General features: G+C 37.9%; 4 protein-coding genes and 1 long non-coding RNA gene across 15 annotated transcripts in view; 4 read left to right on the top strand and 1 right to left on the bottom strand.

Moving 5' to 3' along the window:
• Positions 1 to 6666, top strand: part of LOC105043153 (protein CHROMATIN REMODELING 20) — a 46850-nt gene extending 40184 nt beyond the window's left edge. The window contains exons 22-26 of the mRNA XM_010920586.4: positions 3500 to 3732; positions 4993 to 5196; positions 5286 to 5364; positions 5534 to 5802; positions 6094 to 6666. Of these exons, the coding sequence (XP_010918888.2) occupies positions 3500 to 3732; positions 4993 to 5196; positions 5286 to 5364; positions 5534 to 5802; positions 6094 to 6496 (1188 nt within the window). The 3' untranslated portion in view covers positions 6497 to 6666. The remainder of the gene's footprint in view (positions 1 to 3499; positions 3733 to 4992; positions 5197 to 5285; positions 5365 to 5533; positions 5803 to 6093) is intronic.
• Positions 6667 to 31898: 25232 nt separating this feature from the next.
• LOC105043152 (uncharacterized) lies at positions 31899 to 42787 on the top strand. 6 transcript variants are annotated; one of them, XM_019850084.3, is made up of 4 exons: positions 31899 to 33414; positions 37432 to 37695; positions 41131 to 42291; positions 42447 to 42787. In XM_019850084.3, exons 2-3 carry the CDS (start codon positions 37625 to 37627, stop codon positions 42275 to 42277), a joined length of 1218 nt encoding a protein of 405 aa, XP_019705643.1. In that variant the 5' UTR covers positions 31899 to 33414; positions 37432 to 37624; the 3' UTR covers positions 42278 to 42291; positions 42447 to 42787. The 6 variants fall into 6 exon arrangements, with proteins under 6 accessions (XP_019705643.1, XP_073112135.1, XP_019705650.1 ...); XM_073256034.1 differs by lacking the exon at positions 37432 to 37695 and adding an exon at positions 33833 to 34080 and having other exon boundaries at positions 31901 to 33414; positions 41148 to 42291; XM_019850091.3 differs by lacking the exon at positions 37432 to 37695 and adding an exon at positions 33833 to 34080 and having other exon boundaries at positions 31903 to 33414.
• Positions 42788 to 52276: 9489 nt separating this feature from the next.
• LOC105043150 (uncharacterized) lies at positions 52277 to 54762 on the bottom strand. The gene is made up of 3 exons (XR_831644.3): positions 54182 to 54762; positions 53988 to 54067; positions 52277 to 52775 (listed from the first exon to the last, which is right to left on the bottom strand). It is a non-coding gene; the product is annotated as an uncharacterized lncRNA (long non-coding RNA).
• A 4258-nt stretch (positions 54763 to 59020) lies between these two features.
• Positions 59021 to 84079, top strand: LOC105043149 (uncharacterized). The gene is given in 10 exon segments (XM_010920573.3): positions 59021 to 59225; positions 60081 to 60594; positions 60597 to 61359; positions 67090 to 67726; positions 67903 to 67986; positions 69526 to 69672; positions 75028 to 75131; positions 82984 to 83083; positions 83219 to 83317; positions 83403 to 84079. Coding segments are annotated over 9 exon segments (2391 nt in total). The 5' UTR covers positions 59021 to 59225; positions 60081 to 60200; the 3' UTR covers positions 83466 to 84079.
• Positions 84080 to 86148: 2069 nt separating this feature from the next.
• On the top strand, positions 86149 to 104757 carry LOC105043148 (3'-5' exonuclease). Of its 6 annotated transcripts, none has more exons than XM_029263997.2 (8): positions 86160 to 86487; positions 99118 to 99297; positions 100427 to 100557; positions 100677 to 100838; positions 103044 to 103154; positions 103305 to 103472; positions 103572 to 103648; positions 104368 to 104750. In XM_029263997.2, exons 1-6 carry the CDS (start codon positions 86202 to 86204, stop codon positions 103374 to 103376), a joined length of 942 nt encoding a protein of 313 aa, XP_029119830.1. In that variant the 5' UTR covers positions 86160 to 86201; the 3' UTR covers positions 103377 to 103472; positions 103572 to 103648; positions 104368 to 104750. The 6 variants fall into 6 exon arrangements, with proteins under 6 accessions (XP_019705351.1, XP_029119830.1, XP_029119831.1 ...); XM_019849791.3 differs by having other exon boundaries at positions 86161 to 86487; positions 103551 to 103648; positions 104388 to 104748; XM_010920567.4 differs by having other exon boundaries at positions 86161 to 86487; positions 103551 to 103648; positions 104368 to 104747.
• Positions 104758 to 110396: the final 5639 nt, after the last annotated feature.

The raw sequence follows: 110396 nt of genomic DNA, 5'->3' as shown, positions 1-110396 counted from the left end.
GTTGGGTATCAGCAGTCGCGCTATTGTTTTTTTATGCATTATGGAACCAATCTTCCAGCACTATTTCCAGAATTTGGTCCATTATCTCTATCTCACAACATATGGCCTCGATGCCATTCGTTGGATATGCACCACAAGCATTGGAATAAATACAGAAACCAAACATAGATCTGCAGAAAGATTTAGACATCAGAATAAGATAACCTAGCCTCGTTAAGGGTCAAGTAAACTGTCTCGTTGTAGTGTAACCTATTTCAGGAAAAACTACATTAAGCCTATAAAAATTTGAATGGCTAGGAGAAAAGGACATTTTGGACATAGTTTCAACTATGCTTTCCATGTCAAGCTGAAGCTAGTGGTCATTTATGTACTGCAGAGGAACAGGTTGTTGAAGTTATATATGCAAGACATGTTCAACATCAAATGTTTGCGAAACCTCTTTGATGTGATGGAATTTTTGAAGTTGGGTGCTGCAAGATGCAACATAGATTAGATGTCAATGATGCAACTGTTTCACTGACCTTCATGTATCATGACAAAACAAAATGAATACTTGGCTTTAGACTAATGCCATGTAACAATAAAGTGGCTTTTAACAATGTTTCCATGGCATAACAATAGCTCCAGAATAATAGGGGCTATAAAATCATTATAAAAAAATTGTTCTGTGTTGTTTTATTCTGTTTATACATTCCATGCCAACTGAGGTAAGTTGATTGGAGCAGCATTTGTATAGCCATATTTTCTGGTGGGAGCCTTTTTTGAATGCTTATATATCTTTCAACAAAACAGGTGACATATAAATGCATAATTTATTGACTATCAAACATAGAATGTGATTTCCGTGGCTTGATATTTCCTTATGAAAATTTTAGTTTTGCCAATTCACTGATTTAAGTGGATAAAAAAAAGTTGGTTTAGTTTATATTATTAGCATGGTAGAAAGGAAGGTCTCATGGAACATGAAATTAGGTATTCTCTAAAGATGATTAATGTGAAAAGAGAAGAATACTACAAACTACTGGATTAGGCAGGACTTGCTGGGCCATGCTAAAGAAGCTTGATATGAGAAAGTCATGTCATGAAGACATTGTTGGCATGCTCCATGTTGTCTCCCATACCCCAAACTAGGTATTTGTCAAGAATATGTTCCATAATTGAGAATTTGAAGTCTTATGTATATGTTCTTATATTATATGCTATGTTGCTAAGACTTGTGTAACATTTCTTTTATGATGTCACATTGTAGGCACCTAGGTGTCAGCCTAGATGCCTAGTGTCATGGTCCCACATTGTCTAATAAAAAGGGTGCAACATGGGTTTATTAGCCTGAGCCTGTACTCCTCCCAATAGCTTAAGATTTTGGGCTATGAGTCCATGACAAGTGGTATCAAAGTTTGTCCCATTGTGCATCACGGTCTTTATTAGTCATGCATGCCCCTCACTAGGGGATACCAGGGTCGGGGAGTACTTGGTAGGGTTGAGCAGGACCAAGGCCATAGGTGGGCCTCCCTCTCTCGAGTAGGAGCCAACCATGACAAGAGTGCCACGAGATGTGCTGATGGAGATTGTCATAGTCCCACATTGACTAATAAAAGGTGCACTACATGGGTTTGTTAGCCTGGGCTAGTCGTCCTAACAGCTTGAGCTTTTAGGCTGAGTTTGTGACATTAGGCAATCTTTTAGTTGAGATTTATAAAGGCAACAGAAGTCTTGGCAGCAAGCTGCCAAAGTGCGTAGGAGGACATATGAGCTTGTAAGCTCTTTTTGATAGTTTAATGAAACTGATTTTTCTGCACTTCTTCCGTATTGTTGTCATTAGTACTAAGATGTGACACTGCCAAGTGAGATGAGGATACATTCCATTTTTATGACGTTGAAATGAGCACTTAATAGGCCTTTATTCATAATTTCTGCTATTAATATTTTTGCCATGTTGTTTGGACTTTTTTCTAATTTTTCTTATTGTTTTAGTATTTTTATATGTGAAGTGTTCTTTTATTGTAACAAGAGACCAAAATGCAAAAATGTTTATTGGTATGTGCAGAGAAGCAGAGGATGAAAAATGGTTCCTTGCATAAGAAAAGTGATACAATTTTTTGTCATGAGGTATGCAGAATTATGTTGTATTTTTTTTTATCCTTTTAGTTTTATTTTTTGGTTACATCAGTAGTTCTGGCTATTGTTTGGTTGAAATAAAAGAAAATGATAACTAATGATAAACAACCGAAGGATCAAAGTAGATATCGTTTTGGATTATATTATACCATTTTGGACCTCCAAGTATATCATTCCAATCAATGTCATTGGATCTGAACAAATGGATCACTCTGTTGAAGCATTAACCGTTAATATGTTTAAAAAGACAGAGAAATTATAAGGTAAAATGAGAATGTTTGGAAAATATGAGGAATCTTTACTAAATACTCTCTCCCCTCCCTCGGAAAAATGTTCTCTTTTTAAACACACCTCTTTATATTCTTCTGGCTAGTGGCTTAAGAAGAAGAATGGAAATGCAACCAAAATGAGTATTTTAACAAAATCTGCTCTAAAGAATTGAGATTACGGTCATCCAAGGTGGTACAGCACTAGCAGAACCATAGAAAAATCAGAACTTAGAGATCAGTGATAGATAAAAGATGGTGGTTGACTGGGTAAAGGAAATGATATGTGTCTGGACAGAATATGTGGTGGAGGGAAGAGAAGGGCTGACCTGATGAAGGGAAGACAGCCTCAGGTTAGCTGGGGGCTGTCTTCCTTGGCAGCTCACCTTTGTCCACTTGTCTGTGTTTGGACTGAGGCTTCACAATGAGAAGAGGCTTGGTAGTTTTTTCGGAAGATTAATCCCATTAAATGATCATAATGCCCTCTGGGTCTTTAAAGAAAATCGATTAAAGAAGGGCATTTTGGTCTTTTGCCATTGGTATTCTATCTGGCCTACTGATTAAAAGTTAAAACCAGCTTGCATCATCTGTTCAGCAGAAAAGGACCGACTGGTTTGATAGGCTTAGGGCAAGTTTCTGACCTATTACAGTCCAATTAGCTAATGGAAGTAGTCTGGGTTCCTGTTCATTGGACTCTAGTCAAACCTATTCCTTTTAGATTGTAAGATATAATTTTACTGTTTGATGACAAATTAACATAAGGTCTAAATTTTATCATTCTGGGATAACCAAACTTATGACAAAAGGAACTAAATTTGTTGGGAGGATAATATGACATGCTTCCAGATATCCACTAATCTTTCAATGTTCAACCTTAGTCTTGAAAAAGCGCTTTTTGGAACTAAACCAAATGAGCATGAACCCAAGAAGTTCCAGTTCCAGTTTTATAGTTGCAGGCTGAAACTTAAAAACACAATCCAAATCTTAATTGATCGGTTTGTTGTTGCATAAAATATAGTCATATAAGCTGTTCATATTTCTTGTTTTCAAAAAGAGTTTAATTTTGTTTCCTGTATTTGTAATACTTTTGTTTAAGGTACTCTGTGTTATTTCAGGAAAATGACTGGTGGGAGGATCTTCTAAATGAAAAGATATACAGGGAAGTTGATTACAGTGGTAAAATGGTTTTACTACTTGATATCCTCTCCATGAGTTCTGAGGCTGGTGATAAGGCATTAGTGTTTAGCCAAAGCTTGACAACTCTAGATTTGATAGAGTTGTTTCTATCAAAATTGCCAAGGAAAGGAAGAGAAGGCAAGTATTGGAAGCAAGGCAAGGATTGGTATAGGTATGTCCACCTTTTTAGTGAAAAAGTAGAGGGTTATTCTTACTTTACTGGGATTATCATTTGGGCAGTAACTTTACATGAAGTGCTAAGATTATTACTTTATTAGTAAATAAGATGTGATAGTCACACTGTAATGACATTCGTCATTCTTATGTTTTTCCATTTTAATTGCACTATCTGTTCATTGGTTGATATGGTATTACTTTGAACCTTTTCAATTTAGTAGCTCCTGACCTGTCAATTAAAAAATCTGCCTGAAAATGAAATATGACATCTTTTTCCGTAAAGATTTTGACTGATGCTCACATTTTCTCTTGATCTTTGACGATGAAGGCTCAGGTTGTATGCTTCTTTAGTTCTCATCTTATTTTGCCTTCGACTTAAGATCAGTTTCTTGTTGATTGTATCAATTATGCATCTCCTCTAGAACTGATTTGATGTATTCATTCCTAGAGTGAATGATAGGTTATGGTTTATCATCTACTTAAATCCATGTTGACTATTAAGTAAGATTTATTTCTAAATGTCTTAGAGTTTCCTTCTTAGGAAACCCTCCAAGTATTTTTTTTTTTTTTTGGTTATATGGTGATTGACATTCATTTGATTGTCGTGGAGTTTTTATATGGCCATGTATTCCATTTCCAGCAAGGAATTTTTCTTATGTTGATTGAGTCATAGAGCTTTTTTGGTTATCTCCAAGGAGTAACTCTTGGCTAATGCTTTGAACTTAATTTTGCATAATTTTCTTAATTTTTCTAACTTGCACGTCTTTTCTCTAAATTATTTTATTTATTGCCTAAGCCTACATAAGGATCACAGTTTAATGAAATGTTACTTTAGGGATTTAATTGAAAATTTTTAAAGTGGAGGGGTTGTAAGTGAAGCATGCCTTGGATGCAATAAGCAGATTAGCTAGAAATTTAAGAATTTAAGCAGTTTTGGTGTCTTGACAAACTGAATGCTTGCTTTATCATTAAATGTTATAACTGCATAACAGTTTAAGCAACGACTTTGGTGGTTGTTTTTGATATTGACACAAATGGACTTTTGTTGGTGATGAAAAGAAAATGTAGGGCAAATCCTGGTCTCATCAGTTTGTTGGATAATGTGTGTTTGGGCAACTGTTTTTAATTAAGTTTTCTTTCGGAGTAAATTTCATGATTATGTGCCATAACAAAAAAAAATACAATGAATCTTCTTTAGTGCATTACCTTCTCTACGGAAACATATAAATGACGTGCCTGTTAACACATTGAACAGGCTAGATGGAAGCACACAGTGTGCCGAAAGGCAGAAGCTTGTGGAGAGATTTAATGAGCCCACAAATAGAAGGGTGAAATGTACACTTATATCAACACGGGCTGGATCCCTGGGCATCAACCTTCATGCTGCTAACCGTGTTATTGTTGTTGATGGTTCATGGAATCCAACCTATGACCTTCAGGCTATTTATCGTGTTTGGAGGCATGAATACAGTCTAGAGTTCCTTTTCTTGAAGTCAACCTTATATGTCAAGATTTCATCCTTCTTATATTTTTATCACCTTCTTGCAGATATGGGCAAAACAAACCTGTCTATGCTTACCGTTTGATGGCACATGGAACCATGGAAGAAAAGATATATAAACGGCAGGTAATTTGAATGCAAATGCATTCCAAATGATTGATGTTTCATTTTTAGCATATGCTGGTCATCAATCTGTAAACTAAATTATTATGAGGTTGTATTAAACTCTAGGAAGGATGCTGGGTAATTCCTGTAAATTGTAGCTAGTATTACAGTGCTAGGCTGGTATGAACAGGTGACAAAGGAAGGACTCGCTGCAAGGGTGGTGGATAGACAACAAATACATAGAACGATGTCCAAGGAAGAAATATTGCACCTTTTTGACTTTGGTGAAGATGAAAATTCTGACATGCTTGAACAGAAACAAGAAAATCAAGTCTTACCCAATCAGTATAAAACTGGTGAAATTGGATACTCATGGGGACAGAAATCCTTGCCTCTTTCTCATGGAGCTTGCTGTACTGACAAGATCATGGAAAGCATCTTTAGCAGACATTATCCCCGGTGGATATTTCTAACCTTTTCCCGTAATTGTAGTTTATGAACTGACTCTACATCCCTTTACTTTAGCTTTCGCTTTTCTCGCATGTGTCTGCTTGCCATTTTTTTCAATTCTTCTTTCTTTGAGGCTCTGTTACGATTTATAACATTTGGTATTATATTACTGGCTCCTAATTTTTTTAATATATTTTAATCTGAACTTGAAAATCCCATTCATTATATATTTTCTTTGATATTATAATTTTAGAAGGTATGTTCAGGACTGGAATGTGAATTTTCTTGGGTTCTGTACAGCTGGATTGCAAACTACCATGAACATGAGACCCTTTTACAAGAGAATGAAGCAGAGAGACTATCAAAAGAGGAGCAAGACATAGCCTGGCAGACTTATCAAAGATCATTGGAGTGGGAAGAGGTCCACAGGACAGTTTTTGAGGATTCTGAGAGAAAATTGGTTGCAGATGACCATGTCAAGAAAAAACTAGTTGCAGATGATGCTCTTCCAGAGAGTAGCGTTCCTCGGCAAACCAAGGGCAGCTCAAGAAGCCGCCCCATTAACCAAAGGAAGTGTACCAACCTGGCTCATTTGCTAACATTGAGAAGCCAAGGCACTAAATCTGGCTGCAGCACCATTTGTGGAGAATGTGCACAGGAGATAAGCTGGGAGAACCTCAACAGAGATGGGAGGTCTAGGTGAGGTTGTACCCTGTCCATATGTATGTATTTTTTTTTTTTTATTTTGTAAATTCAGAGTTGCATATAGTGGAGTTTAATTTTTAAAGGTTCATTCATACTTTAGAGACAAAATTTAAAAGGTGGTTTAATGAATGTAGAATATGTTAATAAATCACATTCTGGTCTTGACAACATCATCTTAACCCTTAAAAGTTTTCCTTGAGAAGTGTCTCCTTTTAGGCATGCTGCCTACCGTTTCAAATCAGAGTTTTGAATCTCAGCAATGCCTTCAATCCACTAGATATCTGTGCACCGTGAAGAATTTTGCACCATCTATTGTTATTGGTGCGACCAATAATTGGTACTGTTTCTTCACCTCATTTGGTTTAGTTTTCATATAGTTCGTTGTAACACAGACTTGTAATCATGTACAGTCCCTTCTCTATATATTTCACCATCTGCAGCGGGCCTCATGCTCTTGAACTCAGTTTAGTGGATGAATAGAATGCTTGTTGAGGAACATAATTAGACCTTTGTGTAGTCGCATCAAGTTTAGAAATGCATAATTGTCAGGTTTCCTGCTTGAGGCATATGCTTCTTGTAACCACTGAAGATGGAGAACGGCACGAGTTGTGATAGCATTCCAAGGGCTTCTTTTCCAAGAGTTTTGATTAACCATTGAAGATGGAGAAATGCACTGATAGATTGTATTCTGTTTTGTCTTTTGCCAATGTTTGTCTAAGTTAAATCCAAGCAATCAATACACAAACATGTACATATATACTTATGTATACTTCTACAGTATTATTTCAAAAGCACGTACCTTTGTTTAGAATGCCTGCTTGCTTGCAATGTGTTGAGGCATTGATACTATAGTTTCAATTCTGATGATGAATAATTTCATCATTGTAGTTTCATTTCTATGGTTGAGATCCCTCTGAGCAGTTTAAATGTTGCGTGCAGCGTATTGAGGCGAAGACTTATTGATTTGTTTCTCTCTCTCTTTTCCATGCAATTATTTCTATGCTGTTTGGTGCTTGACAGCATTGGTTAAACGATAAAGGTACTATATATATATATATATATATATATATATATTGGTAGAATATAAAGGTACTATATATTAGTTAGCTATCTAGTTGAATATGTGAGAGGCGAAATCATCATTTCGTCTCTTTAGTGGAGAATGCTTCTTCAAATTCTTGTGTACGCATACTCAAACTCCAATTGAATGATGGGAAGGACTTGCACTCAACACCAAGTGAATGCAGGTGGGAGGAAGGTCACACGTGTGCTCGTACTTCTACCTATTGAATGCACGGGCGCATGCTAACATTAATTATGCATTTGGGAGGGAGGCCACGCATATTGACAACCACTCCTTTGTGTGCATGACATAAACGCACTTGAATGCATCTGGAAGGGAGGCCTTGCGAGTGCGCAAAGATGGAAGGCTATGGGCATTTTGTTGGCCTCACGTCCCCAGGTGCACACCCGAACGCGCGTATGTATGGAGGCCGTGCGCAGAAACTAATGTCGAGTGATTGCGTGTGCTTGAATGCATTTGGGAGGAAGGGGGTCACAAACAGTAACTCCACCAGTTGAATGCGTTTTGGAGAAAAGTGCGCACACAGACACCGACACTGGTTTAATGCAGACATATATATTGGCATCTAAAATTGGAACGTAGGACACTGGATGCGGTGCGTTACCATGTGCACACACGTGCACACATGCATGCACCGATCGGTTAAATGCATTTGGAAGGTGGCCAGCGGACGCATAGACACCAGCTGAAATTTGACACGCATGCCGACACCAATGAATGCATTTCGAGCAATCTTCATTCGAATGTATTTGGCACACCAGCCGAATGCATTTGGGAAGAAGGAAGACCATATGCCTCTGCACACTCATTGACGCTAACTGAGGTGGTCACATACACGTACAAGCCCTAGTTGAATCCAATGATCAACACGAACTTGTAACACTAACTAAATGCATGTGGGAGGAAGGAAAAAGTAGATACTTCTTCGTAAAAAGTTGCAGCAATCCAGCACGTTTCTCATATCTGCTGATTGAAGCGAAGATGCTGTGTCACAGAAAAATTGCATATGGCGTATTATTTCATGCCGAATTTTGTTTTTAAAAGAAATTCTAAGCATCTGCTACTGCAGAAGAATGTGATGCCGCCTCAGATATCTGTATTTTACAATATGCATGGAAAAGAAAAACATGGTTTCTCCTTCTTCGTCTTAATGCATGCAAATACCAGAGGAAGCAAATCAACATGAAATTTATGACCAAACATATAATGCAGGGAAAATGTAGAAAGGAGCAAAAAGTATTGTGTGCGAGGATTCTATAATTGGTGGAATTGGTTCCCGAAGAGCTTCTACAATTTTTTGATTCTGACTTGCCTTTTTATTGCCTTGCTCAAAGAGGCACGAACAAAAGGATTGATAATGGATGAGTAGTATTTGTATGATAACCTTGATTTATGCTAATCAGAAGAACCAGAAAATAAGCTAGAGAGAGAGAGAGAGAGAGAGGGACTGCATATGATGAACATGCAGCAACAAGCTTAAAATGGAGGAGCTAACATGCATGCATACAAATATATGGAAAAAATTCGTAATGTCCTATTATATTAGTGTCTATCCAAGACGTGCTGGAATGCTGGTAATTGGAAAAGAAGATCAGCAGTATCAATTCTGAAAACACCATTTAGTTCTAATGCCACCTATACCCACCCTTGGTCTATACGGTATCAATCCGTCTTTTTACCTTGGCTCTCATGTGTGAAAAGAGTCTTCCAGCATTAATCCTATCAGATCAGTGCGTACCCAATAATTTCTGAAATGCTTTTAATTGATAAAGATGATGGGCAGTATCCATGTTGATAACAGCTTTAAAGTAACGCCATGCCTGTGTCACATCCGACCAACTCAGCGTTGGACCGGTCAACGAATTCAGTCCATAGCAGTGTTTACCATCCAATAATGGTTTTCCTCTCAACATCTGGGTCGCATAGAACACCCGTTGAGATCCTAAACTGTTGTAAGAAATGATATTTTGATAATTAAGCTTTTCCTTTGATTCAAAACACAGCAGTTTTTTTTTTTTTTTTTTTTTGTGATTTTTTTTTTTGATATAAAAGGAAAATAATGCGCTTTAACACAATAGTCACAAAAATTTATTATGGACTCTCCCTGCACCCATGCCCTATCTACTTTGATTTCGAAAATAGCGTGTTGTTTTCGCAACCATCAATTCTACAATTAGAACAAAATGCCTACAGAAGAAGCGAGATGCAGCTATGATGACTTTTCTGTTGTATTTTTGCACCATAAAACTGTAGCAACTTTGAGGATCTCAATGAATGGAAATAAGTGTAGTAAGGATGAGAACTAGATGAGGGGAACGATAGATAACTTGGTGGCTTGGGGCCAGAATTCAGATGCTATCATGCTAGATGGAAGGCTTTCTTCCAAATGTTCATTTGATAAGAGCTCAGATTCTTCAGAAACCTTGCGATTACAAGCTTTCAACAAAAACCACGCAAGCAAGAAATAAAGAAACCTGAAATTGGTTGATCATGACTGGATCAAGACATTAGGAAAAGCACTGGACATCGAATCAAGGAGCCTGGCTTTAAAATCTTAGATAAGGGATAGAAGAAAATATGGTGTGAGGGCTTGAGGTTAAAGCTGAAGACCAAGGCTGCTATTTAGAGAAAAAAATAAATTTTAAAATTCAAAGGCTAAGGAAAATTAAAGAACTAAACTGTATAGGAATAAAGTCCTAAGACCACTAGATCAAGTAACTTGGCTATGGATGTAGTTCTTGGTGCAAAATGGAACTAATAGGGAGTTTACTGCTATCAGGATGAGCCAGATAACATACTAAGTGTCATCAAAATAGTGGACGGTTCTTCCCTTGCCGTGATATTCTTGATCTTGGACCAGACTGATACCGCTTTCATATTTTGCCTATAACGTTCTCATTCGAGCTCCAATTGAGGTGATTTAAAAATGATAGAAAGATTAATTGATATTGAACATGATAGAAATATTTTTAGCTCAAAATTCAATTTGTGCTAACGAGGGCAAGGTTATATTTTGAACTAATATGTACTAGATTGTACCTAACATTTGTCCTAATTCTTCAAAAATGGTTAAGCCCTTTGGATGCTTATGAGTAATGTGTTGCATTGGACTCGTTTGGTTCGCAGAAATAATTTTTCTTTTCAGAAAGTAATTTTTAAAAAGTTAACTTTCTGGGATGTCACTTCTTAGAAATATAATTTTCACATATTTGATTGATTATAGAAAAATGGCTCATTCTAGAATGACTTACATTTGGTTGAACATCTATTTTCTTAGAAAAATTATATAAAATACCTATTATACCTGTTGGAGTGTAATTTCGTACTAGTCGAAGACGTGAAGCATACACCTCGGGCCCCACTAGATTTTCTTGATTTATTTGCTTCGGTTATCGATCTGATCCACGGTCACGATTTTTCACTTCGGCAATCCATCTTCACTGATCCTTGATGCTAGCTGACCCAGCAAGAAATCGATCCTCTTTGGCTCTCTTTCAAAATTCAAATGAGCTTTCTTTTGAAATTCAAATGGCCACAATAGCTGGCTGTAGGACGGATAAGAAAAGGATAACAACCAAATCTCATTAGATGAGGCAAGGCTAAACCATGTAAATCTCTTTCCTTCTCACGGCTCCTCAACCTCTGTCTACTGTATGAAATCTCCTCTCTCCCTGTGTGCTAACTCCTTCCTATCTATTATCCAAAATTCTAACTTGAGCATCGAAAGATCTTAGCCAGAGCCACCTCTGGTCAGAAATTTTTTTGTTGGTCCGACCATTATCGACGATCTGTCTAACTTCAATCGATCTGATCTTGAAACAGATTTTTGTATCAACAGAATGGTGCCAGAGAAAGAGCTCAGGCCCATTTATGAGAAGGAGCAAATATTCAATGGGAGGAATTTCATTGCACTGCTTCAATACCGGTGAGATCTAGATTGTTTACCTCCAAATCGATCAGATTATCATGATCCGACAATTTATAAACCGACTGATGCTGATCAAATCCTCTCCAGATTGGCCATCAGATTAGATCTGATCAGTTAACAGCCCCTTGGGACTATCCTAGTCGGGCTCGAAGCTAGAGGGCTCTGGATGGGAAAGGAGATCGCAATCAGAGAGAAAATTATGAGGATCTCTTGATTTTTAAATCATTCGCACTCTCTCATTTTAAAATTTAAATTTTGAATTCTTGGTAGGATTCAAACGTGAAAGGAGATCATGTAAGAAAGGAAGATCCAAGTAAAAAAAGATATCACAACATCCAGATAAGGAATAAGATTATAAAAATCTCTGCCATAACACGACTCATATTTTCTCTTTCTTATTTTTGAATTCTTAATAAGATCCAAAAAAGATCGTAATAGAAACAACTGCACAAGAGAAAAGAAAGAAAATGCCCGCGTGTTCGATCTTGGATGACGCTGAGGCCGCCCACTAGTGCCCTACACTTCGGTGCACACAGCCCATTGAAAATCGGAGTTAGCATTTCTCCCCACAATATGAATAAAATAAAGGATGAAGATGCAACTGGACTGACCAACAGTTGGGATGAGGTAAAAGTACGAGAGAGGCACTCGACTCATGAGACGACGAAATGGATAGAGTTATTGCACTGGACCTTTGGAAATCAAGGGACAGACACCTCCAGCTAAACAAGGAGTTGCACTATGTATTGTTACGTCATATCTGTAATATCTGGCTCTAAAATCCCCTTGCATGGATGTTAGGGCATGATAAGGAAAAAAAAAAGGAAAACGATGAAGAAGACTCCCTCTGGGAGTCTTCTTCCATCGATCCCATTGTTGAAAAAGTCGAATTTGAGAAGAATTTGGCCTCCTCTCCACCCTATAAAACTCTTCTTCTCCCTCCAAAGGACCCCACAACAAACATCGGCCTTCTCCCTCTCTTCTTCCTCCCTCTTTCTTCTCCATTTTACTGATCTTCTTAGACCCATGCCCACCGAAGATTGGAGTTAGAAAGACCGTCGGAGCTCGAGGTAAGCCCCTCTCTCCTTCCTCTCCTTCTTCCCCTCCTCCCTGTACCATCGCGCTTGACCACCGGCAGTCGGGTTCGTCGAAAACCCATAAAAATGGATGCTCAATTTTTCTCTGTTTGGTCGGGCCCTATTTCTTTCTTTTTCGACCATTGGTGCTATCGTTTGCAATGCCTCAGCCATGGGTCATGACCCCCACCTCCCTAGCTTCCTTCTTCGGAGGTTTGGCCGTCGATGATCGGTTGGTGATCGAAAAAATCAAAGAAAAGGGGGTAGTTCTCTATTTTTTTGAGTTTTTTATTTTTATTTGTTGGCCGGTTACTTGCCACCGGCCATCCCTTGCTCCACCACCACCGGTTGCCTATGTCACCGTCAGACTCCCAGCCACAAGTCATCAGCCTTTGTTCCCTTGATCAGCCAAGAAGAGAAGAAAAGGAAAGAAAAGAAAAGAAAAAGAGAAAAAGAGAGAAAATTCTTTTTCTCTCTCTTAAATCTCTCCTCTAAGATTTTCTCTCTCTATCCTCTCTCTTTCTCTCTCTATCTTATCCATGGATCCTACTATGAATCTGGTATGATCTTTTCAGAGAAACTCGGATTCGCTTTAATTCTGTATAGTTTGTCGATCCAGATCTGGTCCTTACTATATATTTATAGATCTAATCATCGTTTGTCTCTATAAAGTTATCATGATATGATGCTTGATGATCTTGATCATAATTTTTTTTTTTGAAAAATATCAAAATTCTCTCTCTATTTTCTCTCTTTATTTACTTTCTCTCTCTAAGAATACCTATGAACCCCTATCGAGTCATGTCTTCCTCTTCTAAGAACCCATGTTGACTCCAACAAAATGATCTGAAATTACTTTGATATTTATATCTCATGTCAAACTCATGCCGAGCCTGTCTAGTATCTTCGAAACCTACTATTGATGAACTCTATTAATCGATCTTGATCTTGATCTAATCCATACTCCATAATTTCTTAATCAGAGTTGCTTAGATCGAATCCTCAACTAGGAGATCATGAATTATTTCGATGTCTGGACAGTCTATCGGACTGACTATCCGATCAATGACCTCTTTCCTTATTTAATTTTATTGAACTCATTAAAAAAAAATGATTATGATTTAATATTTTAAATAGAATTATCTGATTCAGTTAAGGAAGACTAAAGATCTAGGATGATCGAGGTAAGTAGATCTTACGCTCCTTATTTATTTTTAGATAATCATATTTTTTATGTAAAAAATTGTTGCTAATGAAATCATATTTTTTATAAAATAAGGATCAACATATATGATATGAAAAAGTATGTTTTATTATGATTATTGATTCTATGAATATGTTTTATAAAAATAGCATATTTATGAAGCATAAATTTTATTATTTTTCTATCTATGTATATGTATGTTTTAAAAATATATATATATAAATTTTAAAGGCTCTTAGATAGCTATGAACAAATCTCTATGGAAAGATCAACACCTGGAGCTAGCATCCACATGAGACATAGCCCCACCAACAGATATAAAGTTGGCACACGAAATAAGAACTCTATCGATTAAGAAATATGGTGCTATCATAGGTATAATAGTAATCTTAGCATAAATATCTGTGAATAATATTTTCAAACATGACATAAATACATAACAAGAATGATTTATGATTCATGTTTATGAAATATTCATGATTTATGCATGTATGATTGGTTTATGACTTATTTTATTATATATTCTATAAAATATTTTATTTTATATTATCTATTATTTTTTAAATATTATATTATTATGAAAAACTTATGCTAGATCCGGTAAGAAAGTGTGGGTTCTACTTACTGGACTAGTATAGCTCATATTCTTTTTATTTTTTTTTCTATCCAGATGAATAAGGTTAGAAATGAAGGATAATTCAGACTTGAGGATCTACGCTAGCGAACATGAAGATTTTATAGTTGAAGCTTAGTTTGTTAGAGATTATGGACTTGTAGTAATTATTTATGGATTATGAGATAAGAATTTTATATTTGATTATGGATTTAGATGTTCTGAACCAGTTTCGGTAAGGAAGCATGGGTTCTACTTGTTCTACTTACTGGGTTAATATAGCTCATATTCTTTTTATTTTTTTTTTCTGTCCAGATAAATAAAGTTAGAAATGAAGGATGATTCAGATTTGAGAATTTATGCTAGCAAACCTGAAGATTTTATAGTTGAAGCCTAGTTTGTTGGAGATTATGGACTTGTAGTAATTATTTATGGATTATGAGATAAGAGTTTTGTATTTAATTATAGATTTAGATATTCTGAATCAATTTTGATTTAATTAAGTATTTAAATTAAACTTTATTATTATTTTTATTTATGATGTATCTGTTATTATATTTAAGAAGGTAAATGTTGACTTTGTATTATCATGGATTATATCCATTGATAGCATGGCCATATTATATCTTGAATTTAGAGCATGACAGAAATGATATCAGAACCTAGGTTATGATTACTTAGGACTGTGGATTAAGTGATTAAGGTATGATATAAGTAATATCAGAGCTTAGGTTATGATCATTAAGGATTGTGACTTAAGTGGTATTTAAGTATAAGGTTATAATTACTAAAGACATGATAGATATAGCCTACAAGATTCAAAGATTAGATTTTAGGTCAATATATATTATAATAAAATTTATTTAGTAGTATATGATGTATATAATAGAATTGATGAGTTATATTTTGAACTTCAATAAGTATGTTTAATTCTAAGACGTATTAAGCCTAGCATGAAGTGGGACATATTGATATATTATGTCAAGTATACTTGTTCATTATTATTTAGATGATTTTAAAATTTTAAACTTTATATGAGTAAAGATCATGACTTTTCTAATTTTGATGTTGATGGTCTGATCATTATAACTTTAGAAAGGAAGCTATTTAGGATATGACCTAAGAAAAAAAATTGCATCATACAAGAGAGAAATATTTTTGAGCGTTAAACCTACAAAAGGATCATATATGAAACTTGCATGTAAATAAAATTATATATTTGGTTCTTTTGGTGGATGGATTTTATAATGAGAGTATGGCATACACATTTTGATGAAATTTTAAAAAAAATCACCATTTTTTGTATTGAAATATTTGATCTACCCTATGTTTGTTGAAGATAGCGGAGTGTATTAATTATTTCAAATCAAAGTTTAGGTTTCGGAGCTCATCTAAGGGATCCTACAATTATCAAATTCTTAGAAGACTATATAATTTTTAATAAATAAGGAACAAGATTTCATGTTAGATTATTTATTGATGCTAAGGGTCATGATGAAGACAGTTCTATAAGAGATAATTAAATTGATTCTACTTACAATGATATTGATTTAAGATCTTCTAATTTATTAGAGATTTGAGTTAATTATTTTATAAAGAAAGGTTGATTTAGAATCATCCTATTGATTTAGATAAATCTAAAGTTAACTTACTCCAAATTAATTCTAGATGTATTAGATTCTAGATGAATAGTGAAAGCTTATGCAATGGTTCCAAACATAGAAAGTGAATCAATATTTAATTTTGATGTGGTATGCTTGAGGAATAGTCAAGGACAAAGCAACTTAGAGTTTTACTCTAGTTCTATCAAAAAAAAGATCGGATTATATTTTTTATTTTTTTAGATTCTAATGTAAATGATATTTTTGTCAGGATTCATCTAGTAGCCTTGGAGAACTCGATGGATTAGATCAAAATGCGTAACAGAAGTGTGGTGGTTGAATTATATTAAAACTAGTTAAGAATATTAATGATATAAATGGAGCTTGATTTTCGCAAAAGAGACTATCATTGACAAAAAAAAAGGATAAGGTTGTTGATCCTTAGGCTCATTTAGATATTGCAATACTATCTTCGACGATTGGTTCTTTTATTATTAGTAATGGTCAGAAGATTGTTGAGCTTCTTAAGTTTAAGATTGTGGATTGATATTTTTTGGATGAGCTCGGATATAGAATGTTTGGGAATAGGTATTTTTTTTCTATCTTTGACATTATTACTTCATTTATTTGAATGGATTTGAAGATTTTCTACAATAAAAATTTTATTACTACAACATATAAGAAGTTAAAAGGATAAAGAAGGTTGTAGATTATGATAAGCATCTAATGTTACAAACTTTTCTATTTTCTTAAGAATAGATAGGATCGATTATGATTTTTATATGAAATCAATCAAGAGAAAATAATTTCATTGGCAAAGAATTATAATATTTTAAATCAAAATTAAGAGATCAAAGAAATTTGTTATCTTGCAAATAGAAATAATCTAGTTTCGAAATATCGTATAATTATTTATGTTGAAAACTCATGGAATAAGTACTTTAAGATATAGATAATTTGAAAGCTTAAGGACAGTACGAGGGTTATGTATTTTAATGTTCGAAATCTCAAATATATCAAGTTTTGAGGATGAAATTTTTTTTAAGAAGGATAGAATGTGATATCCAGCTCTAAAATCTCCTTGCATGGATTTTAGGGCATGATAAGAAAAAAAAAAAGAAAAATGATGAAGAAGATTCTCGTTGGGAGTCTTCTTCCATTGATCCTATCGGAGAGAAAGTCGAATCCGAGAAAGATTTGGCCTCCTCTCCATCCTATAAAACTCTCCTTCCCTTCCAAAGGATCCCACAACTTCCTCCCACTTTCTTCTCCATTTTATTAATCTTCTTAGACCCATGCCCACTAGAGATTGGAGCTAGAGAGACCGTCAGAGCCTGAGGTAAGCCCCTCTCTTCTTTCTCTTCTTCTTCCCCTCCACCCTGTACCATCGCACTTGGCCATCGGGTTCATCAAAAAATCCATCAAAAATGGATGCTCTATTTTTCTCTATTTAGTCGGGTCCTATTTCTCCCTTTTTCGACCATCAGTGCTGTTGTTTGTAGTACTTCAGTCATGGGTCATGACCCCCACCTCCCTAGCTTCCTTCTCTGGAGGTTTGGCCGTCGATGATCGATCGATGATCAAAAAAATTAAAGAAAAGGAGACGATCCCCTATTTTTTTGAGTTTTTTATTTTCATTTGTTGGCCGGCCACTTGCCACCGACCATCCCTTGCTCCACCACCATCGATCGCTCATCGTCGGACTCACAGCCACAAGCCATCAGCTTTTGTTCCCTTGAACGGCCAAGAAGAGAAGAAAAGGAAAGAAAAGAAAAGAAAAGAAAAAGAGAACAAGAGAGAAAATTCTTTTTCTCTCTCTTAAATCTTTCCTTTAAGATTTTCTCTCTCTACCCTCTCTCTTTCTCTCTCTATCTTATCCATAGATCCTACTATGAATCTGATATGATCTTTTCAGAGAAATTCAGATTTGCTTTAATATCTGTGTAGTTTATCGATCCAGATCTAGTCCTTACCATATATTTATAGATCTGATCATCGTTAATCTCTATGGAGTTACCATGATATAATGCTTGATGATCTCGATCATAGATTTTTTTTTTGAGAAATACAAAGATTCTCTCTCTTTATCTATTTTTTCTCTATAAGAATATCTATAGACCCCTATCCAGTCATGTCTTCCTTTTCTAAGAACCCATGTTGACTCTGACAAGATGATCTGAAATTGCTTTGATATTTATGCCTTATGTTAAACCTATGCCGGGCTTGTCTAGTATCTTTGAAACTTACTATTGATAAATTTTATTGATTGATTTTGATCTTGATCCAATTCATACTTCATGATTTCTTAATCAGAGTTGCTTAAATCGGATCTTCAGCTAAGAGGCCATGAATTATTTCGATATCTGGATAGCCTATCGGACTAACCATCTGATCAACAGCTTTTTTTCTTATTTAATTTTATTGAACTCATTAAAAAAAATGATTATGATTTAATATTTTAAATAGAATTATCTAATTCATTTAAAAAAGACTAAAGATCTAAGATGATTGAGATAAGTGGATCTTACGCTTCTTATTTATTTTTAGATAATTATATTTTTCATCCAAAAAATTATTATTGATGAAATCATATTTTCATAAAATAAGAATCGACATATATGATATGAAAAAATATATTTTATTATGATCATTGATTTTATGAATATATTTTATGAAAGTAACATGTTTATAAAGTATGAATTTTATTATTTTTTTATCTATATATATATATATGTATGTTTTAAGAAAAAGATGTAAAGATTTTAAAAACTCTCAGATAGCTATAAACGAATTTCTATGAGAAGATCGATATTCGAAGCTAGCATCCACATAAAATATGGCTCCGCTAACGAATATAAAATTGGTACACGAAATAAGAACTCTGTCGATTAAGAAATATGATCCTATCATGGATATAATAGTAACCTTAGCATGAATATCTGTGAGCAATATTTTCAAACATGATATAAATATATGATAAGAATGATTTATGCTTCATGTTTATGAAATATTCAGATTAGTTTATGACTTATTTATTATATATTTTATAAAATATTTTATTTTATATTATCTGTTATTTTTTAAATATTATATTATCATAAAAAATTTATATTAGATCCGATAAAAAAGCATGGGTTCTACTTACTGGATTAGTATAGCTCATATTTTTTTTATTTTTTTATTTTCTATCTAGATGAATAAAGTTAGAAATGAAGGATGATTCAGACTTGAAGATTTGTGCTAGTAAACTTGAAGATTTTATAGCTGAAGCCTAGTTTGTTGGAGATTATGGACTTGTAGTAATTATTTATGGATTATAAGATAAGAATTTTGTATTTGATTATAGATTTAGATGCTCTAAATCAGTTTTGGTTTAATTAAGCATTTGAATTGAACTTTATTATTACTTTTATTTATGATACATTTATTATTATATTTAAGAAGATAAATGTTGGCTTTGTGTTATCATAGGCTGTATCCCTTAATAGCATAATCATGTTATGTCTCAGATTTGGGGCGTAATAATATCTTAGTTACCATGTCCTATCAATCGGTGTCAAAGGCACACGTGAGTAGCCACGTCAGAGTTTTAGTGGGGAGATGATGGGACAGAAGTCTATCTTTGCTGGCCCTCCATGGTCATGAACTCCACTTATCCCCACGTCTATTGGTGGATCGGAATCTCCCCATGCGTCTGGCTAAAGCTGGTCCGAACGATGTCAAATCCTTCTCCGACAGTGTCGAACCTCACCAAACTGCAGACCTCAATGCTCCTCCTGCACGCACATATCTCTGATAGGTCAAAGTCCTCCCATGCTGAAATTACCTCTGCCACATCAGAGCTATCTGAAGATTACGTGCTTTAGTGCTCTCCATGCCTAATACGATATTTTCAAGACTACAAAAAAAAAAAAAAATTCATAAAATCCTCGTGATAAAAAAACTCTCAGATCTTCATTGTCTTTTTTTTTTTTTTCTTATGGATGCGGTTCCCAATGCTCAAGTAAAAAAAAATTAAAATTAAAAAAAAAAAGAAAAAAAAAAGAAAAAAGACAAAAAGAGGTAGGTGATGTGATGAGGTGCGCATCAGTCTTCTGTCAACACCAGGGCCATCCTCAAGTACCCTTGGGGACTTCCCTCATGTCCGCAGGTGACGCCGTGCTCCCTATGCGTGCGTCTGGCCTTGGGCGGGATCAAGCACCACACTCCCCATCCGTGCATCCGTCGGTGGACAGAAGCTTCCTCACGCATCCGCCGGTGGCTCCCAAAGCTTCCTTCCCTGCATGCACCCCATGTCGGCACTGAGACGGCCTGCAAGCGGTCTCCAAAGCCCCTACTAGCATCGAACCTCGTCGAATCCGAAGGCACTGGAATCTCCCCACTCGCGTCCTCGCACCCAATGAAGTCAAGACCGCCTGCGAGCGGATCCCTAGCCCCCTGCTCCTCCTCCAAAGTCACCCACAACGACCTTGGAGCAGGTCCGGCTGAAGTCCCTCTGTCTGCGACGAGCATCTATCGGCACCGAAGCCGCCTGTTAGGGTCTCCGAAGTCGTCATGCCCTTCGACAATGTTGGTCTCACCCAGATCTGGGCCTCCAAAGTCACCCCGCTTGTGCTTTTCCTCCGACGGCACCATGGGCACCCTCCAAGCGACTCCAAAGTTCTTCCATGCACGTCCATCCTAGCCGACACTAAAGCCATCCACTAGCGGAACCGGCATTCTCCCGCATGCATGCCTCACCTCCATCGATGACCCACACGCAACTTCGAACGCCGTCGAAGTCACTGTCGGAAGCTCCGAAGTCTCCGCCCGCATGTCCCTGCTGACACCGAAGTCGCCTGCGGGGAGATCCGAAGTCTCAGATGGCCCCACACCCTCTCCGCATGTGTCCCATCTGGTGCTGACACCACCCATCAACCGATTTGGTCCCTGGTGGCCCTGAAGTCGCTTGTAAGAAGCTCCCAAGTCTTCTCATCCCTCTCTTCCATCTCAGAGAAAAAGAAAGAAGAAGGACAAGAAGTCCTCCGCTGTTGCCACTGCAAATGGCGGCATTCAGGTGCGGGGGCTGCCACTTGCGCAGTCTAGGACTTCCCAGGATTTCTCAAGCTTGGCACCTTCATTGCCCAAAAATCCCTTGAGTTCGTGGGCCGGACTATCGATGACTTCGATGGTTCTGTCTGGTGAGGTAGTGCCAAGATCATCTCGTTAGAGCGAAGATGCCCTCCTCATCGTGGAATCTGATGCTAATTCCCCCAATCTCTCCTCCATCGACATTGGGACGCAGAACCTATCTGATTCTTCAAGGAGGTGTAGCCGGTTCGAAGCGTAGGTCAGCGCAATCCAATCTGATCAACACATTCTCGCAGAAGGCATGGCAGGAAGCGGTGAAGGACCTTCGATCGCTCCATTTCTCACCATGCGAGTGGTCCGTATGCGACGATCCCAGCACCTGGCACTCGCTGCTTCGCCATCCATGGTTCGGATTCGCTGGCTCCTTAGCAAGCCAACTTGTTCTTCAAACCCACCAAGTTTGAGCTTGGGCTAAATTGAGCAAATAATGGCTGGTGGTGATCCAATCCGAAGCCACATCTGAGCCAAATCTGAAGATCTAAATTTGATCTGAGCCCCAAATCAAAGTAGATCTGAAGTCAAGATCAAATAAATCCAAAGATAGATCGAGGCCAATCTAAAGTCAGATGAAGGACAATCCAAAGTTAGATCAAAACCAATTAGAAGTCAGATCCCGGCCAATGCGAAATTAGATCCAAGCTAATCCCAAGCCCAGAATCTGGCTGATTCGAAGTCAGATACAGGCCTGATCCGAAGTCAGATCTAAGCCAATCCAAAGTCAAAATGAAGCCGGATCAAGACTAATCTAAAGCCCAGAACAAGCCCATTTGAAGTCAGAATAAGGGTCAATTCGAAGTCAGATGCAGACCGATCCAAAGCCCAGATTAAGACCGATCTGAAGACAAATCAGAGCCAGTCCAAAGCTCAGATCTAGGCTAATCTAAAGCCAGATCAGAGCCAATCTAAAGCTCAAATCTAGATCAGTCCGAAGCCCAGATCTAGGCAAATCAAAAGCCGAATCCAGGCCAGTCCGAAGCCAAATCCAGACTAGTCCGAAGCTAGATTCAGGCTAAATCGAAGTCAAAATGAAAGTCGATCTGAAGTCAAAATTGAGCTGATCTGAGTCAAAATTAGGCAAATCTAAAGCAAAAACAAGTCTAAACTGAGGTAAATAACAGAAAAGAGTCAAGCAAAACCCAAAGACTTTCAAACAAAAAGAACTCTCATGGTAAGAGAATCTGAAGCCCCTTCCACTATTTTATTTCCTCCCCTTCTTGCAGGACAATAGGTCTTTGAAGCACATGAGCCAAGATAAAAATTAAACAAGGCCACCTAAGGATGAGGTGAAGACTAAGTTGAGGTAAAAACAACCCAAAGCCAATGTCATCAGAGGGCCAACCTCACAAAACCAGCCTCAAAAGGTCAATATCACTAGAAGTCTAAGGTCATCAAAAGACTAACCTAAGCAAACTAAGGTCGAGCTATCAAGTAAAAAGCCAACAACTGAAAGGAAGGATCGAAGGCAAAGTAAAGCCCGATGAAGCCCAAAAAAGCCAAGGAGAAGCAAACTGATCGAAACAGGGTAATACCACTCTAGTTATCTGTTATTTTACTCTAAAGCTCAATTTAACTGAAAAAATGAAAGGCCCAGCTATAGTCAGTTGAGTTCTCTCATCTTTTATGTGCAGATTCATAACTCAAGATCTTGACGACTAAAAAGCGAAGGCTAACCTACAAAGACCTCCGAAGGTCATACTCACTCTTCAGCGAATCAATGCCTGTGAAGATCTTAGTCGTGTGAAAAATGGAGGCTAACCTATAAAAACCCCCCAATGCTCGTCGCTCCAATCTACATGGGCAAAAACTTCATTAGTTTAGGAAGCGAAGGTTAACTTATAAGGATCTGTGAAGGCCATGCTCGCTTTTCAGCGAAGTCAACACCCATGAAGATCCCGACTGGTCGAGAAGCGAAGGCTAACCTAAAAAGATCTTCGAAGGACTAATCTATTGTCACGCCCCCGATCCGAGATTTGTGAATCAAGGATCATGGCAACCGCCGCATACTCATGAAGAACTCTCTCCATAAGCATGCAAGGCATCTCATCACGATATCAATGCATCACAGCGGAATAAATTCAAATAATTATTATTCAACTGTAATTCAAGTAATTAAATCAAATGTCTTACATCCAATAAAATTTTTACTAACAATAAAACAATAGGTCTAAGTTCAATGAAGTTGACAATGCTAAATTTCGCCTCTAAAAGCTCTGTCCCAATATTTCTTCCCACGCTCGAAATTAATTATCTGAATCTGAAAAATAGAAAGAAAGGTAATGAACTAGACAGCCCAGTAAGTAATAAATATCTCAACTAAATATTTCAGATATTATATAATTTTCAAGAATAATATTGTAAATAAACATAAGAGTATATTTCATGCTGATTTAATACAAATCCAATATTTTCAAATATTCACATATAATATAATCATAAATCCGATTCGATTCAAAAATACTCATAGCTCAACAGCCTTGACTATGACCAACGTTTAACCCCTATTGGCGGGGTCCACAGAAACATAGTTAGGCTGAGAGCAAAAAAATTCGATCTGTATCAAACACTTTGAATCATAATATATCATAATTTTTCATTGAATATGTGCATAATTCGATGTACCATAATATTTCAAAAGTACTTTTCTTACAAAATATAATTTCATAATTCATGCATAATTTCAGAGAATAATTATTTATTTTCAGAATAAATATGGAATATCTCGAGAAGATGATTCATTACTTATCTTTCACGGAGCACTGAAAGAACAGATCGACTAACTTCTAGGAGATTCTTCTGTGCCTATTATCCAAAATTATATTTTTACATTAATTTTAATTCAAAATTCAATCTAAACAGATCTCAAATCAAAACCTCACTTAAAATCAGACTCTTTCCTAAACTCAATTAAAATCATCAAATGAAGCCTTCCACTATGCTAATCCTAGAGGAATAACTTTAGAGAGAGAGAAATCCATCAAGAGAGAGAAACAACCTAGAGAGAAAAAATTCTAGAGAGAGAAAGTAGAGAGAGAAAGTCCAATTCCAGAGAGAGAAAGTCAGGGTTCAGACTGAAAGAAGAGAGAGAAAAGAGAGAAACTCTCTCTCTCATCATTTTTTTTATTTTTTATTTATTTATTTATTTATTTATTTATTTATATATATATATAAGTATATATATATATATATTTGTTATTATTATTATTATATATTTTTTTTCTTTTCTTTTCTTTTCTTTTCTCTTTTTCTTCTTTTTCTTTTCTTTTCTTTTCTTTTTCTCTTTTTTTCTTCTTTTTCTTCTTTTTCTTTTCTTTTTCTCTTTTTCTTCTTTTTCTTTTTCTCTTTTCTTTTTCTTTCACGGAAAAGGGAACTCTGTTCCTCTTCTTTCTTCACAGAACAGGGAGGTCTTCCTCCCTCTTGTTCTCGAACTAAGAGGCCTCCCCCCCCACCGACCACCCCTCTGACCGATGGGGTAGTCCCCGATGACGTCGAACGGTCAGGTCCAGTGACCGGCAGTGGCCCACGATGACGGCAAATCAAGAATAAAGACAAAAACAGGGGATTCGAAAAACAAGAATTTTTGAAGGGATTTTTCAGTAGAAAACTCAGTAAAATCCAAGATAAAAACCTCTAAAAGATTGACAGAATAAAATAGAAGAGATTTTACCTAATTTGGATTTGGTTTGACTCAATTTTCGACGGCCACAAGAAGATTAATCCGTCGGCAATATAAGACGAAAGAAGGGAAGAACTCAGTGATTAATCGGTGATTTTTGTGAGAAATAACTGTTGAGATTGAGGTCTTTAAATAGACCTTAACTAGGGAGAGTTTCAATTCGATTTCAATCAGATTTCCTAGATGATTTTTGGATTTGATTGGGAGAAGAATTCCATGAATTCCTTCAGTTCTAAACTCTCTGCCCGCAGTCTAGCACGTGCAGGGCACGTGCTGGCTCCAAAATTTCTCTTTTTTTTTTTTTTGAATGGGCTTGGGTCTGCTGGATTGGGCTTGGTTTTGGGCTATGACATTCTTCACCCCTAAAAAGAAATTTCGTCCTCAAAATTTTTCATACCTATCACCATTGTATTGGAAGCCTGTGGATTCTGTTGAGTAAGCGCATAAACTCTTCCTTGGGTTTTAGAAATCTGTCCACCACCCTTATGTTATCCTTCATGAGTTCTTTGGCCAACTTGATTTTCAGTATTTAGCGGGCAGCTAGCAATTTTATGATTCATCTGACCATATTTGAAACAAGCACTTGTATTCCAATAGCAATCCTTGTCTGCATGATTTTTGCCACATCTGGAGCACGGCTCACCATCAATTTGTTGAGTCTTATTATCTATTGCTCCCTTAGCTGATCTTTTGATGTTTTTATTATTCTGCCCTTGTGTATCATTTAATTTTGCTCTCTTTCTTTGCTTTCTTTCTCTTTCCATGCGTTCTTCATTGACTTCCCTTTCAATTATTAGTGCTTTGTTTACCACATCTGCATAAGTTGTCAATTCATATGGAACCACTTGTTTTCGAATCTCAGTTCTCAGTCCCATCTCAAACTTGTGAACACGTTCTTGCTCACCATCCATTAATCTCGGGATAAATTTTGCTAACTCTGTAAATTTTGCTTCATATTTAGTCACACTCATACCCTTTTGCTTCAAATAAATAAACTCTTGCTCTTTCTGGATCCTTATACTCCGAAAAAAATACTGATCATAGAATGCAATCCGAAATCTTTTCCAGGTAAGTATTTTGCCGTCTTGTTCATGCTTGCGCTGTAGTCACTGACACCAGTTGTATGCTTCTCCTTGTAGTAAATAAGCTGCATATCGAATCTTTTCTTCATCAAGACACTCTTGGACAGCGAAAGCCTTCTCCATCTCCATTATCCAGTTATCAGCCTCTAAAGGTTCAGTAGTCCCCTTGAAAGCTGGAGGAGGAAGCTTTTTAAATTCTGAAATGTTGTTCCGTTGTACTGATTGCTCTCCATGTTGTGGTGGTGGATGCTGATGTTGTTGTGTATCTCATTGTATCTGGTGTTGTTCAAACATTTGCTGCTGTATTTGTTGTTGCCCTTGTACCATCCTGATTAGGATTTGCATTAACTGAGCCATATCTGGTTCTTGACGTGCTCTCGAAGTACTCCCATTAGGATCTACGACTCCCTCCTCCTGAGGGGTGCCACTGGTCAGATAGAGAGTGCTACCATCCCGTGGTTGTGATGTCTCTCTTGCAATTCCTTGAGTAGTTCTTGTCATTCTACGGGGAGGCATGGTAACCTTGTAGTAGTAAAACCTTATTAGATTCATTTATCTATTTGTTAGGATAGATTTATTATGATGCTCATACTTTAACGTCCCAATATTCCTAATGTTTATCCAACTACACTTATACTATGTCAAATTCTATGTGTCATAATTAATCCACTTATGCTCTGATACCATATTAATTGTCACGCCCCCGATCCGAGATTTGTGAATCGAGGATCATGGCAACCACCGCATACTCATGAAGAACTCTCTCCATAAGCATGCAAGGCATCTCATCACGATATCAATGCATCACAGCGGAATAAATTTAAATAATTATTATTCAACTGTAATTCAAATAATTAAATCAAATGTCTTACATCCAATAAAATTTTTACTAACAATAAAACAATAGGTCTAAGTTCAATGAAGTTGACAATGCTAAATCTCGCATCTAAAAGCTCTGTCCCAATATTTCTTCCCACGCTCGAAATTAATTATCTGAATCTGAAAAATAGAAAGAAAGGTAATGAGCTAGACAGCCCAGTAAGTAACAAATATCTCAACTAAATATTTCAGATATTATATAATTTTCAAGAACAATATTGCAAATAAACATAAGAGTATATTTCATGCTGATTTAATATAAATTCAATATTTTTAAATATTCATATATAATATAATCATAAATCCGATTCGATTCAAAAATACTCGTAGCTCAACAGCCTTGACTATGACCAACGTTTAACCCCCATTGGCGGGGTCCACAGAAACATAGTTAGGCTGAGAGCAAAAAATTCGATCTATATCAAACACTTTGAATCATAATATATCATAATTTTTCACTGAATATGTGTATAATTCGACATACCATAATATTTCAAAAGTACTTTTCTTACAAAACATAATTTCATAATTCATGCATAATTTCAGAGAATAATTATTTATTTTCAGAATAAATATGAAATATCTCGAGAAGATGATTCATTACTTACCTTTCACGGAGCACTGAAAGAACAGATCGACTAACTTTTAGGAGATTCTTCCGTGCCTATTATCTAAAATTATATTTTTATATTAATTTTAATTCAAAATTCAATCTAAACAGATCCCAAATCAAAACCTCACTTAAAATCAGACTCTTCCCTAAACTCGATCAAAATCATCAAATGAAGCCTTCCACTACGCTAATCCTAGAAGAATAACTTTAGAGAGAGAGAAATCCATCAAGAGAGAGAAACAATCTAGAGAGAGAAAATTCTAGAGGGAGAAAGTAGAGAGAGAAAGTCTAATTCCAGAGAGAGAAAGTCAGGGTTCAGACTGAAAGAAGAGAGAGAAAAGAGAGAAACTCTCTCTCTCTCATCATTTTTTTATTTATTATTTATTTATTTGTTCATTTATTTATATATATATATAAGTATATATATATATATTTTGTTATTATTATTATTATATTTCTTTTCTTTTCTTTTCTCTTTTCTTCTTTTTCTTTTCTTTTCTTTTTTTTTCTCTTTTTTCTTCTTTTTCTTCTTTTTCTTTTCTTTTTCTCTTTTTCTTCTTTTTCTTTTTCTCTTTTCTTTTTCTTTCACGGAAGAGGGAACTCTGTTCCTCTTCTTTCTTCACGGAACAGGGAGGTCTTCCTCCCTCTTGTTCTCGAACTAAGAGGCCTCCCCCCCCGCCGACCACCCCTCCGACCGGTGGGGTAGTCCCCGGTGACGTTGAACGATCAGGTCCGATGACCGGCAGCGGCTCACGGTGACGGCAAATCAAGAATAAAGACAAAAACAGGGGATTCAAAGAGATTGACAGAATAAAATAGAAGAGATTTTACCTAATTTGGATTTGGTTTGACTCAATTTTCGACGGCCACAAGAAGATTAATCCGTCGGCAATATAAGACGAAAGAAGGGAAGAACTCAGTGATTAATCGGTGATTTTTGTGAGAAATAACTGTTGAGATTGAGGTCTTTAAATAGACCTTAACTAGGGAGAGTTTCAATTCGATTTCAATCAGATTTCCTAGATGATTTTTGGATTTGATTGGGAGAAGAATTCCATGAATTCCTTCAGTTCCAAACTCTCTGCCCGCAGCCTAGCACGTGCAGGGCACGTGCTGGCTCCAAAATTTCTCTCTTTTTTTTTTTGAATGGGCTTGGGTCTGCTGGATTGGGCTTGGTTTTGGGCTATGACATCTATAAGGATCCTCGGTCTATTAACTCCAACAACAAACAAGGAATAACCTATACAACCCTCAAAGGCCTTCTACTTTTCAGCGAACGAAGCCTATGAAGACCTCAACAACAGAACTGGGGTAGAAGAAGATATTTTTGGCATATTTTCGATAATTCTGAAGTACTCCTTTCGTCTGACCTAATTTTGACTCGGATTCGAGAGTAGGGAGGCTTATGTTGGGGGGTAATTTTGCACTGATCGAAAACGTGAAGTATACATCTTGGGGCCCATCAGATTTCCTTGATTTTTTTGCTTCGACTATCGATCCGATCCATGGCCATGGTTTTTCACTTCGGCAATCCATTTTCATCGATCCTTTGATGCTAGCCGACCCAATAAGAACCTGATCCTATTTGGTTCTCTTTCAAAATTCAAATGAGTTCTCTTTCAAAATTCATATGGCCATAATATCTGGCTGTTGGGCGAATAAGGAAAGGATAATAATCAAATCTCGTTAGATAAGGCAAGGCTAAACCACTTAAATCTCTTTTCTTCTCATGGCTCCTTAGTCTCTGCCTATAAATAAAGGCCTATAGAGGACCCTCATGGTATGAAATTTTTTCTCTTTCTGTACGCTTACTCCTTTCCATCTATTATGTAAAATTCTAACTTGAATATTGAAGAATCCCCGTCGGAGCCACCTCCAGTTAGAAACTTTTTTTGTAGGTCCTGCCGTCATCGTCGACTTGCCGTCGCCGTCCAACTCTAGTCGATCTGATCTTGAGACAGATTTCTGCATCAACAATACCTCTAATAAATATAAAACCATACCTTGTTGCTCCCAAACTTCACATAAGTAATAATACTATATTTGTATTAATATAAATATAATATAAATATATTATAATATAATATAAATCTTAATAATTTATTAGATTAATATAATATTAATGTATATTAATATTATATTGACATAATATTAATATTTTAATATAATAAATATATTAATATAGATATGGATATAATATTAAATATAATATTATATTAATCTAAATATTAATATATTAATATAGATACTATACTAATATTTTATAGAATTTCAGCTGTAGACCTTAAAACAATATTTTTGGAAAAAAATAGACCATTATTTTCCATTTTGTGAGAAATCCCAAAACTCACGTACCCTATGGATTTCTACTTATTATGAAACGTGAGAACTGCCTTCTCATGGAAAGAGCTTTTGTTTATTTTATTTTCTCTTAAAATTTCAATCAAATAAGAGGACTCCTTTCTATTTTTCAAGAATTGTCTTCCTCCATCTACTTTTGGACCAAACAAGTCCATTGTATTCTTTCATTGTTTTGTTTAAGGATGGTCCACAGGTTGCTTGAGGGTCTTGGGACCACGAGGGGCATGTTCCCATTATCTCTACTCTTGGAAAAGTTCGGGTCCAACAAATTACCCTCCTGGTACTCTTCACAAAGATTTGGGTTCAAGGAATGCAGTGCTTCAAGGCACCACAATCTTTTTGATACGACCTGCTCCAAGGCACCACAATCTTATCATCGAGGATGGTCTCAATCTCTTATTTCTTCTTTTTCTGGAGTGGCGGCATCTGCATATCGCATACTTCATTAATTATTTAATTCTTGTCCCCCTTAAATGTGGTGAGGGCTCAACAATATCGAAGATGGGGCCGAAACGGACATCTTCTGAAAGACCGAGCACATATGCCTTCTCCCCACCAGTTTGGTGACTCGGTACGACCCAAGGTGCTTTTGGTTGCAATTTGCTCAAAGATCTAGTAGAATGTCATCTTGGATGGTTGCGAAAGGGAACCTATACTCCTAGATTGAAGTGAACATTCTCGCATCTTTGATGTGCATGGCTTTCAGCAATCTTCTTCCTGACTTCTTCATGGATCCACTAAAGGTCTAATCATTATCATGATGTCAATCCTGCCGGGATCTCAAATGGTGATCATCTAGCCCAAATAACTGATGCTATTATTGTAAGCAAACTTGGCTTGGGGTCAGATAAAATCCCAATATGGCTGAGTTCTAATTAGGACAAGACTTAAATGTAGATCCCTAAACTGCGATTGACTGCTTCTAATTTGTCCATCGGTTTCCGGATGAAAGGCACTTGAGAACCGGCGTAGTGCCTAACTTGGCCAATATCATCTGCCTAAAGAGTGATGGTGAACTTGACATCTTGATTAGATGGTATTGTTTTTGAGATTCCATAGAGGAAGGTTACCTCAGCCTAGCATCATGGAGGAGTTGAATACTCCTCTATCTTCCCAAGTTCTTTTAGGTATATAGGCAATGGAGTCTAGGCCCACGTATCCATATCCCAGACTTGGTTGCCTGGTAGCTATGGCTCCTTAGAATACCTTTGCGTACATTACTTTTCCAATGGAAGCAACTCCTCCATAAGCATGATAGTTTTGTCTCGACCAAAGTGCGTAGCTAGACCACTCGTATGGCACTTGATGATTTGGTCAGGCATCGAGATGCAATATATGTTCATTATGGGTGGAAGTCTATTTGGTAGGTCCTCAGAAACCACATCTTTGAAGTCTAAATGGAGCCACTAGATCTCTGATGGGTGCTTCTGATTATCTTTAGAAAGTTCCTCAGGTTTTTAGCTATCAAGACTAAGGTAAAGCCTGTCTTCTTTCCCTCAAATTGTTAGGTAGGGAGAATTTAGGATTCAACTGGCTTCTTTTTCGAATTATAAAGATGTAGCTGTTATCATGATCATGCTACGTGACATGATGATCGTAGAGCCATGGCCATCCAAGAAGGAGGTGGCTAACCTTCAAGAAGATAACATCAAATGTTATAAGGATAATCACAGTGTCAAAATGGTTAATCGATCATATAGCCATCCATAAATATCTAACACTATAGAACGGGCATATCACTATCTATTTCCATCACTTGGTACATACATGGAATTGCATATAAAACAAAGTAGTATAATGTAGACAATGTAATTGTCTTTGTATTTTAGTGCACTTATCACATGTGATTGCCAATGTTGTGCATCCAACACTTACATCACATGTGTCGAACTTATTAATCTCATAAAAATCTTTTTTTCTTTTTTATTTCATGAAAAATAAAAAATAACCAACCTTTGTTTGACCCCATAGTCTATTGCTAGTCCACCTCATATACATATATACGTATATGTATACACACACACTTTATAACAATTACATGGATTATCAAAGAACAAATATTGGAAGACCTTATAAATGAACTCTCTTAAGGATCCTTCCCCCATTTTTTCACTTAGTTTATGTCCAAAATAGCACCCGATGTTAAAAGGAATCTTCATGGCAACTCCACGATTGGTTTATCGTATCTAAGAAAGAAAGAAGCGAGCAAGCAGCAGCAACAACAACAACAAATTACCATGCCTAAAAGAAAACCAAGTCCATGGCTATCTACGACGTACCATGGATTCTTAGTCCCATTTGCTATTCTCTCTCTCTCTCTCTCTCTCTCTTATTATTAACCTCTCCCGAGGTCCCCATTTTCTTCCTCTAAGCTATATTAAGACCTGAAGAAGTGCCAACAACAACAAAGCGGAATTCCTTGGCAGTCTCTCTCTTGTTCTGAGAGGAGAAGGAAACAAAAAAAATAAAGGAAAAATCAGACAAAAAAGGGAGAAGATTTGTTCGGAACTTTCACGTTAGATTGCAGATTTCCTCACACCGCCATCCCCCTGAACTACTGTAATATCCGGACCTTTTTGCCCTTGCAATTTTTCAGTTTTTTTCTCTGATTTTTTCCCTTAAAAATCGAGTCTTTGTTATGTGTTTCTCTCAGGAATCATGAAATTTGACCTTGGGATGGTTTCTTTTCTGGGGTTTTCTTTGGGATCGGCTTGTCGGGCTCCGATCTGGGCCATTTCTTTGCTTGCGGGATGGATCCTGCCCGGAATCGGGGTTTCTTGATGGATTCCGATCGGTATGTGTGGGTTAGGTTTAGAAGAAGTTGGAGTTTTGGCGCGGATGGGTTACAGATATCTTGGACTGAGGGTCAAGGAATGGGATATGGTGAGGGTTTGAGATTGGGCAGCCAAACTTGGATTCTTGGTTACGGGTAGCTTTCCTTCTTGTTTGGAAGTTGATCTTGGATTTTTATGCTACTCTGCGTATTTTTTTCATTTTGACCTTCAGTGGACTTGATTTTGTGTTTTTTTTTTTTCTTCTTTTTGACTGTATAACAGAACCAATATAACCCATTTTGAGCCAAGGTTCCATCTAAATGATGGATTGGGACTTGGCTTAGGCTGATGCCAGAGGTTTTGGGATAAAGCTTAAATTTTTCTGTGACCTGACAATTTATGTTTTAGGTTAATTTTCTGGAGAAATTTTTTGTGCATTTTAACCTTAAACCTGAATCAAAGTTTTTCACAATTATAATCTCAAAAGCTTACTTTGAAATGCAGTAAGCTTTAAGTATAGACTTTTATTGGACGTAGAACCAATTGTTAGTTGCATTTCTTTTTTTTGTTTTTTAATTGGTCATATCTTGGGCTATATTATAGATGACTATTGTCCTTGTTCCACAATTTAAAGTGCAGGGCTTGGGATTTGGTGAATTGTGGAGCGGTACTTAAACTGTAGTGGTTGAGTCCAATCCTGTACTTTCGTCAAGAATTATAGGACATTGGATTGTTTGTTGCATGCTTTGGGAGGATTTCTCATTGTTTTGAGGATTCTGCCTGTGTATATTTTTTCTTGCCGGAGGAGATCAAGACTGCAATATTTATTGAATCAATATTAATTGTTCTATTAATTCAGAAGTTACAAGTGCGGGTCTAAAGTTCAGATTCTTTCCTGGTGAGTCCTCTAATGTTTGATGAAAATATCAAAAGAACAATTAATATTCTTTTAACCTGTTGTCTCTTCCTATTATTTGTTTACAGATATGTTTGTTGATTTGATGGTTTGAGTGTCTTCTTGTACATTTCCTGGCCAACTTTATTAGCTTAACTACCCAGCAAGGTCGTTACTTTGTTGGCTTATAAGTTACTCTCTTTTGTCAATTCATTAACTATCTAAAATTCAAGTCAACTTAGTATGATAGTAAAACTGAAGAATAATTGTCAATTGCAAGATATACGTTTAATGCCATGCTCCATATTATATGCTAAAAGTTGGGGCATTAGAATATCCTTGCATATGCATGTTCTTTTTTTATAGGAAGTTGTGAACTTTGATTCTTTTGTGCTCAAATTAAACTTGTGCAGTTCATAAGGTTGCAGGATAAGAGAACCTTTAAAAAAAAGGAGAGAGAAATATGGTGGAGATGCTGCTACCATGGTTTGAACCCTAGACCTCTCTCAAGTAGAGAGAGATGCCAACCAGCTGAGATATGGCTTGCTGGCTGGCTGGTCAAAAGAGCCTATTGATTCATCATATCTATATGGAAATCCATGAGTTAGCAAAGATTGTCCAAGCACATTGACAAGAACTGCATGTGGGGCTTTTTATCTTTAGCTTTCAGTGAGTACTTAAATTGATTATTTGAAACTCAATTAAAATTTTTGATGTTTTAGGACCTGATTCTAGATCCTCATATGGTTCAAAAAGGCTTAGATATAGTTTCTTGGCCTTTGTTTCCCTGCTCATGTAGTCTATGATATAATGGTATCATTATGTTCAAGTTTTTTACAATCATTAATAGTGGATCCTTTGCAATCTTATTGCTCTGGCCACTCCTTCGTTTTGCATAATATGGTTTCATGCTCCAAGTTTTACGTTTTTTAGGGAGTCTACATCTTTGAGTTGCAAAATTAAGTTTTTCACCAAATCTTATAGTATGATCATAAGGTTTAGCTCCACATTTTACATACTTACCCTTGGTACATCAGTTCCAATTGGATCATGAAATTCACATACCAAACCATGTGGAAGCCCATTTTTAGTGACATGTTTGACTAGATGGATTTAGCATTACTTAAGGTTTTACATCCCAACAGGATGGGAGGCGTCCCAACCGTCTCATCCCGTTCCTGTGAGAAAATAGGATCGGGATGGGTTTGTGACTTTGAAACCCATCCATGTGGGGAAAGAAGAAGAAAGAGAAAAGGAGGAAAGATGAAGAAAAGAAAAATAAAAGGAAACAAGAAGAAGAATGAAAAAAGAAAGGAAGTGAGGAAACACAAAGAAAAGGGAAAGGAACAAAAGGTAGAGGAAAAGAAAGAAAAGGAAGAAAGGAAAAAAAGAAAAAGAAAGAAAAGAAGAAGGAGAGAAAGATGGAGGATATTTATCGGGATGCATGACCAGAACTGTTGTTGGAATGAAATAGTGACAGCAGGCATCCCATTCCATGGAGAAAGGGGACACCTTCGTCCTATAGGATTTAAAATCTTAGTATTACTTATTAATCACTTTAGAACCTCAAACATATAAAATTAACAAGCCTCATTAGGATATTTAACTCTAAAAAAATTTTAAAAAAGCAATCTTTGCTATCCAGAGTTAAAGCAAGGGGAATTTGTGTGTTTTCACAACTATTTGTCAACTTTTGCTCTTTTTATATAAAAAGAATAAATAGATTAACTAGAATCATGCTTGTTTAACTAGAAATGCCTACAAATTGGCTAATGATGGTGGAAGCTAGATTTTTTGTTTGTATGATTTTCTATTTTTTGTTCGTCTATTTTACAGTTGGCTAATTTTTGTATTTTTGTGTGCTGTTTATATTTTTTATGCTTTTCTGAAAGACATTGGAAAGAATCTTGTGATCTGGGATCCATCCACAATCCAACCTGATATAACCCTCTCTACAATTTATGACTTGATCCCAGTCCTGAAAATGTTGCTTGCTGATTTTCACAAGATGCTACAACATTGAGTAGCAAGGAAAGTTCGTACGAGCATACGGAATTTGAAATCTTCCAAGGGCCTAAACGATGTTTGCTCTGCCGGTTGGGACCATATTGTATCGGTACCGAATTGGTATGTAGTCTCATATTGTACGAACTCTCGGTACGTCTCACTGTCTCATACTCTACCACACACCGACACTGTAATAGAATGACACTGGTATAGGATTTAGTACCGAGACGGCGAATGTTGGTCTAAAAGTAGGAGGCATAACAATTAAGGATCATTTAACTGCAGATACATTCCTAAATATTGTGATGATTTGAGGAAGAAAGTAGGAAACTTCAGGTCTAACATTGAGTAAAACCTTCCTAGTCAAGCTTAGTAGAACATTTAAATATTTGATGATTTTATTTCAAGATATCATTGATTTAGAGGGCAAGTTGACTTTGTTTGTATGTGGGTACTATTGCAATTTTCAGCAATGGTGATTTTTCATGTTCAAGCATTTGATGGCTAGTATAAGACCATGTCCATTGACGTGCAAGATTAGATTAATGCCATCTGATGACCTTTTTCTTTGAGAAGTGCCAAATTTTGATGATTTGAACATAGAATACACCATTTTCACATTCCATGTATCCAATCTTGGAGCATGAGCTTGGGTTCATCATGATGATCTTTGGATGAGATTGGAAGTAAATTGAGGGAATCCAGCTTAAATTTGAAGTATCTTTTCAATCCGAAGTTCTCACCCTTGTAATTTTAATTGTAGAAGAGTCTTGGATTTGAAATTTTGTGGTTTTTGAGGGCTTGTTATAGCCTTCAGGCTAACTAGATGTAGGGCTGAGATTAGATTATAAAGATGTTCTTTGCTGGTGAATTTTTCCTTTAAAAAGGCCATTTATCATATTTGAGAAAATGGTCTTGAAATTTTTGGCCTTTGAGTGATGGTCCTAGTGTATAGAAAGTGAGAAGAATTGTGTAGTAGGCGAAAAGGAGATTGTATAGACTAGAGAGACAAAGATATGGGCTATAGTCCAATTCATATGGGGTTACATGAGATAGCTGAAACCTCTATGTGGTCTTTCGCTCTTTACTTTGTTACCTCTAGAGTAATAGGTGTCATGTGATTACTTTATTCCTTTTATGGAAAAAGTTCGGGAGGAAACTTACCCTGTTGGGAAGTGGGTAGAAGTTTGGAATATTCCAGACTAAGTTATTTCTGTGGTAACATCCAGAGTTTTAGATGTACATAACAGCTGCTTTTTCCTACCCTTTTCCCTTTTCTCTTTTCCCTTTTCCCTTCTAATAAATTATGGAACTGTTATAGATTCCAAAAAAAAAAAGTTGATTTTTCACTGTCATGTCATTGATTGGCTTCTATTTTCCATCAATTTCAAGTCCTTGTCTCTTCAAGTTAGATTTTGTTATTGTTAATTGAATCTTGATGCCCTGATTTATACGTATTGGTGTATCCTGATATTCTCTGTTAAGTTTTTGTGTATGTAGATTTTATGGTTATCATGTCCCTGGTGCTTATATTGGTGACACACAAAATTGTTTTCTGTAATTAATATTTATGGGTTGTATGTGTGTGTGTTTAACTGTCTACAAACAGTGTGCATCTCAAGAATAAGAAATAAGAAATATATTTCATCTGCCACATGCTTGAAATTTAAGGGCTGATCTCTCCTTTGTATTTAGCCTCAATTTCCATGAGGGTTATGTTTCTTTTGCTAGCTTCATTTGAACAAGGCTCTGTTGGAAGTTCTCTGTATGTGATAATATACTTCCATATTCATGGAGTTTGCATGGAAAAATATAGGAGTATCGAAGGTGTTAAGATGGAAAAATGGGAATTCTATGTAATACTCCAATGTAGTCCCTTCTCTTGCTGCAGGGACAACTTGGAACAAGGACTCTCTCCTATTGCCTAGAGGCTGTTTGGATCAGAACTGCAAATCTCACTGTCTTGAGACCATCTTTGCTTACTATGACCTCTGATTTTTATGCTTTTTGCAGTTCAGGTTACTTTTCTATTGCTGATCATAATATGGTATCAAGTGAAATCTTTGCAACTATATTCTAAGAACACATAAAAACTCTGGCAGTAGAGTTTTAGACATTACAAAGTGTAAGAGTTTACAAGATGGTAATATTCATATAAATTTGGCCCTATCATCTTTCAATACTTTTCCTCTTGAAGTTGTGATTTATGGCTTGCTACATGATGAACAGTAATGTTGATGGAAGCCATGATGTTCCTACTATTGAGTTAGCAAGAAGGTAAAGACATCCTTCCCCATTCTTAAATTGGGGTTTGTATTTAAGATATATTTTCAAAAGATGAAATTATTGACTTTTTGAAAGAAGCCTATTATGGGAGATGATACATGAGGATAATACGATGAAGGGTACAATCTTTACATACTTTTTGATTCATAATACTTTTAGTGATTTAGATTTACATGAAGATTGTGATAAAAAGTCCCTGATTGAGGAATCATTGCAGAATATTCATCTTATCTTTCGTGAAACATTGTTATGAGGTTCCTCTCTTGTGCCTTGATGTAACATGATTGTGGACCTATCAAAGATTGTTTATTAGGATGCTGTCCTGTGATTATTATGAACATGGGATAGAATCTGTACCTATTTCAGTTTGATAGACAAAATTGATGATAGAAACACGGAGAAATGAGTGAAAGCCTCTACATTGTTACTGTCATTGGGGAAGATATTCCTTTCTGATAGTTAGGTTTAGAAATTCTAATTTACTTGCTGACTTGTAGTTTAGTCTTTTAAAGTCCATGGTAGGGCTACACGCAAATGAGGTTGGATTGGGGACTGGCTGAACCCAAATGCAATCCATATCTGACACAGGTAGAAACTGAATCGACAGCTCATCCATTTCCCTTGAGGTTAGATCAGTTCAGGTTTAAGGCTTATTTTATCAATCTATCTGATATTTTGGATCGAATAGGGTCAAAAGAATAATGTACACATACCATAAGGAATATCCATGAATAGATCATTGAATTATTTGATATGAGAACATAGCAATTTGACAATGTGCAAGCATCATTAACAACCCATTTCACATAATATTTCAGTGCTAACTGTGTATAAAATCATAAATTATAAGTAACAATATTAATTGATGATTAACCATGCAAAGTTGGTACTATGAATAATAAAAAAATCAGATCCCAAGAGTGCTATGAAATATTGTTTAGATTTGGGTATCTAGTGATCCAAATCTAATCCATGTTTGAAACATGTCATAATTTTCAATCAAAGCCTAGTCCAAATAACTGTGCTTCAGGTTGGACCAAGTTATTTTTGGATTGGTTCCATATAAAAGCAGCTCAACCAATCCTCTTGCAGGTGTCCTGCCAGGTTATAGTTGGTTGTTTGTAGTCTAGGATAAGCTCAAGGGAAAACATTACACTGTTTGAGGATTGCTACTAGTGGCAATGCTGGCATAGCACTGGCATGGGACATGTAGGGCCATATTGTGCGGATTCTATGGCTTGTTACATTTGGCATTCATTGGTACTGTACATTACCATTCATGCGACCAGCACTTTTACTTGATGTGGGATCTAAAACCATGCCCAAGCTGCATTGATTGCCCGAAGTAATTTTGAAGTGCATTTCTGGTTTCCTTTCATGTTCGAATATTTTGGAGTCAAGTAGGTTTGAGACTGAACTTTAGCTCTTTGAAGAAATTTAATTGCTTGTCTATTATTTCTGAGTTAAAAGTAAATTGCTGATTTAGTTGAAGTTTTATCCCCAGAAGGTTGTAATTCGAAATCCAATATGATTTTCTAGTGTGAAAATGAGACCAACCTTCTAGAAATTGCTCTATAACCACTATATTTTAATTGTGGCATCATGCATAGAGAAAATCGGGGTACATGGTCATCATTTTTTTTCTATATCCCTAAGTTTAAGCAGAGGTTTAAGTTTAGATTGTGCAACTCAATGGGTTAGGTTAGCTTGTGTTCATTTAGAAGGTAAAGATATTACCATCTGCTTCATTAATTGAAGCTGAATACTGAAATTACATGTTTTGTGTCGTGAAGTCTTAGATCTTGTTTCCTCCTGGATTTAGTTGTTCCTTTTATATTTCTTCTTCCATTGTTCAGTTATGTTACTTGTGGTTCATTCTTGTAAGCATAACTCACTTTTAGGCTATGACAACTTGGTATTACTGCTAGGAAATTAAGAGCTTAGTATCATGCTCTAAAGATTTTGAATTGCAAGGAGCTTATCTTATGAACATTATTGTGGTTGTTACTGGCATCAACAAGGTCCCCACAATATGCAGATAGCTAGGGTATCACAAGACACTGGGGCAGCATGAGGGCACTAAGTGGCTCTTATTAAACATTTTAAAACATAAAAAATAAAAATTGATAAAAATAAATAGAGAACTAGAGAACTATAAATAAATTATTAGAAACTAGAGATAGGGGGCAAATAGTGGTGGAGGCAAAGGGAAGAAGGTGGAGGTAGCAGAGGAGGAGAAAGAGGCGAAGGAGCTGGAGAGGGGCAGGAGGAAGAAAAGACAGAGGGGAAAGAGAATGAACAGAGGAGGAAGAGGAGAGGAGCAGGAGGGTGGAAGAAAAGAATGGACGGAATAAAATGAAAATAAAAAGCATGCCTCACTGTTTGTTGAACCTGCTGAGAGTCTTACCATGAACCTTCCATTGCTGCCATTAACATTCTTTGCACTCTCTTTGCCATAGTTCCTACCTCCGTCTTCTGTTTAGGCTCTGATGGTGAAGGGTTGAGGGTGAAGAGGCTTGTTAAGCTTGCCTGCCTTGCCTCACCCAAAGTGATCCAAATTTATGTCCTGCACAACCTGCATTATCTGTCCAACATGTCTTTTCCCAAACTACACACTCCCTCGGTCACATATGTGAGATGCATGGGCCAATGCAATTATGCAAGTTCCTAGGCATGTGATCTGTAGCCTAGCCGAATGCTGGAGACGCTTGGGAATTATGCATGGCAGTTAAGGGGCTGCATATGTCTATGTGGCTGGGTGGTTACGTAGGCCACTTTTTAGAACAGTGCGTCACCAAATGGGTAAGTAAAAATGAAGCACATAAAGCTCTGGGATGTATGGGAAAATGCTGGAGCAAGCTTAGATTTTAGAGTTATTTTAATGTAATTATTTTGTTTTCTATGTATACAGTAATAATTGAAAGAAATATAGTTTGAATGGCCTATGGAGATATTGGTATAAAATATCTTTTTGTATAAGAGTTTTTTTTTTCTTTAGGAGTCATTTTTTGAGTATGATTGGTGTTAAAGTTTGGTTTCATATGAAAAATGGAGTGAAAAGTTTTTGTTGTCAACTATCACCTCAACTATTAGTTGAAGAAGTTATCCTGCTTTATATTCTCTCTCTCTCTGTGTGTGTGTCTCGTTTTTCCTTTGTTAATGCATTCTCATGCTACAAATTTGACAAGCAATAAGACTTCCAAGGTAGTAGACTCTTGTAAAAGTGCGGGTGAGGGAGACAAGCTGTCTTGCAATGAAACTGAGAAAAGTAATGATCTATTTGAGTTCTATATTAGCATATAATTATTGAATACCAATGTTAGCTCGGGCATAAATTAAAAATTCTAAATAAACTTGGAATCTCTAGATTTACTTTTTTCTAGACGCTTGGAAGTTTTAATAACGTTGTGAATAACTTGATCACAGTGCTTTCAAGATGACAGATATGAATGGAAGCAGTTCTACTATTTCAGATATTGCTGCTTTGCACAAGGAATGGGATGAGATTTCATGCCCAATTTGCATGGACCATCCTCATAATGCTGTCCTACTGATCTGCAGTTCTCATGAGAAAGGCTGCAGATCTTACATCTGCGATACTAGTTACCGGCATTCCAATTGTCTGGACCGATTCAAAAAACTGAAAGTGAACGATAGGGACAGCTCTTCTCAGCAGAGCTCTTCCATCTTTGAGAATTCTGACACTGGAAATCTTGAACAGAGGGATCCTCATAATCCCAATTCTGAATCTATTCTTGGGGGCCTGAGGACCAGAGGAAACTTGGTGGAAGCCCACGAAGGTAATGGCTTTGAAGAAAATAATGAAGGGAGCTCTTCAAGCATATTTGAAGAATTGGAAGAAATTAATAATGGCCAGGAAAGTGAGAGATCGGCAGAAGCTCAGGGGGAAGAAAGAAACAGACTGCAGGAATCTGGTGGCAGTAATGCATCAGCTGAGAACTGCTTGAAGTGTCCCCTTTGCCGGGGTACTGTCATGGGTTGGATGATTGCTCAAGAAGCAAGACAGTATCTGGACCAGAAGCCAAGGGCCTGCTCTCGGGAATCATGCTCATTTTCTGGCAACTACAGGGAGCTCCGCAGACATGCCCGGAGGGTCCACCCTCTGACAAGGCCTGGTGATGTGGACCCATCACGACAGCGTGCCTGGCGCCGCTTGGAACACCAGCGAGAGTATGGTGATATCCTCAGTGCTATCAGATCAGCAATGCCTGGTGCAATTGTGCTAGGTGATTATGTTATAGACAATGGAGATGGGCTATCCCGTGACAGGGAAAGCAATGGATCAGGTGAAGGGGGTGGACCATGGTGGACAACATTTTTTCTGTTCCATATGATTGGCAGCCCTATTGGGTCCCTTGGTGAGCGAAGGGGCTCATCCAGGGCTTGGCAGACACATCGACGCTCAGGACACCGTAATCTATGGGGGGAGAACCTATTGGGTCTGCAAGACGATGATGATGATGATGATGATGGGAACCTAGATGATGACATTCCAATACCGAGGAGGCGTCGGAGGTTCATGAGATCCAGACCTGATGACGAGCAGCCATAAGAAAGAACTTTCTGGTAATTAATTATATGCTTTCGAGATATACCTGAAGTTTTCTTTCCCATGAGTCACTGGTGATTGATTCTGTATCTTTTTTTCACCCTGATATGGACATTTGATCCAACAATGCTGCCTCTGCTCTGCCTCGCTCTGCTAAATGTTATGTTGATAGTTCGAGGCTGTTGCAGTCACTGGATTGGGAAATTCTGAAGCTTCAGAGGGACAGTTCTCGAGGTTAGATTGGATGGTTGGAATGGTTTGTTCTGTGTTGATTTATTATTGCTAGCAATTGACATGTCTTCTGTAATTAAATATATACATATATATAGACTTGGTATGGATAACTAAAGCTTAGTGGCTGCGAGCATGATCTGGATGCTTGTTCTCTCTGGTTTGGTCTTTGCAATAGTGCTAAAAAATTATTTTCATCGTCAAACATGCCCAAGTGGCATTCATCAACTGTACAGAGTGACATTTGAAGGCATTTCTAGCACAGCTGTTCTATTGCAGTGATTTCAGGTGTTAGTTATAAAGATTTCTCCTGGTTGTTTAAATTATTTAAGTAGAGCATCTCGTGGTGTTGGATCGGGCAGCAAAGACTACTTTGTTGATTAATGCTTTCTTTTTAAAAGGATACAAGCACAGGATGGGGCTGAAAGCCCTGTTAATGGAGTGTAGCCAACAGGCATTTTGTTTGAAGATCATATACAGATTTGAATGGTTTGCGCTGATTTTTTTTTTTTTAAAAAATTCAATGGTTCATAGCCAAGATGGCAAAGTATGTTGATCTGATTACCCACTGCAAGCTTTCTCCGTAATTCTGAAAAGAATATAAACACCAAAACAAACTGGCAGCCCATCCCATGCAGTGAATCTGTGATGAGCTAGCAATGCAACCTGACCACCCATTTGAAAGTTAATACAGCTGCAAATTTTCTTAGTCGCATGAGAGGCAGCAGCACCAATCATCCACAAATGGAAGGCCAACAGATGGAATTCCGAGCTACAAAAAATGAATAAAAAGCGAAACAAAAGTAAATCACCAAAAAACAGCACAGCTAGGCTTCTTTAACCAACCATAACTATCATAACTTTATAGACCATGCCAACTGCCAAGCAGCTGCCGGTAAATTATGTGATGCATCCTTAACAAGAAAAAAAGGTCGTGTTGGTTTTCTTTTGAGCACCTAGCAGCCCTGGTCATCTCCATTAAATTAGAAAATGGAGATGACCATTGAATTAGAAAATATGGAAGCTTCATTAGCTCTGCGGTCCTTAATTATTTTATACCTTAATTTCAAGCCGTCTGCAAGAAAGGTGTGGATTCTCTGCTGTGCATGTGATGCATCGCATGATGCGGTGCATTGCATACATCATCCATCGCACGATAGATAGCTGCATAAAAGCACACGTGGTGCACATCGCACAGCCCGCTGCTCATGTGGCCATGCACCCAGTAGAGGATCCACGGCCCTGAGAGAAAATCCTCGGCTTCTTCCTGTACAGATGAGAACTTTTGAGCACCTTACATTAGATGTTCGCCAATCTAGCTAGTGGATTTTGTACACATACTCCTCTTAAAATTGATCTTTGGATCCTATCAAGCCACAGACAGCTCATTTCTATTTTACTCTGCATGAGATGAGTGATTGAAGGACATGCCAAAATTTAATTTAGGTTAAATAAAAGTAGATCACATAGTAAAATATGCAATTATGTAATATAGAATTTTGGTAAGTTAGTTCTTGTGCTACTTTCCAATACTTAATTTGATTCCATCAATCCATAATTCCCACATCGTCAAATCAGCTGAGGCCTAAACCCACTAGAAACTAATTTTTCAGTTCTTTCAAGAACATATGAGCTATCAGGTAGAATACTCATTCAAGGTAAGTATTGGAAATCGAGCCAGGGATCTAGATATATATGATTTAAAAATCCCTTGGAATGCTACATTTTACTAAGATTGTTAGGGAATCACCTCGAGGCTCGGTCCACATTGAGCCCACAGCAAGGTCCAGGACGACGAACGGAGTCCAATGAGCCCAAGAACACCCATATGGAGTCTAAACGGAGAAAATACGTATGAAAGAAGATTGAAGCGGACGGCACAGTGCATGAGGCGACGGCAGCCGGCGGCAGTGCGGTCAGGCTCGACGGAGACGAGCAGCCTAGGGCATGGCGGGCCCAGTGCAGGCGCATGCGCGGGCCGTCCTACGTGCGTGGGAGCCCAGGCCCAGCGCTCTTGCGCAGTCCATCGTGGACCGCAGGGCGCTAGCAGTCCATTGGGGCCGCATGGACCGAACACGCGGTCCATGCACGGTTCAGGTGATCCGATGCACGATCCGACAGTCCAGATCGCAGTCGATCACGATCAAAGGGCTGAGGTTAATTTCGAATTTGATCAAGTAATCGGTGGCCCTGATGTGCACGATCGGATGGCTCTGGTGCGAGCCAGTCACAATCGAACGGTCATAGGTGATTCTAGGCTTGATTGGGATTCTATTTCCTAGTGTAATAGTATTTTGAAGTTTCTGGAGTCTATAAAACTTCGATTGACGAGCCGTCAGTTGTGTTGAAAAGCTGGTGACGTTCTGAGATGCAAAAAGGCTTCAAGAGAGGTTTCAGAGAGCTTTTATGAAGATTTTGAAAATTTTCAATGAGAGACTCTTGTACAAGAGTTAAGTGGTGAGTTTCTCTTATATTGATTATATTTTATTCTCTCATAGTGAAGCTTGCACGTCCTGTGGAGGTAGGCTTAAGGTCGATCCACGTATTTGTATTATGTTTCTTATTTTATTTCTTCTTTTTTCTTGCTGCATCGTATGATACCAGATTCTGCGCAACAATTAGTATCAAAGCAAGGTGATGCCAGAGCGTAGGTTGCAGCAATGGTGATCGAGATAGAAGATAGAGAAGATAAGCATAATTAAGGTAGAGATCAACAGGTTTGATGGAAAGAGCAATTTCTCCTTGTGGCAGGCAAGGATGAAGGACGTGCTCATCCAGTAGGAGTTGATCGATGCTTTCTTGTGCGAGGAGAAGCCGACTATCATGGAGGTACAGAATTAGAGGCGGCTCTAGATGCAGATGGTGAGTACGATCTTTTTGTACCTAACGGATGAGGTGGTGATTCATGTGCTTGGCGAGACTTCCCCGACGATGCTGTGGTCGAAGCTCGAGGAATTGTACATGGCGAAGTCTCTCACCAACACCCTCTTCCTCTGAGGTAGTTCTACCAGCTGTGGATGACTGAGGGACAGAGCATACAGGAGTATTTCAGTCATTTCCAGAAGATCCTCATTGACCTCCTTAGCATTGACGAGAAAGTTGAGAAAAGATCAGGACGCAGGTTTTGCTAGCGTCACTTCTCCTTTCGTATAAGTCTTGGTGACTGCTCTTCTAGTGAAAAAGAGCACCATCAAGATGGACAAGGTCACTGCAGCGATTCTTCAGAATGAGATTCTCAAGAGGGAGAATCCAGCTTTGAGCTCAGATAGTAGCTCAGCTTTTGTGGTTTTTGGAGGAGCAGGAGGTGGCAGACAGAGCGATAGGAGATCACAACGAGGGCGGTCCAAATCCAGAACGAGGGACTTGAGCAAGATCAGATGTTACCGGTATGATGAGTTGGGACATCTAGCCAGAGATTGTCCTCAACTCAGAGATCGGATGAGGGCTATTACAGCGACGGCCAGTAGCAAGTCAGAGGATGATGTCTTAGAGATATTTGATGAGGTATCTACTTCTTTCCAGTAGTGTATTTTAGATTCTACATGCACTTATCATGTATATTGCAGAGAGGAGCAATTTGACTCTCTAGAGAGCAGTGAGGATATTGTTTCTCTACCGAATGGATCGAGCTGTGCGATCAGAAGTATCAGGATAGTCAGCTGGAGAACACATAATGGTGTAGTGAGGAGATTGGGAGAGGTCCGATACATATCCAATTTCAGACGGAATCTTATCTCACTGAGCAGACTGAATTCGAGAGACTATAGGATGGTAGCTGGTGGAGGAATCTTGAAGGTGTTGCATGGCGATAGGATTATTGTGGAGGAGAAGAAAAGGACAAGAGGACATTACTACCTGACGGAGAGCCCAGTGCAAGGTGGAGCTTCAAGAGGTAGGAGGAGCTCAGAGCAAGGTGGAGCTCCAGGTGGAGGTGAATCGGGCACTAGACAAAAGACTCGGAAGGATAAGAGGTGACATCACAGGATGAGATTTCTATTGCTGCAGGATGATATCCCGAGCAAGTCTTTGGTTAGAGTGGACACAACCCATGAAAGAGGTGGGATCAAGTGGCCTGGCTCGACTCCCACGTTTGCCTATCCATGAGACAGCAGGCATGCCCTAGGGTAGGGGGTGAGACGGATCATAGGCTCTCAGAGATATGTAGAGGTCGAATATCGAGTCGAGATAGAGATTGTTAGAAAATACGCCTCGAGATTCGATTCATATTGAGCCCACAGTGAAGTCCAGGACGACGAATAGAGTCCAACGAGCTCAAGAATAGTCCAAACAGAGAAAATACGCGCAAAAGAAGATCGGAGCGGATGGCACGATGCATGAGGCGGTGGCGGCTGGCAGCGGGCTGGTGGCAGTGTGATCGGGCCCAACGGAGATGCATGCGCACGTAGGCGTGTGTGGCCCAGCGTGCAGGCGGGCCTAGCATGCACGGGCGCCCAGGTCCAGTGCTCTTACACGGTCCAGCGTGGATCGTGGGGCGCTGGCGGTCCATGGGGGCCGCGTGGACCGCAGTTCAATGATTTTTTGTGCGATTTGATGGTCCAGATCGCAACCGATCGTGATCGGATAGCTGAGGTTGATTTCAGGGTTGATCAGGTGATCGATGGCCCTGATGTGCATGATCGGACGGCTCTGGTGCGAGCCGATCATGATCGGACAGTCACGGATGATTCTAAGCTTGATTGGAACTCTGTTTTCTAGTATAACAGTTTTTTGGAGTTTTTAGAGTTTATAAAACTTTGATTGACGAGCCATCAGTTACGTTGGAAGCTAGTGACATTCTGAAGGTGCAGAAAGACTTCAAGAGAGATTTCAGAGAGCTTTTATAAAAATTTTGAAGCTTTTCAGTGAGAGACTTTTGTATAAGGGTTGAGTGGTGAGTTTCTCTTATATTGATTGTATTTTATTCTCTCATAGTGAACTTGTACACCCCATAGAGATAGGCTTGAGGCCGATCCATTTATTTGTATGGTATTTCTTATTTTGTTTCTTCTTTTTTCCTGCTGCACTGTGTGGTATCGGATCCTGCGCAACAATTGGTATCAAAGCAAGATGATGCCAGAGCGTAGGTTGCAGTGATGGTGATCGAGATAGAAAATGGAGAAGACAAGCACGATTAAGGTAGAGATCAATAGGTTTGACGGAAAGAGTAATTTCTCCTTGTGACAGGCAAGGATAAAGGATGTGCCATCCAACAAGGGTTGATTGATGCTCTCTTATACGAGGAGAAGCCAATCACCATTGAGGTGCAGGATTGGAGGCGGCTCTAGATACAGGCAGTGAGTACAATCCGCTTGTACGTAGCAGATGAGGTGGTGATTCATGTGCTTGACGAGACTTCCTCAATGATGCTGTGGTCGAAACTCGAAGAATTGTACATTGCGAAGTCTCTCACCAACACCCTCTTCTTCTGGAGGTAGTTCTACCAGCTGCAGATGACTGAGGGACAGAGCATGCAGGAATATCTCAGCCACTTCCAGAAGATTTTCATCGACCTCCTCAGCGTTAGCAAAAAAATTGAGGAGAAGACCAGGGCACTGGTCTTGCTAGCATTGCTTCCTCCTTCGTATGAGTTTTTGGTTACTGCTCTTCTAGTGAGGAAGAGTACTATCAAGATGGACAAAGTTACTGCAGCGATTCTTCAGAATGAGATTTTCAGGAGGGAGAATCCAACTTCGAGTTCAAGTGGTAGCTCCGCTTTGATGGTTTATGAAGGAGCAGAAGGTGGCAGACAGAACAATAGGAGATCACGACGAGGATGGTTCAAGTCCAGAACGAGAGACTTGAGCAAGATCAGATGTTACCGGTGTGATGAGTTGGGGCATCTAGTCAGAGATTGCCCTCAACTCAGGGATCGGACGAGGGCTACTACAGCGACAGTCAGAAGCGAGTCAGAGGATGATGTCCTAGAGATATCTGATGAGGTATCTACTTTTTTCCAGCAATGTATTTTATATTCTGCATGCACTTATCATGTATATTGCAGAGAGGAGCAATTTGACTCCCTAGAGAGCAGTGAGGGCACTGTTTATCTATCGGATGAATCGAGCTATGCGATCAGAGACATCGGACCATCAGTTGGAGGATACATGATGTAGTGAGGAGATTGGAAGAAGTCTGATATATATATGATTTTAGGCGAAATCTTATCTCACTGAGCAGATTGGATTCGAGAGGCTACAGAACGGTAGCTGGTGGAGTTCTGAAGATATTGCATGGCGATAGGATTATTCTGGAGGAAAAAAAGAGGACGAGAGGATATTACTACCTGACAGGAAGCCAGTGCGAGGTGGAGCTTCAAGAGCAGGAGGAGCCCAGAGGGAGGTGGAGCTCTAAGTAGAGGTGGATCGGGCACTAGACTGGAGACTCGAAAGGATGAGAGGTGACGTCTCAAGGTGAGATTTCTATTACCGCAGGATGATATCCTGAGCAGATCTTTGGATAGAGTGGATACAGCTCATGACGAGGTAGAATCGAACGGCCTAGCTCGACTCTCATATCCATCCATGAGACAGCAAGCATGCCCCAGAACATGGGGGTGAGACAGATCACAGGCTCTCAGAGATAGATGGAGACTGAATATCGAATCGAGATGGAGATTATTAGAAAATACGTCTCAAGATTTGATCTACATTGAGTCACAGCGAGATCCAGGACGATGAACAGAGTCCAACGAACCCAAGAACAGTCCAAACGGAGTCCAAATAGAAAAAATATGCGCGAAAGAAGATCAGAGCGAGTGGCACGGTGCATGAGGTGATGGTGGGCCGGCGGAGACGCATGCGCGCACAGGTGCACGCGGCCCAGTGCATGGGTGGGCCCACTGTGGGTACGCGCACGGCCGACCTTGGGTGCGCGGGCACCCAGGCCCGACCTCTTGCGTGGTCCACCGTGAACCGCGGGGTGCTGGCGGTCCATGGGGGCTGCGTGGATGAACACGCGGTCCACGTGCGGTTCAGATGATTTTTTGCTCGATTCGATATTTCAGATCGCAGTCGATCGCGATCAGATGGCTTAGATTGATTTTGAATTTGATTAGATGATTGGTGGCCCTGATGTGCCTGATCGGACGGCTCTGATGCGAGCCGGTCACGATCAATGACCACAGATGATTCTAGACTTGATTGAAACTCTGTTTCCTAGTGTAATAGTCTTTTGGAGTTTTTGAAGTTTATAAAACTCCAATTAACGAGTTGTCAGTTGTGTTGGAAAGATGGTGACATCTTGATGGTGTAAAAAGACTTCAAGAGAGGTTTCAGAGAGCTTTTGTAGGGTTTTGAAATTTTTCAGTGAGAGACTCTTGTACAAGGATTGAGTGGTGAATTCCTCTCGTATTGATTGTGTTTTATTCTCCCATAGTAAAGCTTGCACGTCCCATGAAGGTAGGCTTGAGGCCGATCTACGTATTTATATTGTGTTTTTTGTTTTATTTTTTTTTCCTATTACACCGTATGATATCGGATCCTGCACAACAAAGATGTTATCCAAGTTTTCCTCCGCAACCATCAATGATATCTGGAAGGACCTCACAGCTGATCATGGTGCTAATTATTTGCACATTTGCATTACGTCTGTACAACAGCACAAGTCTTCCCCATCAAACCAAGGACCAATTTCTGTGAGGAAGGCTCCAGAGGAGCGTATAGCCCTTGCAAGCCATTGCCTACTTGAAGTCAATCCTCCCATGAATCATACCAGCATCTGTTAGTTACATTCAGCAAGTAAGATGGCAGTCACCCACTAGACTAGCTCGAAGCACAACTACCGAGCAGGCTTTACCTATTTTCTCCTGTGGATGAACAGCTTGTTACCTTCAGAATTTTTATTAGCCTCGGAATGATGTTTCTCTTGACAGTTCACATGTGTCGCACTCTTCCTTTTGATGGCCAATCTAAAAATTGACAGAAAAAGAAAGAAAAGACAAATTTATCAGCATGTGAACTATGGCAGCTATGACAAGAAGAGCCTATTCATCACAAATGATTTTCAATTGTAGTGATCATGGTACTTGCATGATGTTCATCCTAGCTCTACATTGCAGTTTTATAATGCAAGAATCGATATTATGAGTATGTGGTAAGATATTCTCCATCATGGTTTCCTCACCACATCCAAAAGCCTAGGGTGCCCACATAGCCTTCTTGGGATGTCAAGATTAACTAAGGTTACCAGGTTTTGATCTCAAATCAATCTGGAAATCCTACATTATATGTGAGAAATGAGAAACCTTATGTATTTGGTTAAAATCTAATTAATCAATAATGCCTTTATATCGTTTAAAATCATGCACCAACATATGTAAGTACGAGAGACCTGGAGGCCTTTCTGGTGTCTGAAAAATTTTAACATGAAATCTGTAAAGAACAAGTTCATCTCCTATGATGTTTAAGTTGATAAAAGTTACTGAAGATTGTAAAGTGATTGGCCATTGTACTTGTTATTCTTGTCATGTTTTAGTACTAAGAATTCATGATTATAAGCATAACTAAAACAGGCAAAGATAAAGCCATCTAGTATGTTACGTTTTGGCATAAGAGCTCTTGTTACACCCATGGTCTGCTTTAGTAACCTGATGTGATGATATATGCCACACTAATCTGACAATTGAATTAACTCATGCCACTGCAACAATCTTTACTTTCCTACATGGTTCATGGTGGTTTGTCATGATGTTAGAGGTTGATTTCACATGGGAGCTCTGCTAAAGTCTGAAATTTGTTAAAAGGACTAATTGATCATAGCAAGCAAGGTTTGCCAACTTGGTACTGGACCCCGTACCAGTACCATCCTATTATTGTGTCGGTATATCTAGTACAGAGACTGGGTTGGCAAACCGACACTCAATATGCCTTTCATACCACAAACCCGTACGGTATTGTATGGTCAATACAGGCCAATAGGGACTGGCATGGCAAACCATGCTAGCAAGGGCTTCCCATCTGTGTGATCAGGCTTTCCAGATGAAGTATTTTACCAGAGGACCACGATTTTGATTAAAGAATAGTAATGAATGCAGTAGTTTTGTGTCTCCAAAATCCATCTTCATTTCAAGCTTTATATTGCTGATATGGAGCTTTTCCCAGAGTCTCAATTCTACCTCTGATCTGGTTTGGGAGAGAATTTGGGTTTGGGTATAAACAATAGCAATTCATTGCAAAATAAATATATATTTCATCACAGGCCTTGATTACTTGTGCTATTTTAACCTACTTAATCCACAGCTTATGTTCTTGAGGTGATTGGAGCAGTTCCAATGCATCACCTTTCATCAACATCAACTGGTTCGCTTTTGTTATAGTTGTTTGAGCTTGGTTTACATGTAATAAGGAATCCTTTACTCTTATAGTTACTTTAAATGTTTTACATTTTCTTCATGTTCTATATTATCATCATCTGGTTTTGAAGCATGGGAGACTTTAGTTATACTTGGGTGCTTTCCTTGTAATTTTATCTGATGACTGATGCCAAAGCAGGTAGATATTAAAGATGTTGAACCCAAGATAAACCAAGGGATGAACACTAAGGTTTTAAGGTGCAAGTCTTATGGATTTCCATTATAGAAGAGGTGTACCAGAAGAAACAAAGTATAACATAAATTAAGGGGAAGAAACATGGTTAAGGATAAAAATAATTTGCTTGGATAAAGTAACAAATTTTAGTAAGCAAATAAAAATTTGCATGATGCGGTATGCATTGGTTTAGTGTCTTCTGTCCCCTGAGAGATGGTTTAGTCTCAAACTGCCAAAGTGTGGTAAACAGTATGAAGTATAAAATGTTCAATAAAAGATCCTTCCATTTTTTTGCCATTGTCACACATGCATAAGTCTACGGTGTACAATAAAAGAAACAAAGAAAGAAAAGAGAGAGAATCATGGGTTACTAAATTACAGAATCAAGTGTGTTCTTCAAAGCTGCAGTTCCTCTTTCCCTTCATATTCCAAATGTTACTCTAAACCATGAACAATATAATTGGGTGATTCTAAACTAACAAACTAACAGGTAACCATACAAATATCCATACAAAAATTGGGTTTAGGTCACCCTCCATGCACATGGGACTTTCACCCCAAGGTTTCATAGGCCCTAACCCTGTTTCATGGTTTGTCACCAGAGCCATGCATCAGTTTAGTATCTCTCTGTAAAATTTATTGTTCCTTGGATTCCCATTGCTCCAATTAACATTCCCACTCATGCTTTAGAATCAGATATAAAAACACCTTTCCTTCTCCTTCTTGATAAAGGCTAAACCTGCATGCTATGGAGAAAGAAATATAAGCACAAAAGAGAGAGGAAAAAGGAACTTGGAAGAAACACCCCAAGAAATTGTATTCAGAATAATTCAAATCTGCTTGTATTCAAAATCCAATGCCCCTTACATAAGAAGCCTTAACCAACCTGATTAGGAGAACTAAGATTTCTGGAAACAACAAATTTCTACTTTTCGGCCTCTGTTTAACCACAAGATGATGGAATTTGAAGCTGAAACTTTGGGTCAACAGATTTTGTTTACTGGTAGCTTGCAAAGTTCTAAATGCATAATCCAGATTGGAGTTACCATAGCAATTCTTATGAGTCATTTTCCCATCAATTCAGTTTTTGTCATTTTTGGCCCTAGCTTTTCCATGAAATCTGCGACCAGGAAAGCTGCACTATTTCTTTTATTAATTGTGAGCAAAATCAAAGCCTGGGTATGCCCTGCATAAAAGGTGCAAATTACAAGACATGCATGTTGCATGATTTTTCTCTATGATGATGTGAACATCTCATGTTATATAGCCTCATACGTTAGCCCCAAGGTGTTTTTAGTTGCTTCACCTCAAGAAATGAAGCAAGACAACCTTTAAAAAAGGAACTTCTAAACTATGTCTTCTTTAGTAACATAGTTTAGAAGTTCATTTTAGATATTCTGCTAACCACTCAAGAGAATTACACTATTTTGGTAAGATCTGCTATTAGTCGGGCCTGAAATTTTCTTTTACTTCATTTTAGCTATCAAATGTTCCACATGTTATTTGGTGCATCTCACATTTCCAAATACGAGAGTGCTTGTGCATCCTTGCAGCCTATTTTGCCTAACCAAGAGAATTGGAGAATATTACATCTTTTAGTGGGGTTATAACATCCTTGAAACACCTCTGACATATCAACAGCTTGACTTGATCAGCATACGCATTCACCTCTATCACTGCCTTGATGTTTGTATAGGCTCTAATAACAACATCCCTAGTCACTGGTGATGATAATTTTGCAAGCATCAGTATCACTCGACAGCCGAACACTTGCATTGATTGCGACAATGAACAGTTGATAATTTAGCATTATAAGATATTACGCTCTAAATTATAAGTATCTGATTCTAATAGGATATGATGCGTTAAAGTCCCCTTTATGTGTTTATAGGTTTGCACCCCAAAATATCCCCCAATCTCACAACAAAATGAACACTTAGGGCTGCATATAATGTTACCTCTTTCTGATCACCTTCTTCACTGGATGACACAAATGCAAGACCCTCCTATTCCTTTAAACTCCCCCTCTTCCAGCGCACTGTAAAGATCCCATTGCAATATATCAGATAAGATGAAGCCTTCAATGACTTGTTTCAGTTCAGAAGTTGAAGAACAAATCAAGAACTATAAAATGTCAAATGCAACTTCGAACCTCGAGTGGAACTCCTGGACGTGGGCAAGGTCCCTGCCATGGGCATGATCTGGCCACCTCACTTTCTTCTTCCCATCCCTCACCATCACCTCCACCTCCTCCTGCTGCTGCTCTCCTACTCGTGTTGGCTTCTTGAGACTGCTCTTCAGAGGGACAGGATGAGGTTGTATGCATGGTTTATGAGATGCACTTGTGTCATTGGCATGACCAGCTATCTTCCCATTCACAGCCTTGCTGCCCTTCTTCCCTCAATGCTCTTGCTGCTCTGATGCTTCGGTGGTGCATAACAAGAGCGCACAAGGGAGGTGCACCTGCTCTCCCCTGAAGTTGCCAGGAATACCGATCCCTTGGCTCCTCTCTCTCTCTCTCTCTCTCTCTCTCTCTCACGGGGTGCAGTGTCCTGACCAGGTCTGGAGCGTGGCTATAGTAGTAGAAGGGCTGTTCAGGTTGGAAAGGGGAGCTCGGTGTCATATGAAAAGTTGGCAGGATACAGATGATGGCCGCTTCTGAATTGGAGACTGGGTGGCACTCACTTTGGAAGGTGGGGACTGGGGATGTAGGGTGAGGGACTGGGGAGGGGAGATATGGTCTTTGGTTTTTTATGAAGCCTTCCCCACTTTGGATGGATGGCCTTTCGCTTCGCTGGAGTGTACTGCTTCTCTTGACCCTTATTAGAGGGATTGGACAATGGTAAAACCTGAAAGTAAAAAGCCAAAATTCGAGAGCATCAAGAAAAGTATAGGCGGATGGATGGTTCCAGGACTTTGCTTTCTGAGGTGTTGTTCCTAGTTCCCATTTTGAGAATTAGATTCTTTTTGATTTTGTACTACGTGCACTATTGTGATGAAAAACGCTTGCTCATCACTTCCAGCCACTTGGACAAAAGGTTGGAGATTCGATTGTCACTAGAGTCAAATGTCGGATAGGTATAAGATGGAAAAGGTGAGGATTAGCCACCCCTAATCTCACAAAAAGGAGCAAAATAAACAAATAAATATTGTTAACTAAGCCAAAGCTTGCCCCAAGCCCATTGGAGTTCAAATCCCACCAGGAACCACCTAAGCTCTCCGAGGGCATGTTGTTGCTCATTTGCATGTAGTTTGCAACTCCATTCTGAAAAAAAGGGAGCTTTTCTATTTTCTAAGGATGGCTAACTTGAAATATATAGAAATAGTAACAAATATATTAGTAATTGGAAAAACACATTAAAAAAATTAGCAGGAGTAACTAATTATGTATTATATATAATATAACTATTTAATGCATATTATGATATTTTTATAGTTTATTAAGCCCAAGTCTAGCTTGTTAAATTAAGGATTTTTTGTTGGTGCGCAAAGCCAATTCAAGATTATATCTATTAGTGAATTCCCTTTTTTTTTTTTTTTTTTTGCATATCATATTTAATATTTGTTGAAATTAGTTAAACAAAATCCTCATCTCTGGTTACAAGTCAAGACTGATAAATATCATATACATTTTAAAAATCAAGATAAATAGAATAATTATTTTCTATCTCTGATTATTGACCTTGATTAATTTAATCAGAGATTAAAAAAAAGTTATTCTACCTTAGTTAATTTCAATTTGGGTCCATTCCTCATTTGTGACTCTAAACTTCACCTGGCCAAACTCTCACCTCCTTGCCCAAACTCACTGCTAATCTAGTACTCCTTCCACCTTTATCGTAGGAGACAATGACATCCCAAACCACCACTAGCAAACTCGATCTACTCACGTCATCTCCCACATTGACATTATTGCACCCACTCTCCTTCCTCTCTTTCCCTCTTGTAAATCCTCCCTATTGCATCTTCAACTTGAAATCATGAGTCAAGGATGGGGCAACTATTGCATAATCATACAGCACTTCTTTATAAGTATGTAAGACTTCCTTCATGATATAATAATAATCATGGTAGAATAAAATTAAGCAACTAAACTCTAAATTTTAAATTCTAATAAAATATATCCAACTAAATAGAAATATCTAGGATTTTTGTTTGCAAGATTCTTTTATCAAATATACTCCAAACACTAATCAAGATAGCGAATCTACAACATACCTCCCATAATAAACTAAAATAATAATACTAATTCTAAGCTATATCAGTACAATTAGCTCTTGCTTCGATCATATGTCCGTAGAAGTACCTCATCGATGACTAATTCTTTAAATCTATAATGGGAAAAAATTTCAAATCATGAGCTTATGTAATGAATACATTGGCTAGATAATTATGTAATAATATAAATAAATAATTTTATCAAAAAATATAAAATCTAAATATTACATTATTATAGGTTTTTTTTATGTCTTTTTTTCATTGATAATATGATATTTTGTACCGATCAATATATTATGTACCGAACTGTACAGGTGAAGAGTCAGTCCGATTCAGATCAGATTTTTGAAAAATGGACCGAACCATTCGATACCGGATAGTTTGGTCTAATTCTGTACAGTTCGGGATCGGTGCAGTCCGATTCTTTTTTTTTTGAGTGCTAGTGGATTGAATTTTTTTATATTTTTTTTATTATTGATACGGTATGGTATCATATCAGTAGGTAACTGGTATGAATTTCGATATCCAATCTGCGAACCCTACTTGATGCTATCGTATTTTTATAAAATGTGATATAAATAATTATTTATTACATGGATAAATATATTAGCGTTCTATGTCTTTTAATTTGCATAAGGCTTTAGATGTATCACATTTTGGATTTATCGCCTGCTTCTTCCCAAAACATATTATCTCGTTCAACACCTATCCTAACACCGTCTATTGTTCAGCATCTCTATTGACATTATGTTATTGTTGTTGTCATTGTTCGAGTAGATGAAATGAGTAATTCTCAAATATTTGTTATTAATTAAAAATATAGAGAATAGATTATACCAACTTGGATGATTTTAAAAAAACAACTACATAGTAGATTGGCTAGTTATGTTTTACTATACGTAACTTCTACATATCTTGAGATGATTCCAGATGAACAAAGAAGAAAAATTTAGATAGAAAAGTTGTTTGGAAAATTTAGATAGAAGTTCGCTATTTAAGACTATTTAGGTTATTAAAAAGATCCGATGATATGAACTTTGTCTCATTAAAATAGTAAATTATATGATGTAGACATACATAATGTATAACATCGTATTTTTAAAAAAATAAAAATAAAATACTATACCTAGAATTAAAATATTTTGTCACTGCAAGCTATTTTATCTTCTTAACTCCTGTAACTATAAGATTAAGAAGATATTGGTGATTGATTATTTGTACAAGAAGTCTACGTAAAAAAATCAATATAAACATTGGATATATAGCACTTCAGATTCATTGCCCACTTCTTCTTAGTTCATATTACTTCATTCAATATCTATCCTAACACCACCACTTTGTTCACAAATATATTGACATTGCATTACAATTGTCCCCAACATTGGAATAGATAACATGAGTAACCCTAGCTAGTAGCATTTGTCTTTGATAAAAAAAAGTGGTGGGTAAATTATGGCTGCTCATATAATTTTTATAAATACATGCTCGATAACTATGATATATATATTTGCTACACGTAACTTCTAACAAGTATGAATTAGATGTGTCATGTGGAATTTAGATGAATAAAATTATGGGAAATATAAATAAAAGAGTCCTTGGAAGACCACAATTAGAGATAAAAGGTCCAACAATAATATTTTGAGTTACTTTTTTTCAAAAAAAAAAAGGGCTAACTAAACTTTGTATTATTTAAAGAGTAAACATACTTTAAACCATACAAGTAAAGTGTATCACAATATTTTTAATAATAAAAATAAAATATTATACTTAGAATCAAAGTATTTCATCATTGTAGAATTTTGAATATCTTCCTTTCCTAACTATTATATTGCTGTGAGCTGCAACATAAATAGTTACTTATGTCATAGAGAGTTACTAGTGATGAGTTATTTTCTACAATAAAATTATAATAAAAATTCAGTTCAAACACTCTAAAGCTATAGCAATCCTGAATTGTTGTCTATTTTTTCATAATATACAGATTCATTTAATATTTATATCTACATCATCTCTTGCTTAACATCAGTATTGACATTGCACTGTAGCTGTTATAGATTCTAGATTATATAACATATATAATTTCAATAACATTTATCATTAATTAAAAGAAATAGTCTATAGATCATCACCACTTGAATAATTTTTATAGAAAAAAAAAAAAATTGCTTACCATGCCTAATATTTTGGTTTCCCCGTACATTACTTATAATGAATAGAAATTAGATGTGTGATGACAATTAGCTGGAATTTGCTGTTCCTGTTCTGTAAAGAACAGCCAAGCCTTGGAGACATCCATGGACTAAACTGGGGTTCCACGAGCACATCGTATCCCCATAACCTACCCAGAGAAACGGTGCGAATTTTTAGGTCACTAACTCGGACGGTCGTGATTGTTCCCTAGTCCTCATCCGAAACGTTGATCAAACCACACAAACACTAAGCCCACTGATAGGAGCAGCCGCTGTTCGGACACCACGGGCCGCATGACGAAAGAACTCCGTCCGAAGCCCACTGGGATACAAATAGCGAAGGCCACCACAACGAGAAATTATTGCATGCACCCGGTGCAATTGAACCAGCTCAAATCCCGGAGCATATGCACCGTGGATAGCGCACAATCGGGAATTGGTGAAATAGGAGGGTAGCGTGGCGTGTTATCCACACGCGGTCCAGTTGCACCTGGCGCATGCAATACGGAGGCCCACCACAACGGGTCTATCCCCGTCGAAGCCGTTCCCCTTATATAAGGGTCCGCCGTTCCAAAAGGGGTGAGGAACACTGTAAGTCTGTAATATCTTCTTGCGTACGAATCTTGACGCGCGAACTGGGAAATCCTGGTGGGCATGTGTGGGAGAGGTGGAGAGGGGAGAGGGACGGCGAGGCGTCTGGCTCACAAGATCTTTCATCTGGGGCCCCGAATCCGTCTTCTGGAACCTGGGTTTCTATCTGATCGATCGAAAACAGCCGCCAAGAAGGTTTTTTCTTCTCTTGATTTATGGGGTCATCTTTTCTTGTGAATTTTCTTTTAAAATTTTTCTTTGTTTGTTATTGAGATTATTAATGGGTTCTTATTTTTTTTTTCTTGTATTAGACTTTCGATTTTCATCGGGCGCCGTCCCTTTTTTTTTTCCCCCTGTTAATGTCGATTCGAGGAATAGATTATCTTGAAATCGTTGAATAGACGGTGTTGTTGGTGTTATTTATTTTGTTCCGAGTTGTTCTTTTTCAAATTTAATTTTTGCCCAAAGATATCTCATTCTGGAGTGGTTTGGATTCCAGATTTTATTTTGCTTCTTCTTTTTTTTTTTTCCTTTTTTTTTCTTTTTTTTTTTCTGGTCCAGATATAAGGGCCTTCCTGATCTTGAAGGATATATGTATTATTTTTCCCCTTTTCTTGTTGTTGATCGTGGAGGGGTTAACGTTTCCAGGTTGGGCTTTTCGTCGATTATCACTTTTATTTTCTTCAATGATTGATCAAAATATTCTTTCGGAGTTTTCGATTTACTGGACTTCTGTTTTCTCTAGTCATCGGAATTTTTTTTTAATCTTTTTTTGACATAGAAACAGTTTTCTAGATATCGTTATGTGTCGTATTTGTTGATTATTTTATTTTTTTCACCCTTTGTCACTTTTTTCTTGATTTATAACGCTTTAGGTTTTGGGAAGCTGAGGTATCTCTGTAAATAGTTTGTTGATTCTTTATTGATTAGTAATTATTTGTTGAATTGGATTTCTTTTTTCACGTTGCATAAGAGTTTTCCGGTGTATCTATTAGGTTTTGGGAAGCTGAGGATATCTGTGTTGTTTCGTTTCCAAATTATATTCTGCAGTTGTGCCATTTATTCTGTATGCTCCCCAATTTCAATTGGTAGAAGGAAAAGGAGATTCTTGAGGTGTGTGATGGAATATTAAGCTTTGCTTGATGGGTATTTATTGCTATTTGTACTAATATGGATTATGTGGACCCTGATCTGGCTCTAGAAGTCCCTGATACTCCTGATAGATTGAGGCGGCCAGTTGACGGATCTTCTGGCCCTCATGTGGAGAGAGAAGTTGTTGAAATAGAAGCCAGCCCATTACCATCCCACCAAAGGATGGAGCACTTGAGAAACACATACAGTCGCCATCAGAGGCATCTCAATCAAAACAATATGTGCACTAGCAGTGCTACACCTGATAATACTGAACTCCTGTTTCAACAAGCACATCAAGCACGACTGTTATCTGAAACTATGGAAAAGAACACTTCATCACAGTCCCATGGCCAATCACATGGGCAAAACAGGGCTTCCAATGAGAGCAGGGAGAAGGTGGAAACAATTGACTTGAGTCAAAGAAGCCCTTTCGTCTTTTGCATCCCACAAGATGTAGGGATTGGAGAAAGTCAAGGAGAGACATGTGCAGCAAAAGTGAGGTTAATGGGGGTAGTAGAACCAGTGGAAGCACCGAATTACTTGGTATTGGATCATCTCTCCCTCCTAGATCGGTTGGGAGACCACGAAGCCGGAATGGGATTAGTATCTGCAAGAAAGACAAGACAGTTGTGCCAGATGAAGCTCATGCTAGACCAAAGTTTATAGATAAAGGAAAAGGAGTAAATCTATATAATCATTCACAACCAAAATCTGAACAAGCATGGTTAAGTTCGTCGCCATCTGATTCTCCTAGAAAGCATTCAGGGCAGAGAAGGTTGGTACGTAATGGTTGCATCTCTCCCTGTAATATAGCAAAAAGTAACATCCATTCTGGGGTTGACCATCACAATGGAATGACTCCTGTTGATGGAGGGCCACACTTTTCATTTGCTGGAACTGGTGATCAAGGTTATGGGAAAGAAATAGGATCGCATGGGGATTCACAACCCATAACTAGGCTGAGAAGTGTCATATGTTATCCAAATAACAATGCAGAAGATAGCATTGTCATCAATGCAGAAGATAAGGGGAAGATGGTGTTCACGGAACCCTCTAATGGGATATCACATCAAATACACAATGTTAATCCCAATCCTGGAGACAGCTCTGTTGATAATAAGAAAGGGAAAGCTATAGTGGATGATCATTCGGTGATTAATGAGCAATATGGCAAAGCTAAATTTCGGTCAAGCAGGTAGATCCTAAATTCTGTAATGCATACTTATGGTGATGATGCATGCAAAACTTTTTCTGTTTTCCACTTTTAAATTATCCCCATTAAAATCCATTCACAAGGTGGCCATTTCAGATCACAGGTATACATTCTCTAGTGCTTTTAAAGGGAAAAATGGTACTTTGAGTTATACAATGCTAATGCTGAATTTTTCAAAGTCTCTGTTATGCCATTGCGTGTTAGCATGGTTGATGATATTGACTTATTTTTTATTCTGACAATTTCAAAATTATCAAGCAATTGATGTTATAAAAGTTTGAATTATTAAAGCACATATGCATTTTGTATTTATTATGATATGAATTTCTTTACATTATTGTGACTTGTTACGGACCATATCAATGTATTACATTTATATCATTTTTGCAAATTCATTCAACATTAAGATATCCTGGTTAGACCAAAACTCTAGGCTCTTCTGCACAGTTAACTGGAGGAATGATATTTTCTGTCCGATGGTCAAATCATATGCTTATTGATAAAATTTGACAAATGTTTGTACATCAAAATTCCTATTAATTGTGTATTTAATATATAATTTATATAGTTTTATACTTTACTTTGATATAGATTTGATGGCATGAAAAGATCAATGGTTAAGATTAATGATGAAGTGGTGTGGGAAGTGACTGGTGAATCCAAGGAAGAGGCACTTGTTGTTAGAGAAAAATCTAAAGAGATTGATGTAAGGATTATTTTGATTTAGCCCTCAATGTTAAAATCCCTGAAGTTAGAATAGCTGGGTAAGATCTGGAAACCGCAGGTGTTATGCATCATGGATCTATCCACTATTTTCCTCTTTGTAGAAGTTCATTCTAGGCTTCTAGCACTGTTTAACTTGATCAACTGCACCTCTTTTTTACCCAGCATTCTCTAGGATTTGAATTTGGAAGTACAAAATTGCTACCTTTGTCATGCTTTATATAAATCAGTGGTTTGCATGGTTATATGTTATATGTTTTGATTTTTGGATGCATCAGATGGTTTTTATCTTTTTTTTCAAAGAATTGTGTATCTGAGTAATGGTACTACTTGAACAAGCTCCACCACACTGCATATGAATGGTTTTTGTTTTTGATATGTACAAACACACATTGTTTTTATACTCATGCATCTGTATTATGTTTTCAAGTATTAGAGACAAGCGAGTGCATTCAGAAATTCCTACATTCCCCATCTCTAAAATTTTTAATTCCCTCCTTTTTTTGTTGGTTATGAAGATGCATTTTTGTATGGATTCTTTGACAAGAGCAATACTATCTCTGCCAATAAGACTGGACAAGTAGTGGCATGACCTCATCTCTGAGAGGACTTTAATGTAATCTTGCATGTTAGAAGATAAAATGAATTTTTGTACATTCATTTTGAATTTTACTGAGGATTTAATTGAGATGATGTCCAACAGTATCTGATTAGCATCACAAGTTGGACATATATGATGGTAATTGTCCTAGTTTCTGTATGTCAATTGCTTATTTGATCAAGGGAACTTTAGTTTATTTTATTCAAATTTATATGTAAATGTATGCATTATTTGTGATTGTCTATGCATGAGCTGCATCTATGTTTTTGGTGTTCTAAAGGCTTCGCCCATTTTTAACCATACTGTTCTATCCAGAGAATTTGGCACTCTGAACTTTTTCAATCACGAGGATGTGGTAAAATACAAACTGGATCCCAAAAGATGCATTTACTTTAGCCTCTTTATAAGAATCAGTATAATAACATTTCAAAACATGTTGGACAAAGTATGACTATTTTATGTTATTCATGAAGCTACATGCAAATTTAAGGTATCAGAAATTTAAGTCACCCAGTTTACTACTTCAAAATACAGATTTACTGAAAATTACTTTTGAATGAAGATAAAATAATGTCTGACATTTAGCATTAGAGTAGGAATGCATTATATGGTATTACATTCATACAGTATCCAGTCAGATATAGCGATAGACAAAATGAAAAAAAGCCAACCCCAAAAAGAGGTGGAACAAACATGGGAAAATGCTAAAGTCATCACAACACAATTAATGTCACAAGTTATTATTTATTAATAAACATGAAGAGTGCCATTCATGTTGATCTCCTCACTATAAGATATCTAATCCATGCTTGTGTATAATACATTGCATATTTCTGAAATTACATAATTTAATTTTATGTAAAAGTAAATTTTCTCGATATTATTTTAGGGCTAATGCTTGAAAGATTGTTATAATCCTTGTATTTATTAGAAAACTGAAATAACAAATATTTTATTAGATTTACCCTTTGATCTAAAAATATGTGGAAAACTGAACACTGAGCAATTTATTGTGATATCTGTTCACATGATATCTTTATAACATACTAGTTATAATGCATGTGCAGATGCACTTGGCTGCCAAAGATCTTGGACTTGAGATAATTTAATCAAAGTCTATATTCTGACCTGCAAATAATCAACTCATAATTATCTTTTCTCTGATGCATTATATCTTAATATTTGTCTTGCTAAATTGGATTTTCTATTACTTCTTGGCTTGGAAATTAGCGTGGATGAGTCTGTTCCTACATGCTATCTCTACTTTTCTTGTTCTCAAAGTGCAAAGGTGTTAGAAGCCCTTTACCTAAAGAAATCTAGCATGTCTCAAACCTTTTAAGAGAAAATTCTAGTTTAGATTATCATTGAAATATATTAAATATTTAATGGAGTCATCTGTTTATGATCATTTTGGAATTAAAATTTGGATAACTAAATCACTTTTATGTAGTTTAATGATTAAGGATTAACAAACCACTCAAATAACATTTGTTTGGAAAAGGGCTGTAATAGCTTTGCATCTAACGAAACTATTGTCAGAAGGGATCAGTGATGCAATGAGAGCAAGCTATAAGTGATATATTTATGTTGCCTTGCCTTGCCTATCATAATATTATTCTGTTTGGCAATTTAATCTTATTCTTGAATCTTGGTAATGATATCATTAGTTTGTTGTTATTTTTCTTGAGCTCAATCCATGGTTAGAACTCATTCCTATCCATTTCATATTCACAAACAAATCTCTTAATCCTTTATCTCCTACCCTATCCTTTTCCTCTGTTATAATCTTTAACTCTATTTTTCTCTACTACAACCAGATCTAAGAGAAGCATAGAGAGATTTTGGAGTAGAAGAGAGGATCGGAATCCATCAAGTTTATGGAATAAAAAGTGTAGTAAAGCTGAGTGGTTGCCATGGTTGATCCCATGGAATGGATCGCATGAAGAGAGGTGTGGGGAAATTGCAAAGGCTAGGGATAGGTGGCGAAGAGGACGAAAATTTGGGAAATGCCTATTATATAGTTTAAGGATAAACATTTTTGTGATATATGGTAAAGTAGTTTTCTGTGAAATTATTTTAGGTTGTTAATGGTGATATTATTGTCATCCTACTAATTATAACTAAAACTCAAACTACATTTTTCTTCCATTTATATTTTTTAGTTGGTAATGTGATGATAATTCATGTTTATTTTTTCAAATAATATGTTGCATAGACCATACTTTTTTTTTCTCATATAAGAGCAGTTCACAACGCGAACAAGATGTGTAATGCATAAACCATAAAGGAAAAAAAGCAAACTAGACATTGCAAAGTAAACATTATGTCATCATATCACAGTCATATTCAAGTAGAATTATATCTGTTAATTAAATGGTTATATACATGGCTGTCATTGGCAGGATTTGAAAATGCTGTTGGCATAGGGCATGCTGTCTGCTGGCTGGCACAGCATGTGCAATGCCATTACTACAGAAAATGTTTCCAGATCCCTTTTGCTTGCATCCAGTGAACTTGTCATATTGCGGTGCTGGCTTTGGTTGAAATGGGCCAGAACTGCTTGGTATCAAGTGGCTTGCCCAAAACCCCAACGTTGACCCAATGTTGGATCCCAATACTGGCCTACCATGGTACGCCAGCAGGCATGAATTGTCATAGCCTGCCATGTGGAACCATAATCATTATTGCTGACATGTCTCCTTCTGCAAAAATAATGCATACATCTGTTTATGCTGGACGTTATGCAAATGACTGAAAATATTGGGAATGGGTTCAAGCACAAGCTTGCAAAAACATTTATGGTTTTGGTTTTAGATTCATGTAAGCTTCGACCCACATTCAATTAGTTGCTATCCCTAGTTGTTGTCAATACACAGACACGTAAACTATCATTCAAAACATTAAGGCATTTGCATTATTTTAAGTACGTGATCTCTGAAGCTCTCTAGGCATTCATTGATTCCATTTATTTGCTTCAGAAAATGCTGATCATTGCTAATTCTGTTACTAAGGTCCTGTTTAGGATTGCTGTTGGCAGTAGAGCTTTTAGAAGTAGAGTTTTTGAGAAGTAGAACTTTTGAAAGTAGAGTTTTTATAAGAAGCTATTTACTGTTTGATAACCATATTTATAAAATGCTTTGGAACTTTAACATATATTTGGTAGCTGAAATAAAAAAGTATTTTTGATATGATAAAATAACAATAAAAGACATTATATAGTATTGTATAGTGAAGAAAAATATAATATAATATAATATATTATTACATATTAAAATATTATTATATTATATAATATTATTATCATATAATATAACATAATATTGTAATATAATATAATATTATTATAATTATAATATAATTTATAATGTAATATAATATATTAGTTAAAATCTAATGTAATAATAGATTATAATATATTATATTATTATTAAAATATTATTATATTATATTGTATCATTATAGTATAATAATATTATATGTCTATAACATAAATATTAATATATTATTATATTTTAAAATAATATTATTATATAATATTATTATCGTATAATGTAATAATATAATATAATGTATACTATACTATAATATTATTATAATCATGATGTAATATATAACATAATGTAATATAATGGATTATAATCTAATCTAATAATAAATTATAATATAATAGATTATATTATATCATTATAATATAATAATATTACATTATTAATAAATATTGTTATATCAAATTGTATTTTAATCAAGGATTTAGGTCCTAGCGGAATGTTCCGCGGGACATCAGGATGGGGCACCATCCTATGTGTTTAACATCCTAGCATCCCAATCGAAACATCTTGGGATATTGTCTATCCCAAGTGTTGAGACGGGGTGGGACGGCGGCGTGTGCCGTGCCATGAGAAAATTGGGACATCTCCGTCCCATGGGATTTAAAACTTTGATTTTAATAATATAATATGATATAATAAGATATAATTATGAGATTTATTAGTGGATATTTCGTTTATTAAAAAAATTTATTAAAATCAAAACAGCCTTTCGACATTAGCTAGAAAGCATTTTTTAGAGAAGCTCTAAAATAGAGCTTTCCCTAAGTAGACCTTTCTAGCTTTCTGACAAAGTCAAAACAGCTTTTCGATTTTTGACCAAACATCACTGTACCATCCAAAAGTGCTTTTTGAGAGTCAGAAAGTACTTTCTGGCACTATAAAAGCTTAGCCAAATAGGGTCTAATTGTTATATAACTGCCATTATTTTGACTATTATAAGTGTGTCTACAAATGTTACTGAAAATTCAATATACCTAGCTGTGTTTATGCATGCTTGTAAGACCTGGTTTTCAGAACATTCTGGCTGTGCTTGTTGATAGCATGCTACCTCCATGGCAGGCCATGTTCAAGAGCAGGGGATGGTGTGACTGTCGATGCAGATACCAATGGCAATAGTGTTAACCTTAATGATCTAGGATGGAGGACGACATGTAATCATACAGCCAGCATTTATAAGAGAGATGAGGCTTCTGGTCACTCTTATGATCAGAGCATTGAAACTGTATCAAGAGATGGAAATCAGTTAAATGTTGTACTCAACAATCCTGAAACAACTGCCATCCGTGGATCTAATCCAAGGGCAGTATGGCTATCTCCTGAGTCAGATTCAGAGAGCAGAAGACAAAAGCCTATTACGGGAAAAAGGAAATATAGCTCAAATCGTTATCATCTTGGTGAGTCTTCCAGTTCTACTTTTGATGACTCTGAAGTATCATTCCTTGGATCATCTTTTCATCCCTCAGATGCAAGATCAATGAGAGCTCGCAATTCTCAGCACCATAGTGTTCAATTAGGACCAGTTATAGATGTTGATGAGCTGCGTTCCCCAGACGCAACACGCAGGGGTTCTCAAGAGCAGAGAGTTTCTGATGACTCCAGTTTTAGGGCTAGACAGGTTGAATCAGATGAGTTATTAGCTCGCCAGCTCCAGGAGCAGTTTTATAATGAGTCGCTAGGTTTTGAAAACACAGAGGAGGTAGTCCTTGCTACTCTGTTTTTTTAATCTTTTTTTTTTTTCCTTGAGAAACCTCATTTTTTGTTACTGAAAAGTGCCTTTTCAAGTTGAGGTTTTTTATGCTTTAGTTTATTTCATTGGATCTTTTAATTCTAATTTCTGTTAGAATGGCCTTGTTATTACCACTATTTTACTAGATCGATGCAAACATTGCATTGTCACTGCAACAGGAGGAGAATGCTCCACGTGCTTCAACAGCAAGGCGGAATCAATATAATCCTGTAAGTAGTTTTTGCTATGCTCAATGCATACAATTAAATTTTTGGCTTAGAAAGAACATGTGTAATCTTACATACATAACCAAACTTTTTGTCCTTGATACTGGATAGTCTGTTCTTATTGATATCCATGCTAACTGCGACCCTTTTTTTTCTAGATTTTGAATGTGAATAGAGCCCCAGCAAAATTTATAGTATCAAATCAAAATTAACGGAGTCAATTTCTAATTTCACATTAAAATAAGGATTTGAGTGGTTGGCCATGGTGGCCGGCACATGCCATGCTAGGCTAGGTACTCTATAATGGGTGGTTGCTGGGAAAGTAGAGGGTTGGCATCTATCAGGCCATATTCTGCTTTGGCATTAGCTTGATACAGTCAGTGGTATGCGAAAACTTGTTCATCTATTTATTTTTTTGTTTCGGCACAGCATGTGCTGTACGAGACATTGGTTGGCATACTCTGTGCAGTTGTGCTTATGGCACTTAAATCCTTGCATTAAACTATAAGCCTTACGCGATCTATATAGTGCATGTACTATATATGAATGCAGTATGTGAAGATTTGTGAACAGTTGATGACTAATTCTTCATTTTTATTTTTTTTGGATTTCTTAGGTGCTTCTTTTCCTTTTCCTTTAATTCTTCTCATAATTCCTCTATTTCTTTGCCTTTTTCTGTACTTTTTTTCTCTCTTCCATTCCTTTTTCTCTTATATTGTCATCTGTTCTTTTTCTCTTACAAGCTGGTTGTTGCTTAGTTTCTTCCTAAAATGGTGGTGGAACTCTTTGTATGCTATTGCGGCAAACATCTCATCACTTACATGTTTTATGATATTTTTTTTCTTTCCCTTTTTGTGGGTTTAGTTTTGGGGTTTTTTTGGGGGGGGTGTTTACACTTTGGACTCCTAAAATCTCTCAAAACTCCATCCAATATGGACTGCAAAAGCCAACTAGAAATAAAGTTCCAAGCAAGCTTTTAAATACCAGTGGGACACATCATCCCACTGTCCTAACTCCTAAGTATCGAGATGGGGCATTGTTTCAAGTGTTGGGATGTGATGAGTTGGGAAATGGAACAGGATGGGATGGGTCTGATGGGACATCCACCTTGATATCGATTTGTGGGGTGTCCCATTCCATGAAAGGACCAAACGACCCTGTCCCATGATATTTAAGACCTCGGGTCCAAGTTAATAAAAACTCCTAATATAAACCTTATCTAGTAATCTAATTTGTTATGCATTCAATCATTAAATTATCATGTGCCAACTAGATATTGATTACTCCAACAACAAACTACTATTAGAATAAAATAGAACTTGAACCCCCCAGTCATGGCATCAATAGCATTTGCCTTTGCTACTTTCTTGTTTCAAGTGGAATCTGCAGCAATACTTTGGGACTCAAGTTTTGTTATTCCTGGCCTTCAAGTTTGTCCTTAAATGTTTGCCCAATATGCTTTGATGTAGATCTTTAATATTTAGAGGGTTGTTTCTGTCCTTTCATGGATGAATTATTTATTCGTTTTGTATTCTTCCTTAGCGAAACACACAGAGTGCACGTATTCGTGGAAGACTACCATCTCGGAATTCTTCTTCTCGATCAACAAATCGTGCTCGAGATACAACATCAACTAGAGTGACACAATTGATGAGGAACATTGGCTGGCACATGATGGATATGGATATGGTAATGCTTTTTTCCTTTATATTCAGCCTAGCTTTTCTAAAATGACCACTAATTCCGCTGTTATAATTGTACAGACTCGTTCTGAAATTATGTTGAGTTAAATCATTTGGAAGCCAATCAAGAAGTAGATAACCTCTGTATTATGATATGCATACAGATTTTTGTGTTATACTTCGCCTTTTTTAAGTTGAGTATTAATGTAATCTTACATGTTATTCAATTGACAAAATCAAAAGCCAGGAGAATTGGAGATTGTTGTTATGTACAGGAATTGCATGTACTTGGATAAAGAAGTGCAAAATGATGGCCGATTAAATACTTGAAAATATATGATTGAGCATGGGTGTTTGCTCTAAGAAAGGCAGTAGCTAACCTTGAGATGATTAAAATGGCAACACCTACCATGAGTTGTACAATTGCCTAGCTAAAATGGTTAAGGCTTGACTTAGCATAATCCTCCCAAGTTAGCCAGCTGAGATTAGGTAAGTTAACCTAGACATATGCAATCCTGAATGGATGTATTTTAGCTAAGCTTTGTGTAGATCTTGCTACATTGTAATTATAATGATTGTTTTATGAATTGACTGATGACTTTTTTTAATAACTTCTAATTTCATTGTTGTGGGAGGGGAAGAAGTATTGAGATTGATGTTTGTGGAGTCCAGACCATGGAATGCCGTACCGCCCTATACCGTCCCATATCGTCCGTATCGTATCGTACCGATCTCGTACCAGTACGCTATACCGAAGCATACCGATATTATCGTACTATATCGAACCGTGTACCGATATTAAACAGAATTTCACCGGAACGGGGTCCAGTACCGGTACGGCGAACTTTGGTCCAGACTATTATATATGGTGTTGGAATCAACTTTAGTCATGTCAGAGTTTATGGAGGTGTAATAGATTGTACATTGTAATAGCAACGGGAAATGTGAATAGTCTGGAAAGTTGAAGTTTTATCATATTGATATATCTGGAACCATAATATTACTATTCTTGAGTATGTTTGGGTGTTAGAGGTTTTTGTGGACACAAGATGTAACTTTCTTTACTAAGTTAACGTCCGTTATTTCTCTAATTTGTTTTTTTCTTGCTGTTCCATTTTAAATTTTTGATAATTTCAAGATGCCTAATGTCTTCGCCTGACTTTGGGTTCAAAATTTAGTTTATCAAGAGAATAAGAAAATCAAATTTCAGTTTATCAAGTTTGGTGTAGGTTTCGCTACAATACTTCTTAAACCTTACATTTTTTTTAGGAATTGCAAATTTCATGATTGAAATATGGAAATGGCTGGCATCTTATAGAGGAATAAGAAAATAAAGGAAATATGATGGTTTTGTTGCTGCCCCACAAATGTGCTCCATTCTATTGGGTAATGTGAGTACAGTCGATGAAAAATGAAATGCATATTGGATCTCAGTGGCATTAGGCTTTCACTAGGGATCAAGTTAAAGCGCATATCATTCTGCTTGAATAGTGCGGTGTTGCTCATAGATTGCAATCGATACTTCTTTAATTTTTAAGGTTAGAAAATGGTTGTATGCATAGTGTGCAAATTGTCCCGAACCGGGCGGTTCGGGACATTCTGAGTGGTATCTGCCGCAAATCGGGATGGTTCGGCCTTCCAAGTTGGAACATCGGAGGAGGGAAAGGGAAAGAGAGGAAGAGAGAGGGGAGGAAAAGAGGGGACGTTGCCGTCGGAGGGACGGTAATGGCCGGCCAAGGCCGTTGGAGGGTTGTGGAGGTCTCCGTGGCTCCGTGTCGCCTGATAGAGCGTTTAATCAACAAAAATAGAGAGAGAGGGTATCGGAGGGAGGTGCAGCTGGCGTAGAGGCTGTCAGAGGGCGTCGGATGGCCGTTGTGGCCATCGATCGATGAAAAAGGCACAGGCAGAGCCGCGACTGTGGAACAGGGGTTACCATCCCTATTCTTCTTATTTTTTTAAAATGATAATGAACAGTGAAGTCGGCAATGGATTTGCCGGCTTAATTGTTTCAGAAAATTTTTTAAAGAATCAAAGAAATAGTGATGCTGGCAATGGATGTGTCGGCTTCACTTAAGTAAAGCCGGCAAATCTATTGCCAGCTTCGCTGTGATTGAAATTTTTTTAAAAAAATCTTATGAAACAGGGGTGATCACCTCTGTTTCACGTCCGTGGAGCCGCGGGCCACGATTTTGCTGTCTTATGATGGGCTTAGTTGTAGGAATGTCGCAGGGGGTGGCGGTGTGGGCATGGCATGGTGTTGTGGAGGGTTTGGCATGGGTCAAAATTTACAATGCTCCTCGATACTGGAGAATGCTTGAGGTGGAGTTTAAGCAGATGCTTAGCTGGGGTATTGAGGAGAGCAATGGTTAGCCAAGGAGTGGCATAGCTAGGGCATGATATCGGAGGGGTCGGGATGTGTGATATTTAGCATGGCGGTGGACCGCCAAGATATGTGTGGAGACTCGAGAATTCCTCTTGATTTGAGGGACGTGGAGCTTTGGCCGCATTCCCAACTCCCCCATACTTGTAGACATGGGCCTGCTGTGGCACGATTGTGGGACAAAGGTGGTGTCACATCCGGATGGTCTCACATAGAGGCATTCAGGTCAATTTTGGTCGGACGTGCTGAGCACATTGTGAGGGGAGGAGATGATATCCAAGAGGTCTTATCCTTGAGGAATTGTCTAGACTGTTCTATGCATTCTTGATCTCTATAGTAGAGTGAAGAGACGAGAGAGGACTACTCGAGCAAGGGTGTGGCTTATCCAAACAGACAAATCTTGTCAGCATCGTGAGGTGATGTCCTGTAGGGATCCATTGGAGTCAATCGATTGTGGAGTACAAGCGGGGCTTATGGAATATCGGTTAGGATATGTGCCTTGGAGATGGGCTAAGGATCAAGGATGACCAAGATGGTCGTGCCAAGGAGAGGACAGTTGGATGCAAAGATCAACTAATCAAATAGATTTATTTGATGGGCAGACTTGGATATCAATATCATGGTAGTGCATAATATGAGCAGCCTGTTGGGCGGTGTGACATGAACCTTTAGGACCATGGCTATGCACAGTGATGTGCGAATATGCCATGAACATTATCGAGTGGTACGATCATTGATGGAAAAGCATATCGAGGATGCAAGACTGGAATCGTGGTACAAGAGCTTATGGGGGAGCTTGGATAGCGAAACCTGGAAAGGCTCGGATGTGCATGATTGATTGTAGCTTCGAGGAGCTGCAAGACGTGCCGGCTTGGCGGTTTAGCTGGGTGGCACCAGAGATGGGTTTGCCTGAGCCTCATAGTGGTGGTGCTGCATGGTCGTGTTGTGTAGATTTGGTCTGTGCATTTCTGAAAGACAGCTTGATGGCTTGCGGATCAGTAGCACAGTTGTATGTCATGGTACAGAAGTATGCTGAGGATTGAGATATCTTGGGTAAGCAGTACTTAGCTTAAGGGACAGAGCCTTAAAGTCGGCACAGAAGTGCCGAGTTACGGAGCACTCTTGGGAACGGTCTATATTATGGCACGGAGGTGCACATGAGCATTGCGGTTGATCCGAGGGGTTGGGTTGCTTGCGGGCACTTGAGGGTGTTGCATGTGTTCAGTGCAACTGAGTTGTCAGGCAAGGGCATAGAGGTGCATGTTGGCTATATGGTTGGACTATTGCTTGCTTATTTGTATATCCAAGGAAAGGACTCAGGAGGGCTGGTCTTGGTATGTGGCATGCCGGAGCGCTGCATGGGTGTTTGGATAAGAAAAACATTTATCCTATAACAGTTCGGCGGCCAGCTAGAGGCCCTTCGGTGGCTTCTCCTTTTCTTTTCCTCTCTCTCTGTATCTCTTTCTCTCAACCACGATTTAGCAGAGGAAGTAGAGGCTTTGGCGGCTCTCCAAGCACGCCCGCGGTCTGCCTGTGGCCACCGCTAGCATCTCCTCCGGCCACCCTCTCCCTCTTCTCCCTCCCGCCTTCCCCTCCCCCTCTCCCTCCCTTCTTTCTCTCTTTTTCTCCTCTCCAGTTCCTTTCTTCGCTTTTGTATCAGTTTGCACCGGTCCGGTCCGGTACGGACTTGTATCGACTCATACTGCCGGCTAGCCTTCAAGGGTCTCGGTATCGGTTTTATGGACCTTGGTTGTATGGTTAATTGGAGTTATTCGGTGCATAGCTTCCCATTTAAATTGGAATGTGGAAGGACCTGAATATGCTATTGGCAATGAGACATGATTATTCAAACAATTGCTTTTGAAACATGAGATTAATTGCATGAATGGATGGTGATGGACCTCGATGTGTGATATAGTATTCATGTTGGGACAAGCTTCTCTTGAGTATACTTGATTGTTTAATACTATAAGGATGCCAAAATTTTTTATTTACTGATGGTAAGGCCATCTTAGTTTTATTGAGCATAAAAAGATTATAGAAGTGATGAGCTTGTTGATTTTGGGGAATGTGACATGGAGTTGTCTATAGTTGGCTGGTATTAGTGTGTCCACATGCTGGCTGCTTGTGCTCTTCAATTATCTTAGATCTTCTTGGACCTCATTCATGTGCTATGTCTACATCCATATCATGCAATGTTGACCCAAGTTTTCCAAAGTAAATGGAAGGGTTTAGGCAATGTACGTCATAGGAGGGTTGAGATTTGAGAAGGTTAGGGGGGCAGACATGGTTGATCAAGTGAGAGAAACCAATTGTAACCAGGATCTTGGATACAAATTTATGGGGAACTAGCATCCTTATCGAAGATTTGAATCTTTATGGGATAAGCCTTGTTTACTTAGAATCTCTTATACGCTTAACCATGCATAAGCCCTGAATATTATTAAATGATTCACATGATATTCTTGAAGCTTCAAAGTTGAGGTTATTAAGGATTTTACCTGATGTGTGGTTCACCTACTAACATGATGTAAGGAAGAGACCGTATGAATAATTAGTGATTTAGCTCTAAATGTGGAGAAAACTTTCTCAAGCACTTAAGTGCTCAAGTGCTGGATGATCCCTGGTAATTTGTCTTGGTAGTTATTCAGGGGCATGCACATATATCAATATGAGGTATTTCTGCTGCAAACATTTGGTAAAAATCTCTTCTGTATACACATTTGTCTAGTCTACTAAGTTTTTTTCATAGTATTTATTTTTTCACTATAGAGACTTCTTTGTGCATACGTTTGTTTCTTGAGACTTACTTGGTTGGATCCCTTGAAGTACTTTGTTAGTTAATCAAACGTCCAAATGCCAATTGTTCTGGAACTTTATTAGTTTTTGCTAAACTTTTAAATAATACCATGACTATATAATGAGACTAGAAAGGTTACTGTCTTCTTTTCCATGAAAATACATTCTTTCTGTGGTCTGCAGAGGCTTAACTTCTTTGAAGAACTGGAAGCTGCATTTGATAATGGTGTGGAGTCTGCGGACACAACAATTTCTAGCATTCTCCAGGTTCAACGTGATTTTAATGAGTAAGTTTTTTTTTTTTTTTGGTTTACATTGGTGATTCAGTTTTACTAAATCGAACATAGAATTATACACCTTTTTGGCCATCTTTGGTCGTTCTATTTGGGAAACGTTTAGGAATATTTTCTTGTTAACAATATTACAGAAATTTTCAACTCATGTGTTAAATTATGATTTTGCTGAATGGAGTATGATCCATTTTCATACATTTGGATATAATTGTGTACTAGGTCCAATCATATCATGACTAGTAGGCCTTGGTATGTTGATATTCTGCTGATCTCATTCATGTCATTAACATACTGTTATATTTCCATGATAAGACTTGTATAATCTGATGACAATTCAAAATGTGAAAGGATTGGTATGTGATTGTACTGGGCATCGGTATAAGATTACTCCAGTGACAGCATTCTGCAAATGAGGGATCAAGAAATTCATTTGTTTGAAATTAGACCTTAGTTTTCTAGAAAGTATGACCAAGAATATGATAAGAAGTGGTAGCACAGCTCATCTGTATGAACTATACTTCACATCTCTTGACAGCAGCGTCATTTGAAAAATCATTGAGTTATTGTTTGTCTCAGATAAAAACATCTTAATGCTAAACATAATTAGTAAATTGATCTTCCTCATCTTTTGTGTGCCACCAATTGCCCAATTGGCCAAAAGGTATTTGCATGTGATTTGGCTAAATAACTTTTCAAAGATACCCTTATATTCAAAAAGAAAGGAGCAGTGTTTGCAATCTTGGTATTGAGCACTATATCGGTCAGGTACTGAAATGGTACGGTATCAAGCTGAATCATACCGGCACTCACAATACAAATACTGGTTCACTATTTTTTTATCTTTTTTATTTTTTATTTTTTGGTTTTTAAGATTATTTTAAGCTTTATGGATCTTTGAATTGTGATTCTAAGGATATTTTAATGCTGTTTTCTTGAGAAATTTGTATGATTGTTCAGTGGATGTAATTGTAATAACTAAACATAACTTCCTGATAATTAGACAAAGGCAATGCATATTTTTGAACTCATGTGTATGTGTGTATCAAATTGATTTGAATTACAAAATACAATGATATTTAGTTCCTTATTGAGTGTCTATGCCACTTGTAGACATCAGGATTTGTTCATAGTCATAGCCTTGGACATGACTCGAATCTCGGTACTATGCCCTCCTTATGTCTAATAGTCTGAGCCTCCTAGATAGTCATCCTGATATTGATCCTTTGTCTGATACTGAGATGACCGTCGCACTCCCATCTAACAACTTGCAGTAGTGAATTCTAACCATGATCAAGCTAAGAGTGTGAAGGATAATAGCTACTAGAATACGATAACTTAGAATATATGTATTCTTTTCTGCACAAAATAGGATTTGGAGTATGATGAGGGTCCAAAGATGTGTCCAAGGACCATGTGCTGCAGTTATATTATCAAGTATCAACTACAGCAATTTCATGTCGTGAACTACCTCGGGGGGTTTGTATCCTCATGGGGCTTTAAGACGTGTGCTGTGGCATGAGTGAAATATGACTTGCCGATGAATCAAGATTTTAAATCCCGTGGGATGGGGCTGTCTTGATTTTTTCATAGGATGGGACACGCCGCCATCCCACTCCATCCCAACACTTGGGATAGGAAATATCCCATGACGTCTTGATCGGGATGTGGGGATGCTGATGGGACGGTTCTGTCCCAACACATGAGATGGTACTCCATCTTGATATTTTGTGGGACGTCTCGTTGGGGCTTGAATCCTTGTGGTGAATTAACTCGAACCAGATGGTTGAGTCATATACACCAGGGATCTTCGAATTGACCCGAATCGGGTGGTTCGGCCTATATCGAACTGCATCGACACTAGCTTGGGATGGTTCAGCCACTTGATTATAAATTCACAATTCGACTTTTTCTCAATGGTTCGTGTCTTCGCTTCCCCCATTGATTCAGCTCTTTTTCGATGGTTTGCATCTTCATTTCCGCTCCCCCTGCCTTTTGAGAGATGCTCACTAATAAGCTACCAAGCCACCTTCTGTTGCTTGTTCCTCCCTCTATGACCCAGCTGTCATTGGTAAGCCTCCTTCCCACTCTTGCTTCGCTAGGGTTAGGGTGAGGGTTTAGCCCTTAACCTCATACCTCTGCAGCCCATGGTCACTGTCCCTCTCTCTCTCTCTCTCTCTCTCAAGATTAAGTTCTTTATCGCAGAGGTCAGGGATTGGTCTCATCGTCGTTGATCCCGGATCTAGCCCTTTTCGGCCGCTACATGATAGGATGAAGCCCTCCAAATCTAGCTCTCTTCGGCCTAGGTGAGTCCTCTCTCTCCCCCTCTCCCCCCCTCCTTTCTCCCGCTCTCCTTCCTCTTTGGCCCTCTCCCTCTTGGTTCTGGCACGTTGTGGTTTAGTACAATATGGATCCGATACCATACCATACGGGTCACTGATGGGTGTGTCTATAAGTGCCGATTTTACAAGCCTTGATATGCACCCTTTGCATTGCTTGAGTTGTTGCTAGCATCATCACTTGTATCGCCAGGTGACCTGGTGAGGGCTTAATGATCTGAATTTGGGTAAACAAGCTCTTCATCAATCCTTTCCAATTGACTTGCAACTTTCTTTCTTTTCTTTTTCTTATTGTTTTGAGAAACTATTTTTTTCCTAGCTACCCTGCTTGACTTGCTTTGCTTGGTGGCTCAATTGGATAGGGTGCCACATTGACCTCTCAGCATCTGATTGTCCTATATCTGGGTGGATGTCTCAAACATAGAACCTTGCAATACCGATTGGCTCCTCCCCTAAATTCTGTGGTTGCTCCTGCAATTGGGCATTGGTTGGTTGTGATTGTGGCATGTGTTGCCCTGTCCACTTTTCTGTATTCATCACCGCCTCTTTTGCTATGACACTAACTAGTCGAAGAGGCAATCCTAACTCGTTAAGCTTGGTTGCTATTGTTAGCGCTCAAGCCAACCAATCATGGGATCCTTGTCATCATATACCAAGTCATTATAAAATGGGTCATCATTAGTTTAGCTGCTTCTTGTGGATACAGTTCAATAGAAATCGTTGATTGCAGTGCATATATATCAAGTTGTTTAGTCTTAAGTGATTCCTTTGTTTGTTGTGTATCATGGAAAATGTTGACAAGTTGTGCTCACAACCACTAGAGGAGACTGTTTGGGAGGATATGAATTGCTAGCCTCTTTGAGATTTTTAAATAACCCAAATGAAACCACCATTCAGCTGCAAATGCAATCAGGCAAATTAGATATTAGACACTATTTACCATAAAATATTGGATCAATTAGTGTTAGTGTCCTAAGATATCTGGATTTATATTGTCTTTGCTTACCATGGTTGCGTTCACGCCAAAGCTATGGGAGCCCTCTCAAAATATTTATCTGTGAAACATACCACATATGCTATCATATATCTTCTTGAATAGAAAAGTATTGTTCCAAATTTCTGTTAAGATTAAGTTTGGTTCTCCAGACATCTGGGAGCAATGATCTCATCAGGCTCCATCTCGCAAATGATAGTGCGCGGGACAATCATTAGTTTATATTGGAACTCTGGGTTGAGGTAGTAGATTATGTAAGGTAGTAGATTATGTAATTGATTTGATTAGCAAACAAAGTATTGCATAATTATATTTTATAAGAATAAACAAGCATTGAGGATTGCACTTGGATAACTTATTAGATGCAACTTCCTGCCCATCTAGTAATCCCACCTCTTTTCAATTATGTCGATGTACTTGTCAATATGCTTTGGATTTGCCTACCTCATGTTAGCCTTGTTAATCATCATCACATCATAAAAGAGGCCCATTTGGCATAGCTCTCACTCTCTAGCTCAAAGCACACAATACAGGGGTGCAAATGTCACTAGCTTGTCACTAACCCTCTGCATGACTCTGTTTTGTGCAACCACGAGCATATATGCCTTCTTGCTACTCTACAATCACGATCATCTAGCATAGGTCTGCCTTACTTTATAAGGATATTAAGTACAATGTAGTGCATGGTGAAGTGGATGACTATTGGTCTCAATATCTCACCCCCAATATGCTCTTATCAAAGCTAACATCCATGTGTGTGATTATTTGTGAATTTAGCAATGGCTTGGGTTGTATCCACTACTTGCTTCACCTTGCAGATCTTGTCAATGTCCATAGCACCAGGTTTATGCCATGGACAGCACGTTGGGCCCAGAAAATATGGCCTTCTGATCATTTGAATATCTTAGAAAGCTTATATCATGGTCCATTATCAGTAACTACCTGCACAAGCATCAACTGGCTTATAAAAGAATTTCTTCTTGTCATAATATATTAAAGAATTGATGATGTTTCATCTGTTGGGCCTATCCAATCATCACATATCAATGTCATGCCATAAGTGTCCCACTTGCTCTGATAGGAGGCTATCTATCTCTTTAGTTCTTATTATCAAGTAGCTCACTATAGATATCCTTCGGCCTTGGAACATCCATACACTAATTGGTTTCTAGATGGAGTTGATAATAAAGTTGTAATAGGTGTTGTTTGTGGCATTTGTAGGGATATGGCTGTAGTGGAAACAAGAAGCAATGGCTCTTCACATATCCTTTTTTATCCTTGACGAAAATAGAATCAGTCCTCCAGTGCTTGGTGCCTTTAGTGGGGAAGACATGTGGATCTAAGTCATGAATGGTGTCTCTTGCTGGTATATCTCTAGGCTTTTTTCCCTTCTAGCTAGCAAAGGCCTTGAAGATAGATGCTATCCAGCTGCCACCCTTACTAACAGACCCTCTTATTGATTGGCTTCTCCTGTGGCCTAGACTTGCCCTGGTGGACTTGAAACCGAAACTCCATTGTAGTGTTAGGACTCAAACTATGCCCTGTGCTTGGCAACCTCTTTGTGACTGATTATTCAAGCTGTCCCCTATGACAACCTGAATTTAGGCCTCCTCCATGTCATCTGGATCTAATGTCTCAATAGTCCTGTGGATCCTTGGAGTGATTTGATGGTGGTTAATTGTTGATGATCAATCTCTGCTTGTTTCTCTGCACCTTCTTTCTTGGTTCTTGAAAGTCATGGAAGTGTTTTTTTATTAATTGTCAAATCTTGTGCGAACTTTTCTATATGCAGTCACATTAGGTGACTCCTAGCTAAATGATATTTTAATTCACCTCATATCTCTTCCACTTTGTGTTGCATCGCTTGCACCTCCAATGGTGCTGGCATGAAATTATTAAACCGTGCTCAATTTATATCAACATCCTCATCCTTCTTTCTTCTTGAATCTATTTATGTAAGTTTGACAAACACAATGTAAACCACCTCACTCACCATCATAAATTATGTAATGGATTGACATTTTTTAAAAAAAATAAATAAAATTATATATATATTAGACAAATTAGTGACTTTTATAATTTATTCATTTAGAACATATGATAATTGATAAAATTATGTAACAACTATGCATGTTGTCTTAGAAAATATGCCCCGACTACCAATATAGCTTGAAGTGCCGAGTTGTCTCATTTCCTTGTTTTCATGATTTTTAGTTGAATTAATGATTATTTAAGTCATAGTTACTTAAAAATTAGATGATTTACATTTATAATGCAAAAAATGGCTGAATTGCTTTTCTATATAGAATACTAATTTTTCATATTTTATGTTTTAAATATTTTTAATTATTTTTAAACAAAAAATTAATATTTAATTATAATTATTTAAATATTATTTTAACTTGAATGAATGTATAACTCTACTAGGGGTACTACATATATTTTTTTAGTCCATGGGTATGTCCAATTGACCACTTATTTGTGATATTTATTTGAGTTTAGATAGGTTTGGGTAGCCATAACCATGTCCAAATTTATATAAATTACTGTCAGGATAAGAGAGCATACCTCAAATATGCTACCATTTTTTAAATTTTTGAATATAATTATTTTGAATCCAAAATATATTTTTATCTAAAAATTACATGATCAAGTTATGTTTTCTTCTTCCATGCATAGAGATGTACAACATATCATGAAATAGCAAAGTACAAAATTTTGGCATGACCCATAACTTTATCAATTCTAGGAGTAGTCATAAAAATAAAGATAAAAAGAGAAAAATGATGAGGAGAAAGGGGAAAATACCTGATTTAGCTTGAATGTAGACTGAAAACCAACAAAACTCTCTTCTCTCTTGATTCTTCCTCATAAAACCCACCCTTCCCTTCATAATTTTTGAGGAAAAGAGGAAAATGACATCCCATGGCCTTCACCTCTCTTTTTGTTCATGAGATGGCCCAAGCACACTCGAACCAGGTCAGATTGGTTTCCGTTGGTTAGTGATTCAGGCTGATTTGCATTAAGTCCTGAACTGATAAGCCAAACCAACCTAGTTTTGCACCGGTTCAGTTTGGTACACCCTGAACTAGGTGAAAGGGAGTTTTCAAGAACTCTTTATGACGAGGTGCCTAGTAGAGAAACTACCTTTTCTTTGGTGATTTCTTTATCTTGCCAGGAATTCTAGGATTTGTTGCACATTGGATTGGTTTCTTTATGTTTCCGCTCACCAAAATCCTAGAGATGGCAGAATATGTTTGTAAAGGATCTATCTTTGAATGTGATTATCGGCATTTTAGTACTTTTTGCACATGTTGGTCTATGCATGATGAATTAGATGGTTTTCCTCTGTACCTGCATCTTATTTAATTAGAAAAATATAAATATTAACGGGTGATGAAACCGGAGGGATTAATGCTTGGTAGATGGATGAGAGACTAGATTACTCCACGATAGTTTTAGTTTCTCTTATGGTAGTATGACACAACAGCAAATGTCATGCAGGAAAGTCGAACCTTAGGTGCCATGAATATGCTCTAAAGTGGGTTTTGGTTTTAAATGCTTCCAGATTTCCTTAGCTCATACACTAGCTACTTCTGCCATGATAGACTTAATTGAATTGTCTTTCACGATGTTCTTGTGTATGCTCATTAGGTGACGAGGTAGCAAGGAGAAAGAGTGATAAGGGGAGAAATGCGATGGATCAAGACAAATCAGCAATCCCACAAAATTTTCGGGATAATACATTCTATGTAAATGGTATTCTTTATCCCCAAAATTTTGTGATAATGGGATTCAACATGGTTATCTTGATCGGCCAATTCTCCCTTTCTTGAACTCTTAACATCCTCCCACCCTAACACACTCTATCACCTGAATAGACCTAAATGACTTCAATCTCAGTTTGGCTCGTACATATTTACAATCAAAATCATAAATAAAACTTTTGTCATGGCATGTCATGTACATGACTAGTTTAATGCAAACACCTGTAATACACTCCATTTCTATTATTCCAAGGGTTATATTGTTCCTTAGTCCCACATTTAACTGGCTCTTGCATTGGGCAGTCTTAATTGAATATTCCAATTCTTGAAAGAAAAGGATGTGCAGCACATCTACAAGTGCAAGTATCACTCATTGTGTTAAAAACCAAGGTTGGCACAACAAAGCTAAGAATAATATCTTGACAATGTGATTAGAGAATCACGAGGCATGTAGCAGCTTTATCAGTCATAATAGGAAATCCTTCTGGATCATAATTATGGCAGTTAACTTTGTTGATTTTTTATGTTACTAATGACAGGTGAGAGAGATCTTTTTGGACCTTATATCATATAGATATAAGAAGTTTGCATATTCTTTCTATTTCATAAGCCTTTCTTTTATCCTTCTCATTGTTAAACATGTTGTGTAGCATTCTAATTTGACAACACTAATTATGATACCAATAACTTCTAGTGTCTCAAAAGTGCAATTACAAGGCATTATCTAAAGGTTTGTATATTGTTTTCAGAAATGACTATGAGATGCTATTGGCTTTGGACAACAACAATCATCAACATTCTGGTGCTTCAGAGAACCAGATCAACAACTTGCCACAAACAGTAATTCAGGTGCAAATTTTCTTTATGTTTTTTAATAATTACGAAACAAAGAGCTTTAAAGTTATTAAAAATTTAGATGCCATGATAAATCCTGTAATATTTGCTGCCATATTCTTTTTTTTTTATTTTTTTATTTTTAAGCAGACTGATAATGTTGAAGAACCATGTGCTGTCTGCCTTGAGAAGCCCTCCGTTGGGGATACCATCCGTCATTTACCATGCTTACATAAATTCCACAAAGAAGTATGGACTTTCTTCATATTGTTATAGAAATCTTCTTTATCAAAAGAAATGTTGTTTCATAAATGATAAATCTTTCAAAATGCAGTGCATTGACCCATGGCTACGAAGAAAGACATCATGCCCGGTATGCAAGTCTGGTATTACGTAATTTTATATGGTTGGTTGGAAGCTTCAGGCAACCGGCTGCTCTGGTTGGTCAGCTCTTTTTATGTTTGTTTATCAGAGTAGATCATCAGGTAATCCTCCATTCTTTTATGGAGTATTAACCACCTCATGTTATCAGACCAATGTTGGGCCCTGCCAGTAGCCTTTTATGCTGATACATACTTGAGCTGGAGAAAGTCATCCTCTGTGCGTTGTGACATGCTTGCTGAGGGATCTCAAAGCACCCAACAATAGCGACTCCATCTTAAGCATGCATTCTCTTCTGAGTTATTGAATTGCAGTTGACTGTTTTTTGGGTAACAAAATTGCAGTCGACTTTAATGCCTCTCCTTGAATATTTTCAGATCTCACCAGTGACACTGTTGATTTGATTGCAAATACTTGAGGGCTGGTGAGAAAATTCCAAATGAAACAAATGGTGTGATCATGTCACCATTTGGTTAATTCTGTTTATTTTCTTGTTTCATGTGCATCTTCATGGCTGTTGTTACCTTCTCGCTCTGGTTTATCCATTGATGGAAGAAGTCTCCGTTATGGCTCCAGTCGAAAATGTCAGGGATCAATGAGTACCAATAATAGTTTAAACAATTCATATAAGGTTCTTCTGTCTACTGTTGGTAATATTCGTTGCAACTGTTCTCTTCTATTGACACGTCCTCGAGGATTACTGTCATTTCTCATTCAAAATTCCATTAGCAACTGATATCTTGATTTTATTTTACTTATTTCATTTTATGTGTGCACGCGTGTATGGGAGGGGGGTGGAGAGAGAGAGAGATGCGATGTTTTGAATTAATTTATGATCAAGTATCGAATAGAGTTGATTTTTGGTTTTTATGTGTTGTGAGATTTTTGAGTCAAGATCAATGCTTTGGATTCTCGGATTTATATAAGGAAAGGATGCATTTTGGACATGACACGTTAATCATCCCTCTCCAAAGAAGACGTTTTTCATCCAATCAGTGCAGAAAATACCATTAGTAGAAGCATTGGTTGTGGTAAACCTTCTGGGGATTACCAGTAGTGAAATTTATCTTGGATTCTCTTTAGTCGACCTCTTATATAGTTTAAATCTCTCTTTTTGTACTTTATTTTCCCATGAAGGGTTGCAGGGGAACTAGTAAATCTAAACCTGTTCGTGTAACTGATGCGGGAGGAACGGGCTTGATGATCCGTTAGTGTGAAAGTTCGTTTTATCACCACAGGTGTCTCAAATCATAAAGCAGGGAACATTGGATCTACATAATTGCAAAATGCCCAAATTTTTCCATCTTGACGCGGTAGAGGGCACTGTATCCTATTTGAATCTGCTCATGCCATGCGATGCAATCAGTTTATGAAAAGAATGAATTTCAGTCATCAACTAAATCCATAACGAGGTGAGGTATTTAGAGATTCATTTGCTGCCTTGTGATATCTAGAGACCCATTCATCATATAATTACGATGTTTATTCGATATATCTTTGGGAAAGACGAACAATATTGTGGATTGAATTATATTTTTTGTTACTGAACATATATTAGATCTAGCATCAAAATGTTGATTGTTCATAAATATTTTGAGATATTTTATATTTAGATCTTTTGGATCGGTTTATACCAATATATATATATATATATATATATCATAAATATTTTGAGATATTTTATATTTAGATCTTTTCGAACGATTGTTAAATATAAAATATCTATATCTATATATATATATATATATATATATATATATATAGATTTTTGAGAGAGAAGTTATCAAAGGGGCTTGAGAGAAAAATGTATTTTTCTCCTCAAATTTCAACAAGAAATGGTTATTTAAAATTTTTAAAAAAATTTAATTAGCCGGTGGAAGGCTGTCCATAATGATTATTTATAAAAACAAAACAATCTCTTTGTTCCGCATCATGCTCTCTGCTTACCCTGCCTGCTAGGAGATTCAACAAGCCTCATCGTTTTGTCTGCTCCACACCCTCCAGAAATCAAATTGGAGGACTCCATGAACAAAATCCACAGAAATTGCGCTTTAGAACGAGGGAAGAACAAATTGGATCAAAATTTTAATGGATCCTTAAATTAACTTTAGGGATCTAATTGAAATTTTTAAAAATTTTGGGACCTAAGCATTTCTTGCTAAAGCTTGAGAGCGTCCCAATTTATTTTTCTCCAAAACTCATTGAGTCTCTAACAATCAGTAATTATTTAAAATAGAAAAATTAAAAATTAGCTTTTTATATAATAAATAATAGAGATAACAATAAAGGAAATGTCACTTGTACCATATAATGAAACTATGAATGTTAGAATCAGTTAACCACTGAAAAACATTGTTTTTTGACTTTTTATCCCGTGAAAAACACGAGGTCTTTCGTAATGTAGATTTTGCATAATTCCCACTTAATTATTAATTTTGCATGAAAAGATTGGATTTGTTGTTTATTTATTTATTTTGCATTGGACGGTCCATGTTTAGGGATCTCTAGACAATTTTGTTCGTGGATCCAATTATGGAAATGATTTTGCAAAGCAATAAATCTGATATTCTTGAAAATTGATAGCTAAGTGAATTTTAAGTACAAAATTCATTCTGATAATAGGTCTTTGAAAATTAAATATTTCTTCAAAATACTTTTCGATTAATTAAACCGATAAACTTTATTGCGCCCCTTCATACATTTAAAAGGCGGAAAACAAATTTCCCCTTCCTTCCGCCCAGAAGAAGAGGGGATGGGATCTGAGGAAGAATCCTCTTCTAATCCCTTTTTCTATTGGGACGCCGTCGCCGAGGAGGAGCTCCGAGCTATCGAGGCGGCCTACGCCTCCGCTTCCGCCAAGCGGCGGCTCTCCAAGCTCGAGGCCCAGGACACCGACGCCGCCGATCAGCGATCCAAGGGTCGCCGTTTGCCCGATTGGGGGAGTACCACGGCCGTCCCGTTAAGACACCGCGCCGCCGACGGGATGCCGCCTTCTCCTAGAAATGGGCTTTGGAATCTCGCTTCCCGTCCTTGCCGAGGTAGGAGACCAAACCCTTGCCATTTCTTCTCTCTTTTGATCATTTGAATGCGATTACGATCTGAGGATCTATAGTAAATCATTGACTAAGAATTTGGATAAAAGTTGGATTTTTGGAGTTGGAGGAATCATAATGCCGTTGCCAGTATTAAATCATGTGCCGAATCTCGTTGTTGGGCATCCTTTATCATTCCATGATTTGCAAGTTTGTGGTAAATTTTCTGTTGTATTCAAGTAACAGCTTAATGTATGTTTTTTTAAAAAAAAAAATTGTTCGCAACAAGTGAGTTTAATCTGACCTAGAATGGGACATGGAAGAGTCAATGTTCCTTGTATGATGTTCAGAACGTGCCTACCGCTATAAGTTACCGGCCAGTTGCTGGTAAAGGGAGGGGCTGATCAAACACTGCCCAGATCATGCGAACACTGCCCAAATCAGGTCCAAGTTAGGTGGATCAGCCTTCAAATGACCTGTATCATGTCTGACTACAAGACCGAACCAAGCAGCAGCACTTGATATTGTTTGAAATGGGGTTTCTAATGTGTTTAAAGCTTTTTGTGCACCATTTGCTTATATAGTTTTGGAGATAGAAGGGGCTAATCCCCATAATTCTACCCTTACTCGCACCCCATCCCTTGAGGGTTACTCCAACTGGAATCTTATTGGCGAACTAAAGTCCGGTTGAAGTTATTAATTTTAGTATGCATATCTTGTAGATGCATCTTTAATTCCAGCCTGTGTGATGTTATGATATAAACATGCAATAAAAATTATAAAAACAATTGAGGACCCGTTAAAAATTATGACTCGGGCACTTAAATGAAGCCAAAGTAAACCATACCAAGGGCATAGTGGCCGCATCAAAGCATATCAGTTGGCACCATTCGTCGATACAGCTGACAGGACTTGCCTTACCTACCCTTCGCTGATATGGGTTCAATGCTTGATATTTCAACCTTGGTTGAAACCAACTCAAAGCAGTTTAGATGAGAAGATAGTAGGCTTTTCTTGGTGCACCTTGTGAACTTTTCATGTATTCTTCACTAGTGTCATGTTCTTGTCCATTCTGCAGTGTGCCAAATGTTGATATTGTATGCTAAACATACATACTGTATTTATCGCTGATTGGCACAAACATGATGGACAATAGTTTATTCCTTTCTCCAAGGCTTATTCATAAAGATCTCAAATTGTTGTGAAATTACACCCCCTTCTAGCTGCAATCCTGTTATAAGAGTAATTGATGTATATAAGCTTTCTCAACACCTGGCATGTTGGTGTGCTTTGGGATGGCCAGCTTGTGCTTGTTGGAGCCCATGCAGTGTCTTATAATGAGCAATATGAAATCTAAAGTATCCTTGTTCTTGCTCAACCAACAAATGGTATCATTGTATAAGGAATAGTTATGATACCACACTACCATGGTCCATAAATCTAAAGAATAGTCCCTACAACCTACAATTTAACATAGCCTGCTTACCATGAGTCTGCTGGCCATCCATCCAAAAATCAAGGATTCAGGTAGAAACTACTTGTTGAAAGGAAAGAAATCCGTTTTTGAGGACGGATTGTCGGGGAGCATCTAAAAATTTTCTATAACAACTTAATAAAAATTAGATCTTTATCTGATACATAGCGGAAGAGGGATCAAATCTTTAAAAATTCTGAATCCAAAGCCTCGCGTAGGTTTGAATCCACAAATCCTCTAATTCGTGTGCACCCCAAATTTCGCAGAAAAGCGGGATGAAGCTTTGGATTGATATACTTTCACAAGACAACAAGGAAGGGAAGAGAACCTCTGATGTGATGCCTCACACCAGTAAGAGGGGATGTCCAAAGAGCCTTCACGCCTTGGAGAAGAGGGACACCCAAAGAGGGAACACATCAAGAGCAAGGGTGACGCCTACTCCTTCACGCCTCCTCTCTCTCTTTCTCATCTTAGCATACAATCTAATTATTATGCTATGATAGTTAGAGATCCTCCCTATTTATAGATGATTCTCCATGACTCATAAGACTAGAATTTCTAATTCAAACAGGCTTTGAATTAATCCATAACTTATCAAAGGAGTCTTAAAGGAAAGAAGATTGACGCCTAACTAGGCGTCCTCATGCACCCATGCCTACACCCAAGTGTGGGGCGGCACCATGCAACACCCCACTACCTCTTGGTCGATCATGAGGAGAGAGAGTCCCAGTAAAAGTGAACTCTAAGGATCCAATCCAAATATGGGTCAATTCGAATCCAGTTCGAACATGATTTGTATCAATTTCGAATAGGCTGTCAATCTCAAACTGTTTAGGATTTAGAACCAAGTCTAACTTGGAATTTCAACCCAATTAAGTTCATTTAAATCAGATCTAATTTGAAATTAATTAGCATTTAAATCTAAGCTCTCATAGACTCCTTGGATCATGATCAAATTTTGTTCATCCCCGAAATTGAACCTAAACCTCATGTCTAGTGCTAGCTAGATATAGTCAACTGTTTAATCTCGTATGACCCATAACTTAATTCTCAATCAAGTTAATCTATTTGTTCAATCAAGTCATGTACTTTCAAATTAAACATATAGACTTAGGTCAATTCTTTCCTACGTCGCTTGACTTTATGCATGACTCCATAAGTTCGAATACTAAGTCGATAGCACAGAAATTGTTTTCTGTATTAATCGAAATTATCATCTAGCAATGGTTTCCGACGTTTGGATAGGTCGAATAATTACAAGACAATATTCAAGAACCTATGCATATGGTTATCGCATATTTCATCTCTTTGACCCTGAATGTTCTAGGACGGTCTAGGGTTAAACTGTCAACCCTGATGGATCATCCTTATTGTATTCCAACCTTTCAAATCCATAACATGGATTACTTTGGTTAAGATTTTACTAAATTGAAATACAGTGATGCATCAGCTCCTATAATTTAGAGAGGTCAATTCCATCTTGATCCACACACAGACTTCGCAAGTACTTGACTGTACCCAGTGGTCTTCCATTACTGCATTAGAAATACAGATAGTCTGGCATCAAAGCACAATGAGTTGCTTGCAAGTCACTATGGTGATCTCAGGTCTGAGGGACACTTATGCCCATACGCTTCGCGAGCTGCTCTTGACAGCAGAGCGCTCAGCAAGTGAGTCACTTGTTCAGTAACGATGTACTTCTATATCTCATCTGTATATCATATCAGTGTCTCCACACTCCTTGGTTAAGAGGACAATCAACCTATATGACACACAATGACTTTCACTCGATAAACATCATCGTTCTTCAATGATGTATCATTTGGTCGCGAACATATTTAAGAACTATATGATAGTTCTAAAGATTTTATCACAATATAAAAGTTCTAACAAGAAAGATGTAATTTTGTGATGAAAGATGTCAAAATAACTTTTATTCAATGATTAAACGATTCATATACATATTACAAAAAGGAGCACAATCATCCTTATGATTGATTTTAAGGTACATTTCCTAACAACTTCCACTTAAACTAAAGTCAATCAGGGTAGTACCTTATACTTATCTTCCACTTATGATCATCGAACTCTTTGATTCCGAGAGCTTTAGTAAAGGGGTCGGCTATGTTTTTCTTTCCGTCGATCTTCTGAAGCTCGACGTCATCTCGATTCATGATCTTATATACAAGGTGATAGCAACGCAAAATATGCTTGGTACACTGGTGTAACTTTGGTTCTTTCGTTTGAGTTATGGCTCCAGTGCTGTGTAGTACAGCAGAATAGGGCCATCAACAGAGAGTGTAACTTCAAACTTGATGATGAATTTTCGCAATCACACTATCTCCTTTACAGCATCAGATGCAGCAATATATTCTGCTTCGCATGCAGAATCGGCCACAGTATGTTGTTTGGAACTCTTCTAGCATATTGCTTCTCCATTTAAGGTAAATACATAGTTCGATATGCTTCTGCTGTCATCATGGTCTGACTGAAAACTGGAATCAGTATATCCCACAAATTTCAAGTCAGTATCCTTATAGATTAGCCATTAGTCCTAGTATTTTTCAAATACTTAAGGATTGTCTTCATAACTTTTCAATGATTTTCATCCAAATCAAACTGATACCTACTTACTATCTATAGTGAATAGGCTACATCTAGTCTCGTACACGTCATGACGTATATGATAGATCCCACTGCCGAAGCATATGTGATTCTACTCATATGCTCTCTCTCCTGAAGGATTATCGGTCAATCCTTCTTAGAGCGAGTAATCTCATGGCCTATCGGAAGATAGTCTTTCTTGGAATTTTTCATATTGAATCGTTTCAATATGGTATCGATGTATATGGATGGGGACAATCCAAGCAACCTTCTAGATCTATCTCTATAGATCTTATCTCTAAGATGTAGGATGCTTCTTTCAAATTTTTCATAGAGAATTGTGACAAGAGCCACAACTTTACACTCTGCAAAGTTGGGATGTCATTTTCTATTAGCAGTATGTCATCTATATACAGTACAAGGAAGATGACTACAAAATCATTAGTCCATTTATAGACACAAGGCTCTTCTCCGTTCCTAACGAAGCCATACATTTTGATCACCTTATCAAAACGCATGTTCCAACTCCTAGATGCCTACTTAAGTTTATAGATGGACCTATTTAGTTTGCACATCTTAAATTCTTCTGTGGATGTGAACCCTTCAGGTTGTATCATATACACCTCTTCTTTCAACTCTCCATTAAGGAAAGCTGTTTTGACATCTATTTGTCAGATCTCATAATCTAAGTATCCTGCTATTGCAAGCATAATCCGGATGGACTTGAGCATTGCCACAGGTGAGAACGTCTCGTCATAGCCAATACCATAATATTGACGGTAATCCTTGACAACTAGACGGACTTTATAGGTCTCCACTTTGAAAATCCACTTGCACCTTATGTATTTTATCCCTTCGGGCGGATCAACTAGTGTCCATACACTATTGATCTTTATGGACTCCATCTCGAATTTTATGGCTTCAAGCCACTTCTGAAAGTTGTATTATCTATCCGGTTGATGCGGTATTCTACCGGATCTCCTTAATGGTGCCTCTACAGGCTCCAAATTCGATTCTCCAATCAAATCCGATTCTGTGTGTATCGTTTCTCTACCTCTTGAACTTCACCAAGTTCAATTTTGCTGGTATTAGTTCCTTCTTTAAGGAACTCCTTTTTCAAAAAGATTATCTTATTGCTAACGAATACCTTTTGTTCTTCAGCGAGATAGAAGTAGTATTCTTTAGTTTCTTTTAGGTACCCTATGAACAAGTATTTATCGAACTTTGGTCCAAGCTTATCTGTCTTTAAATGCTTGACATAAGCTGGACACCCTCAAATCCTAAGGTGTGAGAGCACCAATCTATATCTCGTCCATATCTCATATGGAGTTTTATCGACAAACTTACTCAAAATCTTATTAAGAATATAACAGGCAGTTTCAAGAGCATATCCCCAAAAGGAGATGGACAGATTTGCAAACTCCATCATGGATCGAACCATGTCTAACAAGGTTTGATTCCTCCTTTCAGACATCCCATTATATTGTGGTATTCCAAGAGGGGTCCACTATGAGAGAATCCCATTCTCCTCTAGATATATCAGAAAATCACTGGTGATGTATTCACCTCCTCGATCAGACCGAAGAATTTTAATACTCTTTTCAGTCTATTTTTCTACTTCATTACGAAATCGTTTGAACATTTTAAATTATTTTGATTTGTGCTTCATAAGGTAGATATATCCATATCTCGATAGATCGTCTGTAAATGTAATGAAGTAATAGTATCTTCTTCTGGCGTCTATGTTCATAGGTCCACACACATCATTATGTATTAAGATGTAGAACATCATTGGCTCGTTCACTTTTTCCTTTAAAAGGTGACTTGATATTTTACCAAGTAGACAAGATTCACAAGTCGGTAATGATTCACAATCATTAATTTCAAAGATACCCTTCTTGATTAATCTATCTATCCTATTCTTGTTTACATGATCTAGCCTACAATGCCAAAGGTAGGAATTGCTGACATTATCTATCCTAGGACGTTTGTTCGATGTGTACATTACACCAACAGGTTGTGATAATATATATATGCCATATCTTAATTGTCTATGTATAATTGTAGTATCATTCACAATGATATCATAAAAATCATCCTTTATTAGAAACTTAAAATCAAGTTTGGCCAAAAGACTCACAGAGATGACATTTATCAAAAAGGAAAGACAATAATAACACTCATCTAACATGATACTATGAGACTCAAAAACAAGCTACATAGTTTTTAAAGCTAAAACTGGAATAAAGCTTCCATCTCCAACATTCAGGAATCGCTCTTCTTTAAATTTTCTGCTGACCTGCAGTCTCTGCAATGAATTGCAAATATTAATTGAACTTTCGGTATCCAATACCCAGGTAGTAGTATCACAAATAGAAAAATTACAAGAAGTTATCATATAAGTACCTTGTAAAGCAACTGATTATTTGTTTTTCTTATTCTTTGGCCTATTTGGGTCAAGAGAAGCTATATATGCCGGATAATTTCTTTTTCAATGATCCAGCTTCTTACAAAAAAAGTATTCTGCTTGGCTCTTGTCGACTTTCGACTTTTTGTTCTGCTTTGACTTGGGATCGGCGGCATGATTTTTCTACATCTTCTTCTTCTTTTCTCTCTTAGAGGAACGACGACCTGCAGACGAACCTCTCACTACATGCACCGGCTCCTTCTGGAGCTGATGGTCCTTCTCGAATGTCTGTAGCAATCCAAGCAAACCATGATAGTTCACTGCAGGCTTGGTCATTCTATAATGACTCAAGAAGGAAAGTAGGATTTCGATAGCGAGTTCAAGATAGCATCCTTGCCCAACTGTTCATGTAACGGAAAGTCAAATTTGCGTAAGTGTTCAATCTATTCAATCATGTACAATACATGATCAATGACTGACGTCCCCTCTCGCATACGGACATTGAACACAGTGCAGAAAGTTTTATGTCTCTCCGCATCCTCAGAGGTGTCGAAGGACTCATTCAACATTTGAATCATATCCTCTGATTTCGTATCCTCGAACTTATGATTAAGTTCGTCGTTCATAATTGCCCTTATAATGCAACGCACCGTCGTGCGGTCACTGAGCCACTTTAAATAAGTCTCTCACAGCACGGGGTGCATTGACAGCAGATTCTTCAGATGGTAGATCCGTAAGCACGTATAGGTTTCTCTCGTTCTCCAAGACGTTCTTCAACTTCTGATACCAGCTATCGAAGTTGGGTCCGATAAGCTTGTCGCTGTTCAACAGCAAACGGAGCGTAGTGTGTTGGCCATAGCTGAAAAAGAAGAAACATAAACCTATTAGTATATGAATTATTTCAATCCTAAAGACTTGGACTTTAGTCTAAAGATTTTTTCACTATTTTATACGAATTGGTAGCCCCTACCTCCAATTCGAGGAATTACATTAATTCCTTAGCAGATACTAGAATCTACACAGACTGCATTCGGATCCGAGTGTGGCTCGGCCAACCCTAGTGCATCCATGGAATAGGTTCATAACTAATTGTTTCTCTAAACAACTTCTAGCAATTAGATTTTGTCCCAGACATCTTTTCAGCAGGCATGTGGCACCTCCACTGAAAATCCTGGTTAGGTCCAACCATTAACATGACTACACCAAGTGCATCTAATAAATAAATATCCAGATCCGAGTGTGGCTCGGCCAACTTGAGTATTGATCTGAAGGACATAACAAGATGGTCATATAATGAATGATAATTTTAATACCCAATAGACATCAGCCGTGTGACGCCTCCAATGCCTATTTATAATATTGGACTCATTATCATACACCTTAATGGAAGGTTATGAACTAGTTATCCCCATAACTATATCATTTTAAAGACCTAATAATTTAGAGAATTTGATTTAATTATTTGAGAATAAGAGAAGAAATTGACCTGCAAGTAATAAATCCTTCCACTGACTTCACTAAATCATGAAGAGAACTTTATACAAGTTGATCTAAAGACATCTAAATCAGTCATACTGATTTATCTTAATGGCATGGGTCAGTTCAAATCGATTAGTGATCTAATCAAAACATAATCTATCATATTGGCCAGATAAGTGAGATCGATGGGAGGGATATGCCATTAATTCGCCATAAACGCCATCTAGATGAATAACTTCCAATTAATGACCACCGATCAAAACTGCCAAACTTACCTTAGATACCAATTGATTAATTAGTTTCGATTAGATCCATCACAAGATTCGGGCTCAACCATGAGCCATGATCATGGTCCATTTAGTAAGATAAAAAATATAGACTTGATCAAACTTCAACTATTGAGGTTGATTTAGAGAATTTTCGATCTAATCTAATTCAGCTCTTGATTAGATTTAACCAATTTCTCTATTTAGTCCATATATGTTTCTAACCATAAGTTTAACCCAATAGGAGGACCCGATTCATGCTAACCCATTGTCCATTGATTTATGTGGCGTTTTAAAAATTTTTAATTTTCAAATCTAGATCGCTTTAAAATTTAATTTCAAATTAAATGTGTAAAATATGTGTTTCAGTTTGTAGAACTATTCTACTAGAATTTCAAGTGAAGCATACCATATGTTTCATATTATGAAAATTAATTTTTATATCAATGTTTATCAATTAAATATACATAAGTATGATCTAAATTTTATATATACATCACACGTATCATGGCTACTTTTAGATCACTTCCAATTATATCTAATGTAACATGTTATTCAGATTTTTAAATAATTTTTATATTTGAATTTATCTTATTGTAATGAATTATAAATCGTTTTAGATCTAATCTAAACTTATTTATAATAAAAATAATTCGTAAAAATCTATTCACTGTTCTTCTTCATGAAACAGGATCACAATGACACCCCTACATGTCATAAGAGAATCCATCGAATGGGTAAGAGAGAAACTTGAATCCCTTCCTCTTATAATCGGATGGTCTGGTGATCTCATCAATCCGAGTACTAGATTACTAAGATCTGAAATCCAATTTTAAATAAAATCACAACTACATGTAATTTGTCAAAACAAAAACAAGCATGAATATGACATTGATCATATCAATCATGTTTTTCATCTAATCTAATCAGATTTAATACATCATATATATATATTATATTAGATCTAAAACTTAATTTATACAGATTACAAAATATTAAATTCATATCCAAAATTATATAAAAAAATAATTAGATGCACATATGAACACATAAAGATTAAATTTTTGGTTAGCTCTGTTTTAACGTTGTGTAGATTTTTGATAGAAATCAGATTTGAAAATCTGTCAAAATAAATTCAATTCAGATCTGAAATAAGTCTAATTTTCAAACCGAAATAACAACAAAAAAATTCTGTTAAAACTAATTTAAAACAGATTTTAAAAGACGTTATTCCAACAAAAATCTGCAATAATAAAATTCTGTTCTAACAGATTTATAACAAGCTTTAACCAACCATTGATTAGGATCATGTAATCTAATCAAAATCAGATCATAAATTTTATTTAAACGGATCTAAAACTAATTTAATGTCTAACATAAAATTCTAATCACATACTCTATGTAAATCAATCAAAAAAAATCAGTTATGCATTCATATATCAAAGTTTGGCTCTGATATCAATTGAAGGGAAAGAAATCCATTTCTGAGGATGGATTGTCAGGGAGCATCTAAAAATTTTCTATAGCAACTTAATAAAAATTAGATCTTTACTTGATACGCAGCAGAATAGAGATCAAATCTTCAAAGATTCTGAATCCAAAGCCTCGCGTAGATCTGAATCCACAAACCTTTTACTTCGCGTGCATGCCAAACTTCGCAGGACAGTGGGATGAAGCCTTGAATTGATGCACTTTCACAAGGCAACAAGGGAGGGGAGAGAACCTCTGATGTGATGCCTCACACCAGCAAGAGGGGACGCCTAAAGAGCCTTCACGCCTTAGAGAAGAGGGACGCCCAAAGGGGGAACACGTCGAGAGCAAGGTTGACTCCTACTCCTTCACGCCTCTTCTCTCTCTCTTTCTCACCTTAGCACACAATCTAATTATTATGCTATGATAGTTAGAGGTCCTCCTTATTTATAGATGATTCTCCATGACCCGTAAGACTAAGATTTCTAATTCAAACAGGCTTTGAATTAATCCATAACTTATCAAAGGAGTCCTAAAGAAAAAAAGATTAGCGCCTAACTAGGCATCCTCATGCACCCACGCCTACACCCAAGTGTAGGGCGGCACCATGCAGCACCTCACCACCTCTTGATCGATCATGAGGAGAGAGAGTCCCTGTAAAAGTGGACTCTAAGGACCCAATCTAAATATGGATCAATTCGGATATAATTCGAATCTGATTCGTACCAATTTCGAATAGGCTGTCAATCTCAAACTGTTTAGGATTTAGAATCAAGTCTAACTTAGAATTTCAACCCAATTAAGTCCAATTAAATCAGATCTAATCTAAAATTAATTAGCACTTAAATTCAATCTTTCATAGACTCCTTGGATCATGATCAAATTTTGTTCATCCACGGAATTGAATCTGAACCTCATGTCTAATGCTAGCCAGACATAATCAACTATTTAATCTCGTATGATCTATAACTTAATACTCAATCAAATTAATCTATTTGTTCAATCAAGTCATATTACTTTTAAATTAAACATATAAACTTAGGTCAATTCTTTCCTACGTCGCTTGACTTTGTGCATGACTTCGTAAGTTCGAGCACTAAGTCGGTAGCACAGAAATCATTTTCTGTATTAGTCGAAGTTATCATCTAGCAATGGTTCCCGATGTCCGGATAGGTTGAATAATTACAAGGCAATATTCAAAAACCTATGCATATGGTTATTGCATAATTCATCCCTTTGATCCTAAATGCTCTAAGACAGTCTAGGGTTAAACTGTCAACCTTGATGGATCATCCTTATTGTATTCCAACCTTTCAAATCCGATTATCCTGGTCAAAATTTTACTAAATTGAAATACAGTGATGCATCAGCTTCTATAATCCTGAGAGATCAATTTCATTTTGATCCACACACAGACTTCGCAAGTACTTGATTGTACCCAGTGGCCTTCCGTTACTGCATTAGAAATGCAGATAGTCCGGCACCAAAGCATAATGAGTTGCTTGGAAGTCACTATGGTGATCTCAGATCTGAGGGACACATATGTCCGTACGCTTCGCGAGCTGCTCTTGACAGTAGAGCGCTCAACAAGTGAGTCATTTGTTCAGTGACGATGTACTCCTACATCTTACCTATATGTCATATCAGTGTCTCCACTTTCCTTGGTTAAGAGGACAACCAACCTATATGGCATACAATGATTTTCACTCGATAAACATCATCATCCTTTAATGACGTATCATTTGGTTGCGAATATATTTAAGAACTATACGATAAATCCTCCTTTATCGATTACTTTATAGTTCTAAGGACTTCATCACAACATAAGAATTCTAACCAGGAAGATGTAACTTTGTGATAAAAGATGCCAAAATAACTTTTATTCAATGATTAAACGATTCATATACATATTACAAAAAGGAGCACAATCGACCATACGATTGGCTTTAGGATACATTTCCTAACAGTTGTTACTTTTCTACCATGTAAGACTAGCCTTTAACATGTTACTGCACCTAAGCTGAATAATGTAGATGTTTCATGTTCTTTGTTTCTTACTGTATCCATTGCACATTCTGTTCTTTTGTTGCTACACCCACAACTTTGGTATCAAAAATCTCATTTGGGTTGTAGCCTGAGAACTCTGCCTTCGGATGAGTCTCCTTCCCAACAGATTACTACATTCCCCTCCACCATGGGAAGTCCAACCAGAATATTTATGTGAGTATGAACAAATGCTGTAGTAGCTCAAAAACACCAGATTGATATGTTTGGTGCCTATTGATAACAGATCTCGCTGATCCCAGCCCACTGCAACTGAGAGAAGAGTCTTGTTTTCCATCCTTCTTACTTACGGATACTTTCAGTTGGAGAACAGCACACAGCTTATTAGAGTCTAAAAGAAAATTGACTGAGGCCATGGTATTGATATAATGGAAGGCATCCTGAACTTCAAGGGATTATTTTGAATAATGATGAGGATTTGATCATAAAAGTTTGCTATTGGATCTTCTCTATTCTTATTTTTTTCAAACAAAGTCTATTTGACTTTATTTATGTTATGGAATTGGTGCTGATCATCTCAAAACTCATAGGATATATCAATGTTATCCAATTTTCTGTTGAAATTTAATAATAATTTTCTTCCAACAGCTCTTTGGCGCTAGGATAATGCTACATTTAAAGGATATATTAGACACTTTTACCTGTTTACTGTGTTTATTAAAATGATTCACTACTGTGTGGATATTAAGGCATTGTTGGTGGGAGAGCTGCTCTTGCAATCTTAGTGGTCTAATAAGATTTGGAATAGCAGAAACATCTTAACATCACTTTTTTTATCCAAATAGTTTAAATAATCCTTTGTTTGTGCAGTGTTTGACATTGTTGTAACCAATAGTTGATCATTTGACTGTTCAATGTCTTCCTGGTTGCAGAAAATTTCAAACTGAAATACCCAGCCATGATTTTTCGGGGACAGATTATGTATAGTAGGACAGCTTCTGAAGTAGAGCTAGCTACTAAGGAGATTTTGGATAAAATTGATGCCATGAAGCATAATTCTGATCAAGTCTCTCTTGGATTTGATATCGAGTGGAGACCTGTGTTCAAAAGAGGTTGGTTCCTTGGCTAAAAATATAAGTGGTGGCTTCAGCTGTTTAGTCTATTTTCTTCCTTTTAGGTTGCACTTTGGATGATTTTGAGTAAAACCTTTATGTGCTGCCTGCTCAATTTTATGCATACTAAATACTCATAGAAGGTGTGCTGCTGTGTCATAATTATTCAGACAAGATCATATGTGAGTAGATATTTGAGCCAGTATCCTTAGGATATGACTGAAGCCTCAACTTTAGTGGTGCAAAATTTTGCACAGCCTTTCAGATTAAAGATCTGCAGAGAACCATGAATTATGATATTAAAAACACCTAAATAAAATCATATGTTTTGGAGGACTTTTAATTCTTCGTCAAGTGAACAAGAAATTTTGTAAATAGACTATGCTGTAACAACATATTGTAGGCCATATAATTGAGAAACTGAACTATCGGATGTTAACCTAAAATCTTAAAACATATATAAGCCAAATTCAACAAATTTGGTTGCTTCTAAACTATAAATTAAAATACTGTATCATGTCTATTTAGAACCACTTGATGCCAATTTCAACACCACCAATATGCTTAAAAACGGCCCATCCAAAACAGTTATTTAATGTTTTAGCAGAAAAGGCAGCCATCATTTTCCTAGTTCAGCCCTAGACTAGATTTTTTGGAAATACAATAATGGTCAACCACCACTATTAGCAGATATGATGGGAAATGATGGACAAATAGCAGGTTTGTTTGATTATATCGTCATGACAGAGTAAAATTTATAATTTTCTGTACTTACATGGATATTTTATTTTTACAAAGATTAATTTTAATTGGTTAAAAAATGAGAAATAAAGACTCATTCCCCCTTATATAATGGTCATTGGAGGAATAGCCATGAAACAATCCTCTTTTTTGAATTCCTATTATATGTTGGTGTACATAACCGAAGCCTCTGAAATCATTAACAATTGCCTTTAAACCATGCTTGTTTCACACATAATAATTCTTCAGAACATTTGATTTTTGATTTCTAGTCATTTTAGAGGTTTTAGATCATGTTTAATGATATATGTTTTCAGTTTAGATGCTCCTTGTTGTATCTGTTCACACACATAGAAATACTTGTTTGCTACTGGTCTGGAATCTGCAGGAGCATCTCCAAGGAAAGCTGCAGTGATGCAGATATGCATGGACAACTCTCACTGTTATGTAATGCACATCATTCATTCTGGAATTCCTTCCATTTTGAAGTCCCTTTTGAAGGATAATTCATCTGTCAAGGTAGGCAGTCTATTTTGAACTATTAGCTATTTCATTTCTTTGTAAATCGGTAAGTTCTTTTCCTTGAGGATGTCCATATATGTTCTCCTTCATTGACAATGTTTTGTAATTACATGAAGGTAGGAATTGGTGTAGCCAACGATGCCTCGAAGATTTCAAAGGATTATAATGTGTGTGTAGAACCTGTGGAGGATTTGTCAAGCCTTGCTAACCTCAAGATTGGTGGAGCTCCTAAGAAGTGGGGTCTTAGTTCTTTGACTGAAACGGTTACATGCAAACAGGTCTACGATCAACTTAGTTGTTAAATTTAGTAGCTTAAGTCCTCAAGCATGCAAGCACATGTGCTATGACCAATTCGTATGTGTCTTATTGTGATTAAATCCTACATGCCCTAATAACATTTGGCTAGATAACATAGAGATGGCAGATGTGCAAACAGATATAGTAAGCTAAATTCAAATATCAAATAATTGTTATAAGAGATTGGGTAACAACAGAAAGGAGCTATAAATGTATTTTAGTATCTGTTAGGTACATGGTCACTAATGGCAAGCAACTTTTAAGTATTTTGTAAATCTTTATCTTATCAAATCATCTCCAATGCTTGTCTATAAGCTGAACATTTTTGCCATTGGTTGTCATTCATGACTGTCGACTGGTTTGTCAAAATTCGATGAAACTTAAATTCTGATTTTCCATTGTTGGAATAGGAAAAAATGGGGAAAACATAGCAATGTAGATTAAAAAAATATGCCAGCATATACAATAGTGGTATGAAGTTCACCCTCACTTGCTAACTGGGGGTTTAAATGAAGGAAAAGAGACAGTTGTTTCATTTTATACACATATTATCAAATTAACAACAAAACACAATATCTAAAATTTGGATATGTAGTAGTTTTATCAATGTGAGGAAACAAAATTTCATATTTGGATGGCCAAAGATCTAGAATATTACATGTCAGTTGGAATTTCAACCCATGGCAAAAATAGCCAAACTTAAATTGCTTTTAAATAGAAGGTTCTTGAGTATGATTGCAGTTACAGTAGTCTTGTTCCTTTGGAATAAAATAATAAGCCTGTTCTGCATTCTAGCTACCCCAGGGATAATGATGCTATGTATGACCTTACAGACATAAGCCACGTGGCTAAATTTTTGCGGTGGACTATGTGATGATGCTTAATATTTGAGGATAGAAATGCTTAGAGAGGCTTATTTTGAAGAACATACATAGGCTTGATGCACAAATGAATCATGTTGGGTCAAGGCCAAGGTTTCTGATCTTGGATATCATATCTATCTTGGTGGTTGGTCAATACAGAAGAGAATCAAGATGTCAATTATCTTTACAGTGATTGGTTTCTTTTGATGTTTGCCACTCTCTTTAGGAAAAAGACCCTGTTTCTTGGTCTAAGATGATATGGATGAAGTAGATGCCTGTAACATTTACAGGTCGGAGGCATCGCAGGAATTAGCCCTGGAAGTTAGCAGCATGAGAAAACCTTTTGCCTTTTGGATGTGGCATGGTGGTGCCGCTGGAGATTCCAATGCCTAGTCTGGGAGATCCCTCAAACTATCAGGTGCCACTTCAAGACTCTTCCCCTTCATGAGGCAGCAGAGGCCTCATATGCCATGAGCACTGAGAGTCATAGTCCTTAACCAATCCTGGTCCTTTTAGGGGAAAGAATTGTAATACTGATATTAAATGAGGTGGCATCCCGGCATATATTATTTTACACTTCGGCATATCAGTCTATGCCAGCCAAGTAATACTAGTTGATATATCATAGATATTGTATCAGTGAGTGTAGAGCAAGGCAAATGCTTAAAATAGCAAAATTGATTTTATTTCTATCGTGGGTAAGCAATTATCATAAAGGCTTAGCTGTCAAATTAGAATTAATTAGAGCACCAATGCAAATAGATTTTAGGACACATTCCCAAGTTTTTCTTCACAGAGTCACTGATGATTGTGCTTCAGAACTATTTAAAGGACAATCTTGTTAGCAAGCCCTTAGCTCCCTACTTCAATATAAGCAAGATGTTCTATGAAACTTGATGTCAGCATTTAAATGTGGGTGCGCTACTTGATAATGAACTATTGAACTGAAGGAGTCAAAAGTGTGGAGCTTGTTGAATAAAAATTATCAGTGCTATGCTCCATTGGCACTATAAAATCTCTTTATAATAAATGTCCTCTTTAATCGATCGGTTTCATGGATCACTTGGGCACGACAACAATCTTCAGCTTTTCAAATTTTTCAGGCATCATAACCTTTGATTCCCCATATAAGTGCTTCTGACAACTCCCATAATTCTAATTTTGCACTGGCAAAATAATAACCATGCATACTCTACATCCATTGCGCACACCACATGCATGTGCCACTCACAGACATGCAAATTATATAGGTACCATTTTGATGCTTTTATCTGCATTTATATTGTACTATTCATAGCTGCTATTTCTTGTGTGCTACTGCAGTTGGAGAAGCCTCGAAAAATAAGACTGGGAAATTGGGAAACTAATGTGTTGTCAACAGAGCAACTCCAGTATGCTGCCACTGATGCTTTTGCATGTTGGTATTTGTATCAGGTACAAACAAACTTTAACGATCTCTCTCTCTCTCTCTCTCTCTCTCTCTCTCTCTCTCTCCCGCCCCCCACATCTATTTATCTCTATTGTTTCTTGTTTTCCCGCATATGTATAACTTTCTAAGCTAAGTACAGTTGTTTGCTTGACCAGGTTCTGAAGGGCTTCCCGGATGCAACAGCTGAAGCAGAAGACGTGAAGCAAACAAGCCATGCTGTTTCATGAGTAAAGCATCCCTCTATATAGAATAATCTTTTCACTTGGTAACCACTGATCCAATGGGTTATCACCATTCTTTTTCCATGATGATATCTGGATCAGGTCAGTGATACACTTTATGTTCTTTTATATATAATGTCTACATTGTTTGATAAATAATTAGTTCAACATCTTTGCTAGGGTACTCTTCACATGAAAAAGCATAAAGAATGGCTGGAAACTGGATTGCTTTGGATGGAGGTAGAATCCATGTATGCAAAGAGCAACTTGTTTTGCAGGTGAACCTGTCTGTTGCTTTTTGTACTTTAAATTATTGTTCGTTTAAATCTATTCTGAGTTTTTTTTGCCAATCGCATGTTCCATTTTGCTTGGGAATGGATTAAGCTGAATGAAACATATATTTTTCCAAATTTTGCTGCTTAAAATATGAGATCGAGCCTGATATGCATTTATGGGTGGTTAACATGGTCATAGTACACAACGATTGAAGGAATTTCAGTGCAGTAAGGTACTGTTGGTTCTATATCAGCAGTGGAGACCTTATAGCATCTCACAATTAGTCTTCACACTGGATAAATGCAGACAATTTTGTCTTCATACCAGAACAATTTTTTTTTGAGAAACTAATACCATAACAATTTGGTCTTCGTGTTTGTCTATATATCTTACACAACCCTCTGGGTGGCGTTGACACCAACTCTTGTTCTGAGGTTCTTATAAGTAACTAAAAAAAGGGTAAAATACAGCAAGGTCCCTTGAACATTACTTGAGAAACATTTTGGCTCAAAAAGTTTAAATTTTCAATTAGCCCCTTAAAACTATTTTTGATGTCAATATGATCCTACTGTTTTACTTTTAGAAAGCACTATGTATTAGGTTTCATGTGATCATCCTGCGATAATCTAATAGCTCTATTATTCCTGAAATGCCCTTCCTTTCTATCATAACCATTATTGCTTCAGTGTTTGTGAATAATGGCTCTCTTCTTTTGGCAAAGCCTATGGTTCGCGAGACCAGGCCTAGATGGGATGTCAGACCTCCAAGATAGATAGAAGGGGGAGGCAAGTAAGTCCGAGATGGACCTCTCAACACACCTGCTGTCAGCGCTTTAAGATCACCACGCCTCAAACCATGAATAAAAGCCCTGTCGCTAGTCCTAGCATCCAAAGAGAAATTTTTTGTACACCGCCCGGGGTCATGTAGCCATATTTTTCAACATGCATTTAGTGTTTGTAATTTTATTTTTCATTTAAAATTTTGAATGATGAAAATATTTTTTTTTTTGAAAAATTATAACATTCTGTATCGATATTATGACATCTTAGGTTAAAATTATGATTTCTTGCACAAGATATCATAATTTTTTCACATGATGTCATAGAGGGAAGGATATTTTTGTCATTAAAAAATTTTATATAAATTTTTCAATAACGAAAATATTCTTACTAAAATTTTGTCATTTTATATAAAAAGTTATAATTTCAACGTAGGATGTCATAATATCGGGACAGGATGTCATAATTTTTCAAAAAAAAAATATTTTCGTTGTTCAAAATTTTAAACAAAAAAATAAAATTATGGATATTAAATATACATTGAAAAATGATGGCTACGTGATCTAATTAGACGAAATGGTTTGCTTAACATCAGATTTTTTACACCGTAGGCGGTGTATAAAAATTTCGCACATCCAAAAGGCCACCAATTGCTGTGTCTGATGTATTGGCTTGACTTCCGTGTCATAGTCCTATGTTAATTAATAAGAAAGGTGCTGCATGGGTTTATTGACCTAGTCAATCCTCCACTCAACAGCTTAAGTTTTTGGATTAAAAGCTCGGCAAGTGATATCAGAGACAAGCTCATTGTCCTTCTCCTGATGGTTTAAGCTTTTGGGTTGACAGAATATGGGATTCAGCACCCACCAAAGAGCCCTTTTTCTTCATTTAAAAGTGCTATACACCACAACATTGATTTTTGCCTTGAACATTTCGACAAGAACATTACAATGTACCCATCATCAAACCTAAAAACCACAAGCTTTTCATTTTCAAAGGCGACTAGATGCTTTCAAGTAACGAGATATCAGCCGCAAGGACCTTATCCTCCTGCCGTCATCCATGGCAAGGATGTATCTCTTCTTGCCATTTGATGCATCTCAAGGCCAAGCACCGATTGGGGGTTCAGCTCGCTAGAGCCAAACAGCCATGGTGGTGAACTCCTAGTGGTGGTGGGAATGATGAAGCTTTAGGTGTGCTTGGTGAAGAGGTTTTCATTGCGGTGGGAGGAGAGATAGCTGATCATGGATATCTAGAGTCAGAGATGGAGATATCATGCTTCGAACCCAACATCCAGATTGACCACATGATGGCTACACACTAAAAGCAAAATCTTAAAATTCATTATAATCTCAAAATCCCATGAACACTATCAATTTCAATTCATAATAAATATTCATATTAACAAATATCAAATTTTATATAATTTATAAAACTTGGTCATCTTACTGATATTGATGATGCTCTATCTAATTAATCTTTTCAAATTGAGTTTTGAACCTTAGCAAGTACAAGTATCTTATAATTTAAAAAAAAAAATTGTGAGCTTTACAGTCTAGTAAGAATATTCACATATCCACATTAATATAATAATATAATTTGAAAATAGCAATAAGTACTATCAAAGTAAAAATATAAAGCATGAAATCTCATGTCAAATATTTAGAATAACTCAAACATCCATAAAAATATATATCAAATATCTGTCAAAAGATGTATGTCATAATATGCCAATAAGTGGACCATTTTATTCAATATTAGTTTGATATATCTTATCATTTGTTTCTCTCATCGTAATTTCAGATTTCTTATTTTTTTTTTCAGCTTTGGACTAAGATCATACCTCCATGACTAATTAAATTTTCATCCATAAACTCATGATGGCTATCCTAAGTATAAGCTTCTGAAAGCTATCCCATACATAAACTTGTGGAAGCTTGTATCAAGCATAAACTTCTGGCCGATTATCTCAGGCATAAACTCCAGGAGGCTATCTTAGGTGTAAGCTCTTGGTCGGCTATCCGAGGCATAAATATTTGAAGACTATCCATATAATAAAGGTAGTCCAAATTATAACTTTTTCATCCAATTATTACATATTCATTTCATCAAATCAGTTTCAATTTAACGATATGTTCAAGATGAGTATATCACAGCCATATAAATATATCATCAATTACCTATATATATATATATATATATATATATATATATATATATATATATATATATATATATATATATATATAAAATCAAGAAATAAAGTATTCATACGAAAAAATCATATAAAAATGATATTGTCTAGTACAAAGCCAAATCCATCAATATGGATTCAACGATACAATCCAAAGATTCAAATAGTATATATAAGGATGATTATATAGAATCTATTGACAACAAACTTGGTTGCAATGTTTACTAGTCTACGCCTAGCATGTTCCATCAATTAGTGTACATCAAATCTGTTGCGGCCAATCGCCTCGTCGTCCGATCGCCGGGGATGTGCACCTGCAAAAACGAGAAGTCCACACTGACCGGAGGCGGCTCCGGCGGGGACCCTCCGACGGTCAAGTCAGAGAGGTGACTGGGCAACAGTGAAATGTAGACAGAGAGCTCTGAGAGAGAGAGAGAGAGAGGAGCGAGCCTGTGATTTAGAAGTCGAGAAGTGGGGGAGCGGATCCCCCTGCACTGTTGCCTTCTCCGGTATATATAGTGGAGCACGGTATGACGCCGTCATTAATGGCGCGGACAAGTGAGGAACTGTCAACTCACTGTAGACTTCAGGGTCGCCGTGAAGATGTCACATCGCCGTGGGGCTGTCAAATCATCAGGGTTGACAATGCCCCTGGTAGGACAATGCCCCAAAATGGCCGTGCCACATGTTGCTGTCAGAGCTGACAAGGTCTGGCGGCTGTACGGCGATTGGAGGAGTCGGCCGACTCTAGATCGGCGGCCAGCAGAGTGGCGTCGGGTTCCTCCGTCGGTCGGCGAGTTTCATATGAGTCGGCCGTCAGACCTCTGGGTTCAGTTGGTCGGGAAAGATACGCCCGACATATCCCTAGTCGACGATGGACCATTGAATGGCCGGTAGTGGCGTCCGTCAGTCGGGCGCCCCCGGTCGTCGGTCGTCGGCCAGTCGGTCGGTCGGCCAGTCGGTCGGTCGGGCAGTTGGTCGGGACGCCAGTCGGTCGGTCGGTCGGCGGGTATCCCCCAACAGTTGCCCCCCTCCACTCCTAAGTCGTACGGTGAGCTGGCGACTAGGAGTGGATTCGTCGTATGCGAAGATCCGACCGTACCGCCGGTTGATACGGTGTCAGGCGCCTCATAAATGTCGAGAGGCTTGCTGGCGTCCATCGTCTAGTCGGCGTCAGACGTCTCGTCCTATCAGCATCAGGTGTCACGTCGGCGTCGGACGCCCCGCCGTGTCGGATGTCCCGCTGGTGTCAGCGATAAAACCGGCGCTAGGTGTCATGTCCCATCGGGAAGGGGAACCGTCATTCCCGCCGTCCCTTCGAGAACACCAAACGTCGCGTCCCGCCGCGCCACATGGCGTGTGGCCATTGGTTCATGTCCGGTGGAGCGGATGGAGGTGACGTGACGCAATCTGAAGGGGGGTGCGTCGAACCGTCGGACCATCGGACGGCCCTGATGACGCCACGCGGCGAAATCTGGGGAGCCTTCGTTGACCGTGCCTTCATCTCGACCGTTGGGGGGCACTATATATACAAAGTTATCCCCAAATGGTTTTTTACCCTTCTCATTTTTACAGTCGAGACTCTGCTCGTGAGTCTCCGTTCCAGGTACTTCTCCGCTCCGTTTTCCATTTACGATTCTTTTCTTTCAAGGGCTAGAATAGCCTTTGTCTTCTTTCCTTCCTTCCTTCCTTGCCACTTCTCTGAACTCATGGCTAGGACGTCCCCACGAGGTAGTCGGTCGGGAGAACCGACCGAAGACACTCGGTCGTCCCCGGAGGTGGAGGCTTCTTCACTTTCGGGGCCGAACGTCGATCGGCTCCGGGAGCAGTACCGCGTCTCGGAGCAGTTTCGGCTGTTCGCCCCTGGCGCTGATGGTCGGGTCAATAGCCCGCCCGAGGGTCAGGTGGCGTTCTATCTGGAGGATCTTCGGGCCGGCCTTCGATTCCCGGTTCCGGAGTTCGTCCGGAACATTCTGGACTATTACGGGCTATGCCCGGCACAACTTGCGTCGAACTCGGTTCGGCTGATAGTCAGCTTTGCCCTCTTGTGTCGGCTTTTGCCGACCGAACCTCGGATCTCTCTTTTCCGAGTTTTCTTTGTTCTCCGTCCCCATCCTAAAGCCCGAGGGTGGTGGTACTTCATCCCTCGGAAAGGGCTCTCCTTCATTACTGGTCTTCCGACGTCTATTCACAGATGGAAGAACCAGTTCTTCTTCGCGTCGTCCTCTGCCCCTTGGGGGTTTTCCGTCCGTTGGGGGAATCCCCGAACCGATCCAAATGAGAACGTCGGGTGGAGGCCGATGATCGGGAGGACTTCCATCGGCTAAAGGATATCTCGGTGCCGAAGCAGAGCGAGCTCGTCACCGAGCAGGCCTTGTACGACGCCGGCCTTAGCCCGGTCCCCCGTTTAGGTCGGTTTGCATTTTCCCGACATCTCCATTTTCTTTTCTGCCTTTCTCTTTAGCTCTGACCGTTCGTCGTCTTTTTCAGATATGCCGCCGAGGACGCGACTGTCGGCTGCCGACATTCATCAGCATGCCGTGAGGAAGAGGCCGGCGGCAGGCGCCGGGCCGTCGCAGCCTCCCAAGAGGCCCCGCGTGGTTCCGCCGAGCGAACCAGCCGGGTCGGAGGCGGAGCCGGTGATCGCACTGTCGGCGCCGACAGTGCTTGTAGATGTCCCGTCCGAGGGACCGTCAGTCGGGGGAGCCGCTTCGCCCGACCGAGGAGCAGCTGATTCTGCAGGGGGCACGCCGACCGTCCAGCAGCCTCCGGAGGTTCGGGAGGAGGTTCGCGAACCTGAGCGGCCGACGCATGCCACCGCCGCGCCGTCGGTCGAGACTCGGTCGGGTTCGAGCTTGCCGTCGATCTCCGACGTCAGGGCCTGGACGGCAAGCCAAGGTAAGGCCCCAATGGCGTCGGGTGACGAAGGTCGGTCGGCGGGCGGATCGGCCGACTTTCTGCTTCCTGAGGGTGCGTCGGGCCTGGCCAACCACGACTTGGCCAGGAGACTATGCCAAGCGCTCCTTCTTCCCGCCGACATCGAAGCGATGAAGAACCAGCGTGTCTCCGACATGCTGTCATCCTTCTATCCGATGATGATCCGGGTAAACTCTCCTTCCCTCTGTTTTTAATCGTAGCCTCGCAAGTTCGGCTTACTAACGGTCGGTTCTATTTTGTGCAGCTGGTCTTCAACATATCCGAGCTGGAGGTCGGATATCGGAAGTTTGGGGACATGCGCGCGGCCTGGAGAGATAAGGTCGCGGGCCTCGAAGCCGAGAAGGCCATCCTTCTCGACCAATTTCAGCAGTCGGTCGATCGGGAGAACCGACTCGAGGGGCAGGTCTCCCGACTTTCGGAGGAGGTCTCCGGACTCAAGGAGACCACGGCGTCGTTGGAGTCGGAGCTTAAGTCGGCCAAGGATGACGCGGCAAAGAAGTCCCGAACCATCCGTCGGCTCCGACACGAGTGAGACGGTGTCGGCAAAGAGCTGGAGGCCGAGCGCGAGCAACTCCGAGCAAGTCTCGGGGACCTCGCCAAGGCTGAAGAAGGCTGGGCCGCCGTCCAGGCCGACGCAGATGTCGCCAAAGCCGAGGCAGAGTCGGCAAAGGAGGCTTTGGGTCGGGCAATTGAGGTCTTCCGGGACTCGGAGGAGTACCGCGAAGAGCTTCTGGAGAGCGGCTACCTCTCGTACCAAGTCGGGTACGAGGATGCTCGGGAAGCCGTTCGAGGCCTGTTCCCCGAACTCGATCTCAGCAGGGTGATTCTACCAGGGTCGGA

The sequence above is a fragment of the Elaeis guineensis genome, chromosome 4 (genome assembly GCF_000442705.2).
Source record: "Elaeis guineensis isolate ETL-2024a chromosome 4, EG11, whole genome shotgun sequence".
In the NCBI taxonomy this organism is placed as follows: Eukaryota; Viridiplantae; Streptophyta; class Magnoliopsida; order Arecales; family Arecaceae; genus Elaeis; species Elaeis guineensis.
The sequence above is the reverse complement of the archived record's forward strand: the minus strand, read 5'-3'. Positions and strand labels throughout refer to the sequence as shown.

Coding starts and splice junctions, on each gene's coding strand:
- LOC105043152 (XM_019850084.3), top strand. CDS start 37,625: ATGGCTTGCTACATGATGAACAGTAATGTTGATGGAAGCCATGATGTT. Junction 37,696..41,130: donor ACTATTGAGTTAGCAAGAAG/GTAAAGACATCC, acceptor ACTTGATCACAG/TGCTTTCAAGATGACAGATA.
- LOC105043148 (XM_029263997.2), top strand. CDS start 86,202: ATGGGATCTGAGGAAGAATCCTCTTCTAATCCCTTTTTCTATTGGGAC. Junction 100,558..100,676: donor AGGATAATTCATCTGTCAAG/GTAGGCAGTCTA, acceptor AATTACATGAAG/GTAGGAATTGGTGTAGCCAA. Junction 100,839..103,043: donor AAACGGTTACATGCAAACAG/GTCTACGATCAA, acceptor GTGCTACTGCAG/TTGGAGAAGCCTCGAAAAAT.